The sequence below is a fragment of the Eptesicus fuscus genome, chromosome 16, assembly GCF_027574615.1.
Source record: "Eptesicus fuscus isolate TK198812 chromosome 16, DD_ASM_mEF_20220401, whole genome shotgun sequence".
Taxonomy (NCBI): Eukaryota; Metazoa; Chordata; class Mammalia; order Chiroptera; family Vespertilionidae; genus Eptesicus; species Eptesicus fuscus.
The window spans coordinates 35,780,103-35,906,707 of record NC_072488.1 but is presented as its reverse complement, the minus strand read 5'-3'; the positions used below and the strand labels follow the sequence as shown (position 1 = coordinate 35,906,707).

Below are 126,605 nucleotides of genomic sequence, written 5' to 3'. Positions count from 1 at the left end.
TTTCAGGCTTTCCTTCCATTTTAACAGCATGCTTGCTACCTTTACTGAAGGAAGTCCGTCTGCACATTTTGAACATTCTGAGTGAGTTGGTAGGAGATGGGGCATCTTTGAGCATTTTGAGCTGCAGGGAAAAGCCCTCAGCTGGGACCACTGGCCTCAATCAGAGTGTTGTAAATGGCTTCAGCTGCAGTCCCTAGAGATCTGGGGAGAAATAAGTGGCAGCCTCCTTCGGGACTAGCCTCTCCGAGTATGGAACTCCCATAATGAGAGCATCATTCTTCAATGCATATAAGCCCTCAGTGGTGTCTTCCTGGCTTTCCTTGGAAACCTTCAGTGTTTTCTCTCATCTCTGCAGCAGCAGCCATCTCTTCATCTTCTGGATCACTTTATTTGTATTTCTCTATGGGACTAAGCTCCTTGAGGGTAAGTACAATGGTTGAGTCATAGACATACACAGCTTCCTAGCATAGCACAGACATACCTTCTTCTTAAGTTTGTTTTATTTTATTATTGATTTTTAGAGAGAGAGAGGGAAGGAGAGAGAGAAACATCTATGCATGCCCCCTATCAGGGGTCCAGCCCACAACCCAGGCATGCGCTGGGGATTGCACTAACAACCTCTTGGTGTACAGACAACATCCAACCAACTGAGCCACACCATCCAGGGCTTAAGTTGTTATTTTAAAATAATTATAGATTCACATAAAGATGCAAAAAATATATAGAGAAGCTATGAATGCTTATACTTTAAAAGAAGAAAAATCTTAAATCAATAACCTAACTTTTTACCTGAAGTAACTAGAAAAAGAAGAGCAAACTAAATCCAAAGCAAGTAGAAGAAAGGAGAGGGGAAAAATTAGAAAGGAAATAAATAAAGTAGACAATAGAAAAAAACAATAGATAAAATTAATAAAACCAAAAGTTGGTTCTTTAAAAAGATCTACAAAATTGACAAGCATTCAGCTACCAGGGGTGGGGAACGGACCTAAGCCGGCAGTCGGACATCCTTAGCACTGCGCGGAGGCGGGAGAGGCTCCCACCACTGCCACTGTGCTCACCAGCTGTGAGCCCAGCTCAAGGCTTCTGGCTGAGCGGAGCTCCCCCTGTGGGAGTGCACTGACCACCAGATGCTCCTGCATTGAGCATCTGCCCCCTGGTGGTCAGTGCATGTCATAGTGACCAGTTGTTCTGGTGTTCAGTCAATTTGCATATTAGCCTTTTATTATACACTAGAGGCCCAGTGCATGATTGAATCATGCACATGTAGGGTCCCCTACACGCTTTCACTTTCGATCACGAGGGAGCTGGGTGCCTGTCCGCTGGTGCACCAGGCCTTTCAGAAGCCTCTGCCCCACCAGAGGCTTCTAAAAGGCCTGGTGCACCAGCGGACAGCCACCCAGCTCCCTTGCTTTTGATGGTCCGCAGTGGGACGTGAGCTCGCTGCCCCAGAGGCCCCTTCTGTGCCACAGCACAGCCATGGCGCAGACGCTGAGCTCGAGCCGCCACTGGCGACGCGAGCTCAGCGTCCCGCCAGCCCAATCAGCCACCCCGGCCACCCCGAGTCCCGCCCCCCCGCGCCTCCTGGCCAATCGTGGGCATAGCGAAGGTATGGTCAATTTGCATATTTGTCCATTATTAAGTAGGACTAGAGTCCCAATGCACAAAATTCATGCAAGGGGCTCAGCCCTCGCAGCCCTGGCTTCATCATTAAGGTCATCTGGATGGTCGTCAGGACTGTCATTCTGCTGTTTAGTCTAATTAGCATATTAGCTCTTTATTATATAGGAGGATAAATTTTTATTTTTAGAACAGCTTGAGATTAACAGAATTACTGTGAAGATAGTACAGAGAGTGCTCATAGCACACCATAACCTGTTTCCGCTGTCATTAGCATTTCACATTAGTATGCTACATTTGACACAATCAACGTACCAATTTTGATACATTTGTATTAATTAAAGTCCATAACTTGAGATTTCCTGTTTTTACTTGCTGTTCCTTTTCTGTATCAGGACTTCATCTAAGATACCCTATTATGTTTATAGTTGTATCTCCTTAGGCTCCTCTTGACTGCAGATGACCCTTGAGAATTTTGAGGAGTCCTGGTCTGATATTTTATAGCAGGTCTTTCAATTGTGATTTCTCTGTGTTTTCCTCATGGTTATACTGGGGTAATGCGTTTTGAGGAGGAAAATCAGAGAGGTGGAGTCCCATCCTCCTCACATCAAAGGAACATACTATCAATATGACATTATTGCTGATGTCACCCTTGATCAGGGTGAAACAGTGTTGTCAGACTTCTCTACTATAAAGTTACTCCTTTTTTATTTTTTGCTCTTTCCATACTGTGCTCATAGCCCACATTTAAGGAGTAGGAATTATGTTTCACCCTCTTAAGAGCAGAATGTCTACATCAATTATTTGCAATTCTTCTGCATGGGAGGTATATCTAAAATCCCCAACTTATTTATTTATTTATTCAATCATTTATTTATATCAGTATAGATTCATGAATATTTATTTTATACTTAGGGTAACAATACAATACTACTTTATTCATTTTATTGCTCAAATTATTCCAGCTTTAGCCATTAGGAGCTCTTCATTTGGCTCTTATATCCCTTTGACATATGACCATCATTGTGGGTGTTTTTGAATTTTTTATTTCTATTTTTGCATTTGTTCACTTACTGTCACTAGAAAATGCTCTAGGCTCAAACTGTATCTTTTCCATTCTATTCCCCGAATCAGCTTTTTCTCCATGAATCCCTGGCTCCTTTTACTGGAGAATGGTATAGAAACCAAGAGCTGGGCTCTAGGTGTGTTTATGGCTACTCGGGTCTCATTTCTTTTAGGCCCTCCCAGTTGACAGAGAAAACAAATATAGGTGTATGTGCTAACCCATACACGTGCGCGCGCGCACACACACACACACACACACACACACATTTCTATCTTGTACCTAAAGTAACCACTTGTACCTATATTAAGGTAAACATAAGTTCATCGTGATATTTCCAACTCTAACCAATTACAACATGGGTAATTCTAGCATCTTCCCTTTGCTTAGCCGTAACTTCCCACTCCAACAACAACCTGGCTCCCATCACCCATAATTCATTTATTTAATTCTTCAATTCTGGTAAAGTACATGTGTAGTGGTTTCAGAATTGCTAACCCATATCCCCATGGGAAATGGTACTTATATACAATTCCATTTAGTGTCACAGACTCCTCTCATTTCCAAAATCACATAGGTCAGTACCTTATTTCTCTACCCCTTTTAGTGAATTTGGGATCCATATATATAAAAGCCTAAGTGACTGTTTGACCGGTAGCTATGATGCACAATGACCACCAGGGGGCAAATGCTCAACAACAGGCATGGAAATATGAAACAGACTGATGAATCTCAGAAGGAAGGGGGTAGGGGGAGGGAGGGAAGAGATTAACTGAAGATCTTATATGCATACTAGAGGCCCAGTGCATGGATTCATGCACTGGTGGGGTTCCTTGGCCTGGCCTGAGGGGATCAGGCCAAAACCCGCAGTCTGATCCCCCAAGGTGCCCCAGATTGCAAGAGGGCACAGGCCAGGCCGAGGGACCCCACCGGTAAATAAATCCGTGCACCGGGCCTCTAGTATATTTATATTTTTTGGTGATGTTCTGTATTCCATCATGGGATCTCTAAATTCCTAAATGATTTTTTAAAATTTGTATACATCAAAGATTTACTCTTTTTGAAGCAAAGCATATCTATGAGTTTTGAAAAAAATACTGTCTTGGATTCACCATTACAGCATCATACAGAATAATTTCACTGCCCTAAAAAAAAACCCATTTCACTTTTTCTTTTTTTTTTTAATATATTTTATTGATTTTTTACAGAGAGGAAGGGAGAGGGAGAGAGGGTTAGAAACACTGATGAGAGAGAAACATCGATCAGCTGCCTCCTGCACACCTCCTACTTGGGGTGTGCCCGCAACCAAGATACATGCCCTTGACCAGAATCGAACCTGGGACCCTTGAGTCCGCAGGCCGATGCTCTATCCACTGAGCCAAACTGGTTAGGGCCCATTTCACTTTTTTCAAGCCTCCCCCACCCTGAACCCCTGGAAACCACTGATCTGTTTACCATCTCTATAATTTTGCCTTATCCTGAATGTCTTAGTAATTGGACTCATACAGCCTGTTGGGATTTTTTTCAGTAGTATGCATTTTAGATTCATCAATGTCTTGAAGAGCTTGTTTCTTTTTTATCGCTGTATAATATCCCACTGTATGGATAATGTATCAATTTTAGTCATTCACCTATTGAAGGACATGTCGATTGCTTCCAGTTTTGGGCAGTTATGAATCAAACTGTTATGAACATTCACATGGAGGTTTTTGTGTGGCCATAGGTTTTAAAGCAGTTGGGACACGAGGTTTTAAATCAGGAGCATGATTGATGCATCATATGGTAAGACTATGTTTAGTTTTGTAACAAACTGCTAAACTGTTTTTCCAAAGTGGTTCTACCACTTTGGATTTCCAACAGCAGTGAAGAAGAGTTCTCGTTGCTCCTCACCATCTCCCGCAGTTGGTATTCAGTTTTAAAGCCCATTCTAATAGGCATGTAGTGGTATCACATTGTTGTTGTAATTTGAAATTTCTTATTGACAAATGGTGTTAAGCATCTTTTCATATACTTATTGACCTTTTGTAGATCTTCTTTGGAGAGGTATCTGTTCAGTTCCTTGTTAATTTTTTAAAATATATTTTTATTGATGTCAGAGAGGAAGGGAGAGATAGAAACATCAACAATGAGAGAGAATCATTGATCGGCTGCCTCCTGCACGTCCCCCACTGGAGATCGAGCCCGCATCCCAGGCATGTGCTCTTGATCAGAACCGAATCTGGGACCCTTCAGTCCACAGGCCTATGCTCTATCCACTGATCCAAACCAGGTATGTGCCTTTGTTAATTTTTTAACTGCAATGTTTTCCCATTGTTGAGTTCTAGAATTTTTTAAATATATTTTATATACGAGTCCTGCATCAGGTATATGTTTTGCAAATATTTTCTCCAAGTCTTTGTCTTGTCTTTTCATTGTTTTAAGTGTCTTTTGCAAAGAAGACATTTTTAATTTTAATAAAGTCAGCCATTACTTTTTCTTTCCTGGATCTACTACTGTTGTTATATTTAAAAATTCATAGCTCGATGCAAAGTTAAACGAATTTTCTCCTGTATCTTATGGTTTTACATTTTATATTTAAGTCTATGATCCATTTTTAGTTACTTTTTATAGAAGGTGTAAGGTCTGTATCTAGGTTCATTTCTTTGTATATGGTTATCCATCACCATTTGTTCAATCACTATTTATTAAAAAGACTTGAGGCCTGGTGCACGAAATTCGTGCACGGGGGAGGGGGGTGTCCCTCAGCCCAGCCTGCACCCTCTCCAATCTGGGACAAGCTGGAGAGGGTGCAGGCTGGGCTGAGGGGCACCCCCCTCCCCATTTGGATCGGGCCTAAACGGGCAGTCAGACATCCCTCTGACAATCCAGGACTGCTGGCTCCCAACTGCTTGCCTGCCTGCCTTCCTGATTGCCCCTAACTGCTTCTGCCTGCCAGCCTGATCACCCCCTAACCACACCCCTGCCAGTCTGATTGAGCCTAACTGCTCCCTTGCCAGCCTGATTGCCCCTAACTGCCCTCCCCTGAAGGCCTGGTCACCCCTAACTGCCCTCCCCTGCAGGACTGGGTCCCCCCGCAACTGCCCTTCCCTTCAGGCCCAATCACCCCCAACTTCCCTCCTCTGCCAGCCTGGTCACCCCTAACTGCCCTCCCCTGTAGGCTTGATCACCCCCAACTGCCTTCCCTTGCAGGCCTGGTCCCTCCCAACTGCCCTCCCCTGCTGGCCATCTTGTGGTGGCCATCTTGTGTCCACATGGGGGCAGCCACCTTTGACCACATGGGGGCAGCCATCTGTGTGTTGGAGTAATGGTCAATTTGCATATTACTATTTTATTAGATAGGAGGAGGATAGAGGCCTGGTGTACAGGTGGGGGTTCCCTTGGGGTGTGGGACAGCCTAGGCGAGGGGCCTGTGGTGGTTTGCAGGCCGGCCACACACCCCGGTGACCCAAGCAGAGGCCCTGGTATCTGGGATTTATTTACCTTCTATAATTGAAACTTTGTAGCCTTGAGCAGAGGCCAGGGCAGGCCAGGACTGTGGGAAGCTTGGCTTCCTCCATCGCCAGGGGCAACTCAAGCCTCCTGCTCTCTCCAGCTCCGTGGCTGCCACCATCTTTTTTGGGATTTATTTATCTTCTTTAATTGAAACTTTGTAGCCTTGAGCGGAGGCCAGGGCCGACCAGAGCGGGTGGGAAGCTTGGCTTCCTCCATTGCCGGGGAAACCCAAGCCTCCTGCTCGCTCCGTGGCCACAGCCATCTTGGTTGGGTTAGTTTGCATACTCACTCCTGATTGGCTGGTGGGTGTGGCTTGTGGGCATAGTGGAGGTATGGTCAATTTGCATGTTTCTCTTTTATTAGTGTAGATAAGACTAACCTTTCTCCATTGAATTACCTTTGCCCTTTGCCAAAGATAAGTTGGTTATATTTGTTTGGGTCTATTTATGGGTTTTGTATTCTATTTCATTGATCTATGTGTCTATTCTTTCACTAATGCCATGTTATCTTGATTATGGAAACCTTATAATACGTCTTGAAATTAGGTAATGTGAATCTTCCAACTTTGTTCTTTTTCTTCAGTATTGTGTTGGCTATTCAAGGTCCTTTGCCTTTACATATACACTTTTTTTTCTAAACTTTAGAATCAGTTTGTTATTTACAAAATAGCTTGCTGATATTTTTATTTTGATTATATTGAATCTATAGGTAAAGTTGGAAAGAACTGACATCTTAACAATATTTAGTCTTCCAATCCATGAACATAGAATATATCTTCACTTATTTAGATCTTGTTTGATTCCTTTTCATCGGTGTTTTTTAATCTTTCCCACATAGATCCTGCACGTATTTTGTTAACCTTATTTATTGGGTGCTATTGTAAATGGAATTGCTTTTTGAAATTTCAAATTCCAATAGTTCATCGCTGGTATATAGGAAAGTAATTGACTTTTACATATTAACTTTGTTATCCTATGACTTTGCTTTCCTTACTAATTAGTTTCAGGAAGGTTTTTTGTTGGTTGTTTGGGATTTTCATGTCATCTGTGAATAAAGTTCTAGTTCTTCCTTTCTAATCTACATGTGTTTTATTTCCTTTTCTTGTCATAATTCACTAGCTAGGAATTTCAGTACAATGTTCAAATAGAAGTAGTGACAGAGACACCCTTGCCTTGTTCTTAATCATAGAGGGAAAGCATTAAGGTTCCCACTATTAAGTATGATGTTAGCTGTAGGTCTTTTGTAGGTGCTCTTTGAGGAACTTCCCCTCTACTCCCAGTCTTCTGAGTTATCATGAATGTCTTTGACATTTTAATTAACTGTAGTGTATATGCAGTTGTGAGAAAGAATACAAAGAGATCCATGTATGGTTTACCCAGTTCCCCCAATGCTAACAGCTTGAAAAACAATATTATAATCAGAATATTGACATTAATACAATCCACCAAATTGATTCAGATTTCTCTAGTTTAATTTACACTTATTTGTATGTGTTTATACAATTTAATCACATGATTAGATATATCCACCACCACAGTCAAAATACAGAACAGCCCTAGCCGGTTTGGCTCAGTGGCTCTCTAGGCCTGTGGACTGAAGGGTCCTGGGTTCAATTCCGGTCAAGGGCACAGGCCTGGGTTGTGGGCTCCATCCCCAGTGTGGGGCGTGCAGAAGGCAGCCAATCAATGATTCTCCCTCATCATTAATGTTTTATCTCTTTCTCCCTCTCCCTTCCTCTCTCAAATCAATAAAAATATGTAAGAAATATATATATATATTTTTAAATACAGAACAGTTATATAAGTAGGAGGATCTCTTTTATGGACTTTTATAACCACATCCATCTCTCTCCTGCCCCTTCTTCCTTCATCCCTAGTCCCTGGTATCCACTAATCTGTTCTCCATTTCTACAATTTTGTTATTTTATGAATATTATATAAATTGAATCATACAGTGTGTATCCTTTGGATGGACTGGAGCTTTTTGGATTCAGATCATTTGAGCTCCATCCAAGCTGTTCTGTGTAACAATAGTTCATTCCTGCCCAGATGGTGTGGCTCAGTGGTTGAGTATCGACCAGCTGGTCATGGTTCGATTCCCCATCAGGATACCTGCCTGGATTGTGGGCTCGATCCCCAGTGGGAGGTGGGGTGCAGGAGGCAGCCAATCAATAATTCTCTCTCATCATTGATGTTTCCATCTCTCTCCCTCTCTCCCTTCCTTTCTGAAAACAATTTTTTAAAAAGTTCATTCCTTTTTATTGTTGCATAATATTCTAGAGTACAGATGTACCAAAGTTTGTTTAACCATTCACCTGTCAAAGGACATCTGGGTTATTTCTGCTTTTTGGCTATTATGAATAAAACTGCTATAAACATTCATGTACAAGTTTTTTTAATATAGGTTTTTATTACTCTATGGTAAATATCCAAGTTGCACAATTGCTGGATCATGTGATAAGTGAGTGTTTAGGTAAGAAACTACCAAACTGTTTTCCAGAGTGGCTATACCAGTTTGCATTCTCACCAGTAATGTAAGAGTGATTCAGTTTCCTGCGTCCTTGTCAGCATTTGGTGTTATCCCTAATTTGGTTTTAGCCAATCTGATAGATGTGTGCATACTTTCTTTTGGAAAGCCATAAATACCTTGTATGCCTGGCTCCAAGTCAGGTGCTTTGAGTGCAGAGGAACCTGGCTCCTGCATGCATGAGACTGAAGAGGCAAGACCAGATCATGAGAGGAAGCCCGTTCCTCCAGAGTCATCATTGTAAACCCTATGGACTGACCAGCAATAACAAGATAAACTCTCAGCCCCTATCAGGAACATGTGTCAGGGAAATCTCTGTGGCACCCAGGGGGTGAAAAACAAAACAAAAACCAACAACTCTGTGGAAGAGATAGGAAGGAAATCATGGTCTGGATCCAGCAGAGGCTCAAAGTCAACTGTTTGAAACTCCAGGTAATAGAAATGGCATTTACTCTCTGGGTCTCCAAAAATGGGTTCAGATTCTGCCTACGTTTTGCAAAGAAATAGGACAAAGCTAACAAAGCCTCCCCGCTCCCCCTTTGGCAAAATGGGATTGATTTTCAACCTGAGAAAGTACCCTACTCTTTTCTAGTTGGTTCTCTTAAAGTAGATTCCTAGATTATTATCCAAGTTTGGTTCTCTCACTTTTCTCAATTTCTGTTGCATCCAGCCCAGGGAATTTTTAAGTCCTATTCACTGACAGTTGTGAATATAGATAAAACCCATTCACTGACAGTTGTGAATATAGATAAAACCATGCTATTATAGAGTTCAATTGGATCTCAGTGATCTAAGGAGGAGGGCCCTTGATGTATTAAAAATATTTGGTTTTAAAAAAAAAATAACTCTTTAGACAAAAGTCAGTTTTGTCTGGAGTGACAGAACATTGTGTTCCGGAACTCACAGAGGCACAATGCTCTCAGGGGACTTTCTGTCCTTCCTGGCTTACCTTCTCCACCCTGTCCTTTCTGACCTTCACCACAGGGGACACCTATTGTCTACATGCAGGTCTCATTTTTCCAAAAACAAAAAACCTATTTATTTTCACCCCACCCTACTCCAAGAAAAAGCTTTGAAGAAATTTAAAAAATAAAATATTTTCCTACATAGAATAGAACAAAAAGGAAAACTAGTTAAAAGGAACTGAAAAATAGATGAACCCAAATTAGCACTTATCATCCACAATAATTATATTTTGCTTTCAAGAATGTTCTTCACTTCTCATACTCAAATGCAACTACTCTTTTAGAAAGCCATCATTTGAATGTCCCATGTGATGACTTCAAAGTTTTATATTCGATTTATACATATACAATTCAATTTTTACATATTTTCTATTTCACTATTTTGTTCAATTACTGAGCTTTTAGAGGTGTATCCACTTAAACAGGCATCTTAAGACAGATTTTCCAATAGTCTAAGCCTCCAGGTGGTGGCTGTTAACCCTTCTAGAAAATCCAACAGTTGGTCCCTCTGGTGCTCCCATGGACAAACATTGATCTTGAAAACTTTCTGATAATGAGCAACGATATGATAAAACCAGTTTCTCAGAGAGAAACATCAAATGGTGATTAAATATATATTAAGGTGTTCCTGTTATATATGAGACCTAAGGTTAAGGACCTTTTCTCTCTTGTCCACTAATATGCCTCATACAGTGCCTGGGATACAATACAGATTCTACTATTTACTGAAATTGCTGAGTGCCCTCTCTAAGCAGGATACTTTCCTCAAACATCCTGGGATTATGCAGAAATAAAAGATTCAGGAGTTCATAATCAGCATCCCACACCCACCAAGACCCATCACGACATATATAACAAATGGTGGGGGAAAGCTTCACCTTCCTATGCAAGGTCTTTCAGAAGCGCCAAGACCTCCGTGGTTCACCCTGCACAGCCCCAGGGTGTGAGATTGGGAAGGGGAGACCCACTGAAAGCCTTGGCTAGTTGGATGCAGAGATATACTTGTGGCCCAACCCTGCTGAGCTAGGGCTCCTGGCAGGATCTTGGACAGACTAAATAGGATGGCTCTAGGACAGGGGCCATTTTCCTCCCACGCCAGACTGGTACAGAGCCCTCCCTTCACACAGCCAAATCTTGATCAATTTGGGCCTGACAAAGTCTTCCAGCCTCACCCTGACGACTCCCTGAGATCCTGCCCCACCACAAAGGTCTGCTGGCACCTGGTGGGTGGCACCTGGCCTTGGTATATACCCTGGGACATTTCCTGAGTTGCCTCAGACCCAGCACTGACATTGAGTTTGAACCTGTATCAAGTGGTGAACACCACTCGCCTCACCTGGTGACTCGCTGAGAACCTACCTCATGCAACTCGAGTCTCACCAGAGGCTCTTTCAGGAACTGAGCCTATCAGGCAGCCAGCAAGCAGTGGCAGGCCAAGGCAGATCTCGGGTTGCCTTAGGACTTTTGCTGACCTGCCCCTGGTACCAGTGTGCAGGTAAAAGCCAGACTTGGTGCACAGTTTGGTCCTTACCACTCACATTCAGAGGCAGCCACAAACTGTGGATGGCTTTGTAGCTCCAAATAGGTTACTCGGGGCCAGTCACAGGCAGCATCTGACATCGGCCTGCATCTGAGTCCCTCCCAAGAAGCTCCAGAACCAACACACCCCGTGGCCAGCTTCAGACAACATCAAAGCAGGATCTAATTAGCTTTACAAGTGGCATATTCAAAGGGAGATCTCGGCAGGCACCAGACCCTGCGGAGGCAAATTCTGCTTTGTGTGGTCAGCACCTGCACAGCAGCTCATAAACGGTGTTTGGGGGTTGATCCTCACAGTCACCCAGCCTGAGAGTTGACCCCACCCACAAATAGGCCAATAGCAAACAAGACTCAATTACAACAGGAGGGTCTACATAATCCACACAGGGACATTCCTGGAGCACCCACTCACGTGACCAAGGGGACTGTACCACTGCGTCCCACAGGACACCTCCTAATAAGGCCGCCCTACCAAGACTGGGAGTCAGCAGTTTTACCTAATTCACAGAAACAAACACAAAGAGACAGCCAAAGAGGGAAGACAAAGAAACATGCCCCAAATGAAAGAGTATGAGAAATCTCCAAAAAAACGAGCTAAATGAAAGAGGCAAGCAATTTACCAGATATAGAGTTAAAAAAATGGTTTTAAGGATGTTCAAGGAACTTAGTGAGAACTTCAACAAACAGATAGCAAGCATTAAAAATGACATGCAAACCATAAAAAAGAACTAGTCAGAAATTAAGAATCCAATATGCACCCTATGTTCATTGCAGTGTCATTTACAATGGCCACGATTTGGTCAGGGTGCATGCAGGACACAACCAATCAATGTGTCTCTCTCTCTCATCAATGTTTCTCTCTGTCTCTCCTTCTCCCTTCCACTCTCTCTAAAAAAAGAATTAATGAAGCCCTAGCTGGTTTGGTTCAGTGGATACAGTGTCGGCCTGCAGACTGAAGAGTCGCAGATTCGATTCCAGTCAAGGGCACATGCCTGGGCTGCGGGCTCGCTCCCCAATAGTGGGTGTGCAGGAGGCAGCCGATCAATGATTCTCTCTCATCATTGATGTTTCTTTTTTTATAATTTTGTTTCTTTTTATATATATATTTTTATTGATTTATTACAGTGAGGAAGAGAGAGGGATAGAGAGCTAGAAACATCGATGAGAGAGAAACATCGACCAGCTGCCTCCTGCACACCCCCCACTGGGGATGTGCCCGCAACCAAGGCACATGCCCCTGACTGGAATCGAACGTGAGACCCTTCAGTCCGCAGGCCTACGCTCTATCCACTCAGCCAAACCGCCTTCGGCTCATCATTGATGTTTCTATCTCCCTCTCCCTTCCTCTCTAAAATCAATAAAAAAATATTTTTAAAAATATCAATGAAAAAGTATCTCGGGTGAGGATTAATCAGAAAAAAAATAGGCCTAATTGTTAGTAATTGGGGAACCTTACAACTTTCTGTGAACTTGATTTGAAATGTTTTCTGAATAAAGATTTAAAAAAATACAAAGGAAGAGATAGCTTGGATTCAAGTTTGACTCTCTTTTTTTAAAGTCTTTATTGAGATATAATTCATATACCAGCTACTTACCCAGATAAAAGGTAAAAGTCAGTGTTCTTTAGTAAATTCACAGGGTTCTGCAACCATCACCAAAAAAAAGAATTAATGAAGCCCTAGCTGGTTTGGTTCAGTGGATAGAGTGTCGGCCTGCAGACTGAAGAGTCATTTCAAGATTATATGAATGAAATAATACAGTATTTAACCTTTTGGGATTGGTTTTCTCCCACTTAGCAAAATTCTCTGTATTCAGCCAGGTTGTTGGCATGATCAATAGTTTGTTTCTTTTTATTCCTGAAGAGTAGCCCATCATATGGATGTACCAGTTTGTTTAAACATTCACCTATTGAAGGACATTTGGGTTGTTTCCAGTTTTGAGCTATTACAAATAAAGCTGCTATAAACATATGTGTTCAGGTTTTGATTTAAACATATGTCTTCATTTCTCTTGGATAAATGCCCAGGATTGCAATTGCTGGATTGTATGGTAGTTGTATGTTTAGGTTTTTAAGAAACTGCCAAACTGATTTCCAAAGTGGCTGTACCGTTTTACATTCACTCCAGCAATGTAGGAGTGGCTCGCTTTCTATGAATGAAGGCTGCGTAGAAGAAGGGAGACCTGGTCCTCCCTGCTACAGAGCTTTGGCAACTGAACACTGGCAGCCTGCCCCTTCTGGGGTTAAGCCCTGATCCCAGATGGGGAGCTCTGGGAAGGAGCCCTATCTTCCAGTGATACAGTAGATTTTCTTGAATGAAGGACATTTGGATTGTTTCCAGTTTGAGTGAATGTTTCTTCATTTGCAGTATGCCCTTAGGACAATTCCCAGAGACCTTTAACCTTTTGCACTCGTATGTCGAGATTAAAATTACTCTTTGAATGTATCAATAATTTGAAATATAAAAAATTCCAAATAAATAGGTTTGTATGAAAAGAAACTCCAGTTTTTTATTCTACTGCCGCGCTTTGTAAAATCTGGGGTATTTAAAAAATTAAATCCCGAATAGAATAAAGGAATCAAGAAAAAAGCAAGCGAGTGCAAACGGTTAAAAAAACAATTTTCACTAAATTGTTTGCTGAGGAAGTCTGTTGAGCTCCTTACACTGCCATTCTGGAAACAAACTGGATTTCATTAAAATTACAAGCTTCTGCTCCTTGAAAAGCACTGTTAAAAAAAATGAAAGACAAGCCACAGACTGCATGAAAATATTTTAAAAATACATCTGATAAAAGACTTATATCCAAAATATTCAAATAACCCACAAAACTCAATAATAAGAAAACAAATAATCTATAAAGATATATACATGGCAAATAAGCATGTGAAAAGATGCTGAACATTAAGTCATTATGGAAATGCAAATTAAAATCACAATGATACACCACTACACATACATCAAAATTACTATAATCAGAAAAACTGATAATATCAAGTGTTGGTGAAAATGTAGAAGACTGTAACTCTCATATATTGCTGATGGGAATGGAAAATAGTACCATTACTTTGGAAAAGTGTCACAGTTTCTTATAGAATTAAATATGCCCTCCTCAATATTTACCCAAGAGAAGTGAAAATTTGTGTTCACACAAAATTCCATATACAAATGTTTAATGTAGTTTTATTCATAATTGCCTAACACTGTAAACAACCCAAATGTCCTTGCACTGATAAATGTGGTACAAATAAAATGTGGTACATCCACACACTTGGATACCATACATCAATAAAAAGGAACAAACTACTGGTAAATGCAAAAACATGAATGATCCCTGGCTGACAATGAAAAGATGCTCAACCTCACTGATGATTGGGAAAATGCCAGGCAAAAGGAGATACCATTTTTGACTAATTACATTAGCAAAAAGGTATACTATCAAGATACTTTCATACACTGTGAAAAGTATAAGTTGGCAGGGCTACCTTAGAGGGCTATTTGCCAATATCTATTTGCATCGTGAATTTAAAGGATTCTGGGCTCTGTGCTGGAGCCAGTTCATATCAGCTTTCAAGAGCCAGTTGTGTGTATTGTTATGCCCAGAGTTCAGGGTCCCCAATAATCAACCACTAGGGAGCCTTTTCTCCGATGCAAAAGCAAAGAGTCTTTATTCAAACCCGGGTTTGGCTCCCAGCCTCCTCCTGACGCAGCAGTGGGGCCAGAGAGCGAACTCCGGGGGAGTGATGAATTATAAAGGGTTGGACATTTGGGTGGGCTTAGGGAAGTGACGTGGGTTACAGAGATTGCCTAATTTGGACTGAATCTACTTCTCTACATTCCTATTGGCAGGTTCATGCAATTGTTACATTCTCGCGGTTTTCTAAGAAAAAGGAGTCTGATACATAGTTACACAGGATGGAGGGTACAGTACATTTTGTGCTGTCCTGCTCTGCCCTTTCATTCCCCCCTTGTCTTGGGACACCCGGCTCAATCATGAGACGGTTTGCATTTCTACTTTGTCTCTTACTTCTGGCCAAGGCCTTTAGTACTACAGTCCCCAACAGTACTGTCCACAGCGAATTCCAGTTCCTCTCCTGCAGGTGTCGAGATTCCTCCTGGCCTGCGTGGAGCCCAGGCTAGGGATCTCACGGGTGAGGCCGCTGGTTGCCAGGATCCAGGCCGTTTCCTGGTGCAGGAGCTGGGAGTGGTGTAGCCAGGTCTGGACGCCATCTACTTCAACAGCCGTGGGCGTGCTCAGGATAACAGTGTAGCATCCCTCCCAGGTTGGGGTGAGTCCTTGGGCAGTGACCTTCTTTACCCAAACCGAGTTCTTGGGCTGGAAGGGATGTACAGGGTCCGCAGTGGGCACTGGCAGAGCATCACGAACAAGCTTATGGGTGGCTCTCTGGGTATACTGCAGAGCCTGTAAGGACTTGAGTAAGGGAATGGTTATGAATTCCAGCTTTCAGTTTCTTCCTGACCCTGGAAAGGAAGCGGCAGGGGGAGGTCTATCATATATGATCTCTAAAAGGGGGAAACCCCTACTGGTAGGGGGTACACCTGGCCCATAAGAGGGTGAAGGGCAGGAGGTTGGTCCAGTTTTCACCGGTTTCTAAGGTAAATTTAGTTAAATTCTTTTTTTGAGTCTCGCGCATGCCTGTCCTAAGGCTTGAGCTATATTTTGAGATATCTTGGCTACAAAGGCGGGGCTGTTATCTGATCCTATGACTACTGGCAGCCCGAATCTAGGTATAATCTAGCAACTATAGAGGTAGTTTCTGTCCTAGTGGGGTATGCTTTAACCCAACCCGAGAAGGTATCTATGAGAGCTAGCAGGTACTTGTACTCTGATGCTGGTGGCTTAATTTCTGTGAAATCTACCTCCTAATGCTCTCCTGGGGAATTTCCCTGGGGCCTGAATTTCTAGGGGGACCTTCTTACCTTGCTTAGTATTTATCTGTGCATAAACTGTACTTCTAGTGACTATGCTTTTAATTATTTTATCTAAGAGTACCTGCCTTGCAGAAGTTCAGAAGTCTTGGTGACGCTAAGTGGGTAGCCTGGTATAACTGGGTAACTAACGTCCAACCTATAGCCTCTGGGACCAACAGTCTGTCATCTGGTAGGGTACACCAACCATCCGGTCCTTTAATGGCTTGCTTCTCTTCTGCCAATTCCTCCTCTTGTTTGGTATAGGAGGAGGTCTGCATAAGTCCAGGTACGGCAGGGTTACTAAAACTTGTAAAGTCCCACTGGTTTTTGGGCGGCTTCCTTGGCAGTTTGGTCTGTGGCTCTATTTCCTCTGGCTTCAATTGTCTTCCCTTTCTGATGTCCTTTGCAGTGCACTATTGCAACTGCCCTTGGGAGCCAGATGACCTTTAATGTGGCTAAAATTTCTTCTTATTTTTAATGTCCTTTTTCACTGCAGTTGGTAACCCTTTTTTCTGGTGGATGGCACTGTGTTCCCATCGGAGGGCCTGGATTAAGGCCAAAAGCTCGACTTTTTGTGCCTTGGTTCCCCTATTCAGGGACTGCGCCCAAATGGTGTGGTCCAGGGTGACTACTGCTGCCCCTGCATATCGGATGCCATCCTGAACATAACTGCTCCCAACTGTGAACAGTACCTTGTCTGGTGATGATAGCGGGGCATCTGTCAGGTCTGGGCGAGCCGTTTGTACTGCGTCTGTTACCTCCGTGCAGTCATGAATGGGTTCCTCTGGGTCATCATCTGGAAGCAGGCTGGCAGGGTTGATGGCCAGTGTCTTATGGAACCAGATGCAGGGCTGGTCCAGGAGAAGAGCTTGGCACTGGGTGATCCTGGTGTTTGACATCCATCTCTCTGGAGCACCTCGAAGGAGGGCCTCCACACCATGGGGTGTTGTCAGGGCTAGTTCCTGGCCCAGAGTCTGCTTATCTGCCTCCTTCACCAGCAATGCTGTGGTGGCCACTGCCCAGAGGCACGCTGGCCACCCTGCTGCCACGGGGTCTAGCCTCTTAGGCAGATAGGCAGCAGGTCTCTTCCAGGGACCTAGAGTCTGAGTGAGAACCCCTTTGGCAATGCCCCTTACCTCACTCACGTAGAGGTGGAAGGGCTTCCTGACGTCTGGTAAGGCTAGGGCAGGTGCTGAGATGAGAGCCTTCTTTAGCTCCTCAAAGGCCCATTGTTCTACTTCGGTCTAGTTCAGTGGCTGCGTTCCCCCAGTACTTGAGTCTAGAGGTTTAGCAATCTCTATGAGCCCCGGTATCCACAGGTTGTAGTATCCAACTGCCCCTAAGAATTCCCGCTCCGTCCCGCTCAAAGGATATGATGGCAGTCCAAATAGTTTCTGTAGGAGGTCACGTTTACACAGGGGGTACAGGCATTCTGGTATGACCAGAAATGAATGAGTTACCGTGTTCTTTCTGAGGTCCATAGTCCTTTTTGATGTCTAAGGAAAACAGGCAATTTGTCCGGTGGCTTCCTGGACTGCTGTCTTCTTAGAGGTTATGAGTCCCACCGGCTCTGTCAAGACTGAATAGGCTGTTCCAGTGTCCACCAGGAAACTAACAGGTTTGCCCCCCCACTTGTAAGGTTACTCTGGAGGCTTAATGGAAAGGAACCCCGGTCCTGTCAGTCCTTTTCCTCTAAGTTAAAGACCCTTGGAGTCTGAGTCTCCCCTTTCTGCTTCTCTAGCTAACCTGCCAGGACATTTTATCTTCCTGTGCCTCTGCTTCTTATAATAGGTATACTAATTCCTTCCTATTTGCTGCTGGCTTTTTCTTCTTTCTAATATTTCTCTGTTCTTTTTTTCTTACTATATATATAAACTTTTATAAATTTTATAATTTTAAATTAGTCTTTAAACTTTCTATGTCTTTCAAAAATGCATAACTATGCCTCAAATCTTTTATTATTTTAAAATATTTAGAAAAGGCAGAGGGAGAAGGGAGCAGGCTCAGCCATTTGAATTTCAAACTGTCATATTTTTTTATAGATAATAATCTCAGATTCTGATAAGCCTGGAAAGGGGAATTTCTAGCTGCCGCCTTTAAGCCCCCTATAGAACACGGTGAAAAGTGTCCAAGGAGTCGCCGAGGGTTCTTGGGTCTTATTGGGGCGGAGGGGGTCACAAGGGAATTTCCCTCCTCGTTGCTGCCTCTAGCCACTTAAAACAACCCCTGGAGGGGATAGACACTGGGTGGGCAGAGGCAGGGAGCGCAGCGCGGGTCCCACCGAGGCGTTTTCATCTGGCAGTCCACTCTCTGTTCTCACTGGGAAAAGCGCTTGCCTCCTACTAACGAAAGTGGCGTGGGGGAACCGGTGACCCCTACACTGTAATCAGACTCCCTGACCTTTCTGAAAAGCTACTCTGCTTGAGTGTGTTTCTATTAAAAATTACTGATTTTAAAATTATAACTTAAGAGTTGCTATACACACACAAGGACCAAGTGGCCTACAAAATATTTTCCTTTTCTTTGAAAGGTTTTACAATGTACATTAATCACATCAAACTTAATGACCAATTGAGACAAACAGTTCTGATACTGTTCCTCCACTACTGATTAAGACTGGGTGGTGGCAGGTGTCAGAAATAAGATTCATTTAGGTTTTGAGCTTGCTGGGCAGACTTGGTGACTTTGCCAGCTCCAGCTTTCTTCTTATAGTTAATTTTAGAATGTGGTCTCTGCTTTAAATCTCTTTGGACTACAATTGTTATAACTTTATATCTTCACATTAATAAATATAGACAGAAATGTTGTTAGGCAGGCCGATTCCCCCTCTGACAGAGAGAAAACACCCCTGGGAAAAAAGAATCCCAGTGGCCACTCGGGGGGGTTGCTACCTGTCAGAGCACTCAGCCTTCAACAAATTAAATGTGTTGTTTTTTTTTCTATATACGAACAAATAATTATAACCAGGCAGACAACAAAATATCAAACAAACATCTGTCCTTATATTATTTCAGTAAATAAGTATTCTTACATTCTTGGGATCTAAGCAGATAACAGAAACACTGCCTCTAAGTCCCCTGATGGGGGCCTCCCTTTCTTATCGTCGCTTTTTCTGGCTTCTGCCATAGGCCAGTGGGCGGGACCAGTGTGTTGAAGGAAAAATCATCCTGCAGTCCGGCTCGGGGAGGGACAGGTTACACATGGAGCGTTGTTTCAGGAGAGGCAAAACCTTGATAAAAGCTCCATAATTCAATCACACAGTCAAAGGTTAAACTGGAAGGGAAGAACCACTCAATGTCCTCTAAGAGGATTTTAACAAACTGATAACAAACTGACAAAACCTTGACAAATCAAAACTCAATAAATAATATATACATATAGGGCCCAATTATGACAGAAAATATAAGACAAAAAGATAAAACAAACAGTCCTGATACCAACATGACAAAACACAAAACAAACACCTGTTGAGAGGGAGAGCCTCCAGCCCCTTCTGGGGGGTCCCTCTCTCCTCTCGCAGGAGAAGATTTCTTGTGAGCTGAAAGCCTGGATGGCCTCCTGAAAGAAAAGATTTTTAATCCAGTTACAGATGCTATTAGAATCAGGATGAGAGAGGAAGGGAAAGTCCAGGTTATGTCCTCTCTGAGGATCCTAATAACTGAAAACAGTAAGTTAAACAAACGGTTAACGGGGTCTATAAAGAGTTAATAGTAACTTCAGCCTTAGTTCCACGTTGGACTATGATGTCACAGGCCGGGGCAGGGCCTGTACATCTCTCCGCCCTGTAAAGCTGTAAGGGGAGTCTCCCAGCACCAAAAGAGATAAGGAAGCTGTAAATAAAAGTTCTTTTGTTCTTTGAAATGTTATAAATGGATACTTTTAAATCAACCTTAGAACTTTAAAATTCAATTTAATACAGTAAATTCACAAATCAGAGCAAACTGAAACCTTCATTTATACAAACAGAGGAATTTTTATCATCTAAGTGGGCTTATTCCCTCTCTGACGGAGAACAAAGGACTCTTAAGAAAAGGTGTCTCAGCAGCTGCTAAAGACCTTTATATTCCGCCATAGCAGGTCCGCCCTATCTTTAAATAAATTAAACAGCAGAAAGAGATAACAAATATTTTCACATTTATATTTATATACCAAACAGTCTGAGTTTTTGACTCCTACTAGATATTTACCAGAGTTTAAACAGTCACCTGATTAATTTGCCTGAGGAAGCTCTATGGCCTTGGGGGGGGGGGGGGAGGAATTAAGCTCCCCTTTCCACTCACTTGGAGTGGACTGAGTCTATCCCATAATGTCCGTCCAGTAAGTCCACAGAAGTCCACAGAAAGACACAAAAACCAAACAGACAAAGACACTGAAAAGCTGGACGATGGCCCTGTGCCAACTAGCGGGAGCGACCCGCTTCGTCCCTGAGTTTTGAGGGGAAGCCACTCCCCTCCAGACGGGGGTTTTTACGCCCCTCCAGACGGAGAATCAGAGCGTCCTCTGACCCTCCAACCCAAGATCCACCTGTGCGTCCACTTAGACCGTTTTTGGGCAATTCAGATTTGGCTTCAGAAGCGAGCTCGCGCAGAACAGACAATACAGACACTTACCGCGGTCAGTCAGCAGTCAGACTCTTCGGATCGGGTCCCTCGTGGGTATTGGGGAGCCCCGGGCGAGCCCCCAAATGTTATGCCCAGAGTTCAGGGTCCCCAATAATCAACCACTAGGGAGCCTTTTCTCCGATGCAAAAGCAAAGAGTCTTTATTCAAACCCGGGTTTGGCTCCCAGCCTCCTCCTGACGCAGCAGTGGGGCCAGAGAGCGAACTCCGGGGGAGTGATGAATTATAAAGGGTTGGACATTTGGGTGGGCTTAGGGAAGTGACGTGGGTTACAGAGATTGCCTAATTTGGACTGAATCTACTTCTCTACATTCCTATTGGCAGGTTCATGCAATTGTTACATTCTCGCGGTTTTCTAAGAAAAAGGAGTCTGATACATAGTTACACAGGATGGAGGGTACAGTACATTTTGTGCTGTCCTGCTCTGCCCTTTCAGTATCTTTTTTCAACTCCAAGTTTATTTTAGTAAGGTCACATTAGTAGTTTGAAATCAACTATGGTGAGGCTGATTTCACAATAGAAATGGACAAATGCCACAAATCAGACCCTAACCCCTTTATTTGAAGACTGGTTATTAAACATTTATCACACCCTATAGTGTATTTGTCAGAGTCTAGAACCTAAAAAAGTACATAACTCAAGATAGAGCAATTCCTGTTTCCTAAGATATATTTGCACATGTATACAGGGAGGTGTGTGCAAGGATGTTCATTGCAGCATTGTTTGCAATGAGGAAAAATTGGGAACAATTTGAAAAAATTGGAAAAAATCCACTGATAGGGAATTAAAAAACAAACAAACACCTAAATTATGTGCCTGGAATACTATGCAACAGTTGAAAGAAATGGAAAAAAAATTATACACACACACTGATGGAAGGAAAAATTTCTTTACCTACTTAGGTGTGACTGTGAAAATAACTGACAATAGACAGATTAACAGGAAAAAAAATATTGCCCATGCAGGACCAACCTATAATAAAGTGGTGGGGAAAGGGAGGGAGATTGGGAAATCATAGGATAGAAGGTTCTGGTGATTCCTGCTTCCTCAGTTTTTGTGGAATGTCCCAGTGCTTCAGGTCCGTGTTCCCTGACTGAGACATGAGGGGTGAGGGGAGAGAGTGCTAGCCACCAACTAGAAAAGTTCTGTTCTTATCAGATGAGGGACATTCAGATGATATTTCTTTTAGTATCTTCTATAGCTCAGATATTTTCACTCTAAAGTATTCTTTATACCAGTTTGGTGGGCTGTTGGTCTCTGCAGTACTAATTTGGAAAAATCTCAAGACATGTTAAGGGGAAAAGCAATTTGCAGAACAACACAACAGGATTGTACATATGTTACAGGAGTACCTAAAACAATACAATAAATATGGGCATACAGTTGGTCCTTGGGTTACGTCGGAGATCCATTCCTACAGCGTGATGTAACGTGATTTTTGCCATAAATAGGAACCCACCTACATAAGCACCAACATCATTCACATGGAGCACATACACAGCAGTAATGAAGTGAAACAGTAAAAAAAAATTTAAAAGAAAGATAACAATTCCTGACCTTTACTTATGGTAAATAAATAATAAAAAACATAAAGCACATAGTATGTACATACGTCAAAATGACGGAACTTTTTTTTTAATAAATAAATGGGAGATGGCGACATAACCACAAAACAACGAATGTCAAGTCCAATGTAACTCGAGGACTGTCTGTATATGCAAGTTGGTAAAAATAATTTAAAAATCTGGAAAGAGATACACTCAAAGTAATCACAGAGGTTACTGCTGGGGAAGAAGAGGCAGAAACCAGGATGAACAGTATCCTATAAAATAAAAGCTTAATATGCTAAGTGTCCGGTCGGTTCAACCAATCGAAGCATAATATGCTAAGATCGCTCAACTGCTAGCTATGATATGCACTGGCCACCAGGGGGTAGATGCTCCAACCAGTAGTTTAGCTTGCTGCTGGGATCTGTCTGATCGGGACTGAGTGAGACAGGCCCGACATGCCGTGGAGCCCTCCAACGGTCCCTCCTGGGCTGGCCAACCTCCCGCATCCCTCCCCACCCCAAATCGAGCATTGGTGGGGTCCCACAGCCTAGCCTGCGCCCTCTCACAATCTGGGACCCCTCAGGGGATATGAGTCAGTTTCGGCCCAATCCCACAGGCCAGGCCAAGGGATCCCATTAGGGCACGAATTTGTGCACCGGGCCTCTAATTAGTGATATGGGACTTTAGCCTTAATTTTAAGGTTTAAATGCTTCTCAAGGACAATGTATCCATGTATTATTTGTGTCAAGTTAAAACAAATTCTTGAAGACAGAAATGTCCATAAGCTTCCACCCAAAATGCTCCCGGAATGGTAGGCACCCTCTTACTCTGGGCCTCAGGGCAGCCCTGGGCCTCCGGGGCAGACCAACACTTCTCTCTCAGGACACTCTGAAACCTTTGTGGGATATCAGGCCTGATTAAAACCCTTAATGGCCCCAGAAAAGCACTGAAAGATAAAGATTCTCCTTCTTTATCTGCATTTAAATAAATAAAAAATACTATGAAAGTAAAAAAAAAATCCTACAAAGTTCTGATTTTTTCCTATGACTGTGGTGATATTTTTTATATTTGAACATTTTTAAATCTCTCAAAAATGCTGGCTTAGCTAAAAGCATATGCTTAAGTTTAATTAACTGGGTATTTTAGCACCTGGCAATACAAGAATGAAAAATGGAACAAGTCATCAGCAATCTTCACAGTCCTTCTCCAAAACAAGGATAAGATAAAAGAAGGAAAGGCAAGGACAAGAATTTAATCACTACTTGTCTCATCAAACCAACTCTTTAACAAGCCATGCACTCAGTTAATTGGCTAAACATCCAGGTGCAAAACTAGGTGTGGCCTTTGATCTACAAAGAATGGCTCCATGGTTACTCAGCAACCACCTCTCTCCCAGAGCTCATGCAAGACAACAGGGACTTGCTGGGTCTCGCCCCTCTGGCAATGATTTGAGGGCTGCTTGCCCATGGGGACTGCAAGTTGATTCTTCCAGGGTCAGGTCTCCAGTGAGGAGATTTCTCCAGCTCTTTAGGGCACCTTCAGAATCAAATTCCCTTAGCTTTTTAATAACTGCTCCCTATGTGAAAGAGGAGAGGGGAAGGAACTGTTTGTTAAATTATTGCATATTCTTGCCCATTTATTAAAATTACAAGCATAAGCTTTGATGAAGAGAAGGATCAGCTTTGAAGTGGGTGGGTCTGTTAAATCTCCCACTAGATGCTCCTGGACCCAGATTATCTGGTTATTTACTATTTACTTGGTTTTTTACTTTACTTCTTCCTGATAGTGAGGAAAAATATTTGTCTAAATTCCCTATGTGCCATATTGAAGTAGGGCTACACTATCCATCAAATGACTACATCTATGGTTTAATGGATCATACAGTAACTTCTGAAGTGATTTCCTTTCTTCAAGCTCAGAAGGGATCTGGGAAAAGGCATCTCCTTAGTCTATGAGGTCCGAAGTCAGGTGGTCCCTCTGTGCCCAAAGGATTTGGCACCTTACTTCTAGCCCCGACCCTGGCCAGCCAATCCAGGTCAGACTGGGACCCCAGAGAAGACTGAGCATTACATGGCCCACCTGCTTTCCTGTGCCATTCTTTGGCTGATATGATACTGGTTGCTAGCTAATACTATAAACCCTTTAGGCAAAGTTTAGTTGTGTGTAGAGTAATAACCCTTTAAGGCTTCTACACTGAACTCTGTTTTGAGGAAAAGTAGGAGGGAATATTTTTTAAGAGTTCTTATTCCTTTCTGCAAACTGCTTGGAGCATGTGAACATGAATTTCATGGGCTAACAAGACAAAGTATGCTCACTCTCCCTTCCCTTTCCAGACTGTAGCCCCTGGGGATTCTCTTCAGGAGGCAGGTAAGCAACTCTAGAAAGAACAGCAAACCTCACCTTTCTTCCCAATCAAGCCAGAACGGCCCCCAGCTCTGCCAGGGGAGCTACAGACACTTTCTGGCCTCAACTCCCCAGGGAAGGAGGGAGCACTGGGGTTTGTCCAGTTGCACAGCTTCACGTCCGTTAGCACTCATAGGTTCTCTTACTTCAGCTGTTTATCTTTGTTTGATTGTCCTCCATGGGAACACGACTTTTCCCAGCTCTCCGTTCCTAACAATTCATCACCAAGGACTTGAGCCCCAGATGATGAGCCAGATGTCATCTGGGTTTGTAAACATCCACCAAGAGAAAAGAGAGGCCCCTTCCATGAAGAAGGGTGACCCCACTCATTTCTGGAAATGTGTTCCTTTTCTACCTCCAGATCCAAAGACATACCCTCAATCCTTCACAAGCTAATCTGATTTTAAAAGCTTTGGCTTAAAATACTGTAAAAATGATGTATGGTGTCAGATGGATACTAGAATTTTTTGGGGGTGGGGTCACTTTGTAAGATATATAAATGTCTAGTCATTATTGAAACTAGTATAATATTTTATGTCAATTGTAATTGGAAAATAAATTCTTTGTAAAAGCTGGAGGGGGGAAGAAGAAAGAAGCTTTGGCTTAAAACCTTTTCTGATGACCCCTGTCCCTCTGACCTTTGTCTTTGCTGAAACTCTCTCAGCAATTGTGGCTTACACCATTCCGTTTAGCAATCTATTTGGCTAGTGACTTGTATTGCTCGTAAACTGCATCATGGTTACTGGTTTCAGTTTCCTAAGGAGACAGTTCCTAACAGCAGTAATGATGATAATAACAGCAGGAGCAGCAAACATTTATAAATGGCTAACTCGGTGCAGATATTATTTTCCACATGTTAACTCATTTTATTTCCCCAGTATCCTACTGTGGAATGCACTACTGCATTATCACTTTTTTTTTTTTTTTTTTTTTTTTTACAACTGAAGAAGCTAAGGCACAAAGATGTTAAATAAGTTGCCCAAGGTTGCAAACTAGTAAATAAAGGAGCTAGGACTTAACCCAAGTTGAAGAGCCCTTGGGTCTTTAAAAGATGTCTTTTAGATTATCTCCTAAATCCTATTTATTCCGTCTGTAGTACCTACCCTGTGAATTAGATTTATCATCCCTATTTTCAGATGAGAAAACTAAAATGAGGTCACACAGCCAGGGCCCTGTGGAGAAGCTGTGAGACAAATCTAGATCTGATGCTTCCTTTATCCCCCACTTACATGGAAACCATGATGTGATTAATACCCAAATCAATCATCATCTCTCTCTGATGCTCATCTCATGCACAGTGATAGAGACATTTGCAATCAGGGGGAGGAGAAAGGATAAAGATGTGTGAGCCAAGCTCCCTACCTTCAAGGAGTCCACAGTCCTGGAGAAAACAGATGGCAGAGAGGAGGTACTTAGACTAACATGTTGTACCTGCTGTGATGGCAGTTGTGAAAGTTCAGCAGGTACAAAGGGATGAGGCCGGAGAATCCCTGGATTGTCACGTAGGAAGTAAACTTAAGACTTTTTGTCAAGTTTTTAACTCAAGGTTTTGTGATAGACTCTGTTGACCAGAAAATTCAACTAAGAGCACCCTAAGTATGTGGGTTCATTAGGTTTCTGCTATGAATAATAACATCCTCCAAATCCATTATAAAGTGTTGCTATTTCCTAGGCTGCCCCTGGTTCCATAAGGAGCAGGAAGAGGTGGTCACAGAATGCTGTCTGGGAATTCTAGAAACTCCTGACACAGTGAAAAATTCAGTGAGTATGTGCATGTTTGTGTGTGTGTGTTTTGGGGGGAAACAGAATTCTAGCTTTTTATTGGATTCTTTAATACATAAAGTGTCATACAAAAGTTAAGAACCACTAAAAATGATACTTTGAAGGTATACCTGAACATATAACTATATAACTACATAAATATACATACACATACATACACATATTTAAATACACACACTTATTTTGGTGTGCATAGAAAGTGGAAGGAAACATACCAAACTATTAACAGCAACCGTTTATTGTTTCTTAAGCAGAAGATAAGGGAGACTCATTTTTGCTCCATACTGTTCCATACTGATTTAACAATTAAATAATTATTAATAATTTTAATGAGTATGTATCACCTTTATAATTAAAATGTAAAAAAAAAAAAATCTTATCAAGAAACCAAGATGGCAGCATAGGTAAACACCTATACTGCTGCCTCACACAACAATTTCAAAACTGCAACTGGAAGACAGAGCAGACATCGTCCAGAAACACCAGAAAGCTGGCTGAGTGGAAATTCTACAACTAGAAGGAAAGATAAAAGGACACTGAGACCCAGAGGAGCTGTGGAGAACAGAGGTGCGGAGACCCGCGCGCACGGAAAGGGCGGGCAGCTGAATATGCAGCTGGCTTACTCGCAGCGCGCAGAGAGGGTGGGCAGCAAGCACGCGGCTAGCTTTCTCGTTTGAGAGGAAAACAAAACCTCCCAGCTGCACTGAAATCCAGTTTCAGGTGAGACTTTGGGTACCGAGACTCATTCGGGGAGAAATTGGACTGTTTGGCAGCAGGCGAAACTCGAGGGCAGCCTTCTCTCAGAGGTGCATGCAGCCATTGACACGGGACACTGAGACACAGGGGCCTCACGGGCAGGGCTGACAGGAAACCAAGGCTATCTGCTCAGCCCTGAGACTCCGCCCCATCCAAGCTGAGCACAGAAGCTCTCCCAGCGGAGACACAGCTGATCCTCACAGCCAATTGGCCTGGAAATCAACTCCCCCCAGTGATACTAACAACAATCTAGGCTTAACTACAACAAGACTGCACACACAGTCCACAAAGGGGTGCACCAAGAGTGTCCACCTCAGGTAACTGGGGAGGCTGAGCCACTGGGCCCTGCTAGGACACCTAGCAAACAAAGCTACCCTACCAACTCAGGGAAGCAGCCAAAATGCGGAAACAAAGAGGCAGGTCACAAATGAAGGAAATGGAGGAAAGTAAACGACTGGATATAGAGTTCAAAACCACGGTTATAAGGTTTTTCAATAATTTCCTAGAAAAGGCCAATAAATTTAACGAGACCTCGAGGATATGGAAAAGGATCAACTAGAAATTAAGCATACACTGACTGAAATAAAAAATATCATACAGAGACCTAAAAGCAGACTAGAGGATTGCAAGAACCAAGTCAAAGAATTGGAATACAAAGAAGCAAAAAACACTCAACTGGAAAAGCAAAAAGAAAAAAGAATCCAAAAAGTTGAAGATAGTGTAAGAAGCCTCTGGGACAACTTCAAGCGTACCAACATCAGAATTATGGGGGTCCCAGAAGAAGAGAGAGAGCAAGATAATGAAAACCTATTTGAAGAAATAATGACCAAAAACTTCCCCCACCTGGTGAAAGAAATAGACTTACAAGTCCAGGAAGCGCACAGAACCCCAAACAAAAGGAATCCAAAGAGGACCACACCAAGACACATCATAATCAAAATGCCAAGAGCAAAATACAAAGAGAGAATATTAAAAGCATCAAGAAAAAAACAGTTAGTTACCTACAAGGGAACACCCATACGATTGTCAGCTGATTTCTCAACAGAAACTATGCAGGCCAGACGGGAGTGGCAAGAAATATTCAAAGTGATGAATAGCAAGAAACTACAACCAAGATTACTCTACCCAGCAAAGTTATCATTTAGAATTGAAGGTCAGATAAAGAGCTTCACAGATGAGAAAAAGCTAAAGGAGTTCATCACCACCAAGCCAGAATTATATGAAATGCTGAAAGGTATTCTTTAAGAAGAGGAAGAAGAAAAAGGTAAAGATAAAAATTATGAACAACAAATACGTATCTATCCACAAGTGAATCTAAAAACCAAGGGAATAAAAAATCTGATGAACAGTATTAACTGGTGAATATAATAGAATCAGGGGCATAGAAAGGGAGTGGACTGACGATTCTTGGGGGAAAAGGGGTGTGGGGGGTGCAGGAAGAGACTGGACAAAAATCGTACACCTATGGATGAGGACAGTGGGGGGAGGTAAGGGCAGAGGGTGGGGCAGGAACATGGTGGAGGGAAGCTATGGGGGGAGGAAAAGAGGAACAATTGTAATAATCTGAACAATAAAGATTTATTAAATTTAAAAAAATCTTATCTCTGTATTATAGCATTGTGGGTAGACCATGTTGAGAAAACTGTAATAGTGAGGAAGTAGCTATTACAGACTTTACTAGAAACATTGTTACAATGAATTAATTGGTAAGAGTGATGCTACATTAAGCAAGCTTGGGTCATGGTTGTCCAGGTAGGATAATGATAAACTGCTGCCTACTTGGGTACTGTGGATGGCCAGGAAGCCCTGTATGACAGCAGATTTGTCTTGCACATGGCACCCAGAGATGGACAGTGAGGCCAAGGCCATCGGAAACAGCAGCAGGCTTCACTAAAAGCATCAGCAACCTCTGCACTGAGACAGGTTTACATGAATGCAGGTTGCAAGTAAAAATGGGCCTTCCTGCCCCCAAGGTCACATATGAACACAAAATCATCACTGTAGGAACTGTCATCATCCAAACATAATAGGACATAGATATTTTTTACAAGTACACATAGCAAGGACATAGATATTTTTTACAAGTACACATTATTCTTTTGGGGGATCTGGCAGGTAGAATATGGAGCTGGAAGACAGTACCCTGACATCTCTTTCTGACCATGGCCTTGTGCAAGTCCTCTGCCCTGTCTGTCCAGATGTTTCTCCATTTTCACAAGACAATAAAATAGCTTCTACCAAAAGCCTGAAAATCAGTCATTTTGAGATCAGTGCCAAATCTTTATCATGGTTCTAAAAATATCCAGAATATGAATCATATGAAGTCCCCAAATTTATTATTTTTAATATAAAGAGTATAATAACAGCATTAAAGATTTTAACTACTTTCACCTTTCAGTCTGAATTTCTTTTAAACTAACAGTTTAATCTCTTATTCTACTTACACTATCAAATACTTATTATCCCCCTTTTCATTTCTCCCAGCCTGCATCCTGTGAATCAACAAAACTTGAAACCCAACACCAGCAGCAAACATAAAACTAGCTGAGAACAGGAAGACAGGAAGAAAGAAAGAAAGAAAGAAAGAAAGAAAGAAAGAAAGAAAGAAAGAGAGGAAGAGAGAGAGAAGAGAGAGAGAGAGAGAGAGAGAGAGAGAGAGAAAGAAAGAGGAAGAGAAGGAAAGGAAGGAAGGAAGGAAGGAAGGAAGGAAGGAAGGAAGGAAGGAAGGAAAAGGAAGGAAGGAAAAAGCCTAATTATAGTCCTTGGTGAGTAAATGATATAAATACCCATATTTTGCTACCTGCTCATAGGTTTAGTGTTTTATTCTGATAGGATATATAGTGAGCTTGTAACTTATGTCACTTAGTACCATTATCTGACAAGAAGCAGGCACAGGCAGGTTCCTTTGTGACAAAGGCTGCTAGCTCTGTCCAGCATACAGTTGTGATGCTATAAGAGACAATTATGGCCAATCCCCAACGAGGGAGAATTCACTGCACTTAGATAAAAATTGCTATTTCTCAAATTTTGAGGTAAAAACTATATACTTTGCAACTCGAATTAAGCTAATTATGTTCTATTTGGGTTTTCTCTTCTGCTGAATAATTCACCATCTAAAATATTTAAAAACCTTGATTAGAAAGTTGGTCAGCTAAGAATCATTAAGGTGGCAATTGTCTCACAAGGGCCATCCCTTCTAACATCCTGTTCATTTCTGAGCTGATTCTAGAAGGCTTCCTTCTATATCCTTGTCCCTTTACTGGTCTAGGCATTTATTGTGCACTTCCAAAAAAAATACTTTCTAACATTCTGTTTAACATTTATTTTCATTTAATTTCTATTTATATTCTGTATTCCAACGTTTCACTCAGGTCTAAAAAAAGAACTTCAGTAACTAATAGCTAGTGACAGGTATTTAAGATTCCAGGTACTCAACGTCATCCTTGGCTTTTCACTGCCTTCTTGCATTTAGGGGAGAATAACTTAAACTAAATTTCAAAATGCTGTCATTCTTTTTTTTAAATATATTTTATTGATTTTTTACAGAGGAAGGGAGAGGGGTAGAAAGTTAGAAACATCGATCAGCTGCCTCCTGCACACCTCCTACTGGGGATGTGCCCGCAACCAAGGTACATGCCCTTGACCGGAATCGAAGCTGGGACCCTTCAGTCCGCAGGCTGATGCTCTATCCACTGTGCCAAACCGGTTAGGGCGCTGTCATTCTTTTTGAATCATCATTGAAATAAGACTGGGGGAAGAGAGAGTTATATAAAGGAAAGGGGAGGCTAAAATGGTGGAATTTAAGCCTTCACTGATGAGTTGATTAGAATCAGAGCTCCCAAGAAAAGCCAGCACTGAGGATCAGGCCAATCCTTTGTTTCTTATCAACGTGAAACTACTGAAGTCTGGAGTTTCTGTCTGACTTTATTCTGAGAGCAACTTTTGGCTTTTGCCTAGACTTCTTCTGAACAGGCAAGTTAGAGTGCTTATTGCTCAAGCAAGGACAATTTCTACAAGGCCTAATTCAGGCTGAGGATTATTTTTACTTTGCCCCATATTTCCTGAACTTAAAATAAAGTGGTTTTAACATAGGATTACAGAGGTAGGAAACCTGGTGGGATCTGCTGGGACCCTTATGCCAGTTTTCTCCCTCCTTGGTCCTTTCCCCAGAGAGATGTCCTGGTTTAAGTATGTGTCCCTTGCAAAAATTTATAAAACTAGTCCCAGAAAATACAAAAACAGATAATACCCAATTAGGCAAGAAGAGGAGTGTTTTATTCTCATACTTTCTTAGAGGGAATATAAACTGATATAACCTTTCTGCAAAGAATCTGCCAGCGTTTATTAAAGTCTTAAAAACAGTCTGCTCCACTTCCAGGAATTCATTCAGGGAATGTCAACTCTTCTTCCAGTTCTAGCTTTCTTTCTATTATCTCTCTAGATTAGGATGATGAGTCATTTAACTGTTCTTAGAATGTTCTATATTTTCACAATCTATAATGATAAAAGGGTAATATGCTAATTAGACCGGACGTCCTTCCGGAAGCCCTTCCAGACGAAGCCGGACGAAGCTGGGGCTGTGAGGGTCGAGCCCCTTACATGAATTTTGTGCATCAGGCCTCTAGTAGACTAATAAACATATACTCCTTCAGTAATCAGAACTAAAACAATCACTGGTAAATATAAAACACAGGCAAACACACCCTGTCCAAAGCCACTTGCATTAAAAAATGCTTAGTGTTAGCCCTAGCCCATTTGGCTCAGTGGATCGAGCATCGGCCTGTAGACTGAAAGATCCCGGGTTCAATTATGGTCAAGGGCACATGCCCAGGTTTCGGCCTCAATTCCCAGTGGGGGGCGTGCAGGAGGCAGCCGATCAATAATTCTCTCATCATTGATGTTTCTATCTCTTTCTCCCTCTCCCTTCCTCTCTAATTAAAAATATAATTTAAAAAACAACGTTTAGTGTTAACCTTCAACACCAGTTTCTTTTATGATAAGGATGATGAAAAACTCAGTGTATGTGAACAGTTTTCCCAACGACCTCGTTGGGGGACATAATAAAAAAGCCTATGCCCATCACTGTGGCTACTGCTTTGGTAGGATGACCTACACCGAGCTTTCCCTGTGGGCCCTTGGACTGGTCCTTTAGGCTTCCACAAACTTTCATTGGAATGTAAGTTAATACTAATGTGGTAGCTACAGTTCTTCCTCCCAAAGACTTCTGGAATCTCATTATCTAATGAAATATTGTTGACCTCCATTTTATAGCAGGAGACATTATCTAATTCTTCTGGATCACATGACGGTAGCCCTGGGAACAGAGAGCAAGTTTTAATAGTTCGTTGGCCAAACCACATTACCCAACTATTTCAAGATGTTTTCTGAAGGGTCCACAGGGGCTACATTTAAAACCTTCTGGTTATTGTTTGCTAACTGCTGGCATGGTTTTAATCAGGGAGGAAGCCAGTATTTTCAGCTTGGGGGTTGGGAAGAACTCCTAAAAAAGTCTCCAAATTGATTTAGGAGAACATGCTTGACAGAAGAGGACTTATTCCTGCCCTGGAATAAACTCATTAGAACTGATATATGATGTAACCACAGACCAAGAGAACTACATTTCTTTTTTAACACATTATATCCAAAAGGCAACTGAGGTTTCTAAAGTTTATCAATATCAGGTTACAAAACCTGTTCAACAGGGACCATCGCTTTCATATACTGGTTGACAGCTTCCTCCTCTTAGAATAACCTTGGTGTTTCGTACAATTTCTCTACTAGGATCTAGTTTTTACACTAGATTTTTTTTGAAGACATTTTATTTCTTTTTTCAAAATATATTTTTATTGATTTTAGAGAGAGAAGGGAGAGGGAAAGAGAGAAGCATCATCACTGAGAGAGGAACATTGATTGGCTGCCTCCTGCACGCCTCCTACTGGGCAATGAGCCAGGCATGTGTCCTGACTGGGAATCAAACCAGTGACCTCTTGGTACATGGGCCGATGCTCAACCACTGAGTCACATCGGCTGGGTTGAAGATATTTTCTTGACAAGGTTTTATTTGATGACTCAAGTAAAATTTTCTGAGGTAAAGAACCTCACATCACCTCCAGTGACATTTTTCTCTTCCCACAGTCCTGACTTGAGGTCAGGGAGTCCCTTTGTGATGAGATCAGTTTATTTCTAGGTTCTAAAAAAGCCCATGTTTCTCAGTAGCTCAGATCAAACCAGATCCCCCAGATTTGGGCAGAATTAATTCAAATACCTGAATCAGTTCCAGAAGCATCTCTGGTTTTACTGTCAAGGGTCAGCAAATCTCTAGGCCTTGGCTCAAAATACACAGTATTTGGGCAGCCTTGTATTTCTTTGTATAAAATGTTTTCTAATTCTTGTATAATTTATCATGTATATATTCCTAAAATCCTACTCAGGAACAAACCACCATAATATGGGTTTCTAAAGTTGACCCCAGACAATCTGAATCCAAGTCTCTGGGGATAGGGTTCTGGACACCTCCTTTAAAAAAAAAAAATTTAAAAAAATGCTGTTACAAGTGCCTCTACATGCTGAAGTATAAGAGCCTTTGCAGTAGAACAACTATAAGAGTAAATGGAAAAAATAAGTTCCAGCAAGCAGAGGCAGGCAAATTTGATTTTGAGGATTTCGTATTAATGGGTGAATAATATTAAAAAAACAACAAAAACGAACAGATCATGAACACCTTTGCTTCAACAAGTCCATTTTCAGCTAGGCTGGCTGCATCAGTGTGCCGATACTTTCTTCTACCTCTGAGAGCTTCTTCAGAACTTGGTTGACCTTGGCCTCATCAAATTCCAAACACAGAAATTCAGATTCCTGGAAAACATAAAAGGGTGTTTTAGCTACAAGAGACTCTCAAGATAGCAAAGGCTCTGGATCTGGTGTGACCCAATTCCAAAGGCCTGGGGCCCTTACCCAGCAAGTCTGGCTCAAGTCTCTATATCCCTAAATGATATTTTACCCAGCACAGCAAATCCAGCACAATGCCCTAAATCAAACTACTTTTCTGCGGTGTTTCATAAGTGGTAAAGAGGTATTCAAATGTCAGGTGTTCTCATTATGAGGCATGTGAGAAGCTCTTATCATCTATCATCATACTTGATCCCTTAATAATTTTTAAGGTAAGTACTAAATATTGCTGTTTTATAGATGACCCTGGGGCACAGAGAGGTTAACCTGCATCACAAAACCAGAAAAAGGCAGAATCAAATTGTGAACTCCGAAGTCCATGCTGTCTCCACAGCGCCTGTAGTATAAAATGAAAGGAGGATTTGGATTGGCTCTGTGTTACCCTGGGAATAGGGCTAATTTGGATCTAGTGGTTGTACTAGAAATTGTGACAGGTGGTGAAAAACTCAGTGTATGTGAACACTTTTCCCAACAACCTAGGTAAACTTGATTAGAAAGTTGGACAGCTAAGAATCATTACTAGACCAAGTTGGGAAACATCAATCAGATCATTGAAAGATAACCAGATCTTGAAACAGCTATAAATATTTCTAGGACTTTTCTACTTGCTGCAAGCTGGCTCTCCCCAGATTTCCCTCAAAAACATTTCCTTTAATCACTGGTAGGATCAGTCAATCAACCCTAGATTAGGTAGACATCAAAGACAAAAGCCTCTGAAGTATGGTGACAGAAATTTCATGAGCACTAAACAAATCCTAGGTTCGCACTGTCTTGAGAGACAAGGGCAAATTATATATCCAAGAGTAACTATGTTCAAGGCTCTTAGGAACAATAGTCATGTAATTTTAAAGCTGTGTGAATTATTAGAAATCATATAATCCAACTGTCTTGTTTTTTAGATAATGAAATCGGGGCCCCAGGCATGTTAAATGACATGCCTATTGTCTATCTCTTGGTTAATGGCAGAACCACAGATCAGTGATCTTCTCTACATTTTCCTCTGTAAATACCATGGCCTTTCCCAAAGTGGCAGGTAAAAGAAGACCACAGCCTCTTCAGAGGGAGGGAGTCATTCTGTCATCAGCTAGAAGAATCTTCAGCAATTGATTTTGAAAAAGTACCTTTGCTGCTGCTAAGCTGCTGTGCTGAATCTAAACTGATGGCACTGAACATCCCCCAGGAAAAATGAGTGCAGAAGAAAATAAGAGGCCTCTCAGATGAAAGTCTCCCAAAGGAAGGGAAGGTAGCTTTCCCTGACAACAGGAAACTTTCTCCTCAAACATGTATTTGAATAGGAGAGGGGTATAGTCTCATATGTGAATTTAGAAACTACCAGGTTTTCATTTAGTTTAAAGCAAAAACCAATTTTTTTAAAAAAAGGAAGCCAGCTATGTTTGAGCTTCAGGAGGATTAAATTTATAGCCAATCAGGCAGTTCAGCTGGCTACATTAAGAACAGGCCTCAGATTTGAAAACCTCTTATTCTTCATTCAGTTTTACTGAGATCTTTAGCTTGACTTTAAAATATTTTTTAACATCTGGCTTTTGAACCAATGGTCTAGAAACTAATAACTAGTAGAGTCTAACATACATATTTAGGAAACTGGCAGAAAAGATGATGTTTCACCTTGGAGAAAGTTTGTTACAATGATAAATCACCTGGTTTTCCATTTATGTGGGAAGAGATTATCAAGGACACTGATCAGTAATATGTAAGCAAAGTTTATTAACAGCCAGGATCTTTTCTGATCAGGGTCATTAATTTGTTGTAGGTTTTAGTATTCACATTATTTTTTATTAACCCTCTTAAGTATTACTGAAACTCAGTTTATTTTATTTATTTTAACATATTTTTATTGATTTCAGAGAGGAAGGGAGAGGGAGAGAGAGATAGAAACATCAGTGGTGAGATAGAAACAATGATCAACTGCCTCCTGCACACCCCACACTGGGAATCGAATCTGCAACCAGGGCATGTGCCCTGACGGGAAATCGAACTGTGACCTCCTGGTTCATAGGTTGACGCTCAACCAATGAGCCACGCTCAGTTTATTTTTAAATGAAATCAAATACTGAAGAGAAATAGCAGGCTAGATAAAGAAAAGTCCACAGTCAGCATGGCTCGGTGGTTGAGTGTCAACCTATGAACCAAAAGGTCACAGTCTGCTTTCCCGTCAGGGCACATGCCTGGGTTGTGGGCTCGATCCCCAGTGTGGGGTGTGCAGGAGGCAGCCAATCAATGACTCCCTCTCATCCCTGTTTCTATCTCTCTCTCCCTCTCCATTCCTCTCTGAAATCAATAAAAATATTTTTTAAATAGTAAAACAAATATTTTCTATCCTCTTCCAATCTCACCTCTCACCCTTTGAAACAATGAACACTAAAGTCTTAGAAAGACATATAACCATACATGACTCAAAGAAACAGCTAACCTGAAATTGTATTATCAATGCCTACCTTCATCAAGTTATGCTATCAATATCTTATCAGGAATTCAAGAGCCTTTAAACTGGGGCTTAACACATGGGTCTTTTTTCAAATTTCACATTTGACTGAAGTACCCTACCAAAAGTACATCAAATGCACTTGAAAAGTATCTTTACAAATGCAGGCAGTGTTTACTAAGCCAGAGGCAGAAAGCACAAAGCAATATGAAACACCCCCCTTTCTTTTTCAAAGTCCTCCACTCTGATCTGGACCTAACTGATCATAATAATGAGAGATAACAAAACTAAATTCTGGTATTTGAATATCTGATTCAAGAGTTAGAATCGTTTCTTTTCAGTAGAGTTTAGATACAGCATAGGGTAAAGTCAGAAAGTGGTTAGCAGATGAGTAAGCAAGCACATCATTACTAAGACTATGTATTTTGTGATCATGGGGGATATGGCATTGTATTAAACACAAGGTTTTAAATAATTATTTTAAATTAGAAAAGAAAGCAAAGGCAAAATATTCAAATAGTCTCTCCAAGTGCAAAAACTATAAAATTCTAAGAGGAGATCCTTGAGAGGCCAACCTACCCAAACCAACAACAACACAACAACAACAAAAATCAAGCTAGCTTTAATGACTTCCAGTCAAGAACATTTCACAGGTTCCTAAGGAACTCCTTTCCCAGGTAACCACTTTAACATTCTAACAAGGAAACTCTTACTTGTCAAGCCTACGTCTTTAATGTTTTAGCTGAAACTCATCTCCTATCAGGGTCAAAGAATATATTTATCTATACTAATAAAAGGCCTGTGGCCGTGACACTGTACCGCGGAATGACCAAAGACTGGTCACCAGGAGGCTGCATGCGCAGCGAGGTGCTCGCAGGTGGGTGGGGACTTGACTCTGGGTCCCTCCTTTCCCCCCCACCCCCACCCCCACCCCGCAAGCCCCACCACCTCCACCCCTGTGCCGTGGGAGTCAGTCTGGGTCCCGCTGCTGGCACAGCGGGTCTGGGTCTCGCTTAGCCTCTAGTATAAAAATAATTAAGCAAGTGTTTGGTTTTCCCCATATACAGACTAAGTAACCTCTTTGTGTAGGATGTCCATTTAGATGACTTCCTTATCTGGGCCCATAGCATTCTTTGGTAAAACAATACTACAGTGATAAAATGCTAAAAAATAGAAAATAAAAAAGAACTATAACTTATTGAATAGAATTACTGAGTAGAATTATTCAGAATAAATTCAACATAAAACAAACTAGAAATCCTATAACCTATGCTCTATATTCTTATTATTTTCCATGCAAATTTTCACAAAGTTTTATTCCCAGTTTATTGGCCATATTTAGCATTATAATACAACTTTGGCAATTTCTAACATGCTGTGGTTTCCTTAAAATTCTAAAGCTGGGGGATGGAGAGCGAGAGTGGCAAAGGGTGCCTCAGGATCCTGCTAAACTGACACTGACTCAAGTAGACCAGATTTCATAAGGCTTAGTCCTAGTTTTTCTTTTGCTTTTGTTACTGGGAATGTGGCTCTTGCTTCTTGGGTTCAACAAAGAAAGAATTCAGAGCCAAGAACTCTAGTGTATGAGTTTATTTAGCAAGCAAAGCAAAAGCATACTTGAAGAGAAGAAAAGAGTGGGCTGCTCAGAGCTGCCTTGGCCTTTTAGAAATAAAGTCACAGAGGCAGAAAAAGTGATCCAGATGGTCCATGTGACTCAGGGAACAAATTACAGTGGCAAAAGAAGGGCCCTTGGAGCTTAGGAGAAAGAAAGCAAAGACACACACCTGAAAGAAGGGGCAGGAGGGGGGTTGAGGGAGGTTTAGGCACAGGTGTTCAAGAGAGTGGGGGGGAAGGCAGGAATTTTAGAAAGATCTCAGGGGAGGATCTCAATAGAATATTCATCAGCTTATCAGGTATGTTTTTTAATATGCTGATACATCAAAATGAACATATAGGATCAGGGGTAGGGGTCATTAGTCATTGCATCCAATCCTGATGTCAGCCATAGGCATCACTTCATCTGGTTTTGCTTCTTTTCTGGGCCTGAAGCTGAGACACAACCGAGGACTAGATGTTATCTTTAGTTTGACCAAAACTCTGTTTCTGTGGTTACAGACCCAAAGCTTTGTTCCTAAGATTATCTGATGCTGATCAGAACCTCATGGTCCTGAGGGCTTACTGCTTAAGGGAGTGGTTGTGCAAGGGAGAAGGAGGCAAGTGAGTCAGGGTGTCAGGATGGGGCCAGTCTGAATCAGCTATCTGTCTCAGTTTCCCCATTCCACTTCCCAAGGAATTTTCCTAGCTTCTTACTATCCTGCCTGTTTTATTTATTGATGCAAAGAGACCCTTGGCTGAGAAAAACTTTGGCCATAATGCCTATACCCCTGTTTGGGCTATCACTTCATAAACCTAAATTAACCCTCTGCCACTGCAGCTCTGGCACTCTGTCTTCTATGTTTAACAACTGGAGAGAGAACAAGAACATGCAGCAAAAGTCAAACAAAACTGGCAATGGCTTCTCAAACATCAATTATATAACAAGTAAGCTGCCCAATAGCTTTGAACATTGCCCACCAGAGAAGTTCCAAACATCTTCATAAGTAGACCTGTGTATACCACTCATACCACTCCTGTGGCTTTCTCAGAATTATCATTAATACTGTTTCCTGAATCCTTCAGGCAACCTCAAAACAGCTTCTCCATGGCAGAGGATCTTCCAAGTTCCTTCCTAAGGAATGATTTGCCCAAAATTAAAATTTTATAGTTCCCCGAAAACTGTGCTGATAACTCTCCACTTGTCCTTTCATATCTATTCTCCACCCTTCTCTGCTTTGTTCTAGTCCCTGTGAAGCTGTTCTCTAAGATTGTGTCACCCCCTTGTTTTCTGGCTTATAGTTGGGTTCAGGCAAGAAGAGAGAGAGGTCAGGATATTTATTCCCCAACCCCCAACTCCTTCTCTTCTACCATTTCCAATATTTGCTATATGGGGGCAGTGTTTCTTCATTTCTCACTTTACTTTCTGGCAATAATCACTACTTCAGTATAAATATAAAGATGAGTTTCTTTACACTACCAAAGTATATTTTCACCCAATATAAACTCCAAAGATGAGCAAAGCAAGACTTTTCATCATGCCTAAGTTGGTAGAAAGGCTGCCTTCCAAGTGTAAACAATAGGATAAACCAGAAACAATATTTTTTTCTTATCATTTGAAATCAAAATCTTGTATAGTCACACTTTGATTAATTAAAGAACAACAACAATTGCAATAATAACTGTGGAAGATGAGATTTCATTGAAACATTTGCATCAAAGATCTTAATACCAAAAACATGGTCTCATATCTATCAATAACCTGTTCTTATATCCTATATCTAGAACAATGGATAGCTTAGCTGTAGTTTAAAACAATACTTTGCCTGGCTGGTGTGACTCAGTGGTTGAGCATCAACTTATGAATCAGAAGGTCACAGTTCGATTCCAGTCAGGGCTTGATCCCCAGTGTGGGACATGCAGAAGGCAGCCGATCAATTATTCCTATCATTGATGTTTCTATCTCTATCTCCCTCCTTCTTCCTCTCTGAAATCAATAAAAAGATTTTTTTTTAATTTAAAACAATACTTCAAGAAAGAAAACTTGTGATTTATAATCTTTTTGTAAACCTTTCAACAAAAAAGTTTAACAATACATATTACAACCAATGGTCCTTACTCAGGCCATTTTTATCCTAAGGAAATCCTCATTTCAAATATAGTAGCTGACAAATCATACATCTACTGTGTAAAGAGTAGGGTAATCCAATATTTTAACAGGGGAAAAAGGGTACTATAAGTCACAAAGCAAATCATCCCACTGATGACTGAGCAAGTAAATTAAAATGACTCACCCCAAAACTCAGTAGGTGTCCATATATTCTAAGAACAATTGGGACTAAGAGAATTCACTCTAATAAATGAAAAAGCAATGCCCAGGCATTGCTCAGTGGTTAGAGTGCCATCACTCAGACCAAAGGGTCTTGGATTTGATTCCCAGTCAAGAGCACATATCTCAGTTGCAGGCTTGATCCCCAGTCCTGGTGGGGGGTGTGCAGGAGGCAGCCAATAGATATGTCTCTCTCACATCAATGTCTCTGTCTCTGTCTCTCTGTCTCTCTCTCTCTCTCTCTCTCTCTCTCTCTCTCTCTCTCTCTCTCTCCTCTTCTCTTCTCTTCTCTTCTCTTCCCCCCCTCCTCCCTCCCTTCCACTCTCTCTAAACATCAAAGGAAAAATATCTTCAGGTGAGGATTAAAAAAAAAAAAAAAAAGGACTTCTTATTCCAAATAGTTCTTTTCCTTTAGTAACAAGGACTACTGTTCTCAATCTAGATGTCTTTAAAACATAAATACTCTCAGAAGAAGTATTATAAAAAGTTATTAACACCTTTCTATTACTTAAATCAGGAGGCTTATTTTCTTCCAGGAAGAATGAACCCAAGTAACCTGCCTTAAAATACATGGTACCTACCATTAAGAGGTATAAGTAGGGCACAAAATATAAAAGAACTAGGAAAGTACCAAAGGCAAATACTTCCCCTTACCCCATAACCCATATCAGATGCACAGATCCATAGGTGAAGGATATTAAGTAACTCAGATTCCTGATCCATACTCTCCATGCCTTTCAAATCACCTGATCACAGAAGTTGCCGGGCACCAAGAAAACCTAGGGAATCTTATAAAGGGAGCATTAGCAAGATAATTTCAATGAAAACCAAAGGCTGAACTTACACACACACAAACATATTCTTCTGCTGCTGTGCTTTCATTTTCATCTGCAGACTCAGAGCCTGTGAGCCAACAAGGCAATAACACTGAAGAACACGGTCCACTCAAAGTTGTTTGAATTTCTAAGACAGAAAGTGGGAGTATGCCAAGAACAGGACCCTGAGATTCTTTTGGTTTAGGTTTCTTAGCTGGAAAAAAAGCTAGAGCCATGACTTAGAAGAAAACTATACATGCCTGTACTGCCAATGTGTGGTTAAAAGGAATATGAATTTTGGCCCAAGCAACCCTGACTTGTTTCTGAAAGGGAGAAAATAGTTTTGATTTTGCAAGAATGAGTGGTTCTTTTGTGGGCTGAATGATGTGCTGCTAAACCAAGACCATGACTATTCGCCCCCGCCTCACGCCCCCGCCCCAAGATTTCAAAACAACCTGCTATATACTCTAATCCCCATTACAGGCCAGTGGATAGTGAAAGGTAGAGGACCATCAATCTTCATTTTAACACTAGAAAAGAAAAAAAAGAGAGAGACCCACAGATTAATCCCAATTATGCGAAGACCAGAATTCCCAGCTCTTTGATTTAACCTACCGCCTGCTAATTATTCACATCTGCCTCTGAATTTGGACAGTTTCAAACATGATTAGTGTAGTACATGTAACAGAGTAGAATGGCAAATAATTAAAAATGCCTGATTTTATGCTGATTTACATAAACACCAGGACTTAAGCATTTACAAAGGTATTTAGAAACACCCAACGAAAGCAAAGAAAGTGGAGCCAAGTTATATAAACACAAAAAGCTCAACAATTAGATCATTGGCTGTTTCCTATGTTTTTCAAAACATTGTGCTCCAATCCGTTTTCCAACTTTTTCGATTTTCAGCAGGATTTAATGTTTAGCTATGAAGATCTCTGTATTTTGAAAAACTTTGGCTAAAAAAAATATTTGGGTAGAAAACTATTTTAGGTGCTCTGGTTGGGATCCGCAGGAAATCATACTACGCTTTTGGCTGAGTAGATCTAGTTTCCATGTGAAAATGGACAAAGAACCAGAGGAACAACTGCTAAACGGCTGAAAAGACAAATCGCACTGAAGACGGGATAAATTTCACTTAAATCTTAGAGAAACCAAATAACAAAACTCTAGCACTTTAAAAAAAAAGTGTGTTGCTAATTTTCAAACTGGGGCCCCTCCTCATTCCTGATGAGGTATATTCCAGAGCAAACTCATTTGCAAACAACTTTGACAAACAAACTAAAATATATTTGCATGACAGAAATAGAGAAAATGAAAAACAAAGCAAAACTCATCCAGAGTTCCTTGTTTAGGCAATACCATTGGTCAGGCAGGAACAAAGTATACAATGGCACCTCCTTTCTAAGGGGTTCTTGATAATCTATAGATTACGAGGGAGGAAACATCTTAGCATATCCAATAAAAAGACAGGAGTGCAGCAATGAATGGTAAACTCCTTGGCAGAGGAGGAAGACAGAAGCGGTACTAATGAAACCAATTCTGGGATTGCAGATTTTCTCCAACAAGAGATCACCAACTTGCTCTGCCAACAGCACCATCTCTCAATTCTCGGCTTTCTCGATGTGGTTTCTTTCAAGTCAATAATGACAGCATAATTAAGCAGAAACAGGCGTAGTGAGAAAGCAGCATTTCCCTTGGCCCTTCTCTGGAGGAAACAAATAGGTAAATAGGGCAATGATGGAAAGACCAAGGGTAGGACTTTCAAATTCAAAAAAAAACTAATTGGGGGGAGGGTGATTTTTAATAATTTTTTTTTCTGCGGTTATGGGGAAAGTGGACTAATTTTGTTGTGTTTCCAACAAATTTCAAATATAAGTTACATTCTGAGGTAATACTAGGGGTTGGGACTTTAATATATGAATTTGCAAAGGACACAATTCAGTCCATACAATCCCCAATGCTTAGAGGATAGTCTGTCAAGCATTTGGTAAGTATTTGCAGATGATGATGACGATCTCACACATGATCCTAGGCTTGCTGTTCATATCATACAGAAAAGAATTTCTAATAGTCCAAAAACAAGAAAACGGATATATACAAAAATTATCTGAGGATTGCTCAGGTATGCCAGTCCAATTTGGCAGAAGATATATCACTGAACTTGATTTTGAAATGTCGTTTAATCTATGGGGGCTACCAAAATAAAAGCTGCCAAGAAAAGGACTAGAAAGTGGTTTAAAAAGAAATCTCTCATAACCCTCACTCAGAGCCTCTTATGCACCTTGCTGCCAACGTCCAGCCCTGAAGACTGACTCAGGGTCTGGCACACCATTTTGTGATAGAATATGGGAATGAGGGAAGGAGAAAGGATTTGTAGTCATTGCATGAAGTTAGTCACTAGCCTCTCTAGCTCAAATAACTTATAATAAACTTCTGGAGGAGGCAGAAGAGAGTAGATTGCATCTTTATTATATAGGGTTGAATTCTAATATCACTTAAGTTGCTGAGCCTTTGTTCACATGCAATAATCATCCCTCAAATTAACCCCATGCTTCATAGTTTTAAAGCACTCACATGCATGACCTCGCTTGATCCTTAGAACAGCCCTGTGAACTAGAAAGAATCCAAGTCAGGGATAAGTTCCTTTAAACAACTATAGAAATGACAGACCTTTTCAATTTAACCCAAAGCAGATCTTTTTAGCTGTATTCGGCAAGAAGACTTGGTCAGATAATGCAATGGATTTTTATATACTTCTGATCCAATTTATATAGGAAAAGAGCCCACAAATCTAGAAACTAGAGATTAAAGGTTCAGTCATTTGCAAAAGACAGAGCAGGTAGTCAGGTCCTAACTGAAGAAAAAATAGACTTTCTTATTTGGCCACCATTTATTCAATAGAGTTTTGAAGTACTAGAGGGAATAGAAAAGTTTGAAGGGGATGCAAGTATTATCTCTAGACCCTGGGGAAAATGACATGCCACAGTTTTTAAAAAGTCAGTTTGGAAGACAGGAGTAGGAGAGATTGTGGGGAAAGTGTGACAAATCTGAAGGCATAAGCAAATTCAGAGGGATACAGAAATTACAATAATGGTAATATTAGTAGCAATGATAACTAACAATGACTAGGGTTTACTGAACACATTAAAAATGCCAAGCATTACTCTAAGTACTTTACATGCATCACTTCATGTTGGTGAGGACAATTTATCCCACTTTACAGATAACGGAAGTGAAGAAGGATGATCAACTTGTGTAAGGCCACACAGGTGGTAAGTGGCAGAGCCAGTTTTAAACCCAGGCTTGTCTCACTCGAGTTTGGGCCCTTAACCATTTCACGATCCTGATTCACATTCATATATAACATAAACATCATCACAGTCACTGAGTACCCACATGTGAAAGTTATTCTAGGATTCAGTTAACTTTAACAAAGACTCAAAGAAAGCTGAGTGCTGATAGTTTGATTACCCCAAGTCAACCTAAAGTATCCTACATAAACATTTGGATAGGCGATAATTATACCCTGGTTGCATAGAAAGATTTTCAGCTTTAAGTATAATGAGATGACAGCACAACTAAGTTAATGTGTACATGTGATCCAGGCAGAGAAGCATATCATAAAGAGACTAAGCTCTTATTCTGAGGCGAGATAGACCCTTTATTCCTTCTCTCTTTCTGTGTGTTGGGAGTGGGGGGGAGAGAGAGAGTGAGAATTCAGTTACATATATAGCTCATTTCTCCATCACCAGGAGAGGTGGAGGCGAAGTTTACCTCTGTAGTTCTACAGACTAATGTGTGGAGCTCCTTGAACGAGACTCTTCTCCCATTAACCCAAATCATAGTCAGCAGAACCAAAATACTTTGCTTAAACTGGGGATTCTTTCCATTAATAATCAGAAGGAATTCCTAATTCTACCTTGTTATCTAACCCAAGAGCACCAAATTATTCAACTTGAAAAAAATCCCATCAGCATTTATAAGAACTTTTGGGATACAAAAAAAATAAATACATTCAATTGTGAGTTTAAATCTTTAATATCCTTCATATTTAGCCCACATCTATTCTCTGGCCAAGCCAAGTGCAAACAGGAATAGGTGGAGTGAAGGGAAAGAAAGCTCTTGATAATGCCCAAAATAGCATAGTTCAGTCGTACATAAGTGCTTGACTAAAAACATAAAGACAGTGCAGGAAGCATGTACACTGTTATAAGCAAACAAATAATTAGTAAAAATAAATAATGCTAACTCTACTTTGTAGTCCATCCTTTTGTGAAAAAGAACACATTTATCACTCTGTCCAGGATTATGTCAATAAACAAGAAATAGGAACTATCTAAGAGGCATCAAAATAAATGAGACAAAAACAGTAAAAACAACTATTTTGAAGAAAAGCGATGTATGTCCCCTAATGGGAGTATATGAAAAACATCAAAACACTATGACATATATTTCCTCTATGAAACTGCAGTCTGTGTTTATCTCCTCAACATGGTTTGATAAATTCTTTGCCAAAGGAGGAAGCATGAGCGTAGTCCTTAACTCCTGGCTGAGTTGGGTTTTAACCATGTCTCAGTGGGTTTTGCTGGTTCCTGAATAATTTTAAATTAATGTGTAAAATGTAAGGCACTTAAAATTTTTTTTTCATCATTTCAAGTATACAAAAAAAATATGACTCTCCCATACCCTTTCTCCAGATTCACCATTTGTTTAATTGTTCAAATTTTGCCACATTTGCTTTGTCATTCTCTTTCTCTATTGCACAGCCACTTTAGGATAAGTATGGGGATGTCATGACCTTTTATCCCTAAAAACTTTAGTGTACACTTCCTAAAGACAAGGATATTCTCTTATATAGTCATGTCATCTAATCCAGTCTCTAATTCTACCAAATACCCCAGTAATGTCCTTTATAAAGTTTTTTACTGCTCCCAAATCAAATCCGTAATCACACATTGATTACATTTAGATGTGCCTGTAGTCTCCTTTAATCTGGAAAAGTTTCTCAGTTGGCCTTTCTTGTGTTCTTTGATATTGAAATTTTTTAACAATACAAGCTAGTTACTTTATAGAATGCCAATTTGGGTTTGTCTGATGTTTCCTCATGATTAGATTCTATGTGTGTGCACATGCTTAATCTATTTACTAGTTCCTGTCCTGTGATTAGTGAACATGGGCTTTGAAATCATACAAACTTAAATTCAAATCTAAATAAAAACTCTACCACTTTTGAGCTGTGAGACTATCTAGGTTTTAGTTTCCTAATTTGTGAAATAGGGATTTAACAGATTTAACTGGTAAGGTTGCTGAGAAGATTTAATGAATGAGATAATGTATCTAAAGCAACTTAACACAGTTTTTTGGGAGTGGGTAAAAATGTATTTTACACCTTCCTGGTTTAACCACAGTATCTCACACCCAGCAACATTAAAATAATATTAGTTGGTTAAGCAGCACCTCTATTTACTTTCTCAAAGGGAAAAATAAATATTTCATTCTGCCTATAGCAATCCAATCTGGCCAAAGTCCTTCATTGCCAGTCAGAAACTGCCTCCAGATATCCTGCAGCTGCATGGACTAGCCCAAGAAGAACAGCCACTGGCTCGTGAAAGAATACCAGAGGTGCTACAGTGAGCATGTTCCTTCCTGCAGAGTTCTCACATAGACACTGGCCAGTGCAGTGGGGTGGAAGAGTATGACAAAGGTACCAAACACAAAGAAGACTCCAGGCTACAGCCACCAAGAATGTGAACGTGCCCAGGCAGCATGGCTCAGTGGTTGAGCACTGACCTATGAACCAGAAGGTCATGGTTCAATTCCCGGTCTGGGTACATGCCCAGGTTGCGGGCTTGATTCCCAGTGTGGGGCCTGCAGGAGGCAGCTGATGGATGGTTGTTCTCTCTCATCACTGATGTTTCTCTCTCTCTCTCCCTCTCCCTTCCTCTCTGGAATCAATTTTTTTTTTTTTTTTTTAAGAATGTGAATGTGTTTCAGGGACTGGTGATGAGTACTCTGACTAAAAGCAGGGGAAGAGTCTCAAGTGTAAACTGTCCTTCCTGTTAGGCCATCACTGTCAATCCTAAAAAAGAAGCATTTCCAATCTATTGTTTCAATATGATAATATCCTCCTGTTGAACTAAAAAAACATAGGCCCAAAATCGTGTCACTCCTGTAAATGTCTATGACTTAACACCTGTTTATTTGCAGCTTCAACCTCTCCCAGAAATATAATCTTAATCAACCAGTATAGAATTTTTGGATCAAAAACCAGTAAAGTTCTATATTCCATAAAAATAAGAGGCAATCTGCATAATAAAAGCCCTCAGAAATCTCTATCCCCAAACAAAAGATGTCTGCCAGAAAATAATCCTTTCTTTTCTTTTGTCAATAGCTCCCTACCCACATCCTTCTTTCCATAAAAATCTTCTATTTTGTACAACCCTCAGAGAGCCCTTCTAGTTGCCTGATGGGATAATGCAGGATTCATGAATCACCTAATTAAAGTCAGTTAACTCTTCAACTTTACTCCGCTGAATTTCATTTTTAAACATTCTTTTAGAATACATCAATAAAATTATTCTATTTATGTTAAACCAATCCTCTATGTCAGAGATTAAAACAAAACCAAAAAAATAAAAAGCCCTGGCCAGTTTGGCTCAGTGGATAGAGCGTCAGCCTGTGAATGGAAGGATCCCAGGTTCGATTCAGGTCAGGGGCATGTACCTTGGTTGCAGGCTCCTCAGGCCCTGGCCCTGGTCGGAGGCAACCAATTGATGTGTTTCTCTCACATTGATGTTTCTCTCTGTCTTTCCCTCTCTCTTCTACTCTCCCTAAAAATCAATGGAAAAATATCCTCTGGATGGGGAGGAACCAAGATGGCGGCATAGTTAAGCAGCTAATCTGCTGCCTCACACAACAATTTCGAGGGTACAACTAAGGGACAGAGCGTCTACCACCCAGAACCACGGGAAAGCTGGCTGAGTGGAAGATTTACAACTAGGAAGAGAAAGGAGCACAAACGCTGGGGAGCTGAGGTACAGAGGCGCGCGAATCGGGCTGGCAGCGGGCGACTGGGTGCGCGGTTTTTCTTCAACCCGCAGGGAGACAAGCTCCCGATCACTGTGAAATCCAGTTTCTGGGGACACTCAGGGGACCCAGACACCTACGGGGAGAGGCTGGACTCTCGGCCATCGGGTCGGAAAGTGAGAGTGACTTTTTTGCAGAGGTGCGCCCAGCAATCATTGTTTACTGCGCTGGAGCGCGGGGCGCAGGGACTTGGAAACGGGAAAGGCAGAGACGGCTGACGCCAGCCATCGCCGTTGGCCATGCCCCAGCCTAGTGACGCCCTGAGACCCCGCCCCGCCCTGAGACCCCACCCCGCACATTCTACAAACCCGCCCAGGCTCCACACAGCGGCTTTTGCATATAAATGGCCTGTTCTGTGGAAGCTCAACCAAATTAACTGCAGCTCCAGTCAGACTGCTCCAAAACCGCCCAAGCAAAGGAGGAGAAAACTAGTTCTTGCTGTAGCTCCTGCTGGGGGACACACAGTACACAAGGGTACACCAAGAGTGTCCACCTCAGGTAACTGGGAGGCTGACCCGTTGAACCAATAGGACACCTAGTACACAAAGCTACCCTACCAACTCAGGGAAGCAGAGAATATGAGAAGGCAAGGAAACAGATCACAAACCAAAGAAATGGAGGAGAACAAGCGACTGGACATAGAGTTCAAAACCACAGTTATAAGGTTTTTCAAGAATTTCATGGAAAAGGCCGAAAAATTCAATGAGACCCTCGAGGATATGAAAAAGGACCAACTAGAAATTAAACATACACTGACTGAGATAGAAAATATTATACAGAGACCCAAAAGCAGACTAGAGGATTGCAAGAATCAACTCAAAGATTTGGAATACAAAGAGGCCAAGGACACTCTTCCAGAGAAGCATGAAGAGAAGAGAATTCAGAAAGTTGAAGATAGTGTAAGAAGCCTCTGGGACAACTTCAAGCGAACCAACATCAGAATTATGGGGGTACCAGAAGAAGAGAGAGAGCAAGATGCTGAAAACCTATTTGAAGAAATAATGAACGAAAACTTCCCCCACCTGATGAAAGAAATAGACTTACAAGTCCAGGAAGCACACAGAACCCCAAACAAAAGGAATCCAAAGAGGACCACACCAAGACACATCATAATTAAAATGCCAAGGGCAAAAGACAAAGAGAGAATCTTACAAGCAGCAAGAGAAAAACAGTTCGTTACCTACAAGGGAGCTCCCATACGATTATCAGCTAATTTCTCAACAGAAACCATGCAGGCCAGACGGGAGTGGCAAGAAATATTCAAAGTGATGAATAGCAGGAACCTACAACCAAGACTACTCTACCCAGCAAAGTTATCATTCAGAATTGAAGGGCAGATAAAGAGCTTCACAGATAAGAAAAAGCTAAAGGAGTTCATCACCACCAAACCAGTATTATATGAAATGCTGAAAGGTATTCTTTAAAAAGAGGAAAAAGAAGAAGAAAGATAAAAATTATGAACAACAAATACATATCTATCAACAAGTGAATCTAAAAGTCAAGTGAATTAAAAATCTGAGGAACAGAATAAACTGGTGAACTTAATAGAATCAGAGGCATAGAATGGGAATGGATTGATAATTCTCAGGGGTAAAGGGGTGTCTGTGTGGAGAGTATGGGAAGAGACTGGACAAAAATCATACACCTATGGATAAGGACAGCGGGGGGGAGGTAGGGGCAGAGGGGGGTGGGAACTGGGTGGTGGGGAGATATGTGGGGAAAAAGGAGAAACAATTGTAATCTGAACAATAAAGATTCATAAAAAAATAAAAAAATAAAAATATATCCTCTGGTGAGGATTAACAAAACAAACAAATAATTTTTTAAAAGGATGATATTAGCTGTACCAATTTTTCTAAATACCGAAGTACAAACCCACTTTTGAGATTTTGAGTCTAATTTCATCTGGGTTTTTCTATGTTATTATTTCAAATATTCTATCACTTTTTCTGTTTTCCCCCTCTATCAATTAGAACTTCAAATGAAAGTTAAATGATCCCTTGGGGGTAATTAATTAATTAGTTAATTAATTTAATTAAACAGAAAATTCCTGTGTCCCAAATTTCAAACTGTGAGGAGGGGTCTCTAGCAAAGCAAATGGAAAATTATCTATATATATAAAAGCCTAAGCGACAGAACAGTCAAACAACCGGTCACTATGACATGCACTCACCACCAGGGGGCAGGCACTAAACACAGGAGCTGCCCCCTGGTGGTCAGTGTGCTCCCACAGTGGGAGCGCTGCTCAGCTAACCAACCTGTCCGGTGGCCCACCTGCCCGGTGGCAGCCATTCACTCCTTCAGTAGTCCTGCAGGTCCAACCTCTATAGAGAACAGGCCAGGCACTGACAGACCGGTGCTGCGGTGCTGCCGGCACAATCCCAACAGTGCTGCCAGCCTCCTGGGAGTCGGCCTCAGGCACTGCAGTCACTTCCTCTCCCTAGACGCTCCACAAGGAAGATATGATATAAAAGTGGCTACCAGGTGGCTCCTGACAACCAGTGCAAACATCAGCTGGAGGGATCCGGATTCCTGGGCCAGCAAGGGAGTCCCACCACCCACCTGGAGGGCAGATCGAGTCCTGCCCTCCCCCAACCATCACCCTCTGGAATGGCACCAGATGCAGGGCTCACAGCTGGCCAGTGCAGCTACAGTGATGCGAGCCTCTCCTGATCAGGACTGGGCACAAGCCTGCGGCAGGCACAGCGGGCCGGGATGAGTGGGAGCAGCAGGCAGGAGTGGCAGGCGGCGATGGACTGCTGGTTCCAGCCCAATCCCTGCAGGCCACGCGGAGGCCACCCATGCACGAATTTGTGCACTGGGCCTCTAGTGTTCTCATAACTGTGCTGCAATTAAGGTTTACATCTGTAGTTTGAAAAGAGAAAAGAAAATTCTAATGCATAGTCTTTGTTACTGTCTTAACTAGCTAGCTAATATTAATAATAAGAAAGGAGCAAAGGAGAGCCCAGATGTTGTAAGCATGGTCATCTAGGCAACTTCACTAGGAAGCTGCAATTTCGCACTCCCTAGGGAACCATCGGTCCAATCCCTGCAGATCACTGGGGGTAGGGGTCCAATTAAGGGGAAAATGGACACATGCACAGTGAAGCCAGGATGACATAGGGAAGATGCTTGCCTGTCAGTCTAATCTGGGGAAAAGATAATTGGCTAGAGGGGGTGGAGCCACTGCAAGCACATGAAATCCTGAAAAATTCACTGGATAAGTTCCTAGTTAAAAATCCCCAGAGACAACGAATTCCTTCTCTCTCTCTCTCTCTCTCTCTCTCTCTCTCTCTCTCTCTCTCTCCCCCCTCCCCTCTCTCTCTCTCCTGTTTCTCACTTGCTCTGTGACCCACACTTCCTGTGCACCTCCATAGTCTTATGGCCTTAGAAACCAAATGCAATGGGCTGCAGCTATCCAGCCCGATGATGGACTGGACTGGACCTTAATATGGAGCAGAAACTCTGGGCAGTGGCTTTAATCTTAGCTCTGCTGAAGACAAAATGGGACCTTTTCTATGATGGGACAGAGGGAGATGGGATCTTGGAAGGGAAATTCCTTAATGTCACCTCATCAATAAAGTTTTCCACAATACCTCATTCTCCCATGGGGGCCTCAGGAAATTTTTATTTCTGGGGCATCCCAAGAAGCCCACTTCCACCAGTTAACAGGTGGGGATGCAGAGGACACCCCACTGGTAACATTTATTTCATCTTCCTCAATGAAGAGTAAAAAATACTATAATGTGCACATTAAGACTGAACATCCATTAATTCTGTCATTTATAGGGTAGAGGCCCTAAGTCGTGAATCTTCCTCCAAGAAATACATAGGTTGAAATGAACTCTTTTAGAAATGGGACTTAACAAGTGGAGGTTAAATCTAAATTGGTGAAAATGAAAATGTAGTATCCTGAACATCACTATTACCCTCTGTTCCTTAGGACATAATAGCTCTATTGGAAATTTCCAGAAAGTCATACAGTAATCCTTCTTATCCCTGGGAGATACATTCAAGAACGCCCCCAGGGAATGCCAGAAACCACAGATAGTACCAAACCTATATATGTTTTTTTATACATATAAACCTATGATAAAGTTTAATTTATAAATTAGTCACAGCTAAGAGATTAACAACAATACCTAATAATAAAATGGAACAATTATACAATATACTGTTGTAGGAAGAAGAAACTTTTCTCTACCCTCCTAGGTTTTTCAACTACTCTCATAATTAAATCTACATGAGACAGATTAGATTTACAAGAGAGAATAACCAAATTTAATTACATAGGTAAATATGGAAATCCCATACATAAGAGTTAAAGACGCCACATACAGGATAGATTCAGAGACACAAAGAGAAAATGAGGTATGTATGGCATTCTGAGCTGAGGATGAGGTAAGGCACCTGAGGGCTTCACAGGATAGGAAGGTCATTCAGAGAATGATCTGAAGATCAGATGTTCAGTAATTAGAAGTTTGCCCTGCCCAACTGGTGTGGCTCAGTGGTTGAGCATCGACCCATGAACCAAGAGGATCCTGACTCAATTCTTCATCAGGGCACATACTCAGGCTGTGGGCTTGATCCTCAGTATGGGGTGTGCAGGAGGCAGCCAATCAATGTTTCTCTCTCATCGATGTTTCTGTATTTCCATCCCTCTCCCTTCCTCTTTCTCTAAAATCAATAAAAGCATAGTATTTTTTAAAAAGTTATTTCTGGTAATAACTCTTATTATGGGCAAGGCTCCCAATTTAAATATTTTACAGAGAGGTAAAAGTTTCTTTTGGGCCTGCAAAGCCTCCACTGCCTTCAGCTCAAAATGATCCACAGGCCAAAGTAGCACATCTTGGGGAGGTCTGTTCTGAACCCCTTTATTGTAATGCAAGTTATATGAATGTGGTCTCTATCTCGTTCAAAATATCTTACTATACTGTACCCACCCTTATTGTTCCTTTGATGATATGAGATAATAAAATACCTATGTGATGAGATGAAATGAGGTGAATGACATAGGCATTGTGACCTAGCGTTAGGCTACTACTGACTTTCTGGTGATATGTCATGATGTTGTCAGTGGGTGAATATCAGAAGCAGAAGATGTGGATGGTTGGGGAAATTTAATATTTTAAGACTGAAGTTGACCTCAAGTAACTGAAATTACAGAAAGCAACACTGAGGATAAGAGAGGACTATTACATATACTTTTGTAAACATCTTTAATTTGGAAAGAAAAACACTTCTCTGCTCACTACACTACAACACTCACAAAATCTCAGTATTATGTTTCAAAGTTCAATATACTTAAAACATTTTGAAAGTTAGGGTTAGAAAAGAGTATGTAAATTCTGCCATTTTATACTCAGTTTCTCCCTTTATAGGAAGATCAGAAAGTGAGCCAAATCCGTTATTACCCATGGAACCCAAAGCAGTATTATTAGAGTAAAAATGCATTGGTTTCAGAGTTAGACAATTTGGATATAAATCTGGCTCTATTATTATTAGCTGTGTGACCTTTGGAAAGTTGTTTAATAAGTCTTGGTTTCCAAATCTAGAAAATAGGAAAATAATACCTATCTAATAGGACTGATATGAAGACTAAATAAGACAGCACATGTGGCAAGCCCCTAGAATCATGTCTAGTGTGAAATAGACTCAATAAATGTTAGCCTCTCTTTCTACTACTACACATAGCCTATCCCCTGACACTTCATGAGTTTTACTAAACACTTAACTACCAGTTCCGTTTTCTTCAAAACAGGCACTTCGCTCTTAAAAGTGACAAATAGTCATGTAGAAGACTCCTGGGGCCTGACATTGTCCATGAGAAACAACAAAGTTCTCATATTGGGGATTATCGCCAACTGCTTCAAGCTATGACAAGCCCCAAACAGTAAATCAATTCCTGAATGTTTTTATAGTATTACATCTTGAGAGCTTCGTGCTTTTTCAATAGCCTTTTTCTCCTTGCAAGGATCAGGCATGCTATTTGCCCTCTTTCCCCTTCTTAATAGAAATTTTTATACAACAAGATGGATTCAAATATTAGGAATCAGAAAAGGCCAGGTTCAACCATGAAGAAACTGGCAGTCTCAGGACTAGGCAATAAGCCTTTATTAACCTTTTAGCATCTAAATTTTTGTGCTTTCTGTTCTTGGAAATAGATTTGCTGATGCACTGGTTCAAACATGTCTATGTAATTCCCTCACCTACCATTATCATGAAACTCTTAGCATACAGTAGAGTTCTCACTGAAGTCCAGAATCTCAAGACTCTAACTAGAATCTCATAGAGCAATGCTTCACGACCTTACCCACTTCATGGTACAGACAGACCTTGAAACGTGGCACTTCTGAACTAAAGGCACTTGAAAGTATTATTGATTTTTGAGAGAGAGAAAAACATTGATTTATTGTTCCACTTATTTATACATTCATTGATTAATTCTTGTATGTGCCCTGACCCAGGATCGAATCTAAAATCTTGGCATGTCAGGATGACGCTTTAACTGAGCTACCCAACCAGGGCCTGGGACTTGAAAGTATTGATGGCTACAAAGGATTACAGTATAAGAAGCATTGAAGATCAACCAAAGGACTTGTGTGCTTGCATATGAGCCTAACCAATGATCACGGACAACAGGGGGAGGGGGGCTTGTGTGTGGGGGGGATTGGGAAGGGAACGGGGGGAGGGGGTTGAGGACAAATATGTGATACCTTAATCAATAAAGTAATTAAAAAAAAAAAGAAGCATTGAGAGGTAAGGTATACAGAGATAAACTTATTTGACACCTGTCTTAGATTTTTATCACACAAACATAATTGTCTCCACTCTAAGAAGCTCTGGGTCAATGTCTACACACTCCTTTACAGGACTGACCATCCCTGTCAGATCTAAAAGAGAAAGTGGATATTAGAAAAGCAATCAACATTTGATTTGTGGCAGCATGTTCTCAAAGTGAGGATCATAAAACACTAAGTCAGTGAATTAGGCACCAAATACTTATTGAATGTCTTATACTTGACAGTATAGTTCTAGATACTGAGGATTAAGCTATAAACAAGATAGAGTATCTGCCCTTGAGGAGCTCACATTCTAATGGGGGGTGGAGGGGAGAGACAATAAATTAAAACACTTTAATTTAGGCAATTTCAGTAGATCAATATTTTTTACCTATGTAGACATGTAGACCAAAACTTTTGACATAATGAGAAAACTACTACCACCTCCCAGGTAGTTTACTCAAGGAGGTAAAGAAGACTGAATAAATTATAGATAGAGGCTGACCCAGTTCCAAAATTCAATTCTCACATTGTTGTCTCTTTGATATGGACTTAGCATCAATGCTTCTGTCCTTTGGTAACACATACAAAAGCAAGATGAGATCATTCATAGGAAGGTGATGAAGACGTAAACAGTATAAAGTTACAGAGCCCAGACTAGAAATCTGAATACCTAGGTCACAGTGGTTCTCAACCTTTCTAATGTCGTGACCCTTTAATACAGTTCCTTATGTGGTGACCCCCAACCATAAAATTATTTTCATTGCTACTTCATAACTGTAATTTTGCTACTGTTATGAATCGTAATGTAAATATCTGTGTTTTCTGATGGTCTTAGGCGACCCTGCTTGCGGTTCTCAACTTGTGGGGCCCACAGGTTAAGAACCGCTGCTGTAGAGCCTAAGACCATCGGAAAACACAGATATTTACATTACGATTCATTAACAGTAGCAAAATTACAGTTATGAAGTAGCAACGAAAATAATTTTATGAGGAACTGTATTAAAGGGTCACGGGATTAGAAAGGTTGAGAACCACTGACCTAGGAGGATCTACTCCCAATTCTTTCATTTAATATTCACGTGAACTTGGGTAATTCACTTATACTCCTAGAGCCGGTCTTTCTTTTTTCTTTTCTTTTTCTTAATATGCACTTATTGATTTTTAGAGAGAGAGAAAGGGAAAGGAATAGTGGGATAGCAACACTGATGACAAACATCAATCAGCTACCTCCTGCACACTCTCTGCTGGGGATCGAGCCTGCAACCCAGGCATGTGCCCTGACCGGGAACTGAACCAGTGCAGTGACCTGTTGGTTTATGGTCAAAACAACCACTGAGCTACACCAGCCAGGTGAGCCTGACTTTCTTCATTTGTTCTATCCCACTTTGTAGGGTTTTTTAGGAAAACCTGAAATGAGGCAATAAGACAACTTGAAAAAATTAAAACATTGGAAAAAGACCAACCATATTGCCTAATCAAAATGTAGGAAGATAGAGAAATAACTGTATTTAAGATCCAAATGAATTCCTTCTCTTGTATATTAGCTGTTTTGAAGCCTTTGTTTCCATTCTGTTGTCCAAATGGCCCAACCTTTAGAGAAAATGGATCCTAAAAAGTGATGTAAGGAATCACATAGACCTTCTTAGTGATTACTCCCTACTGAGCCAAGATCAGAAATTACTTTCTGAAAGGTATTACATTTCTTGGTATCCTACCCCATGATTAAATGTCCTTATGAGTTATTCTTGATGATTACTATCAATTAGGAGGTAGGAAATAAATATTAAGTTCCTTCTCTTAAATGTTAAGAGACAGATTATCAAGGACCACGATGTAATAATCTCTTTTCTCCTTCAAAGACTATCCTTTCATTTTCCTTTGGTATCTCTGTAGCCATCACCCTAAATTCAATTGCCCATGGAGGAGGGGGCCAACTAGAGAGCCAAAGCAGTCTGGGGCATATAGTAAGAGAGTGAGGAGTGGTGAGTGTAAAAATCATCCAAAGGAATCATCACTCCTCAGCTCTAACCTATTATTTACAGAAAAGTGGGCTCTGTGTTGATAGATCTTTGCTATTTCAGGAACCACATATTTCTATGATACTTCTGAAGTTTTATTTTATTTACAAAATGCCCATAGTCACCCAGGACAATTATAAATTCATAGTGCAGATTTCTTCTGTCAGTGAAAAGGTGAGTCATTTATTTTAAAAGTATTTATTGATGCTGATATATAATTTATCATTATTCTGATTTGAGGAAGTAAATATTAAGAGGGGCCTTGCAAGCCAGACATAGGAGAGAGGACATTTCAGGTTAGGCATACATGTGCAAAGACATTGAGGTAGAAGAGAAAAGAATGACTAGATCAGTTTGGCTAAAAAAAAAGAATTTAGAGAAGGAATGGGACACAGATGAGGGAAAAGTGTGAAAAACACTGAATTCTAGAGTAAATAGTTAATGTTTTCATAATAACCTTTAAAAGATAGTCTACAGATCATGGAGAGCCATTATGAATAGGAAGATCATTATATTTCATATTCTGCTAAAAGTTATATGTTGCTGTTCTTCCCTTCCGCGCACACCCCCCCCCCACCCCCCCAAAAAAAATAGAGGATAAGGCTGAATGTGGACTCATGAAACTTGAAGTTCTAAAAAATTCCCAAATGAATGCCAGTTTAACCAACCACACTGTAAGTCAACTTTGTTGGCGCTGATGGTCAAGGCTTTCAAAGCAAAAATTAAATGATCTCCAAAGGGCTATTTCTTTCTGATCAATAAAGACATCTAGAATTTTAAACCCAGAAAAGGTTACTGGACAGTTTGGCACATTGTCAGGTTCATCATCAGACAGAGCTCTCATCCAACTGCCTGTCAGCTAGCAAGAAGCAGGATGGTGGAAGGCTGGCCTCATAAAAGTCTTCCATCAAGGGCACAAGCCCCAGAATACACCACTATCCACATTCACCAGGTAGAGACAAGCCACAGAACCATTTCTGTTTTATTCTTCAACAAATGATTCCAGTCCAGTTGATATTCTCAGGAAAAGTCCTGGAAACAGATAGCCAAGGGAATAGAGCTTGTGACTTTCCTCATAACCTGTGATATTAAAATACCAAATTAGATGGACTTTGTCCTTTTAGAGAAAATACCCGGAAGCAGTGTTGGGAAAAGCCAAGCACACAGTTCTAAGGGACTTAGACTTTATTATGGAGGCAATGAGGGAATCATTAAAGATTTTTGGCTAGATAACTGACATGATCAGAGCCTATTTTTATAAACACTAACTTGGTGGTAGTATTCAGAATGGTTTGAAGAGGGGAGAAAGATTAAAAGTAGGGAGACCAATTTAAGCAAATGCACGGAGTTGAAATGAGCATGGTAAGTCTGCACTTGTGGACCTCTCAGGGCCTAGGAAACGGTCAGGAACTGTGTTACTCTTTCAGGCATGTATCTTTCTCTTACATATGCACCAACTATCTCATGCATGTTTACATCCCATACATGGTGCCTCTACTTCTACTTACTGGTTCTATTCTCTTCTTTCCAGAAAACTTCTGCACTAAACAGATAGCCAATAATTATTTGCCTACCACAAGTTCCATGTAACCTCTCAGCTACAGTGCTCATCATCATTTGGCAGCTTCCCTACATTAAAAAGTTGAAAGTCCTAAGAAGAGTCTCTTACCCCAAAATTATTATCTCTGTCTTAGCTAAGACTGTCACACCAAACCATATTACAAATATCTGTTTAGCCTATTGATGGGATATCCTTGTTGAGGATTCCCTCTGATCTAATTAGCTGGGACCAGCAGGGAAAATAGCTTCTCTTAGATCGATTGGCAGGACAGGGCAGACAATGACAGACTTTTGAAACATTTTATTTTTCATTTACAGTTGACATACAATATTATATTAGTTTCAGGTGTACAACATAGTGACTAGATATTCATGTACCTTATGAAGTGATCACTCGGATAAGTCTAGTACCCATCTGAAAGCACACATAGTTATTACAATACTAGAGGCCCATTGCACAAAGTGATTTGTGCAATAGGCCTTCCTTCCCTTGGCTTCCAGCACCGGTCTTCCTCCGGCAACCAGGACCCAGGCCTTCGCCCCGGCCAGAGTCTGCCTTCTTTGTCTTTGCTGCAGTCTTTGCTGTAGACTCCGGCCGGAATCTGTCATCTTCGTCTTCGCTGCAGACTCCAGAGTCTGCAGTCTTCGTCTTCGCTGTGGCCAGAGTGCCACTCCTGTAGATCCCTTTGCCCCCGCCCTCCCATTCCACGCCTAGAGCAGTGGGGGACCGCCATATTTGTCCTTCTAATTTTCATATTCCCTCCTGACTGGCTGGTGGGTGTAGCAGAGTGATGGTTAATTTGCATGCTTCTCTTTTATTAGTGTAGATTATTAACTATATTCTCTATGCTGTAGTACTTTACATCCTTGTGACTATTTTTATAATTGGCAATTCATACTTCTCCCCACAACCTCCCCTTCTATCTGGCAACTATCAATTTGTTTTCTGTATCTATGAATTTGTTTCTGTTTTGTTTGTTCATTTGTTTTTTTTAATATATTTTGATTTTTTTACAGAGAGGAAGGGAGAGAGATACAGAGCCAGAAACATCGATGAGAGAGAAACATCGATCAGCTGCTTCCTGCACACCTCCTACCGGGGATGTGCCCGCAACCAAGGTACATGCCCTTGACCGGAATCAAACCCGGGACCCTTGAGTCCGCAGGCCGATGCTCTATCCACTGAGCCAAACCAGTTTCGGCTGTTCATTTGTTTTTTAGATTCCACATATAAAAGAAATCATATGGTATCTGTCTTTCTCTGTCTGACTTATTTCATTTAGCATAATGCCCTTCTATAGTATCCATGCTGTTGCAAATGATAAGATTTATTTTTTTAATGGCTGAGTAATATTCCATTGTGTGTGTGTGTGTGTGTCTTCTTTATCCATTCATATCTTCTTTATCCATTCATTTATTGATGGATATTTAAGTTGCTTCCATATCTTGGCTATTGTACATAATGCTGCAAATGAATATAGGGGTGCATATATCTTTTCAAATTATTGTTTTTGGATTTTTGCAGATAAATACCCAGAAGTGGAATTGCTAGGTCATATGATAGTTCTATTTTTAATTTTTTTAAGGAATCTTCATACTTTTTTCCATAGTGGCCACACTAATTTACAATCCCACCAACAATGCATGAGGGTTCCCTGTTCTCTACATTCTCTCCAACACTTGCTATTTGTTAATTTATTGATGATCGCTATTCTGACAGGTGTAAGTAAGATGATATCTCATTGTGGTTTTAATTTGTATTTCTCTGATAGTGATGTTGAGCATCTTTTCATGTGTCTATAGGCCATCTGTAAGTCAGGAAGAGCAGAAAATAAGCTATCCTAGGTAGAGCACAGATAACTTTTAAAGCCAAGTAGACATGATGGCTATTTAAGATAAGAAAATAGCCCAGCCAGTGTGGCTCAGTGGTTGAGCATCGACCTATGAATTAGGAAGTCAAGGTTCGATTCCTGGTCAAGGCACATGCCTGGGTCGCAGGCTCCATCCCTAGTAGGGGGCATGGAGGAGGCAGCTAATCAATGATTTTTCTCATCATTTATTTTTCTATCTCTCCCTCTCCCTTCCTCTCTTTTTTTAAAAAGATAAGCAAATACGTAAGATTAATTGGTACCCAACAGAAACAAATTGTTCATTCGACTAAAAATGGTGTATATGTGCACATGAGCACACCTTAATTCAAGCAAACCACCATATACAAAGACTTAGTTTCACACAATTGTGTTCATTTTCTAAAGTCTTTCATTCTTTTAAATATAATCCCCTAATGCTGAAAATGTATTAAAATTTAAAGTATTTGATGCTCATATGATTTTTCTAAGAACTTATATATTATTTAGCATGAATAACACATTTACTCCAAAAAACTGTATTTAAGTTTAATAAATGCTATTTAGGTTTAATATTTATAAATCACTGTGTAATTTAAAACCCAAAATACAAACCCCTAAACCAAATTACCATAGGCAAGGAAGATGACAGACAAAAATTTAAATAGAAATTTAAACTCAAAGCAAGTAATTTAGCCCAGATTCTAACAATCATATAGAAAGATTTTTTTTGTGTTTTCTTCGCATTTTATACAACTCTCATTCTACTACTATATTGTATATATTTGCCTTCTTTATATGACTGTTTCCTGAACCTAGAAGATAGACTATGTTTGTTTATAGTTGTATCTCTAGCACCTAAAATTGTACCTGGAACATAGCAGGTACTTCTAAATGATGAATGAACGGCTGGTAGGAAGGACGTAGAATGGAACAAACTAAGGGATATTTTGAATCCTGTAAGCCTGTATTAATGTCCCACAATAACTTCATTAAAAAAGAATACAGGTAGAATATATACAACTTTAAGATTTGTATTACTTAAGAATGGTTTATTGTGGACAATAAATATTCCATTTCTATCTACATTGTTGATCTCAGAAAACATAAGCATAGCAACTTTTTCCTGAGCTGTTACCATCTATGAAACAAAATTATTCTTTCTAGTCATTATTTAGGGGTAGTATGAAGATGAATCAATTCTTAAAATTGCTCAATTGATCTGCTCAATGAATTATAGAATTCAAGTAAAAGTTGAAAGCAAAGTTAATGCAAAGTTATTAAGATATGACTGTGCTCTATATACAGTCTCAACCCACAACAAGCTCATGGTAGTACAGAACAGATATATATACACAATAAACCACAATTCAAAAGAAAATGTCAAAGAAGAATTGAAATAGTTTAATTCTGGTATTGTGAATGTATATACAAGGGAGATATTAAGTCTGATGGGAAGAATTAAAGAGATTCATGAAGAAAATTTATCTGTTCAAAAATTTTTACAGGAAGCAATAGAGGAAGGGCTATTTCTGAGTAGAGAGAACAGCAAAAGTACAAAAGCAGTACAGAGACTGTATAAAGTTTAAAAGTCTAGTCTAATGGAAGGAGAGTTAGGATGAAATACAGTCAAGGTGTTATTTTATAAGAAGGCATTAGGACTTTAGGTAATGGAAGTCATTTGAGAGGAGATCAATGGTCAAGTGTGTACTTCACGAAGCAGTATGAAAAACTAGAAAGGCAAAGTTTAGAGCCCAGGAGAAGAGGACCTGATTTAGGGCAATGGCCATGGAAATGAATGAATGAATGGGCACATAAAATACTGTAGACATACAGGCGTAGGCAACCAAATGGATTAGAGGAAAGGGAGAGAAAAGTAATGACGATCACTGATATTTCCAGCCTGGGTTAACTGAAACAGGAAATGAGAGGAAGAAATATGTCTGAAGTAAGAAAAGCACACATTCATGTATAGTTATGTCTCTATTCAAAAGTTAACAAAATTAATAATCTGAAGCTAAATTATCTTTGAATGCTAGATATACTGTGTTGTCCTGGTGAACCCTTTTTTTTTTTTTTTTGGTTAATCATCATCTGAGGATATTTTTCCATTGATTTTTAGAGAGAGTGGTAGGGAGCGAAAGAGAGAGAGAGAGAGAGAGAGAGAGAGAGAGAGAGAGAGAGAGAGACATTGATTGTTTGCCTTCCACATTCCCTGATCAGGACCAGGGATCAACGGTCGTGCCCTTGACCAGAATGGAACCCAGGACCCTTCAGAAGCGGGCCAACGCTCTATCCACTGAGCCAAACCAGCTAGGGCCTGGTGAACCTTTAATAACAAAATGTGTTATTCACACGAAGGACATTGAGGTGATAAATAATAAAAATAGTGTACACTGTTCTCTGTAAACTCGTAAATATTTTTTATAAGAGGGACCATTATCATTAATTATTAAGCACCCATCAGAAATTTTTAGTTCAGCATAAAATGCAATAATCAGAACAGACTGAAATTACCATTTCAGGTTTTTATCTTTGAACTAGAAAAAATTTCAAACTACATTATAATAATCCTTATAGTTCTAAAAAGAGCAATTATGGACTTACAGTGATCTAGAAAGATTAAAAACCAGTTTTTAAAATTCATCTCTACTTTTGCTTTTAATTTATGTGAAGCAGCTCTCTAACCTTTTAAAGACCACAAACTACATTTATAAATTAGGATAATCGTACTTGCCTGCTCACTTCAGAGTAATTTGAGAATTATGAGATAATGTTCTTGTAGCTCTCTGAACCATACAGACAAAAGCCCTTAATTATCAATGATAAATGGAATTATTCTGATGTAATTTTTCCTACCTCAGGTTTACCTAAAATTTGTGCGTGGAAGAAACTACAAAATCCTATATAATAAAAGCCCAATATGCTAAGTATCCGGTTGACCAGTCGGCTGTTCAACCAATCAAAGCATAATATGCTAATGATATGCTAAGACCACTCAACTGCTTGCTATGATGTGCACTGACCACCAGGGGGAAGTCAACCAGTTGCTATGACATGCACTGACCACCAGGGGAAAGATGCTCTGACGGGTAGGTTAGCTTGTGCTGGGGTCCGCTGATCAGAACTGAGCAAGATGGGCCAGACACACCCTGGAGCCCTCCCGTGGTCCCTCCCTGGCTGGGCAACCTCCTGTGTCTCTTCCCGGCCCCGATAGTGCCCTGGTGAGATCTCTTGGCCTGGCCTGCACCCTCTCAGAATCTGGGACCCCTCGGGGGATGTCAGAGAGCTGGTTTTGGCCCAATCCCACAGGCCAGGCCGAGGGGCCCCACTGGTGCACGAATTCGTGCACCGGGCCTCTAGTTTAAAATAAAATACTTTAGATATAAATCTTGGCTTGTCTAATCTAGATGTAGGCCAGTTACAACTGAAGAGCCTATATAGACTATTTAAAAGAATACAAATAAGATAAAATGTGTATGAAAATAGTGGTTACCACCTAAAGAATAGAAAACCATTTAGAAAACAACTAATGGTGGTATATGTCCACCTAACTACAAAAAAGATCAAATAAGCCTTTTTGAGATGTCATAAAACTGAATATTTAAAAAAAAATTTTAACAGAGCAGGTATTTAATTAGGTTCTTTGTAAGAAATTTAGAACACCAGTTTATAAATCCCATTTGTAAGAGCAACACAGAACAGAGGTAACCCTGGAACTGAGGAACAGCTTTGATTTTTGGCAGAATGTTCAAGTCCGCAGCTTTCTGATCAACCTTGTACTGCACTGTAATACTGTATTTTACTTTCTGTGTTGGACATCTCACCCTCATGGTGTCTGGGCTTGTACATGCACAGCTTCTTCTTTTTAATTTTTTATTTATTGACTTTAGAAAGAGAGAGGAAGGGAAGAGAGTGAAACATCGATTTGTTTTTCCAATTATTAATGCATTTGTTGGTCAGTTCTTTTTTTAAAATATTTTTTATTTGTTCCTATAGGCCCAATGCATAAAATTCATGCACTGGGGGAGGGCAGAGATGGTGTCCCTCAGCCTGGCCTGCCCCCTCTCACAGTGTGGCCTCCCTCTGTGGGAGGCAACCGGGAGGATCAGGGGAAAGCACAGCCGACGTCGCCTTGCCATACTAGCAGTTAGCAGCTGTGCATCACTGCAGGTTGCCCAGGACCAAACCAGAGAGTGTCGGACCTGCATTACCACCATTTGTCCACCATCCAGAACTGAAATGTCATTGCTGACATGTACACATAAGGAACTGTTTGACATTGAAATTGGGTCTCAAAAGAACTGTTGACCCAGAAAGAAACTCACTACAGACTGATTCATTTGCCTGTCAGCATAACCATTATTGCTTTTCTCATTTTCGGTTCTTATAAGTGTATTTCTAATAGCACATGATCTCACTCATCTAGGGGAAATAATGAACAACATAGACTGATGAACAAGAACAGACCCAAAAACAAAAGGAGGCATGGATCAGACTGTCGGGCCTCAGAGGGAGGGTAGGAGAGGGTGGGGGTAAAGGAGATAGATCAACCAAAGGACTTGTGTGCATGCATATGAGCCTAACCAGTGGTTAAGGACAACAGTGGGGTGGGGGCATGCGTGAGGAGGGTGTGGTATGGGAATGGGGGATGAGGACAAATATGTGATACCGTAATCAATAAAGAAATTTTAAAAAAAATGAGTAACCTATCTGCCACGATCCCCCAATGCAAGCCCATGGCACGAAAACTGGACACTTAGTTTTAAAGATGACTATTCAACACCTGAAATCTTTAAAAAGTATGACAAATTCTTATGCAGGAGATATTTATTGACCTTCATTTATTCAGGATAATGAGCTCAGACACTTAATCCTTAAGAGTGCAAAAGGCTTTCTATTGGTGGCTGAATGTGAAATAGGAAAAATTCTCTTCATTTCTAAGTCAGTCTCCAAAATAATTATGATCAAGTATCCAAAACAGGATATTTTCCTCACTATATTTAGTTTTAGGGGGTTTTTTTTTGTTTGTTTGTTTTTTATTGCCTGCAGAGAGAAAGGGAGAGGGAGAGGGAGAGATAGAAACATCAATGATGAGAATCATTGATCACTGGCTGCCTCCTGCACACTCCACTCTAGGAGCCCACAACCGGGGCATGTGCCCTGACTGGGAATCAAACCAGCAACCTTTTGGTGTATGGAACCATGCCCAACCAACTGGCTAGAGCTAAGTTTAGTTTTTTAAAACATATTTCAGGTCCGAGCAGCTTGGGCGGCGGGAGACGCGGCAGCGGCCAGGCAGCCCAGGTTCGCCAAGCCACTAGGCGCGCCGCGGCCCTCAAGCACCCAGCACGCGCTAGGCCCGCAGCCACGATGCCCAAGAGGAAGGTCAGCTCTGCGGAGGGGGCGGCCAAGGAGGAGCCGAAGAGGAGGTCGGCCAGGGTGTCAGCCAAACCTGCTCCTGCAAAAGTGGAAGCGAAGCCCAAAAAGGCGGCGGGAAAGGATAAGTCTGCGGACAAAAAAGTGCAAACGAAAGGGAAAAGGGGAGCAAAGGGAAAGCAGGCCGAAGTAGCTGACCAGGAACCTAAAGAAGATCTACCTGCGGAAAACGGAGAAACTAAAAACGAGGGGAGTCCAACCTCAGATGAAGCAGGAGAAAAAGAAGCCAAGTCTGATTAATGTCATATACCATGTCTTATCAGTGGTCCCTGTCTCCCTTCTTGTACAATCCAGAGGAATATTTTTATCAACTATTTTGTAAATGCAAGTTTTTTAGTAGCTCTAGAAACATTTTTAAGAAGGAGGGAATTCCACCTCATCCCATTTTTTTAAGTGTAAATGCTTTTTTTTAAGAGGTGAAATCATTTGCTGGTTGTTTATTTTTTGGTACAACCAGAAAATAGTGGGATATTGAATATGGGAGACTTTGATTGCCTTGGGTGTCGGCTTAACATTCCATAGATGGGGGTAGTTTTTATATCCTATAATACAAAGCATACTAAATGGCATTTGGAGTCAGTCGTGCGTTTGCTATGTCTTGAACATTTTAAATTACTTCTATTCACATGTATTTGGTAGAATTATTTCCTAAAGAAAACCACTCCTTGATCCTGGCTCTCGCTGTCAGAATTTTGTGCATCTGTAACATCTTTGGTGTGGTAGTCCAGTTTTCCTAGTAACTTTGTCAATGTGCTGTGAAAGATTGAAAATTTGATTATGTAGTATATATGATATTAAATTGTGAATTAGTGGGACTTTGATGTAACAGCGTATCAACATTTGAAGATATTGGTACTTGATACTCTATTAAGGAAAGTTAGCCTCTAAATTTTAAGCTGGAAAGTCACTGGAATAACTGTTTAGAAAAGAATCACAATTAAATGACTTTACATTTTTGGTACGTATGTTAAGAATTGTGTACAAATTGAAATGTCTGTGTACTGATCCTCAAAACAATAAAATCTCAATTATGAAAGAATTATTTGAGGAACATGGAAAAATAAATAAATAAATAAATAAATAAATAAAACATATTTCAAAGACCTCTTTCTGAACCCTTTTCTTCCATTGGGATGTGGGATTAGTTTCTGCTAAATTAGAACTCCAAGAGATATGGAACGAATATATGGAAAGAGTATGGATTTTTATTACTGACAAGAGTGTTCACTTCTTGACCTTTAGTAGCTTATTTTATTTTCCTGAATCTCAGCTTCATCCTATGTAAAAAGTGGAAATAATTATATCTGTCTTTCAGGATGTAAAGACTAAATAAACTCATATTTGAGAGTGTCTTAAAAATAAAATATCTGCCCTAGCTGGTTTGGCTCAGTGGACAGAGCGTCAGCCTGCAGACTGAAGGGTCCTGGGATTGATTCCAGTCAAGGGTAAGGGTACATGCCCGGGATGCAGGTTTGACTCCCAGTAGGAGACATGTAGGAGGCAGCCAATCAATGATTCTCTCTCATCATTGATGTTTCTATCTCTCTCTCTCTCTCCCTCTCCCTTCCTCTCTGAAATCAATAAAAAAAATTTTTTTAAGAACTATAGCTGCCCTTTGCTATATAAAGCCATATTTACCTACATCCCAAATATTACAGCTCTCGACAAAAACTATTTAATAAGGTTGGTCTGACTGGTTTTGAGTGGTACTCCTATTTTTCTAAATGTCTTTAGTATCTTTTCCAAGTTAATTTTTATTTGTCTTTTTTAATGAATTTAGTCTTATATTTAACAATATATGCAACATACAGTCGGGCTTAAAAAATAATAAAAATAGCCCAGTTAGCATGGTTCAGTGGTTGAGCGTCGACCTATGAACCAGGAGCTCACAGTTCAATTCCCAGTCAGGGCACATGCCCGAATTGTGAGCTCGAGCCCCAGTGGGGGACGTGCAGAAGGCAGCTGATCAATGATCCCTTCTCATCATTGATGTTTCTATTCTCTCCCTCCCTCTCTGAAATTAATAAAAATATATTTTTTTAAAATAAAAATATTCAGTGCCCAATCACCCAGCTGAAGAATTAAACACTATATTTGAAGCCTCTGCATCCCCCTTTCCAACTGCATTCTCTAATCTTCCTCCTTAGAGGTAACTGTTATCTTTGCAATAACTTCTAGGAGTCACTTTTAATTACAAATGTTTCTTTGCTCCCATTTCTTGAAAAGACTACCCTTCCTCCATTGAATCACCTTTGCATCTTTGTTGAAATCAACTGACCATGTATATGTGACTCTATTTCTGGACTCTGTATTCTATTGCATTGACCTATGTGTTTATCCTTTCTCATTTAATTGGGACCATAAATCAAATTACTTTGATTTGGTGGCTACATTGTGATTAGTATATTACTTTATTAATTGGGAACTGAGACAGTAATCAGCATCCTATATAGAAAATGGGATAAGAATCAATGGAAATTAATTCTAATACAAGTATTATCATCAATGCACTGAAGTTATATACCCCCATGGGTCTTGGGGATAAAAGATACCTACCACATGGGAGTATTGAAGGTCAAGTGAGAAAACATGTAAAACCGCCTGGACTGAGTTACACAAATAATGTATTTTTTTCTAATTTTTCATTTAGGAGTCTAATTTTAATTACTCATGAACACCAGTTTCCATCCTTTTCTCCACATCTGAGTATTAAAACTTGAACCTAGGACTTTAGCAATAACAAACAGCCCATCAAATTTGTATAAATTTGGTCGTGATTTGCATCCCTGATCAGCCATTACACGAATGAAGCAGCTGTAGTAAAAACTTCCCCTCAGTGTCCCCTGGGATTTTAGGCATTTTAATAATCACTTTCATGCACATGTTTTGCTCTCTTCTCCTCCCTTAATCTATAGTAATCTTATAGTATAAGTACTGAAATGCTAAACAAATATTGTAAGAGTTAAGGCACACTAGTAAAGAAAAGAAAAGAAAAAAAGAGGTGAGGAGTTTCTTTTCTGTTGGTCATTTCAGGAAATAATCGTGAAATTAATTCTAGTTCTCCCCTCTCCAACTTTATCTTAAAAAAAAAAAAAAATGGGGACAAGAATCCTTAACCAATTCTAATTAAGTCCAAGTAATGTCAATTTTACTGCCTATAACCAGCCAAACTGACAGGGAAACAGCACTTGAAATGAAATTCAGATGCACTTCTAGAGTGGTAAATGGAAATACACAACCACTGCACCAACCCAATGGGTTTGTCACATTCTCCTTCTTGGTGACTACTTCCCATTCTTATTTCTCTCTTTTAGTCTCATTTTCTTTCACAGCTTTCCTTATTCTAATTTAATAATCAAATTGCATAACAGAATTCAAATAATCACAGAGTTTTCCAGTTAAATGGTTCCTCCTCTTCTGAATTATACAGAAACATCTAGGTCAGTGATGGGCAACCTTTTGAGCTTGGTGTGTCAAACTTCGCCAAAAAACTGAGCATAACTCGGGTAGTGTATCACTTTGAGGAAAAAACTAACTCCAAGACTCTAGTCTCAAATGTTTCATCCTCAGGAGCAGCAAATGTTTCATCCTCGGCATGCGGCCGCATGTCATCAGAAATGGCTACGCATGTCAGTGCTGACACGCGTGTCATAGGTTCGCCATCACTGATCTAGGTTAATTTTTGCCTTGAGCTATAATCTATCAAAAGTTTTACTCAAAGGACTTTTATTAAACACAAATTAACAAGTATAATAAGCATCATGTCATATCATCTAAAATGATATAATTCTTGAAAGAGCATATGAAATGAAAACAACAATTAAATTCTAGGTTCCCTTTAAAGTTAGTGCATACAAAATATCACTATTGTAATTTCTGTTTCATGGTGGTCTGTAGTTGTAATTAGTTTGATTCATATATTTTGAATCTCTGTATCCTACTGATAGTATTTCAAGCGTCATCACCCATTTACCATATAAAAATAGCACATATTTTTACAATGAAAAATATTGATACAAGACTGATTGTTTTCCTTTTGAATTATATATTTATATCCATCCAGTACAGAATAACTTTAATAATACTGTATGAGTTAAAGTAACTGGAAACTTGAGTTTCTGAGAAAATAGTGGCCTTAAGAGACATAAAAATCTCCCTTAAAAGATATTTAGAAATGTTGGATAAATATAAAACATAACCTTCTAAATAAATAGCTAAGTTCACACAAAAAACAAGGGGGTTAATATCAAAGGGAGCTGAAAATCAGTGGGTTTTAATTGTTGGGGAACATACGAGACTTTGTTGGAAAGTTTGTAAGGAGAGCATTCCGAAAAAAGGGAAGTGTGTGGAAGACCGCCCACCCGCTTATCAGAATTCCGACTTAGGGGAGTGTCGAAGATGGCACCCCTAATTATTCCTTGACCTTTCCAAACAAGTCTGTGCATGTGCAGACCCCCGGGTGTTTACTGGAATCCTTATGCTTAATCTTTGAGTGTCCTTACTTAAAGGACACTACAAACACGTGTCCTCCCAATATTACTTACCCTACTGATTGTATCTAAAAGATAAATTTTATCTCAAACTGCTACTACAATAAAAGCCTAACAAGACAGGCAATCGAGGTTGTCTGGTTCCTTTAGCCAGGCAGTCCCTTGGCCCTCACTTTCACAGCAAACACTGTGTCGGAGTAATACATTCATCTGTCACTCAGGGTCTGCTGGTCAACCGCGGCAAGGTGGTGCCCCATGTGAGGACCAAGGAACACACAAGACGCAGCGGAAACCTCAAAAACGAAGAGGAAGAAAACGAAGAGTAACTGTGCACTAAGTCATTGGAGCTCCCTTGGGATTTCCAAATTCAAGGGTATGTTTTTCAGCTAAGGTTTCACAATAGGACAGCAGCTGTCCAACAAGTAACAGATTTCTTTGCCACTTAAAAAGTTATTAAAAGCAAATGGTGCCTCAGTTATAGAAAAATAATTAAAGAGCCTGTTGCACTGTTATAATTTATAATCCTTGGTTCCCTTGGGATTTCCAAGTTCGAGGGAATTGTTTTTCAGCTAAGGTTTCATAATGGGACAGAAGTTGTCCATAAAACAACAACAATATATAACAGTGCTTAAACAATTGTTAAAAGCGAATGGTGCCTCGGTTATAAAGAAACAATTAAAGGGCCTTTTGCAGACCATTATAACTTGTAACCCTTGGTTCCCTGTGCTGGAACATTAGGCCTTGATCTCTGGGAACAAGTAGGTAGAAATTTACCTTTTTTTTATTTTTTTTATTATTTTATTTTATTTTATTTTATTTTATTTTATTGACTTTTTACAGAAAGGAAGAGAGAGGGATAGACAGCTAGAAACATCGATGAGAGAGAATCATCGACCAGCTGCCTCCTGCACACCCCCTACCAGGGATGTGCCCGCAGCCAATGTACATGCCCTTGACCGGAATCGAACCTGGGACCTTTCAGTCTGCAGACCGACGCTCTATCCATTGAGCCAAACCGGTTTTGGCAAGTAGGTAGAAATTTAAAGAGAAATCAGGATTTGTCATCTTTAACTATGAGGGCTTTTGTTCGAGCTACACTATGCCCACTACATATTGAGGATCAAAAGCCTACAGAACGCCAGGAGGATTTATCACCACCCCCTCCTCCTGAAGTAGAGCCTGTAAAGCCTGTAATACCTAAGGCCCCCAATCCTCTGCCTCCAGTGTGGGAAGGCTCATCAACTAGATCCTCAGTTATGGGATCATGTGTCAGGCAAGCTATGGAAGGAGAGCTTTTGGCTTGCCCAGGTTTGCAAGATCAGCAAGGTAAACAGATATATGAACCGCTTTCCTTTAATACCTTTAAAGAAACAGGAAAAAGTATTAAGAGAAAATGGGGCTAACAGTCCATTTACAAAAGGACTCCTTAATGCTTTGTCTGAAAATTACCATATGACGTCTTGGGACTGGCAGATTTTAGCTAAAACGACTTTAGACGCCAGTCAATATTTATTATGGAGAGCAGAATATGATGAGATCTGTGAACAACAGGCTAATCAAAACAATCTAGCGGGTGCTGGTCACATTACAGGACCCAATGCTGCAGGGCGGGGACCATATGTTAATGTACAACAGCAACTGAATCTGCACCCACAAGTATTTACTCAAGACTCTCTTTGTGCACAATAGGCCTGGGAGCGTATTCAGGAAGGCGGAATTCAGCAAGGCTCGTTTGTTAATGTACACCAGGGACCCCAGAAATCTTACGTTGACTTTGTAAATTGCCTTACCCAATCCATTCGCTGGCAGATCAGTCATAGTCAGGCTGCAGATATTCTCTTGTTGCAACTGGCATATGACAACGCCAATGTTGATTGTCAAAAGGCTATGCAGACCATCGGGGGAAAGGCCACCACGGTGGGGGAATTTACCAGGGCTTGTCAGCTAGTAGGAATGGAAACCCACTGGAATCAAATGTTGGCCATGGCTCTCCAGGCAGGGAATAAGGGCAAAACAGATTCCAAATGCTATCAATGGGGGGAAATGGGACATTTTAAAAAGGAATGCAAGGCTAAAATAGCAACCTCCCATTCTGAGAATTCTCAGCCCCTATCTACTTGTCCCTGTTGCCATAAGGGGTGTCATTGGGTCAACCAATGTAAATCAAAACTTGACAAACATGGCAATTCTTTACCAACACTGCAGGGAAACACCCAGTGGGGCCAGTCCCAGGCCCCACAACAAACCGGGATACGGATCACCTTCCTAGGGCAGATGGGAAATCTACTGTCTACTCTCCCTCCGAGCAGCTACCGCTGGGAACACAGGATTGGGCTTACTCCAACAGAACTGATTCTAAAAGAAGGGGACGACCCTAAAAGGGTCCCTACGGAGACTTAGGGACCACTGCTACCGGGCATGGTAGGCATTATTTTGGGGCGCTCCAGCCTTAACTCAAAAGGAGTCACTGTAATACCATGAGTCTTTGATAGTGATTACCAGGGAGAAATCCAGGTGCTCATGACATGCAAGGGCTGCATATTTTCCTCGTGCAAACTAAGATCGTGCAACTGTTGTTACTACTATATTGGGTCCCAAACGCTCAGGAGAGAAATCTGGCAGTACTGGAGAGCGAGGAGTTTATTGGAGTCAGTCAGTTACCAGGGAACGGCCCTTCCTCACTATAGAAATCCAAGGGGAAAGATTCACAGGATTAATAGATACTGAGGACTATTGCACTATCCTTAGTCATCTTGATTGGCCCTCATCATGGCCCACGGTGAAGCAAGATCAGAGGACAGCGGGAATAGACGTTTCCCAGACATTACAAAGTTCTCGGCACGTACACTGTAAAGGCACAGATGGGCAAATTGGCTACATACAGCCCCTAATCTTACAGATTCTATCAATTTATGGGGACATGATCTCCTTTCGCAGTGGGGGTTAATGTTACAGACACCTTTTTAGGAGTGGCCACTGCTGTTATACCTCCCCTACCCTTGACTTAGTTAAGCCAAACCCCTATTTGGATAGAACAGTGGCCCCTAAAGGGAGAAAAATTACAACCAGCCCATCTATTAGTAAAAGAACAATTGGATTTAGGACACACAGAACCTTTCAATAGCCCCTAAAATTCTCTATCTTCATAATCCCCCAAAAATCTAACAAATGGCGGCTCTTACACGATTTAAGGGTCATTAATGCTAATATTCAACCCATGGGTACTCTCCAACCTGGACTTCCATCCCCGGCCATGATCCCACAAGACTGTCCCATTAGTACCACAGAGTTAAAGGATTGCTTTTATACCATTCCTTCAGCTACCCAAGGTCGGTAGAAATTTGCATTTACTCTCCCTTTGATGAACAATGAAGAGCCCTCCCAGAGATATCACTGGAAAGTCCTCCCACAGGGAATGCTGAACAGCCCAACTATGTGCTGGTATCATGTACATCAGGCACTCATGCCAACCAGGCAACAGTTTCCTACTGAAAAATTATTCATTACATGGAAAAATTATTCCTTACAGCCCCTGATAAGGACCTGTTATATCATATGTACTCTTCAGTGAAAAAGGAAACTGGCCTGGAGAGGCCTTTTAATAGCCCCTGAGAAGGTACAGATGACAAAACCATGGAAATATCTAGGATATATCTTAACTGAAAGAACCATCAGACCCCAAAAGGTTACCTTTGACAACAGGGAACTAAAAACACTAAATGACTTTCAAAAATTACTGAGATATAAATTGGATATGACCAGCGCTAGGTATTCCCACAGTGAACTTACAAAAACTGTTTAACATCTTAAAAGGGGATCCAGCCTTAAATTCCCCAAGACAGCTGTCTGCAGAAGGGATAAAAGAACTCCTCTTGGTTGAGGATGCACTCAGTACTCGATATTTGAACAGAATCTCCCCCAGCATTCTCTTCAACTAATTTTATTTCCCACCAGGCACTCACCTATGGGACTTATAGGACACCTGGTACCTGAATTGAGGTTTATTAAATGGTTGTTTTGCTCTCATACTCCCTTCAAAACCATATCACCTTATTTAGCATTGATTTGCTCTTTGATTCTCAATGGGAGGCAGCGCTGTAGAAAACTCACAGGACATGATCCGGATATCATTCCCCTTCCATTAACTAAAACTCAATTTGAGAACATTATCGACCTCCATTGATTTGCAAATTGCTCTAGCTGATTTCCGTAGGAAAGGTAGAGCATTCTCTCCCTGCAGATAAGACATTACATTTTTTTGTCCCACACTAAGTTAATATACCCCTCTAAGATTGTACATATCCCTATCTCAGGAATACTTACTGTGTTCACAGATGGCTCAGGAAAAACCAGTAAAACAGCCATCCATTGGCCACTTAATGGTGCCATTCAACAAGGGGGTTTTATCTCAACTCAGCTAGCGGAAATTGGAGCGTTTATCTAGTTTCTAGCACTAGAAACATTTCCCTCACAACCCCTGTTAGTGACTCTGCTTATTCTGTTTATATCTTATAAAACCTAGAAACTTCACTCATCAAGCCTACTTAGATCCATCCCTCCTAGCACAGTTCCTTGCCTCCAGGCCCTATGAGATGGTCGGTTACATCCTCTCTTTATATCTCCTATCAGGTCCCACAGTTCCCTTCCTGGACCACTGGTACAAGCCAATGATCAAGTAGACCGCTTAGTCATGACTGCTGCTTTATTAGAAGCCCATCAATCTCATGAACTATCCCACCAAAATTGGAGCCAACCACATAAAGAATTTCAACTGACCCAGAGAGTAGCTAAACAAGTTATTTTACAAAGTCCTGACTGTCAAATGGCAGGTACCTCACCACCCTCCATGGGAGTTAATCCCAGAAGGCTGCAGGTCACATTGCCTCTTTTAGGAAACTCCAGTATGTACCAGGTGTACCGGTTAATAATGTGAATTTTTTAATCAAAGAAAACACAATAATTTCAAGAGAAACATCAAAAGTGCTTTATTCAAAGTAATGTCCATCGCTAGCTACACATTTCCCCCATCTTTTAGGTAATTTGTGGATACCGTCCCAATAGAACTTGTCTTGTTTTGAGGCAAACCATTCAGAGACCCAATTTTCCACTTCTTCATACATTTTGAAGTGCTGCTCAGCAAGTGCGTGTGCCATCGATTGGAACAAGTGGTAATCTGAAGGAGCAAGGTCTGGTGAATACGGTGGGTGAGTTAATACTTCCCAGGCAAGATATTTTAACATGTTTTTAACTGGTTCTGAAGTGTGTGATGGTGCATTATCATGAAGCAAAATTACTTTGCTGTGTCTTCTGGCACATTCTGGTCTTTTTACGATCAAAGCGTGGTTCAAGTTGATTATTTGTTGTCAGAAGCAATCAGTATTAACGGTTTCACCTGGTTTTAGAAGCTCATAATACACCATACCTTCCTGATCCCACCAAACGCAGAGCATTGTCTTCTTTCCAAAGCGATTTGGCCCTGCAGTCAATGTTGGTGGTTGACCTGGATCAACCCATGATTTTGTGCATTTGGGATTCTCAAAATAAATCCACTTTTCATCGCCAGTCACAATTCGATGCAAAAAAGACTCTTTCGTGCCATTGAAGCAACCTTTTACTAATGACTTTTCGGTTTTCCATTTGTTTTTCATTCAGTTGATGTGGCACCCATTTTCTTTCCTTTAAAATCTTTCCCATTGCTTGTAAATGATCGGAAATTGTTTGCAGAGAAACGTTTAATCTTTCTGCAAGTTGTTTTTGAGTTTGACACGCATCTTCATCCAATAATGCTTGTAATTGTTGGTCTTCAAACTTTTTCAGTTGACCTGGACCTTCTTTGTCTTTCACATCGAAATCATCACTTTTAAAGCATTTAAACCAGCGTTCACAAGTATCTTGAGATGGAGCATGTTCACCATAAGCTTCCCGAAGTATACGATAACTTTCAGCAGCACTTATCTTCAAAATAAAGTAATGAATTAAAACTTCCCGCAAATGCCTTTTTTTGGCACGAAATTCAACATTTTTAAGCGTAAAAATATCTATGATGTTAACACCTTTAGAAAATTTGACATATGAAGTTTTGAAGCTTGCTGTCAATACAACAAAATAGCATACATATCAAATCACATATGTGTAACTCCATCTATTGAAAAAAATCTGCATTATTAACTGGTACACCTGGTACATGTAACTACAGACACTTTTTCTGGTATGATCAGTGCCCATGCTCTTCCTGGCAAATCCACGCATTATGTGATTAAACATCTACTACTTACATTTGCCTTTTTAGGAATTCCAACCAAGACAAAAACTGATAATGGGCCTGCTTATAGCAGCCATGGCTTTGCCACATTTTGCAGAACTTGGTCCATCCAGCATTCTATGGGAATCCCTTACAATCACAAGGGCAGGCCATCATTGAACATGCCCATGCTACCCTGAAGGGTATGCTAGTTAAACAAAAAAGGGGGAATGTGGAACTCAAGGACCCTGCTACAATACTATCTAAAGCACTCTTTACATTTAATTTTTGAATCTGAATGATCGTTTACAATCCTCTGTAGAACGGCATTTCACCTCAATAACCCCATCTCAGAAACCACAAGTCTTGTGGTGAGATGTGGACACTAATAACTAGATGGGACCCAATTAATTATTAACATGGGGGAGAGGATATGCATGTGTTTCTACCCCCATAGGGCCGCTGTGGATTCTAGCTTGCCAGATTAAATCCTATCATGGAATGGCACAGGATCAATCCTCTTCCAGAAATGAAGAATCTGAACCTGGGGACTCCGCAGCACAGAACATTGCGCCTTCCCCAGATGCAGACAGCCCCCAGAATAACCTGGGGAATGATGATGAAGCTGATGGCAGAGGCTGAGCAATTATTGGAGCGTATTCACACTCCACGCACTCTAGATAACTAACCATTGCTTTTTTTGTTTTTCTTATAGTCTGTAAAATCGGAACTGGAGCAGTAAACATGCTTCGCAGACCCTGACATTCCAAAGCAGAAAGTTCACCACCGCCCTCTGTCTTCTACATTAAGCAAAACAAAAAAGAGGGAGATATTGGGGAGCACACGAGACTTGGTTGGAAAGTTTCCAAGAAAAGGGAAGTGTGTGGAAGGTTGCCCACCATGTTTATCAGAATTCCAACTCAGGGGAGTGTCAAAGATGGTGCCCCTAATTATTCCTTGACCTTTCCAAACAAGTCTGTGCATGTGCAGACCCCCGGGTGTTTACTGGAATCCTTATGCTTAATCTTTGAGTGTCCTTACTTAAAGGACACTACAAACACATGTGTCCTCCCAATATTACTTACCCTACTGATTGTATCTAAAAGATAAACTTTATCTCAAACTGTTCCTACAATAAAAGCCTAATGAGGCAGGCAATTGAGGCTGTCTGGTTCCTTTAGCCAGGCACTCCCTTAGCCCTCTCTTTCACAGCAAACGTGTCAGAGTAATCCATTCATCTGTCACTCAGGGTCTGCTGATCAGCCTGGGCATTTAACGATCACACAATACAGAAGAAAAGCCTTAGCTCCATACAAGGCAGGGAGGGAACTGAGATTCCTGGATAAAGCTGCAAACTTCAGAGCTCTTTCTCCTCAGCAAAAGGGTGAACAGCCAAAAATCTACTTTCCATGAGAGAAGATAACAAAGATCATGTGAAATCTCAATTAAAATTTATAAAGCACAGGAAGAAAAGAGCCACTGCAATGATTAATTTTGTGTGTCAACTTGACTGGGCTAAGGAATGCCCAGACAGATGGTAAAATATTATTTTGGGGTGTGTCTGCGAGGGTGTTTTTAGAAAGATTAGCATTTGAATTAGCTAAGTAAAGAAGATGTGCTTTCAACAATGTGGGCCGGCATCATCACCAAAACCAGTCTGGCTCAGTGGATAGAGTGTTGGCCTGCGGACTGAAGGGTCCCAGGTTCGATTCCGGTCAAGGGCATGTACCTTGGTTGCAGGTACATCCCCAGTAGGGGGTGTGCAGGAGGTGGCTGATCGATGTTTCTCACTCATCGATGTTTCTAGCTCTCTATCCCTCTCTCTTCCTCTCTGTAAAAAATCAATAAAATATTTTAAAAAACAAACAAAAAACAATGTGGGCAGGCATCATCAAATCCATTGAGGGCCCAAATAGCACAAAAAAGAGGAGGAAAAGTGAATTTTCTCTCTCTCTCTCTCTCTCTCTCTCTCTCTCTCTCTCTCTCTCTCTCTCTTTCTCTCTCCTTGAGCTGGGTGGGACATCCATCTTGAATGCTCAGACATGGGAGCACTTGGTTCTCAAGTCTTTGGCCTCAGATTGAGAGTTATACAATTGGCTCCCCTGGTTCTCAGGTCTTCTAACTAGCACTGAATTCTTACACTAGCTTTCCTTGTTCTCCAGCTTATATAGCAGAAAATGGGATTTCTAGGCCTCCATAACTATATGAACCAATTCCTACAATAATTCTCATCTTGTTTCCCCTAATCTTAGTCTACTCTCATCAAAGTTCTTATCAATAATATCCCAAAGACATAATGTTATCCTATCGGTTCTGTTTCTCTGGAGAACCCTGACTAAACCCTGGGTGACATATAAATGACTATATATATATATATATATGTGTGTGTGTGTGTGTGTGTGTCATACATGTATATATACACATACATACACACACTCTCTATGTACATAAAAAATACGTCAACCGTGATACCTCATTCACAAAAAGCTTTCTCTGGGGTAAAAGGCATGACATCAATGTGATATCCATGGACATGCCCATTGTTTCTTGGAATTGGGTCAAATGTTTCCAGATGTCCTGTTGGACTGCATTATGGTCAAGCCAACCAGTTCAGTCATCCCTGAAATTCAAGTGCTGAAGTCAGTCAATCCCACAGGAACTCACTGAGCTCAGACAACTGAAAAGAAGGAACTGGTCCTCTCTATTCTTTTTCTTCCTTCCTTTCTTCCTTCCTTCCTTCCTTCCTTCCTTTCTTCCTTTCTTTCTTTCTTTCTTTCTTTCTTTCTTTTCTTTTTTTTTCTTTTCAAAATTCCAACCTTAGATTCAATTCATTAGCCTAAAAACACAGTTGGATCATAAAGAGTTGAGAATATTATTTCTCCATCCCCTGGAAAAGCAAGGTGGAAGTATCACTCCATTTTTTTTTCATTATACAAAACCCTATTAATCCCACAGCCAGTCTTAGTGTTCATTTCTTTTCCTGGGATCCCAACTTCTCATGGTTTCATGTTCTGTTTCTATGGGTAGTATCCTGTTCTAAATGCCCTACATTACTAGGAAAACTTTTCTATTTAACAAAGTTTGCATCGCTTTTTTCCTGTAACTGCTCCCATACTCATCTTCCTCTCATTATTTTGTGACTCATATTTCAATACTCTGATGCATTAAGGAGCACACGCCTTTCTAAAGTGGTGAGTTAGGCATCAGACTTATAAAAGGTAATAAAAATTACACTTTTGCATCAGTCTAGGTTTCTGATGCCCAGGACTTTTTTTGAAGCCTGGAAGGATCTTCCATAAACATGACCGCCAGTCATCTGTTCCTTTGACCCAAATGATAAAAGAAACTAGAGTAACTAGTGAGAGAATAAACTCCGAAATGATACATGGAAATTCAAAAAAGAGAAGAGCTATGTGAATATGCTGACACACAGATCATGTCAGTTCTCTTTGTTTCCCCTAATCTTAGTCTACTCTCATCTAAGTTCTTATCAATAATATCCCAAAGACACAATGCTAAAATTGGAATAAAACTGTTGAAATGTATTCCACTCAATAACTGTAAGAAACAGAAATAATGGTGTGACAGATTCCCATCTGTTCCTCTTATACATTGTTCCTTCTTCCATAGTAGATTATAGCTACCCAGAATAAAAACATGTTCCTCCCTCCCTTAGTAGCTAAGTATGGCCATGTGTCTAAGTTCTAATCAGTGGAGAATAAGTGGGAAAATTGTTGTGGCAGCTTCAAAGAATCTTCCGTAAAGGACAAGAGATATGTATCTTTTGCCCCCTTTCTTTTTTGACCCTTTCCTGCATCCTGTTGCCTGACATATAGATATAATGGCCTCTTGGGCCATGAGGACAAGGATCACATCCAAGGGACAATGGGATGGTCTGATTGAAAAGTCTGGGATTCTGACAGCTGTGTGGAACAGAGCTATCTCTCAAGTTTCACATAAAAGAGAAATAAACTTCTATCTTTATAAAGCTTGGCAGCTGAACTTAATCCAAACTAATAAAATAAGTAAATAAAAATAGGATGGTAAAAAGATTCCTTCTGAATGAGCTGCAGTCATCCCAATAAAGCAGACTGAGAGAGGATGATACATCCTCTGAAAAAGGAAATATAATGAGGTCTAAGAGTTGTTTCTATAGCATAGTAAGAGTCTTTTAAAAAGTAAACTCAGCCCAGCTGGTGTTGCTCAGTGGTTGAGCATCGACCCAGCAGATCACTGGTTCAATTACTGGCCAGAGAACATGGCCCGATTGTGGGCACGATCCCCAGTGGTTGTGTGCAGGAGGCAGCCAATCAATGTTTCTCTCTCATCAATGTTTCTATCTCTCTCTCCCCCTTCCCTTCCTCTCTCTCTAAAATCAATAAAAACATATTTTAAAAAATAAAGAGTGAACTCAGCTGAGTGAATGAACTAAGTATTAGTCATATTCACAGAATGCTGATTGATAGCTGCTATGAAGCCTAATCACATTGATGACTTGACAAAGTACAAGAGCTTACTAACCATTAATATGCTTTACTGAACATGTGGCTTTAAAAACCTTTGGACTGAGGGAGGAACCAAGATGGCGGCATAGTTAAACAACTAATCTGCTGCCTCACACAACAATTTCAAAAATACAACTAAAAGACAAAAACGTCTACCACCCAGAACCACGGGAAAGCTGGCTGAGTGGAAGATTTACAACTAAGAAGAGAAAGAAGCACAAACGCTGAAAAGCTGAGGTACGGAGGCACGCGAATCGGCCGGCGGCGGGCGGCTGGGTGCGCGGCTTTTCTTCAACCCGCAGGGAGACAAGCTCCCGATCACTCTGAAATCCAGTTTCTGGGGACACTCGGGAGACCCAGGCACCTACGGGGAGAAGCTGGACTCTCGGCCATCGGGTCGGAAAGTGAGAGTGACTTTTTTGCAGAGGTGCGCCCAGCAATCATTGTTTACTGCGCTGGAGCGCGGGGCGCAGGGACTTGGAAAAGTGGAAAGGCAGAGACGGCTGACGGCAGCCATCGCCGTTGGCCACGCCCCAGCCTAGTGACGCCCTGAGACCCCGCCCTGCCCTGAGGCCCCGCCCCGCACATTCTACAAACCCGCCCAGGCTCCACACAGCGGCTTTTGCATATAAATGGCCTGTTTTGTGCCAGCTTAACCAAAATAACTGCAGCTCCAGTCAGACTGCTCCAAAACCGCCCAAGCAAAGGAGGAGAAAACTAGCCCTTGCTGTAGCTCCTGCTGGGGGACACACAGTACACAAGGGTACACCAAGAGTGTCCACCTCAAGTAACTGGGAGGCTGACCCGTTGAACCAATAGGACACCTAGTACACAAAACTACCCTACCAACTTAGGGAAGCAGAGAATATGAGAAGGCAAGGAAACAGATAACAAACCAAAGAAATGGAGGAGAACAAGCGACTGGACATAGAGTTCAAAACCATGGTTATAAGGTTTTTCAAGAATTTCATGGAAAAGGCCGATAAATTCAATGAGGGCCAACTAGAAATTAAACATACACTGGCTGAGATAAAAAATATTATACAGAGACCCAAAAGCAGACTAGAGGATTGCAAGAATCAACTCAAAGATTTGGAATACAAAGAGGCCAAGGACACTCTTCCAGAGAAGCATGAAGAGAAGAGAATTCAGAAAGTTGAAGATAGTGTAAGAAGCCTCTGGGACAACTTCAAGCGAACCAACATCAGAATTATGGGGGTACCAGAAGAAGAGAGAGAGCAAGATGCTGAAAACCTATTTGAAGAAATAATGAACGAAAACTTCCCCCACCTGATGAAAGAAATAGACTTACAAGTCCAGGAAGCACACAGAACCCCAAACAAAAGGAATCCAAAGAGGACCACACCAAGACACATCATAATTAAAATGCCAAGGGCAAAAGACAAAGAGAGAATCTTACAAGCAGCAAGAGAAAAACAGTTCGTTACCTACAAGGGAGCTCCCATACGATTATCAGCTAATTTCTCAACAGAAACCATGCAGGCCAGACGGGAGTGGCAAGAAATATTCAAAGTGATGAATAGCAGGAACCTACAACCAAGACTACTCTACCCAGCAAAGTTATCATTCAGAATTGAAGGGCAGATAAAGAGCTTCACAGATAAGAAAAAGCTAAAGGAGTTCATCACCACCAAACCAGCATTATATGAAATGCTGAAAGGTATTCTTTAAAAAGAGGAAAAAGAAGAAGAAAGATAAAAATTATGAACAACAAATACATATCTATCAACAAGTGAATCTAAAAGTCAAGTGAATTAAAAATCTGAGGAACAGAATAAACTGGTGAACTTAATAGAATCAGGCATAGAATGGGAGTGGATTGATAATTCTCAGGGGGAAAGGGGTGTCTATGTGGGGAGTATGGGAAGAGACTGGACAAAAATCATACACCTATGGATAAGGACTGTGGGGGGGGAGGTAAGGGAAGGGGGGGGTAGGAACTGGGTGGTGGGGAGATATGTGGGGAAAAAGGAGAAACAATTGTAATCTGAACAATAAAGATTCATTAAAAAAAATTAAAAAAAAAAACCTTTGGACTATCCAGCCAGTGTGGCTCAGTGGTTGAGAATCAACCTTTGAACCAGGAGATCACAGTTCGATTCCCGGTCAGGGCACATGCCTGGGTTGCAGGCTTGATCCCTAGTCGGGGGCGTGCGGGAGGCAGCCAATCAATGATTCTCTCTCATCTTGATGTTTCTATCTCTCTCTCCCTCTCCCTTCCTCTCTGAAAACAATAAACACACACACACACACACACACACACACACACACACACACAAAGAAACCTTTGGACTTTTTGCAGTGTGGCTCTCAATCAATTCCAATTCTGATAAACCATAGGAAAAAAAAATCTATTTCTTAAACAATCACACCTAAGAAAATCTGCAAAACAATCACTCAGAACAGCATAACAAGACTAAATAACCAATGGGATACATTGTATCACTCTCAGAAATTTGTTAATTTAAAGAAAATATCAAGAGGCTTGAATGATATCAATGTTATAGAAGACAAAGACCAAAGATGAGAAGAAAGTTTGTTATAAATCACTGACTAAGACTGTCAATTAAGGAGACACAATATGAGGGGGGATAAGCAGGGGAGAGAGGAAATGGAAAATATCTGTAATACTATCAACAATAAAAATATATATATTTAAAAAATAAAAAATAGACATAATATGAAATGTTACACTTTTCAGCACATCAATAAAATTTCTTAAAACTCTATAAAATGACTCAACCATTAAAAAAATTTGATGCTTCCTACACACTATTAGTTAAGATTAAATAAGTATATATGATTCACTGAAACTTCAGAGACCTCTGGAGGTTTAAGTTAAATGGACTTTTGAAATAATCAAAAACTCCAGAGTATAAACTAATTGCTTGTTGATCTAAAAGCATATTAGGAAATATACTTAGCCTATCTAAAGTGAGTAGGTAATAAAATAAATAAGCTGCATCAAAAGCATAGAGCAAAGGGTAATTTTTTCTAACAACCTGTAAATTTCTTTACAATCTCATTAGAGGGCATTTCTGAACCAATAACATAAGCAAATGGAAAATGAGTCACTGTCACAAAGATTCAACTCACCCACAAATTTTCAGTAATTGAATAATCAAGGTGTATTTGTACTTTAATCCCACATTTAATCCCACTTTAATTCCATATTTTCTTAAGAAAAATGAAAGTTCAATTTCAAATAGCAATGAAATTCCTTGATGAGGTCAAGTTCCAGAATATCCGTTACACATCTCCAAGGAAAAAGAAAATCTAATTTGATTTTTCTCAGCTTCATTTTTCTCAATTATGAGAAATATATTTTTAACTGCCACATGACAATAAGTCAGCTTACAAAATTAAGTCTCTACAACAAAGCACGTGATCCTTTATCCCTCTCAGCAAGACTCTTCCTAAGTGATACATTCTTCCCCAAAACTGAACTATTCAAAGCTGAACAACAAAATGCAGTAGAGAGGAGAATAAAAGTGAGAGAGAAAATAAAGGGATATGTTGTATTCCTATTTTTCAACAAAAGCAGATACAAAATTGTATAATGCATACATTGTGTTTAAGGATTTATTTTTAAAGGCCCATAGATAACTGAAAGGAAATATACCAAGTATTGGCAACTTCACTGGGGTGGTAGAGATTAGTTACTAGAGAGTTCCCTTTTTTCTGCTTTTCAAATTTTCTCCAACATTAGTTTTATCACTTTTATATCTGAAAAGTGAAATTAAAAAAGTAAAAATCAGGAAAGCCTTTTTAAAATTAACCTCCTCTTTGGTGAGAGAATTAATAGTCTCTCATAACAGCTGACCATTCATTTGCTCATTAATGTAATAAGTTTATATTTGGCATCACTATACCTGATACTATCATAAGGACCTGTGATTCTACAATGAGTAAGAATAGCATAATTCCTAGTTTTGTGACCCTTAAAGTCTGGTGAAACAGACCGTAGACAATAGACAAGCAACGACAAATAGGGTGGCTTTATAAAAAGGGAAAGGGAGAAGCATATATGGAAGGTAGTATAAGAGGGGAAGTATAAAAGGGAAGTCAAGGGGAAAATCTCCATAATTAAGGGACATTTGAGACAAAGGATGAAAAGAAATCATTAGGTTAAGTTTCCCAGGGTAAGTACTTAAGTTTCTTCCTTGCTATTCATATGAAGAATCACATAGTACTCCACCTTCTCTCTTACACCAGTTTGCCATCTTTATTTCAGGTTCCTTGTATTTCAGACCGTAGGATAATCTGAATAACTTGTATATAAACAGGGCAGAGAACACTACAGAAAAGTCTATTCTACCAGTATTTCCAATCATGTGGTAGGTAGACTTAGTAGGACCTAACTTCAAGAAGTAAAATTCAAGTTAACTCAAATTTAGAGGTCAGGAACAAACAGGGACATACTATCTACATATTGGATACTACTAAACAACAACAAAAATCTAAAAAACCTTTCCTTCTGAGATTAAAAAATTATTCCAAAGAGATTTGGTTTAAAAATAAATAAATAAAGAGAGAGCAGCTAAGAAAGAAATATGAAATAAGGCAGTTAACTCAAGACTGAGCATTTAAATAGAACACCAGCCACTGTCCCTTCTTCCATAGTAAATTGTAGCTACCCAGAATAAAAACATGTTCCTCCCTCCCTATTAAGCAGAGGCATCTTTAGTGAACAGAAACTGCTACTCTTTTTTAATCTCCAACTGGCCAAGATACAAGCTATTCCCTTTGCTTAAAACTATACCCAGTATCACCGGCTTAGCTGGTATTTCCAAAGGCAGATCTTAAGATGATGATAGGGCTTAGATTCTTTGAATAAAACAGTATGTGTTTAGTGGGTGAAAGACTGTACACTCAGTGTTCCTTAATCCAAAGTTCCTTAGAGGATAGTTAAACAATCTCCTCAAGTGTCTAAATACTCACAGAAAAAAATATGTTTGGAGCATTGTTTGGCCTTAATAATAAAACGAGGTATTTCAATTTCTCATAAATAACCTGAGAGGTAAAAATATTAACTGGTTTGATATGTCATTCATTTTAAAGGGTTGTTTTTACCCAGTGGCACCATTAACTCAGCACCAGCATATAAAATACATAAAAACAGTTTAGTTATTATTCAACTTCTTTTATTAATAAAACAGGCAGAAGAAAACACAAACCAACTTTACAAATGTAATTTATCAAAGAAAACTAGAATTATTTTTAATTAAAAAACATCAGGGATCCAAAATTTTTTATCTAGAAAGTAAAAATTAATTCATTTAAAATAAACAAAAGCCATGAATAAAAAAAGTTTCAGGCTGAAGCACATCATATGTTAGATGATGGCACCTACTAACTAAATGTAATATTGCCTCCTAATATTTGTCATGGATATCTGGAGAAAGAACAATGTTTCTGGTGGTGTGGACCAAAAAGATCCTCATAATCTCTTAGGTTTATGTACAGCAGTGTGAAGAGGAAAATGGTGATCAATGGTCAAGGAAAAAATCCTGTACTAAAGAATATGACACAAATAAAAAGCAAGTTGACAAGGGTATACGAAAACCCTCAGCAAAAAAAATCAATGCTGGTGATATATAATTCCAAAGATTCCAACCTTAACTTTCTTCCTGAAATATCCTAACTTAGTCTTTTGAATTTTAATTTTTAGGTATATTATGTCTAATTTCACCACAAAAAATAAAAGCAAAGTAGGATCCACTTGACATAACTGTAAAAGGAAACTATTCTGAAAAGTAAAAGATATGTTTCATTCATGAATTTTGACTGAGAGCAATGGTTAGGAAAAAGAAAATGAGTTTTACAACCAGGGAGAATTGTGCTCGACTCTCTAACCCTCCATACTTGAGTTGTGTGACCTTGAGTTCATTGTTTAACATCTCTGAACCTTTCTCCTCATTTATGTACCTTACAACATTTAAGAACTGACACATAAGAGGTACTCAATAAATAGCTATTGTTATACCTATTATGGAGTTCTTTTTTAAATATATTTTTATTGATTTTAGGGAGGTAGGGAGAGGGAGAGAGATAAACATCAATGATGAGAGAGAATCATTGATTGGCTGCCTCCTGCACGCCCCCTAGTGGGGAACGAGCCTGCAACCCGGTCATGTGCCCTTGACCAGAATTGAACCAGTCCACAGGCTGACGCTCTATCCACTGAGCCAAACCAGCTAGTGCTTATTATGGAATTTGAAATTTTTTCCCAAGAGGACTATTTGGTCAATAAAATATATTACTGTGCTATAAAATACCTAAACAGTTAAGTTCCTAATTCCTATGGAATTCTTAGTTCTTAGAATTTTTGTTCAGTAGAAAGAGTCTTAACAAAGGAAAAAAGAACATTTCTTTACAGGTATTTAATTTTGTTAACTTCCAGAAGATAGGAAATACTACCCTTCTGGAGTATCTTACATTTAATACTTCATAGGCAGGTATATTATTTGTCAGAGGCCCAGTGCACGAAATTCGTGCACATGTAGGGTCCCTAGGTCTGGCCAGCAATCAGGACCGATCAGGTTCCCTGCCTCTCCACCCTCCCTGCCCATGCACCATCACCACACGGTTCCCCACCCCCTCCCCACCTCCTCCTTCCCTCGCTCCCTCAGCGCCCGCTGCTGCCACTGGTCACCCACCATGTTCCACGCCACCCCCTGGTGGTCAGCACACGTCATAGCGAGCAATCAAAGTCCCGGTCTCATGGTTGAACTCCTGAGGGGACAATTTCCATATTAGCCTTTTATATATATATAAATAGGACTGTGCTTTCCTATATGTCCATAACTACCTACCAGAAACTGGCCAGCTATTCTCAAAACTATAACTTGGGCTGTCCAACTCTGGTGGTGTGATGCAAGGAGTACCTTAATTCTTCTAATATTTAAAATGCATATGCAGTGCAAGAAGTGGATAATTAGCAAGCACCACCTACCCCTATAATGCTATTCTCACTTCCTCTCTTTGCATCAAATTTGCTAATCAACTTCTTAAAGAGAAGCCATTCTAATACTCCATCAAGTAAAAGAGAAAAGCTCAGGCAATCTATTGTTTATGTTTGTTCCTGTGATTTCACAGGCTATGAAATTTAAATAAATACATAGGATAGGGATGGTTTCCTAAAGAAAACATGGAGCTTGTATTCCCTGCTTGAAGGAAAGAAGAAAGAAATGGCATCAACACAACTAAGCAGAGTAACTTAACATCAGATTCAGAAATGTGCTAACACAAATTTCAGGTACAACTTTTTGGCCCTTCAAAGACTAAAAATAAATTCAAGTATTATGGACTTTTCCTCTTGGGAATGCAGGGATAGTTAAAAGTTTTTCTAAGCTAAGCTTCATTTATCTACTTATATTCTTAGAAACTGTGAAAAAAATCAATATACATTTTTTAAGATATATATACATACATTTGTTTATATATGTATGTATGTATATGTTTATAAAGTCATTGTTTCCCACTAGAAATCAATTTTAAGGAAGTTTGCCAACAAAACTTTTTTTTTAAAAGAAGAGATAAAAATACCCTAGATGACAGAAAATTGGAAAAGGAAAGTCTGCAGTTTTTTGGTTTTTTACAGATTTTATTGATTTTTTACAGAGAGGAAGGGAGAGGGAGAGTTAAAAACATCGATGAGAGAGAAACATCAATCAGCTGCCTCTTGCACACCCCCTACTGGGGATGTGCCCACAACCAAGGTACATGCCCTTGACCAGAATCGAACCTGGGACCTTTCAGTCCACAGGCCGACGCTCTATCCACTGAGCCAAACCGGTTTCGGCTTTTTTTTTTTTTTTTTTTTTTTTTAATACCAGCACAAATTTTCCAGGGTTTGAGCAGTAATTAACCAGCAGGTCAAGTTTATTATTCCCAAGTGCCAAATAGAAAGCAAACTTCAAACTTAATTTACCTTTGAAAATAAACTTTAAATTTGGAGGAGAACCAGGGTGGAGATGATTAAGAGTATAAAGAGAAAACTACCAAACAATGAGAGACTGCATCTATAAAAAGCATCAGGCCCTGGCAGGGTAGCTCAGTTGATTATAGAGAGTCCTTCTGATACGCCAAGGTTGATGGTTCTTTCTCCTGTCAGGGTATATACAAAAAGCAGCTAATGAAAGCAAAAATAAGTGGAACAACAAATCAGTGTTCCTCTTTCTCTCTCTTTCTCTCACTCTCTCTCTCTAAAATCAATAAATAAAAAAAATTTTAAAGAGTGTATAGGTTTCAAGTGTACAATTCTATGATACATTATCTGTATATTGCACTGTGTGCCCACCACCCAGTCAAATCTTCCATCACCACATATTTGACACCCTTTACCCTTTAATAAGCCCCTCTCCAACAACCACTTTTTTGTGAAGTATGCATAACTTGAAGCATAGAGCGTTCTTTTCTGCACTTAACACTATGGCCATAGAGGGCAAACTATATAGATATTAGATATATCCTTCAACTTTGCTTCTATGGTGATGTTTTTCATCCCTCACCTTAATCAAAGGCTAATGTGATAAACTTTATGATGTAAAAGGTATTAATGTGCTGGACTCAAAGAGTTTATAACGAAGAGGAAACTGAAAAACTTTCCACCACAACCAGTATGTAAAGTAAGTGAGGCAGTGCCACTGTCAATTCTTCTCTGTTCCTGTACTCTTCATTTCTCTAATCTACTGCTGACCCCCTCCAACCTTGCCTCCCTCACAGAGTTTTTATTCACTTGCCCATTAAAGGCCCACATTTCTCAAAGTTCCATTCTCAGCCTTCCTTCTGCTCCTCAATATCTTAAATCAATGACCACTAAACAAATGCTCACGACTCTTTTACCTCTCTTTTTGCCAAGTCTATACCACTGAAATCCAGACCCAAATTTCCAAATACCTAATAAACATCTCAATAACAATTCATTAAAAACGAGCCAGAGTATTTGATTTTGAAAGAGTCTCTGTTTCTACAGATGCAAACAATATTAAAGCAAGAAATGAATTCTAAGGAAAGGTCAAAACCTTAGAATTTTCCAAGGCATTAGCCTTGGAAATGAGGTCTAAAAGATGAGGTTGAGAGCATAGCTATAAAATTTTCTGTTAGAACCTCAGAAAGCTGATGCACAAAATAAACTGATGAATAAAATAGAAGGTGGAAACATGGACCAGACTAATGAATCTCAGAGGAAGGGAAGGAAGGAGGAGGGTAGGGAAGAGATTAACCAAAGATCTTATATGCATACTAGAGGCCTGGTCAGCCCGACCCGATGGGGACCCATCAGGCGGGGCCAGTGGGGGGGAGGGGCCACAGGTAGTTGGCCGGCAGGCCCCGCCCCTGATCAGGGTGTTGGGGGCTGATCAGGGGCCGGGCTGGCCGGGGGTGGGGAGCATTTGGGGCCCAGATCAGACTGTTTGGCTGTCGCAGTGCGCATCATAGCCACCAGTCATTCTGGTTGTTCCACCGTTCTGGTCGCTGGGCTTTTATATATATAGATATGCATTACCTATGGCAGCGATGGCGAACCTATGACACGCGTGTCAGCACTGACACGCGTAGCCATTTCTGATGACACGCGGCCGCATGCCGAGGATGAAACATTTGCTGCTCCTGAGGATGAAACATTTGCGACTAGAGTCTTGGAGTTAGTTTTTTCCTCAAAGTGACACACTACCCGAGTTATGCTCAGTTTTTTGGCGAAGTGTGACACACCAAGCTCAAAAGGTTGCCCATCACTGACCTATGGACACAGACAATGGTGAAGGCCTGGGGTGGGGCAGGAACCAGGTGGAGGGGGATAAAGGGGGGCATCTGTAATACTCTCAACAATAAAGATATTTAAAAAATAAAAATAAAAAATGTTAAAGGCCAATAAACACATGAAAAGATGCTCAACATCACTAATCATAAGGGAATGTAACTCAAAACCACAATGAGATATCACTTCACACCCATTAGGAATGCAATTTATAAACACAGAGAGAGAAAATAACAAATGTTGATGAAATGTACAATAATTAGAACCCTCGTGCATTGTCAGAAACAATGTAAAAGGGCAAAGTCACTGTGGAAAATAGTTTGGCAGTTTTTCAAAAAATTAAATATAGAATTACCATATGATCCAACAATTCCACTCCTAGGTATACACGCAAAAGAATGAAAAGCATATACTCAAACAGATATGTGTACATTCGTGTGGATAGTAACATTATTCACAATTGTCAAAAGGTGAAAACAACTCAAATGCCCATCAACATATTAATGGATAAATAAGATGTGACATATATATATATATATATATATGTAAATATATATTCCTATATAATAAAGAGCTAATATGCTAATTAGATCGGACGGTCCAACGACCATTCGGACGACCTTCCAGATGACCTTCTGGATGAAACCAGGGCTGTAAGGGCTGAGACAGCCAGGGCTGCAAGGGCCGAGCCCCTTGCACAAATTATGTGTATCGGGGATCTAGTATAAATATAACAGAATGTGATTCAGCCTTTCAAAGGAATGAAATTCTGACACATGCTACAACATGGATAAATTTTAAGACATTATGCTATGCAAAATAAGCCAGACACAATCGAGCAAATATTGTATGATTCCATTTACATGAGGTACCTATATTAGGCAAATTCACAGACACACAAAATAGACAGAAGTTACCAGAGGCCAGAAAAAGGTGGGGATGGGGAGTTACTGGTTAATGGGTAGAGTTCCTGTTTGGGATGATTAAAAAGTTCTGGAAATTGAGAGCAATGATGTTTACACAACACTGTGAATGTACTTAATTCAACTGTACACTTAAAATGATTAAATGGTAAATTTTATGTTATATATATTTTATACACAATAAAGAACAAATGCTAAAAAATAGGCTCAAGGCAGAGGCCTTCTACGTGCACCTTGGTAGTAGAGCAGTGGCATGGAATGCAGCCCACAGCCAACCAACTAGTACACAAATACTAGACAAACACAAGCAGTTTCAACATTGCTGAGCAAGATACACTTGTCACCCTGAGTTTAGCAAAAAGCACTGACATCCAAAAATCGTTTCCAAATTCTCTAAAGGCTTGGTTTCCTGGCTTCCTCTCAATCACCCCCATCTGTCCACAAGAATAGTACCAGAGAGCCGGAACAGCAAAAATCTGAAAGAAGTCCAAAACCAGGGGCTGCCTGTTGGCAGGTTACTAGTCAGAAGCTAATAAGGATTTCAGCAGTGCCAAAGCCCTCTTCTAAGAGTCAACAAGTTTGCAAAGACACATATCTTTCTCTCCCTCTTTAAATCTTTTTATTGAAATACTAGAGGCCCGGTGCACGAAGTTGTGCACGGGTGGGGTCCCTCGGCCTGGCCAGTGATCGGGATCAATCATGGATACCTCCCGCCCCGATTGGGGCCTGGGGCCAACTGGGGCAGGCTGGCCAGGGAGAGGGACTGTGGAAGGTTGGCCGGCTGACCCGCCCCAACTAGCCCCGATCGGGGTGGCCAGCCGGGACAAGCGGCTGCCCCATCAGGGCCGATTGGGTTGGGCAGGCCCAGGGAAGGGGCCATGGGAGGTTGGCCAGCCAGCCCACTCGTCAGGGCCGATGGGGGCAGGCCTGGGGGGGAGGGGCCGCGCTAGGTTGGTGGGTCGGCCAGGGGGAGGGGCCGCAGGCTAGCCAGCGGGAGGGGCTGCAGGAGGTTGGCCAGCCACAGGAGGTTGGCTGTGGGAGTGCACTGACCACCAGGGGGTAGTTCCTGCATTGAGCGTCTGCCCCCTGGTGGTCAGTGCATGTCATAGCTACTGGCCAGTCATCTGGTCATAACAGTCACTTAGGCTTTTATATATATAGATGATGTAGAACAATGTCCACAGCCCTTGACATCCAAAGAGTCCCAATCACAGATGCAAAACCCAGGGATATGGAAGGCTGACTGTAAATTTACTGGGGGGAAAAAAAAATCCATGTGTAAGTGGACCCCCGCAGTTCAAATCTGCTGTTCAAGGGCCAACTATATATAGCAAGCTAGGTAGTAATAAGTGACATACAGAAAAAATAAAGCAGAAAAAAATGAATCTATGATAACAAAAGGTAGATTAGTGGTTGCAAAGGAATTGGAGTGAAGAGAGGACATAAGGAAACTTTCAGGGGGTGACAGACACTGTCTCTTGACTGTCGCGGTGATTTCACATTGGACAATTCAAAGGGATACAGTTTACTGTATGAAAAGTATAGCTCAATAACGTGTTTTTTTAAATAAAGCAGTAAGTGGAGAACTAAACCTTTAGAGAGGTGGTCAGTGAAAACCTTATTGATGTGAAATATTTTTTTAAAAAACAATCTCAGGAAAGTGGAAAATCTATGCCGATATCTGGGGGAAGACCAATTAGGAGAAAGGAATAGCAAATGGACAGATCCTAAAGAGGAAGCATGCCTGGCATGTTCCAAGAATAAGCAAGGAGAATATGTGCCTAGCTAAAGTAGACTGAGTAAGGAAGAGCACTGTTAACCTGATTGAGACAGAAAGCCACTAGAGTGAGATGAGAACCATGAATACATTTTCTGATTTATACTTTAACAGAATTATTCTACTCATACACTTGTATGTGTTGAGAGTAAGCTAAAAAGCGATACAGAGCGATCAGTTAGAAGGATGTTATTATAATTTAGAAGTGATAGTGATCTAAACATAATGAGCGGTGGTAAGAGGTAGTCAAATTTTAGATATATTTTAAAATTAAACCCAGCAATATTTAATGATGAATTGGATGTGGATGTGATAAAAAGAGAGGCTATAAACTGGAAGAATGGAGGTGCCACTAACTGAGATGAGAAAAAACGCAGGACGAATAGGTTTGAAAGGCATATGAGGAACTTAGTTTGAAGCATATTCCATTTTTTTATTCCTTTTCACACTTAAGTAGTTTTCCAGATATATATTTATGTCATAAATATATAAATGAAATTTAGAAGAGAAATCCAGTTTGGAAATATAAATTTGTTAGGAGCTAGCCAACACATCATTTGTAGTGGTTTAGATGTACTAATTTGATGAAAATCATTCTGATGAAAAAGAAACGTTTTGCCACTTTGGCTAACAAGGTCAAAGAAAGACCATAGAGATTTAAAATTAGATTTAAAAATCTCTGTGACAGTATACCCAACATTCAGATGGTGTGTAAATTACTTAACTCAAAAGGCACATATTATTTATAAACCCCAGTTCAAGAAATATTAGGAATTACTCTAAAAGCTTTCTAGAAAGGTCTTAGATATGTATATTTTCATAATCCTATCCAAATGATAAATACTTAAGACAAAATAAAATAATCACTACTGCTATAATAAAAAATGAATAGTCTGGCCCTGGCTGGTGTGACTCAGTTGATTGGGCATCATCCTGTGAACCAAAACTTCACCAGTTCAATTCCCAGTCAGGGCACATACCCAAGTTGTTGTGGGTTCGATCCCCAGTTGGGGTGCAGACAGAAGGTGACCAATCGTTTTTCTCTCACATTGATGTTGCTCTCTCTCCCTGTCCCTTCCTCTCTCTCTAAAATCAATAAAAACATATTTTTTAAATGAATAGCCTGTACAAATTACTGGTGAAATATCTAAGTGTATTTATCATACCTTGCTAATCTATCAGATTTTTGATCTAGGAACAAAAGGAGGAAGCCCATATAACACAATGGTTAAGAGAATGGACTTTAAGGTCAGACACACCAAAATCAACAAAGGCAATCGCATTATTTTATAATAACTGAATAAAAGATCCCCCAAATATATGTATTTTGAAGAAGAATCACACTTTTTAAAAGGAATTATATTTTAAATTAAAAACAAAGTCATATGGAACTACAGACAATGAAAAATCCTAAGAAATTCAAGAAGGGAATATAAGAGGAAACCTGACAGCTAAAAAATATTCTCATTATTAGAAGAAAATAATACATTTCTATTATAGAATGTAGCAGAACACATATTTCATTATTTATCTGAAAAAAAATCTGGTTAGCTAATTCAGGGATCTGGTTTTTCTCTTCCTAATTAAAAGTTGCTGCTTTTTTTTCCCCCAAAAGATATATACACCAAGTTATTAAAAGTCTGATCTGGCAGTTAAATGGAGCACAAACCAAATAAGTTCAAGGAAAACCATGTAGATGCTAAAATTATCTGCTATAGTGGCTGTAGAAAAAAGCAGCAGTGTTTTGTAAATGATCAAGATCAAATAAAAAATTACTGGTGGGCTCAATGACAGTGATAGCATATTAGGATCTTTAGGAATAATAAATTCATTACAGTACTTAAGATACATTGTCTTCTATACCTGACTGCCTATAAAGACAACTAGGTGAGATAGTTTTGTTCTTTGTTGCTTAATCTCAATTCCTGGTCTTTTTTAACATCTCTATCATCGCCTTGTAGATTCTGACCAAATGCCAAGAATTCTGAGAGCTAACTAAAATGGAGTAGTGGGCAACTTTGGTACAATCAACTTATTGTCCCATTTCAAAAAAATTTTTTTGGTTAATACTCACTGGAGGATATTTTTTCCTTTGATTTTAGAGAGAGTTGGAAGGGAGGAGGAGGGGGAAAGACGGGAGAGAGAGAGAGAGAGAGAGAGAGAGAGAGAGAGAGAGAGAGAGAGAGAGAAAGAGAAACATGGATGTGAAAGAGCCACATCAATTGGTTGTCTCCTGCATACGCCCCAATCGGGGCAGGGAACCTACAACCCAGTAACATACCCTTGACCAGAAACAAACGCAAGACCCTCTGGTTCACAGCCGACAGGGCCAACACACCAACCACTGAGCTACGCCGACCAGGGCTTATTGCCCCATTTTGTTCTTCTGCCATAGCTGCCAGAAGGCTGAGGCTGGTTTCCAGACTCTATACACAATTGGAAGTATCCAAATTTTTAGATGATTCCCTCTGAAGTGGGATTCTATGAAACAGGTTCTTTTACTATTTTCTCACTATTTCTGCAAACAAAACTATTATATAAAATAAATTTGAATGTATTACTAATATGTAAGAGAAAACATAGTTTAAAATGGGAAATTAATTGAAGTTGAACTCACCTGTCCACTTTTCCCTATTTCCAGCTCCATTATAGCAACAGGGGTGTGTATCTGAGCTGAGTGCCTCGATTGTGATTTGCCATCAACTCTCCAGCTTAGGCCCCGAAGCCCACTGTCCCAGCGGCTCTGGTTCATCAGGCTTTCTCGGATCTTTGTCTTATGACTCTTCCAGAATTTTGAAATGACAGCAGCTTGATCAGATGTGATCCCTCCTTGCTTTTTGGTTTGAGCAGTCAAGAATGCTTCCAGCTGATTGAAATCCATGTCTGCAGATGCAACAGACTATAATGACAGAAAAAGTAATAATTTTGAATTTGGTAGATAACTAGAAAATGGTAGCTTCTGAACTACAGATCATATTTTGAGTGATTCATAATCAATGAATAAGATTCACAAAAGGGTCATCAAGTGACAGTAATGAGAATAAACTCTTCAGAAGTAAAAAAATATTCCCTTTGCAAATATCAAATATCAGAAAAGCTACTGTTAAAAATTTCATGCCATTCAAATCCTAGGTCAATAACTATAACCTAATTTTAAAAATCCAGTATTATAATGGTGAAATAATAAAATAAAAATCCTATATAATAAAAGCCTAATATGCTAAGTGTCTGACGGTTCGTTTGACTGTTCGACCAGTCACTATGACGCACACTGACCACCAGGGGGCAGATGCTCCGACTGATAGGTTAGCTTGCTGCTGGGGGACTGGGCGAGATGGGCCAGACACACCCTGGAGCCCTCCCATGTCCTTCCCTGGCACCGATCGTGCACCGGTGGGTTCCCTTGGCCTGGCCTGTGGCGATCGGGCCAAAACCAGCTCTCTGACATTCCCCAAGGAGTCCTGGGTTGCGAGAGGACGCAGGCAGGCCGAGGGACCCCCACCAGTGCATGAACCCATGCACCGGGCCTCTAGTTTTAAAATAAGAGAATAAAATTAATTAGTTCTCTGATGAAATATGACATAATTTCAGTACCTAGATAACCAGGCTTGGTTTAACATATTAAAACTGTACAATGAGTTGTCCATAATAAGCACTAAGTAAATTTCATTAAATGAATCATTATTTTAGCTTTGTAGTCTATCTTCAGCCAAATAGCTCATTCATAATAACATTACTCTGAAACTGTATACTACTTTATGCTTTTCCATAAATTTCAAAACTTAATGCCATTGCTGTTCTGAGAGCAGTAAGCAGCTAAACTGCAATGGAAAGTCATTAGAGGGCTGGGACAATAAAGCTTTGAAGAGGACAGTGATAATTAATGATTTGGTCTCAGGACAAGCTCTCCCCTGCATCTTCTTGGGTATGTCCTTATCCTCTGCTGGCCATTGGGGTAGGCGTGAGTTCCAAACCAGACAAATCATAGTACCCTTCTTTCTTTGGGAATAATGATTGATTCAAATAAATCTCCCAATTTAGAGCAGAAAGAGAAATGGTCTTGCCTCTAGGTGTCATTGTACCAGAAGGATATAAGATTAGGTTACGGACAGCCATCATTGATCTTTTGGCAAAGGTCTGATTGCAAAATATAAAGAATGAAGACGAGCAGAGATGAAAGTAGGTTCCAATGGAGTGATATCCCTGTTCTATAATCCCCTGGGTTCCTGCAGACTTCCTTCAATTCTATGTGTTATTTCAGCATCCTTACTATAGCACCAAAAATCTCTTTTTACTGTTCAGGATAATTTAAACTGTACTCCTATTATTTGGAACCAAAAGTATTGACTAAACTTGAGCAGTAGCAGTAAGAACAGAGGAATTGTAAAAGCAGACAGTGTACAGGAAGACTTATAGGTATAGGAAGTGGGACTGTGGCTGAAAAACAAACATGATGCCTTTTATTCATTAATATAGAGAAATTTTATAATCAATATCTTTCTGATTAAAGATATTTCATATTCATCATCCAGAACTGAAAAGTCAGTGCTGACATGTACACATAAGGAACTGGTGGACATTGAAATTGCGTCTCAAAAGATCTGTTGGTCCAGAAAGAAATTCACTACAGACTGATTCAATTGCCTGTCAACAGAACTATTATTGCTCGTCTCACATTCGGTTCTTATAAGTATATTTCTAGTAACACATGATCTCACTCATCTAGGGGAAATAATGAACAACATAGTCTGATGAACAGGAACAGACCCAGAAACAAGGAGGCATCGATCGGACTGTCGGGCCTCAGAGGGAGGGGAGGGGAGGGAGGGGGGGAGGGGAGAGAGATCAACCAAAGGACTTGTGTGCATGCATACGAGCCTAACCAATGGTTAAGGACAACAGGGGGGTGGGGGCATCCGTGGGGAGGGGTGTGGGATGGGAATGGGGGGATGAGGACAAATATGTGACATCTTAATCAATAAAGAAATAAAAAAAAAAAGGTATTTCATATTGAAATTCAATAAACATTTATTGGATATCTGCCTATATAGCAGGTATGAGGACCCAAAATCTCTAGCTATGCTATTCAACAGAAATATTAATTTATATAATATACAATAAATTAAGTCAAATTATTTCCTCTGGCACTTTGCTTCACCATATTACAATTCAGGTGATTTGTATCATTCTTTTCCTCAAATCGTATCAAAATATCCATTCTGATATAACTTCACTTGTGGCAGATGTTATTTGGTTGGGTTCCAGTCAATAATATCTTGAACTGGGGTCAATTCATCCAAATTTTTTTAAAAATCAAAAATTAAATGAGGAACTGATTTTGGTTTGAGTTCAAAGTCATCAATTTTCATCTAATTCAAGAAATGCTTGAATAGCCCTAACCTGTTTGGCTCAGTTGATAGAGCGTCGGCCTGCGGACTGAAAGGTCCCAGGTTCGATTCCGGTCAAGGGCATATGCCTGGGTTGCGGGCACATCCCCAGTAGGAGGTATGCAGGAGGCAGCTGATCAATGTTTCTCTCTCATCGATGTTTCTAACTCTCTATCTCTCTCCCTTCCTCTTTGTAAAAAATCAATAAAATATATTTTTTTAAAAAAAGAAAGAAATGAATAGCTACCATGGAACAGAAACTGTTCAAGGCATCCACCTCCATATACTGGTAGCCAAAGCTTGCAACCTGATGCTTACTTATCCTTGATTCTTCCCTCTCCTCCAAACTTGAATTAGTGGTTCTCAATACTGGCTGCACATTAGAAGCATTAAGTACATTTAAAAATATATTAATGCCCAGACTCCATTTCAGAAATTCTAAAGTGAGGCCCAGATATTGGTATTGTTTAAAAGCTTTCCAAATGATTGTAATGGGCAACAAAGGTCAGGAATTGATGTCTATAACCTTTCAATCACCAAGTTCTGTTATTTATATCTGAAATAATTATCTAATAATATGTCCCCTCTGCTCTGTCCCTACTACCTAATAGAGGCCCTCAGTAACATGAACCTGAACCAGGCTTGTAGCTCCTCAAGTCTATCTTCTATACCCCATCAGTGATCTATCTAAAATAATAATAGGATCCTGTCACTTCTTGATTTAAAGCTTTCTAACAGCTGGCTATTACCTGTTGCAGTGATTTATCAGTTAGCATGTTATGAAACATTCTATGAGGTATAAATTGTAAGTAATGTTATTTGTAATAGCAAAAGTATTGGAGTTTGTAAAGATTTATTTTTATAAGCATAAATTGAAGGTTTTTCAAGGTTATCCTTATATTAACAACTTCCTCCCTTGTTTTAATTCTGTTCCCTCGAATGGGAGGGGGGAAAATACAAACACAAGATCATGCATGTCTCTGTTAAGTGTGTCAGAGAGGAATAAAATATTGAAAACTGATCATCTAGGCTTTGAGTTCTCAACAAGGTAGCAACCCCCCCCCCATCCTCCACCCACCCTCCCTATCAAGGTACTTGAGAAATGTTTGAGAGCTATGTTTGGTTTCATAGTGATTAGAGTGCTTCTGGCGTCTAGTAAGCAGGAACTAGGGATGCTAGACATCATCCTACAATGCTCAAGAAAACAGAGGCTGGCAAATTTTCTGTAAAGGTACTACAATTGCTGTTACATATTTAAAAGTGTAAAAACTGCCCTGGCTGGTTTTGCTCAGTGGATAGAGCATCGGCCTGCGAACTGAAAGGTCCCAGATTCGATTCCGGTCAAGGGCACATGCCCAGGTTGTGGGCTCGATCCCCAGTGAGGGACTTGCAGGAGGCAGCCGATCCATGATTCTCTCTCATCATGGATGTTTCTATCTCTCTCTCCCTCTTCCTTCCTCTTTGAAATCAATAAAAATATATTTTTTAAAATAAATAAATAATTTTAAAACTAGTCTTAGCTCATGGATTATACAAAAATAGGCAATGTGGCCTGCTAGACGTAGTTTGCCAACCCCTGCTCAAGAACAACCTGAATTATGACAGTTCAGCATGGCTCAGTGGTTGAGCGTTGACCAATGAACCAGGAGGTCACGGTTCAATTCTCGGTCAGGGCACATGCCCAGGTTGCAAGCTCAATCCCCAGTGTGGGGTATGCAGGAGGCAGCCCATCAATGATTCTCATCATTGATGCTTCTATCTCTCTCCCTTCCTCTCTGAAATCAATAAATACATATACATATATATATATATATGTGTATATATATATATGTATGTGTGTGTGTGTGTGTACACTTTTTTTATTTTTCTTTTAAAAACCTGAATTATAGACCAATGGGTATAGAAATTTAGGCATCATTAATGTCTTAAAAATTCAAAGTCATTAAAATCCATGGTAAGCTACATTCCATTTCTTCTCAAATTGAAATATTTCTGGAATATAATCAAACACAGAGTAAAAAAATGACTAAGTTTAAGAAAAGATTTTATAAATGTGTATCTAACAAAAACAAATGTCACAAAGACTTCACAAATGGTCTGGATTATAACTAAAATCAACTCAAATATTAAATATTTAAAACACATCCTGGCAGACCAAGCTGGTTGCAGCTACCACTGCCGCCATTGTGCCAGGCCTCTGGTCTCAACAAGGCCTGGTGACGCTCTGCAGGAAGCTAATTCCAGCATGTCATAAATGCAAGAAGTTTCAGAGAAACCAAGATGGCGGCATAGGTAAACACCTGAACTGCCATGCACAATTTCAAAACTGCAACTAAAAGACAAAACGGACATCATCCAGAACCACAGGAAGGCTGGCTGAGTGGAAAGTCTACAACTAGAAGGAAAGAGAAAAGCACACTGAGACTCACAGGAGCTGCAGAAGGGCAGAGGTACGGAGGCGCACGCACTCGGAGAGGGCTGGCAACTGAGTACGCGGCTGGCTTTCTCAATTGGGAGGGAGACAAAAGCTCCCGACTGCTCTGAACTCCAGTTCCAAGCAAGACTCTGGGGACCCAGACTCATACGGGGTGAAACTGGACTGTCTGGCAGCGAGCGAAACTAGAGGGCGGCTTTCTCTCAGAGGTGCTTGCAGTGATTACCGCAGGACACTGAGACCCAGGGGCCTCTTAGGGCAGGGCTGACGGGAAGCCATTGCTGTTTGCTCCACCCTGAGACCCCGCCCCATGAAGCCATTGCTGTTTGTTCCGCCCTGAGACTCTGCCCCATCCAAGCTGAGTGCAGAGGCTTTTGCATGTGAATGGCCTTGTCCTTTGAATTCTAAACTTACCTAACAAATTGCAGCTGAGTCAGTGAAACCCAGAACATCCAAAAGAAGGCCCAAGGCCCCACAGCAGCTTGCATTGCTTCACAGCTGGGCCTCATCTGGGCACCTCCAAAACCCAAACAAAGAAGAGAAATCTGCAGATCTCTCCATAGCTCCTGCTGGGTGGCCTCAGGCAGAGGCTAAATTAGCACCTCCTTGGAGATCCAAGAGCCAGTGTACCCAGGGGTCAGAGTAGGACCATCCAGATTACAACTCCTCAGATCCATAAGGGACACACTCAGGGGCAGACTCAGTGAGCACCAAAGCCCCACTGAAGCAAGTCTTGTGTCATAAGGGTGTCTCCAGCACAGAAGTTCTCCAATCATATACACAGCTGATCCTCACAGCCAATTGGCCTGGAGGTCAATTCCTCCCAGTGATACCAACAACAATCAAGGCTTAACTACAACAAGACTGTGCACACAGCCCACAAAGGGGTGCACCAAGAGTGTCCACCTCAGGTAACTGGGGAGGCTGAGCCACTGGGCCCTAAAGGACACCTAGCACACAAAGCCACTCTATCAACTCAGGGAAGCAGCCAAAATGTGGAAACAAAGAAACAGGTCACAAATGAAAGAAATGGAGAAAAGCAAATGACTGGATATAGAGTTCAAAACCATGGTTATAAGGTTTTTCAAGAATTTTCTAGAAAAGGCTGATAAATTTAGTGAGACCCTCGAGGATATGAAAAAGGACCAACTAGAAATTAAGCATACATTGATTGAAATAAAAAATAATATACAGAAATCCAACAGCAGACTAGAGGATCGCAAGAATCAAGTCAAAGATTTGAAATACAAAGAAGTAAAAAACACCCAACCGGAAAAGAAAAAAGAATCCAAAAAGTTGAAGATAGTGTAAGGAGCCTTTGGGACAACTTCAAGTGTACCAACATCCGAATTATGGGGGTGCCAGAAGAAGAGAGAGAGAGCAAGATACTGAAAACCTATTTGAAGAAATAATGACAGAAAACTTCCCCTACCTGGTGAAAGAAGTAGACTTACAAGTCCAGGAAGCGCACAGAACCCCAAACTAAAGGAATCCAAAGAGGACCACACCAAGACACATCATAATTAAAATGCCAAGAGCAAAAGACAAAGAGAGAATATTAAAAGCAGCAAAAGAAAAACAGTTACCTACAAGGGAGTACCTATACAATTGTCAGCTGATTTCTCAACAGAAACTATGCAGGCCAGATGGGAGTGGCAAGAAATATTCAGAGTGATGAATAGCAAGAACCTATAACCAAGATTACCCAGCAAAATTATCATTCAGAATTGGAGATCAGATAAAGAGCTTCACAGATAAGAAAAAGCTAAAGGAGTTAATCACCACCAAACCAGTATTATATGAAATGCTGAAAGGTATTCTTTAAGAAGAGGAAGAAGAAAAAGAGGTAAAGATAAAAATTATGAACAACAAATACATATCTATCAATCAACAAGTGAATCTAAAAATCAAGTGAATAAAAAATCTGATGAACAGAATAAACTGGTGAATATAAAGGGAGTGGACTGACAATTCTTGGGGGGAAAGGGGTGTAGGGGTGCGGGAAGAGACTGGACAAAAATCGTATACCTATGGATGAGGACAGTGGGGGAGGGGGTAAGGGCAGAGGGTGGGGTGGGAACTGGGTGGAGGGGAGCTATGGGGGGGAAAAAGAGGAACAATTGTAATAATCTGAACAATAAAGATTTTTTTTTTTTAATGCAAGAAGTTTCATCAAAAGGTTGATGGAACCTTGAGGACTGCCTGCTGGAAATGGCTAAGGGCATTTCCCCACACCTAAAGATTTGCATAGATGATCGCTTGCTGCCAGACAGCTGAGGGCATTTCAATCTGCATGTTATTGCCTCCTACTGGCCAAACACCTGAACAGCCATAGGCAGTTCCCCCAATCTGACAATGGATTCTGTAAACTAAACATTGACTTTGATGTATATCTATTTTGCCTTAGGAGAATTTGTGTTAATAAAAAGCAAGGGGCCCAGAAAGACAGAAGAACTTGGTTCCTTTAGCTAAGTCTCCTCTGGCCCCCCCCAAAATGCCTTCCAAAATTATGTTTCGTCTCTAGACTCTTTAAGAATTTACAGCAGCCCCTTCTCCAGATTCCTGAACCCTTCTAGATGCTGGAACATGACTCCTGGCAACGCTCCAGAATAGGAGGCAAGCCAATATGGGAGCAGACTGGATCCAGCTTCATTCAACATGACTACCAGTTATTTGATAGTGAAAAGAACCCAACTAGGCACAATTTACATTGATGTGTCATGCCTTACATGAGAAGGACAGCAACTCCAGGGTAAAGCTGCCTTGCAGAGAAATTGTCTAGCCATCCATTCCAGAAAATCCAGCACAGCATCACAGTGCAGGACCATCAGCCCATGCCAGATAGCTGCATCATCAGCATGGTTGTGGGCCAACTTAAGGCCAAAGAAGACCATCATGGGGTCCCAACAGATGTTTCTAAAAGAACACCAAGGATGCTTGGGTTTGCATCAATGACTTGTTTCAGGCTTGCACAACTTCAGCTGACCTCCTCCCAGTCAGGCACTCATGCTGTTTCCTCCTCCCTTCTTTTCTGGGTACTATTCACGCTCCTCCAGACACTCCAAATATCATACACAACAGAGCAGGGTCATGGTAGGAATGGGTGCAGTGTACAGTGTGCATGATGCTTGGATGCTAGACTAGTTACATTTGACAGAAGTTTGTATTGTACCAGTGCATGCCTTGGAAAGATTTAAGTAATGCAAAAAGTTGTTTGGTTTTTTTAACCTACTGACAAGTGCTCTAATAACCCAACAAAGTGAAGGAGAAAGCAGCTGCCTCTCAGCCCAGATATTAATTTATTCAGGTGTTTCAATGCCTCATCTATAATAATAAAAGCATAATATGCTAATTAGACTGGACATCCTTCTGGGCGAAGCTGGGGCTACAGCTGCAGGATCAAGGAAGCCGCCACTGCTGCGAGGGAGGAATCCAAGCAGCCGCTGCGGCTGCGAAGGCCTACCCTTGCATGAATTTCAGTGATACAATAAAACCACAAAAATTTTAACAATTTAAATAAATAAATAATAAAACACATCCTAAAAAGTAAACTATTCAAACTTAACACAAACATTGTAACTCTATTAAAAAAAAAAAAAAGGTAGGTCAACATGTCGCTTTTTAAAATTTCCTTCTAGCTCTTGTATATATGCATATGTGATTTGTGATCATGGTTTTAATATTCATATAGGTATATTTTAAAGAAATATAAACTTTTGCCCAGCCAGTGTGGTTCAGTGGTTGAGTGTCATCCCATGAACCAAGAGGTCACCAGTTCAATTCCTGGTCAGGACACATGCCCAGGTTTCAGGCTCAATCCCCAGTAGGGGATGTGCAGGAGGCAGCCCATCAATGTTTCTCTCTCATCGATGTTTCTATCCCTCTCCCTTTCTTTCTCTCTAAAATCAATAAGAACAGCCCTAACTGGTTTTGCATTGGCCCTCAGACTGAAAGGTTTCAGGTTTGATTCTGGTCAAGGGCATGTACCTTTGTTGCAGGCTCGATCCCCAATAGGGATTGTGCAGGAGGCAGCTGATTGATGTTCCTCTCTTATCAATGTTTCTAACTCTCTATCCTTCTCCCTTCCTCTCCATAAAAATCAATAAAATATATTTTAAAAAATAAAATCAATAAGAACATATTTTTAATAAAAAGAAATATAAAAATTTAGACACAACTCAAGACTGGCAATTGCAATTAGATTCTATCCTGGGTAAATATAGTGTCTATGTCCTGAAAGGTAGTAACACTTTTATACAACCAAGCAGTCCCTAAGACTTTCAGAAATAAATAATCAAATCAAAAAATAACAGCAATGCATCTACCTATTAAAATGGACAAAACTCAGAACACCAACACATCAAATGCTGGCAAGAATGTGGAGCAACAAGAGCTCCCATTCACTGCTGGTGAAAATGCAAAATACCACCACTTTGGAAGAGAGTTTAATAGTTTCTCACAACTAAACATGCTCTTACCATACAATCCAGCAACTGCATTCCTTGATATTTATCCAAATGAGATGAAACTTATGTCCACACAAAAACCTGCACATGGATGTTTTATAGTAGTTTCATTCATACCAAAACTTGGAATCAAACAAGAAGTCCGTCAGTTGGTGAATGGATAAATGAACTGTGGTAGAGCCATACAATATTATTCAGTACTAAAAAGAAATAAGCTATCAAACCATGAAAAGACATGGAGGAATCTTAAAGTATATTACTAAGTGAAAGAAGCTCATCTGAAAAGGCTACATACTCTATGATTCCAATTATATAACATTTTGGAAAAGGCAAACCATAAAGACAATAAAAAGATCAGTGATTGCCAAGGGAGAAGAGGGATGGAAAGATGAGTCGATGAAACACAGTATTTTTAAGACAGAGAAATCAATCTGTATTATACTACAACTAGAGGCCCATTGCACGATATTCGTGCAAGAATAGGCCCCTGGCTTCACTCCCAGCTGGCAAGTTCCCGTTCCCACGGGGAGCTGGCACGTCCCTGCCCCCCGGCCGCCTGGGGCCTGGAAGCCGGCACATCCTCGCTTCTGTCTGGAGCACCACTCCAATAGCTCCCTCCGCCGTCCCCCTTCCCCTCATAGCAGGCTTCACACCGCTCTGCACCTGCATATGCAAATTAACCTCCATCTTTGTTGGGTTAATTTTCATGCTCACTCTGATTGGCTGTGGGCGTAGCGGAGTGATGGCTAATTTTCATGTTTCTCTTTTATTAGGTAAGATGTTAGAAACATGTCATTGCACATTTTTCAAAACCCACAGTATGTACAACACAGAGTGAGCCCTAATGCAAACTAAGGTCTCTGGGTGAAAATGATGTGTCAATATAGGTTCACCTATTATAATAAACTAGAGGCCCAGTGCACAAAATTTGTGCACTCAGGGGTGGGGGGATGACATCTCTCAGCCCAGCCTGTGCCCTCTCACAGTCGGACATCCTTAGCGCTGCCGCAGAGGCAGGAGAGGCTCCCGCCACCACCACTGCGCTCCCCAGCTGTGAACCCAACTTCTGGCTGAGTGTTGCTCCCTCTGTGGGAGCACACTGACCACCAGGGAGCAGCTCCTGCATTGAGCATCTGCTCCCTGGTGGTCAGTGCACATCATACCAACCGGTCATTCCTGGTTGTTCCACCATTAGGGTCAATTTGAATATTACCCTTTTATTATATAGGATTATTATATAGGATATATAGATAGAAGCTTAGTTATGTAGATATACATACAGGGGGCCTAGAAGGACATGTCAAATTGTAAACTGCTTGTGATTATAGATGACTTTTGTGATTATAAATGATGTTTTTTGCTTCTTATGTGTTTCAGTTTCCTATTATATGCACATGTTAACTTTTTAAAAATGTTAAATGTTATTTTTAAAACCTAAAAAAAAAAAAAAGGAAAGTGTTCTTTCTATAGAACTAGTTGAGATGCCAGAAAGGATATATAGACTTACTGATATTATGGACAGATAATCTACATAGCCTCCTATCTAATAAAAGAGAAACATGCAAATTGACTGTACCTCCACTACACCCACAAGCCACGCCCACCAGCCAATCAGGAGCGAGTATGCAAATTAACCCAACCAAGATGACGGCAGCCACAGAGCTGGAGCAAGCAGGAGGCTTGGGTTGCCCCCAGAGATGGAGGAAGCCAAGCTTTCTGCACCCTGGCCTCCGCTCAAGGCTACAAAGTTTCAATTATAGAAGATAAATAAATCCCAGATACCTGCTTCCAGCCTATGCTTGGGTCACCGGGGGACATGGCCGGCCTGCAAACCACCACAGGCCCCTCACTGAAGCCGCCCCACACCCCAAGGGAATCCACACCCTGATCCGGGACACCCTTCAGGGCAAACCATCCAGCCCCCAACCATACACCAGACCTCTATCCTATCTAATAAAAGAGTAATATGAAATTGACCATCACTCCAACACACAAGATGGCTGCCCCCATGTGGTCAAAGAAGGCTGCCCCCATGTGGACACAAGATGGCCACCACAAGATGGCCAGCAGGGGAGGGCAGTTGTGGGTGATCAGGCTAGCGGGGGAGGGCCGTTGGGAGGAACCAAGCCTGCAAGGAAGGGCAGTTGGGGGCGATCAAGCCTGCAGGGGAGGGCAGTTGGGGGGGACCCAGGCCTACAGGGGAGAGCAGTTGGGAGGGACCAGGCCTGCAGGGGAGGGCAGTTGGGGGGGACCAGGCCTGCAGGACAGGGCAGTTAGGGGTGACCAAGCCTGCAGGGGAGGGCAATTAGGGGGGACCAGGCCTGCAGGGGAGGGCAATTGTAGGGGGGCGCGGACCAGACCAGCAGGGGAAAGCAGTTAGGGGCAATGAGGCTGGCAGGGGAGGGCAGTTAGGGGTGACCAGGCTGGCAGGCAGAAGCGGTTAGGGGCAATCAGGAAGGCAGCCAGATGAGCAGTTGGGAGCCAGCAGTCCTGGATTGTCAGAGGGATGTCCAACTGCCCATTTAGACCCTCGAGGGGTCCCAGATTGGAGAGGGTGCAGGCTGGGCTGAGGGACACACACGAATTTCGTGCACTGAGCCTCTAGTACTGTATAAAAAGCCAGTGACTGGAACACCGGAACGACCAGAACAACTGGTCACTATGATGCCCACTGCAGCCAGCGAACTGGCCCAATTGGGGGGTGTGGCTGGCCGGCCAACCTCCCACAGCCCCTCCCCCCAGCCAGCCCTGCCCCTGATCGCCCCCCTACCCCAATAGAAGGCGGGGCTGGCAGCCAACGTCTTGCAGCCCCTCCCCCAGCCAGCCCCATTCCCAATGGGCCCCCACCACCCCAATCAGCCCACAGCCCCACCCCCTAGCCGGCGCCACCCCTGATCACCCCCCCAGTGCATGGGCCAAGGCAGTAGTTACAGCCTTGGCCCATGCACTGAAGGGTCACAGGTTCAATTCCTAGGGGGCATGTGTGGAAGACAGCCAATCGATGTGTTTCTCTCACATTGATACCTCTCTCTCTCTCTCTCTCTCTCTCTCTCTCTCTCTCTCTCTCTCTTTCTCTCTCCCCTCCCCCCCACTCCCTCCCTTCTTTCCACTCTATCTACAAAAAGGCAATGGAAAAATGTCCTTGGATGAGGATTAACAAAAAAGAAAAAAAATGTGGACTAGAGTTGTACCACGATCAGATGTCATGACAGAGAATAATCCCATACTGGTACAAAAAGACATTAAAAGTTAATCATATATTAAGCAGACATAACACAACCCATTCCAAAATTTTTACAATTTAGCATAATATGGCTTTTTTTAAAAAGGAATTCATTAAAATAAAACTTTATTAAAGATAAACCATAATAGTCAAAATTTATAAAAACTATAATCTAAGTTAAAACAAATCCAAAAAATGTGGGTGTTTTATTTTTTAGGTATTAAAACTTTATTAATTTTTTAAAGGGAAGTAAAAAACATAAATTTGATATTTAGCTTTAAATGAATATTGTACTATTATTAAAATAGACTATTTACCACTGAGACACATATTAATAAAAGTAATACTATCCAATATATAGCTTCCCATAAATTAAGACCTGTAACATTTTTATCATACTTTAATATAACATTATACTACTGATACTCTGATAGTGGGGAGTGGGTGTTTTATTAGGAAAAACAACAACTTGATTTTTCATATGTCTGTACTTTAAAATAAGGATCCATTCAGAACACATCATTTATACTTTTCTTATAGTATTTACCATATGATATAGGACTCTTTAAGACGGGGACTGTGACATTCACCTTTGTGTACAAAGCAGATACAGCACATTACAGGCTCAGAAATATTTGATGGCTAAATCAAAGAAGAAATTTTCTTTAAAATCTCCCTACTCAGGAACTCCTTCAACCCAAGTCAAGTTTCTAGACCCAGAATAGTTGCTTTGAGAAAAGAAGAACCAAAAATAAATTTTCAATTAATAGGGGTTCTGCCCTAAACTAAGAGAAAAAGAAAAAAACTTAAAGAATACCTCATTACAGGCCATTTGACCTTATTAAAATACTTTGCAAACTCCAGCTGGTAATCTGTAATTGCTGCTTTATCATGTGATGTCCAGTGACATTAAAAAGTAACATCATCCAGCCATAGCTGGTTTGGCTCAGTGGATAGAGCGTCAGCCTGCTGATTGAAGAGTCCCGGGTTCAATTCCAGTCAAGGGCACATGCCCAGGTTGCAGGGCTTGATCCCCAGTAGGGGGTGTGCAGGAGGCAATCGATCAATGATTCTCTCTCATCATTGATGTTTCTAGCTCTCTCTCCCTCTCCCTTCCTATCTGAAATCAATAAAAATATTTTTTAAAGTAACATCATTCTTCAGAGAATGATGAGTTATCATCATTCTCATGAGTTATCATCTAAATTCTCAAAAATGCTCAATGAAATTAGGAAAATTTAGTTACACAAAAACTAGAGAACTATAGGAAAGGAAACTGTTTTACAGAGCCAGAAATGGCATTTCTAAATTCAAATTAACAAACCAAATATTTAGACTTCTTTTGGGTAAGAAATTCTTATTGTTGAATAGCCAACTTTGTTTTCTGAACTAGAACATTAAACAGAAATAACATTTTTAACATTATGTTGCTTCTAGCATATTTTATCAGTGTATTGCAAGACAATATTCTACTGCCACCTAAAGTAGAAAAAAAGAATTACTGCTTATAGTTAAGATTACGCTAGACAGAAGACAAATGACAGAATAAGCCAAATGTTTTCAATATCTTCTATTCATGTCTCCTAAACATTTTAAGACCAGATATTTTGCACCCATTTTTTATAATCAAGTTAATTTTTTATTACTTAAGATTTGCTGTCCAAAATGTATAAGGGTGAAATTCATTCTTAAATTAACTCAAATATCAAAAAGAATCTGAACAGATCATTCTTCATTTGTAAAGAGAGACCAATAAAAGATTTAGAAGTATCTTACATAATAAAATCTTTCTACATTATATAATAAATACAAAAACGCTACTACGAAGACAAGAAAGTTCAACATTAAAAAGCATTCTGGCCCTAGCTGGTTTGGCTCTGTGGACAGAGTGTTGGCCTGGGGAATGAAGGGCCCTGGGTTTGATTCCAGTCCAGGGCACATGCCAGGTTTGCAGGCTCCATTCCCAGTAGGGGGCACGCAGGGGGCAGCCGATCAATGATTCTCATCATTGATGTTTCTGTCTCTCCCTCTCCTTTCCTCTCTGAAATCAATGAATATATATATGTTTTTTAAATCTGGCTTTTTCACAACTGGCCTTTTCATAAGAATAAGATACTGGATACATTCCATAAGACAAATCCCAAAACACAAGCTGAAAATACCATTCTTTGATGATACCATTCATTAACAATTTTTTAAAAGTCATCACTAATGGACAGTCAATGCAAGTCATTTTTTAAATGATACAAAATGCACTTTTAAGCCTCTATTTTTACTGTAAATACTTTCCACAAAATTGTCCAGGTTATTTGGAAACTAGGATTAAATTCTGCTTTTAAGTAATAAATACATATAGATAATAAAATATACACCGAAGTATGCAAAACATTAAACTATTGGAATATTAAAAAGATTAAGTGGGGTATCCCTCAATAGAATCTAACCTGTTTCATATTTACATCATACCCAAAAGCACCTTAGCAATATGTTCATCAAAAGCCTCTTAAGGGGGTGGGGGGACTGGAGGAGGTCAATGGGAGAAAAACAGGAACATATGTAATACTTTCAATAATAAAGAATTATTTAAAATAAATAATAAATAATAAATAAATAAATAAATAGCCTCTTAAAAAAGGTTTCACCAATGCTCAGTACAAATGTACTAAATTCCTAATACTGAAGAATAGCATAAAAAATCAGGGTCAAGGTGCAGAATATTGTATATTCTATGTTCCCCATTGTGTTTTACAAAAGAGAGGAAAGATTGTTGGTGATGGGGTTCAGGACATGCCACCCCAAAATACAGCACTTTGGCTTATTGATCACTTTAAGCTAAAGGAGTTTTAAAAAGTCAGAGTAGGAAGGTCACTCTACCCTCTCCCACAACCCTTTTTTCCTGAAACAGGTCATAAAACCATCATGAGATGTGCCCTCCCTAAACCCAGAAGAAAGGAGCATCCTTATGGACAAAGAGTCACCAAGAAGCCCACAAACAGGCAGGCCTTGCTAAGTTTCCCTTAGTTTACTACAATTACTTCATACTCTTTAACCTATCCTATTCCTCGTTAACTGTCCACTCTTCATCAAACAGTATAAAATACTCAGGTCTTCATTTTCTTAAGAAGGATCCTTATCACATTAAACTTAAATAATAAATTTGTATGTTTTCTCCTGTTAATCTTTGTCAGTTTAATTTTCAGACCTGGCCAAAGACCCTAAAAGTGTCAAGAAAACACCTTTTCTTCCCCTACATTGGCTAAAATAAACATAGTATATAGTCTGTGTCAAAAGAAAACTCTTGGAAAATTTCAATTAAAAGGCTAGAAGAGAATGTTGAGGAAATCTATCAAAAAGTAAAAGAAAAAACAGACATAAAAAATAGAAAAAATAAAATTTGAGGATACAGTCTAGAAAGTTTAACATTTGAAAACTCAGAGTGGTAGAAACAGAATAGAGGAAAAAGGAGATAAGAAAATAATCTAAGTAGTAATAAATTTCCCAGAACTGAAAGTCATGTGTCTGCAGATTGAAGAAAGGCCCACAGTGACCTGAAGTGAAACAAAAGAAAACCACACATCAAGAATATTCAAGAAAATAAAGGATAAAGAGAAAATCCTATAAGCTTCCAAAGAGAGAAAAAGATCACATTAAATGAAACAATGTCTTTAAAATTGTGAGTCAATTATTTTACAATCTAGAAATATATTTTCAGCCAAATTAGCAATTAAATGTGAGACTCAAAGACACTAAGACTTAAAAAGAAAGAAAAAAATACCTTTTTTACAGAGCTACATGAGAACATGCTTTCAAGATCTGACAAGAGACAAAATAAGCTGAGTCTCAATGAGATAATGGAGCTACTACAATGCACATCTGGGCCTGTTCAGGTGATACTTTAATAGCTGATTTGGCCGCAAAGATCAAGAAACTTGCCCTAGCCGGTTTGGCCCAGTGGATCCTACGGACTGAAGGGTCTTGGGTTTGATTCTGATCAAGGACATGTACCTTGGCTGTAGGCTCGACCCCAGCCCTGGTCAGGTGCATGCAGAAGGCAATCAATCGATGTGTCTCTCTCACATTGATGTTTCTAACTGTGTGTCTCTCCCTCTCACTTCCCCTCTCTCTAAAAATCAATGGAAAAATTACCTTGGGTGAGGCTTAACAACAACAACAAAACTTATATGAGGTCCCAGTGCAGCCAAATCCTCATCCAAGAAAGACATTATCATGACTTTAGTCAACCATAGTGATAAAAGCCCCTACCTTGGATTAGGGGTATACAACTAGGAAAAGAAAAATTAGCTCTACACTATTTGTTTTCCTTTTAGTGCCTTATACCCAACTAGAGGTCCAGTGCACGAAATTCGTGCACGGAGGGGGGTGTCCCTCAGCCCAACCTGCACCCTCTCCAATCTGGGACCCCTCGAGGGATGTCCGACTGCCCGATTAGGCCCAATCCCAGCAGGATCGGGCCTAAACTGGCAGTCGGACATCCCTCTCACAATCCAGGACTGCTGGCTCCCGACTGCTCGCCTGCCTGCCTTCCTGATTGCCCCTAACCGCTTCTGCCTGCCAGCCTGATCACCCCCTAACCACTCCCCTGCCAGCCTGATTGATGCCTAACTGCTCCCCTGCCACCTGTTTGCCCCTAACTGCCCTCCCCTGCAGGCCTGGTCACCCCTAACTGCCCTCCCCTGCAGGCCTGGGCCCCCCCCCAACTACTCTCCCCTGCAGGCCTGGGTCCCCCCTCAACTGCCCTTCCCTGAAGGTCTGGTCGCCCCCAACTTCCCTTCTCTGCCGACCTGGTCACCCCTAACTGCTCTCCCCTGCAGGCTTGATCGCCCCCAACTGCCCTCCCTTGCAGGCCTGGTCCCTCCCAACTGCCCTCCCCTGCTGTCCATCTTGTGGTGGCCATCATGAGGGCAGCCATCTTGTGTGTTGGAGTAATGGTCAATTTGCATATTACTCTTTTATTAGATAGGATAAGCAGGGTTTCCTCCCCCTTTTTACTTTCTTTATTCATGTTGTAGAGTGGGAACTACTCTAAACTGCCTGTAATTTACTTAAGTAGGCACAAAGCACTCTTACCTTTTCAAAATACCTGTTACTACTGGCTTAATATCTATATTCCCTAGTAACTGTATGATCCACAAGGGTAGGGAATCTAGTTGTGATGGTATTTATCAAGAAAATTTGTAGGAGCCCTAGCCGGTTTGGCTCAGTGGATAGAGCGTCAGCCTGTGGACTAAAGGGTCCCAGGTTCAGTTCCGGTCAAGGGTATGTACCTTGGTTGTGGGCACATACCGAGTAGGGAGCGTGCAGGAGGCAGCTGATCAATGTTTCTCTCTCATCAATGTTTCTAGCTCTCAATCCCTCTCCCTTCCTCTCTGTAAAAAAAATCAATAAAATATATTTTAAAAAAAGAAAATTTGTAGGATATGTAAATACACAAAAATATTAATAATGGTTATGTTACCTGATGGTGTTATGTACGTTTTACCATGTCTCAAATTTTCATACTTTTTTTAAGGAAGTTAAATAATGTTTATAATAAAAATTAATAAAGGAAAGTATACAGGTAGTTGAATGCCAAAAAAAAATTAAATCCAGCATTCTTCGAGTGGCATACCCCAATTACAAGATATACAAAAACTGTATTACCACAGGTCTTGCCTTTCTAATCAATCTAATTCTCAAAAAAAATTTACAAAATTGTATGGCTTCAAGAGGAGAGACAGAACCAGGTGTTTAAAATACAAATATTTTGCCCTAGCCGGTTTGGCTCAGAGCTGTGGTCAGCAAACTGCAGCTCGCGAGCCACATGCGGCTCTTTGGCCCCATGAGTGTGGCTCTTCCACAAAATACCACAGCCTGGGCGAGTCTATTTTGAAGAAGTGGCGTTAGAAGAAGTGTAAGTTTAAAAAATTTGGCTCTCAAAAGAAATTTCAATTGTTGTACTGTTAATATTTGGCTCTGTTGACTAATGAGTTTGCCGACCACTGACTCAGAGGCTAGAGTGTCAGCCCGAGGACTAAAGGGTCCTGGGTTTGATTCTGGTCAAGGACACATACCTCAATTACAAGATGGATCCTGGCCCTGGTCAGGGCACATGTGGGAGGCAATCAATCGACGTTTCTCTCTCACATTGATGTTTCTCTCTCTCTGTCTCTCCCTCTCCCTCCCACTCTCTCTAAAAATATTCTCAGGTAAGGATTAACAACAACAAAAAAGTGATAATTACTCAATAAAATTTATTTTTAAAAAATAATATAAAATGCAATTATTTTTATGTAGTCTTTTATTATTATAAATCTTAATATTATGTAACTGGTAAGTTATTTTTTATATGAGTTTAAACAGTTTTCATATGTTGATAGTTTTTACTTGATTCTCAAGTTCATAACATTAAATTTTAGATTACTTTATATTACATTAATTAACATATAAATTTTATATCCTCTGAATGTGGAAAAATTCCAAATTCAAATTCTATCAATCTCTTACTAAGAACACACACTTAGTACTATAAGAACATTAAAGCTCATTTTTATTTACTAACGGTCTCATGAGCCTACAGAACAAGTTAATGAAATCCCTCAAGAGGCTGTAATAGCAAATAATCCCCATTTCCACCTTTTAGATTTTTACCAAGTAACCAACTTCTAAACATAATTTATATATTATATTGTTTACAAATATTAAACATCATGAGTTTAAAAACAGATTTTGAGTTTGAGACAGAGGCCAGCAAATATTTTTCTGTAGAGGTTCAGAAAGTAAATATTTTAGGCTTTGAAGGCCACAGGATCTCTGTCACAACCACTCAATTCTGTTATTACAGTGATGGAAGCTGCTATAGATAATATGTAAATGAATAAGTGTAAGGGCATGTTCCAATAAAACTTTATTTATAAAAATGAGCAGTAGGCCCAGCCAGTGTGGTTCAGTGGTTGAGCATCCCACCCATGCACCAAGAGGTCCCAGGTTTGATGCCCAGGTTATGGGTTGCATCCCCAGGAGGGGATGTGTAGTATGTTGCCAACCGATGTTGATACATCAATGTTTCTCTCTCTCTCTCTCCCTAAAATCAATAAAAACAGCCCTAACCGGTTTGGCTCAGTGGATAGAGAGCGTCAGCCTGCGGACTGAAGGGTCCCAGGTTCGATTCCAGTCAAGGGCATGTACCTTGGTTGTGGGCACATCCCCAGTAGAGGGTGTGCAGGAGGCAGCTGATCAATGTTTCTCTCTCATCGATGTTTCTGACTCTCTATCCCTCTCCCTTCCTCTCTGTAAAAAAATCAATAAAATATGTTTTTAAAAATAAAAAAAAATAAAATCAATAAAAACATATTTTTTAAAATGAGCAGCAGGCCAGATTCATTCCATGGGCCCTAGTTTGCTGACCCCTGGTTTAGAGTATTACACCTTCCAGCTCTGCTCATATAAAAGTAGTATAGGTTTTCTCTCTTGCTTATTATTTTAACTAGAGGCCCGGTGCATGAAATTTGTGCCCTGGCAGGGGGTGGGGGTGTCCCTCAGCCCAGCCTGCATCCTCTCCAATCTGGGACCCCTCGGGAGATGTCCAATTGCCCATTTAGGCCCAATCCCTGTCGGACATCCCTCTCACAATCCAGGACTGCTGGCTCCCAACCTGCCTGCCTGCTGGATTTCCCCTAACCGCTTCTGCCTGCCAGCCTGATCGACACCTAACTGCTTCCCTGCCAGCCCAATTGCCCCCAACTGCCCTCCCCTGCGGCCCTGGTCACCCCCAACTGCCCTCCCCTGCCGGCCCGGTGACACCTAAATGCCCTACCCTACCGGCCTGATCTCGCCCCAACTGCCCTCCCCTGCAGGCCTGGTCCCCCCCAATTGCCCTTCCCTGCTAGCCTGGCCGCCCCCAACTGCCCTCCCCTGCAGGCCTGGTCAACCCCAACTGCCCTCCCCTGCCAGCCCAGTCACACCTAACTGCCCTCCCCTGCCAGCCTGGTCCCCCCCAACTGCCCTCCCCTGCAGTCCTGGTCCCCCCGCAACTGCCCTCCCTGCCCTGCAGGCCCAGTTGCCCCCAACTGCCCTCCCCTACCAGCCTGGTCACCCCTAACTGCCCTCCCCTGCTGGCCTTATCACCCACAACTGCCCTCCACTGCTGGCCATCTTGTGACCACATGGGGGGGCCATCTTGTGTGAGGGCGTGATGGTCAATTTGCACATTACCTCTTTTATTATATAGGATGGCAATTTCCACATTTAAGCACTATCCATTCATTCACTTATTCTATACATTTTTACCAAGTTCCCACTACATGCCAGAAGCAGTAATAGGTGTTAGACATAAAGAAAAATAATAAAATAAAATCCCACCCTCTTAATACTTACATTCCAATAGGGAAGTCAATAAATAAACAAGCTAATAAGTACATAATATAATTTCAAGTAGTGCTAAGTATGAAGAAAACTAAAGCAAAGTAAAAAGAATGGGGAAGGAAAGGTGAGACTCTTTGGATAGATCAGGGAGACCTAACAGGAAATCACTTTTAGGTAGAGAATGAATGAAGCAAGTGAACAATGCATATAATATCTGGGGGAAGAGCATTACAGGCATACGGAAGAGCATCTGCAAGGGCCCTAAAGAGATTCAGAAAGCTAAGATGTTTGAATAAAGACAAGATAAACCTGGGGGATAAAAGGATCACTGGTAGCTGTGCTGAGAATAGACTGCAGGGGGCAGAAGTGAAACAGGAAAACCAATCAGTAAGCTGTTGCATGCATTTCTAAACTTCTAAAATGGGATATATATATATATTTTTTTTAAATATGTTTTTAGAGAGGAAGGGAAAGGGGAGGCGGGGGAAGGGAGGCTAGGAGAGAGGGAGCGGGAGAGGGAGAGGGAAACATCCATGAGAAAGAAACATCCATCAGTTGCCTCCCCTACACGCCCCAACAGGGGATGAAACCCCCAACCTAGGTTAGTGTCCTGACCAGGAATCGAACTTGCAACCTTTTGGTGTAGGAAGAACGCTCCAACCAAATGAGCACCCTGCCAGAGCTAAGCAGTTTTGAAACACAACTAACAAATGTAAAAGCATAGCAGATGAAATTTTAACACTGACTTTCATCAAAGTAAGTGTGACTTTAGGCTAACTGCTTAAGACTCCATGAGCCTGTTTCCTAATCTTTAAAATGGATGCCCACCATAAAGGTTTTTGCAAGGAACAAATTAAATAAAATGTAAAACGTCTAGTACAGTTCCTAACACACAGGAGGCCCACAAAAGTCAAAAATCATTTTTACAGTCTTATTTCTACACTAGATTCATTCCTATGACTAGAACTCAGTCTAAACCAGTGTTGTCCAATACCGCGGACCATTACCACATGTGATTACTGAGCACTTGAAGTGTGGCTAGTCCACATTGGCATGTATTTTAAATGTAAAATACAGACAGTGAAAAAATAATATAAAATATCTTATTTTTTAAATATTTTTATTGATTTTTTGAGAGAGAGGAAGGGAGATGAAGAGAGAAACATCAATGATGAGAGAGAATCACTGACCGGGTGCCTCCTGCACGCCCCCTACTGGGGATCGAGCCGGTACCCGGGCATGTGCCCTTGACCAGAATGGAACCCGGGACCCTTCAGTCTGCAGGCCGACGCTCTCTCCACTGAGCCAAACCAGCTAGGGCTAAAATACCTTATTAATATTGTACACTGACTACATGTAAGGAGATAATACTTTGAATATACTGGGTTAAATTTTTTCAATTAACTTCACCTTTTTTTTTTACTTGATTTATGTGGCTACTAGAACATTTTTTAAGTATATACTTAACTCTCATTACATTTCTATCGGACAGGCTACGCTCTCTTAACCATACGGTGGACTACTTGACAGGGGTTCAATCCGGCCAAGGCACCCCTTATCCCGGCTCACTTTAACGCTCCCCACTCCCACGACACGGGGAAGCCTGACAATTGAATCGCTCTTAATTTTTAAGTGTCAGGCCCACAGATCCGCCGAGACAACTCGAAATTGTTACCTACAAAAGAGATGTATCTATAGAGAAAAACCCAGCGTCCACTCCCGTGGGCGCCGGTCAGCACCGCTCGAGGGGCTGGGAGCTTGAGCAGAAAGGGGTCACCCTTAAGAAAGTGAGGAGACGACGGGGCCCGCGCCCCGATTCTGAAGGAGCCGTGTGGCGCCCAAGGAGAAGTCTGAAGAGGAAAGCCTTTTCAGCTTCGGGAGGGAGGGAGGCGGGGAGACGAATCTGAAAGGAGGGAGAGGGGCTGGGCTCTAAGGCGGAGGCTGCAGGGAGGAGCGGTACCTTCAGAATCCCCCTCATCTTCGCCAGAAAAGGCCGGAACTCGTCGGGGGGCACCTCCGGGTAGAGCTGGCTCCGCAGCAGCTCCTCAGTAATGTCCGGGTGCCCGTGAAAATCTTTCTGAGCCAGGCCGCTCAGCAGCCCGCTCAGGGACTTAGAACTCTCCAGCTCGCCCGCCATTGTCATGTAGGCCCCGCCCCCCAACAGCTGAGCGCAGCCCCGCACGGACGGCGGCCTGGACGGGCCAAAATAGCTCCCGCGGAGGCGAAGGCGGAGGTGCAGGTGCAGGCGCAGGCGCGCGGTGGGTGTAGGAGCCAAGTTCCAGTAGGAACCGGTGAGGGCAGCGGCCAGCTCAGCTCCGCAAAACCCATCCCCTTAGAGTTTTGCAATCCATTCAGTTCCATAAGGATCACTTTGTTTCCGCTGATTTCCTTCATCACTCCAGGGCCCACGCAAAGGAAGGAACACTTGGCGATCACTTGAGATAGGGTTGCATCCTATAAAAGTGTCAGTTTAACTTTTGGGTGTCTGCATCTCATTCCAGACCTTAACAGTTTACTAACTGAATAGAATCTATCACTCAGATCTAATCTCTGCCTAATCCTTACCTGTCCAAGAAAATTTAACTATCCCCTGATAACAATGCCTTTGCTTGGGTTGTTACTTGCCTTTTTATGTAATTAATCTTTCCAGCTAGATCAGTGTCTCTGATCCAATGCTCCTTTCCATAACAAATATTTTGTCAACATCTTTACTGTCCTGAAATGACATACATGATAATATAGTTATCTACCCATATAATTTCAAAAATTCAATATATTATTCACTCATAAAAAGGAATGCGATACTGATAGGTGCGACAACATGGATGCACCTTTAAAACATGCTAAGTAGCCCTAGCCGGTTTGGCTCAGTGGACAGAGCCTCGGCCTGCGGACCAAAGAGTCCCTGTTCGATTGGGGTCAAGGTACTTTGGTTGCAGGCTTCTCCCTACCCTGGCTCTGGTTGGGGCTCCTGCTGGAAGTAACCAATCCATGTGTTTCTCTCACAGCTATGTTTCTCTTTGTCTTTTCCTCTCTCTTCCACTCTCTCTAAAAAAATCAATGGGAAAATATCCTCAGGTTTGGATTAACAAAAATAAATAAATAAAATAAAAATAAAACATGCTAAGTAAAAGAAGATAGGCACAAAATGACAGCAATTATACGATCCCATTATATGAAATGTCCGGAATAGGCAAATCCATACAGAAAGTAGTTCAATGGTTGCCAGAGGCTAGAGAAAGGGGGAATGACATTAATGGGTACTGCATTTCTTTTAGGGAGGTGATGAAAATGTTCTAGATTAGAATTACAGGTAGTGGTTATGATTGTGCAACATTGTGAATATAATAAAATTCACTGAATTGTACACTTTAAGGGATGACTTTCACAGTATGTGAATTATATCTCAATTGAAAAATCAATATAATAACCTAAATGTAATTTTTAAAATAAAAGGAAATTATAATATATGTTTTTCAATGTGTATTTGGGCACAACTACACTGGGTGACTAAGAAACATGAAGTAGCCCGATGCCTGCATCTTTATGTAGAACCACCTGTGACTTCCAAAAATATATATACAGGTCTGTGTTAGGTTGCACGTTCCTCCTTCAGAGATCTAACAGTGTGCTGTGTTGGTGACTACAGAGAGAGAAAGAAAAAGAGAAAGAGAGAGAGAGATGTTGCCAATGTTAACTTTTTCTGAAATGTGAACAATGGTTCATAAAATTCAGAACAAAAAACATTCTTCCCTTACTTTACCTAGTAATTGCAAACCAAGAATGTTCCATGTACTTTGAAGTCATACTAACAATGCACTGAATTTATATTTATGATGGAGTTAGATTTGAGGTTCAGACAATAACAAACAGGTAGATTTTCACCTACATGAATATCCCCTATACAGCCTGAGCCATTCCTCTTCCTCTGTTATTGTGAAAATTTAAATACCCCTGTTGGTGTGGTTGAGCATCGAACTATGAACTAGGAGATTCCTGGTCAGGGGACATGCCCAGGTTGCAGGCTCAACCCCCAGAAGGAGGTGTGCAGGCAGCAGCCAATTGATGTTTCTCTCTCGTAGATGTTTCTATCTCTCACTCCCTCTCCCTTCCTCTCTCTCTAAAAATCCATAAAAACATTATTTTTAAAAGAATCACTACTCTAGCCCGGCTGGTGTGGCTCAGGGGTTGAACATCAACCTTGAACTAGGAGGTCAAGGTTTGATTCCTGGTCTGGGCATATGTCCGGGTTGCAGGCTCAATCCCTAAGTGTGCAGGTGCAGGAGGCAGCTCTCTCTCCCTCTCCCTTCATCTCTGAAATCAGTAATAAAAATGTATTTTTTAAAAAGCATCACTACTCTAGACTGCTGTAATTAATGTTTACCCAGTGTTTGCCTGAAGTCAAGAGGCATTCTTTATAATAGAAAAGATATAAGATATTTCTTTCCCTAAAGCAGGGTGTGGGGCTTCCAGGAGGCAGCTGATCAGTGACACTCTCATCACTGATGTTTCTCTCTTTCTCCCTCTTCATTCCTCTCTGAAATTAATAAAAAGAATACATATATTTTTAAAATGAGCCCTAACCGGTTTGGCTCAGTGGATAGAGTGTCGGCTTGTGAACTCAGTGGATAGAGCGTAGGCTTGTCCCAGGTTCGATTCCGGTCAAGAGCATGTACCTTGGTTGCAGGCACATAACCAGTAGGGGGTGTGCAGGAGGCAGCTGATTAATGTTTCTCTCTCATCGATGTTTCTCTCTATCCCTCTCCCTTCCTCTCTGTAAAAAAAAATATATATATATATAATTTTTTTTTAAATGAGCCAGCTATATTTGGTTAAACATTTTTTTTTTAATATGTTTCTATTGATTTCAGAGAAAGAAGGGCATATTTTCTTCTGTCTGGTTATCTGATTTTTCTAAGCATCTACAGTGTACATGTAATACTATTGTAATAAAAAGTTACATAATGAGCCCAGCCTTTGTCACTCAGTAGTTAAGCATTAGCCCATGAACCAGGAGGTCACGGTTCAATTCCTGGTCAGGGCACATGTCCAGGTTGCAGGTTCCATCCCCAGTAGGGGGTGTGCAGGAGGCAGCTGATCGGTGACTTTTCTCTCATCAATGTTTTTATCTGTCTACCACTCTCCCATCCTCTCTCTATAAAATTAATAAATATATATATATTTTTAAAATTTAAGTTATGTAATAAAACATAAAATAGTTATCTTAAAATTAAACTTCTTTTAATGAAAAGCTTTAAAAGAACGCGTTCTACGTGACTGAGAAAAGCTATGCACTTTACATAGTGTTTCTTAAATGTTTTGATAATATTAGATGCTTTCAGAATCTGATAGAAGCCTAAGATACTTTCCTCTCAAAATGCAAATCTACACCAAATGTAGCTTACAACATCTAGAGGTTAATTTAACCCTCTGAAGTAGTTTATAGACCTCCTGGTTTTACACTTGCCCTAAGGACTCCCTCTCAGTACTCCCAGTTCTAATTAAGCCTCATAGGAAATAGATTACTCTTTTACAAGCAGTGGGGGGAGGCAATCCTGTATGTCACTATCATCGTTTAGCTACTATTCTAATGTATGTAATACATGAACATATCACTGCCTGCCTGAGCCTACAGCAAGTTCCAAAATACCAGTGATCACTAAGATAAAATCATCTTGCCGAAACCGGTTTGGCTCAGTGGATAGAGCGTCAGTCTGCGGACTGAAAGGTCCCAGGTTCGAATCCGGTCAAGGGCATGTACATTGGTTGCGGGCACATCCCCGGTGGTGGGTGTGCAGAAGGCAGCTGGTCGATGTTTCTCTCTCATCGATGTTTCTAGCTCTCTATCCCTCTCCCTTCCTCTCTGTGGAAAATCAATAAAATATATTTTAAAAAAATAATAAGCCGAAACCAGTTTGGCTCAGTGGATAGAGCGTCAGCCTGCGGACTGAAGGGTCCCGGGTTCGATTCCGGTCAAGGGCATGTACCTTGGTTGCGGGCACATCCCCAGTAGGGGGTGTGCAGGAGGCAGCTGATCGATGTTTCTCTCTCATCGATGTTTCTAGCTCTCTATCTCTCTCCCTTCCTCTCTGTAAAAAATCAATAAAATATATTTTTTAAAAAAATAAAAAATAAATAAAAAATAAAATAAAATCATCCTGCGCCACCAGGGGCTGCTATTGCCAATGTAACTGGTCGAGGTTGGTCACAGCCACATTTTTAGAATGCATTTATAACAAGAGGATCAGAGCACAAAGTTTTATTAAATCTCAAAACCTGTTTCACAGACAACAAACCTGGGCACAGGCCTATTGAAAGGATTGTTTACAGTGAGGCAACGGCAAAGAAAAAAACCTGAAGCCTTGGGGCAAAGAGAAACCATGAGCACCTAATAGCTGCTCACCTGGTAAACAGGTTTCCCTTTCATTGTTGCCAAATAGGTTTCCATTTAACGTTCCATTAAACAACTGGTAGCTTCTCCTATTCAGTTACCTTTTCATGGTTCACAGGCTGTTTGGTCCCAGGCCAGAAATGCGTGTTTTGTTTTGTGTTTTAAATATATCTTTTTATAGATTTCAAGAGGAAGGGAGAGGGAGAGAGAGATAGAAACATCAATGATGAGAACCTCCTGCAACCCCCCCCCCTCAAGCACTGGGGACTGAGCCCACAACCTGGGCATGTGCCCTTGACCAGAGTTGAACCCGGGACCCTTCAGTCCTCAGGCCAACCCGCTATCCACTGAGCCAAACCGGCCAGGGCAGAAATACGTGTTTTTTTAATAAGGTTTTCCATATCTGAAAACATTAAAATTTAAAATGTGGACCAAAATAATGTGCAAACACAGGGCCTCCAAAGTTTTGCAATAAACTCTCCCTGTTCCCTGTCTCAACTCCTCCTTTTCCATTTCTTTTTTAATTACCATTCACTCCACTCAACCAGCTACTCAACAGATATTAGTTGAGAGCTTTGGGCCAATCATTCTGTTAGGTTTCAGAGACAGTCTGCCCTAAAATCTTATATTCTGGTAAGGAAAAATAATAAGTAAATAAAGGTTAGCAGAATATGCCACCCTAAGATGCCACTCTGATATAGGATTATTTTTTAGCTGAAGGCAACTGAGAAGAAGCAGATACAAGAAAAGCTCTATGCCCTCCTATTTGCCTAAAAGCAGGACATAATTTTTTTTTCTTTCTTTTTTTTTTATTGATTAAGCTATTACATATGTGTTCTTACCCCCCCACCACCACCACCCCCAATCTCCCCTCCCCCTGCCAGGACATAAATTTTCAAAGGTGTCCCACCTGCTCTGCCTACCAAGAACAAAAGTCAATCCCAGGAGACAACTTTAAACCCTTATCAAAAGAAAAGGCATTGCCGAAACCGGTTTGGCTCAGTGGATAGAGCATCGGCCTGCGGACTGAAAGGTCCTGGGTTCGATTCTGGTCAAGGGCATATACCTTGGTTGCGGGCACATCCCCAGTAGGGGGTGTGCAGGAGGCAGCTGATTGATGTTTCTCTCTCATCGATGTTTCTAACTCTCTATCCCTCTCTCTTCTTCTCTGTAAAAAGTCAATAAAATATATTTTTTAAAAAAGAAAGAAAGAAAAGGCATTTGCTTGGCCCCGGAGGATGGCTGGTTAGCCAGAGACGGGTAAGATTCCTCAAGGAAGGAACAACCTAAGACAGGCACAGTCGCAGAGGGGCCAACAGGAGAGAATTTGGGGATCAACAGAGGTGGGGCACAGACCCTCACCCCCCCAACATTGCAGGGGCCTGAATCCTAGCCCCTTCTGAGGGAGGTCTCCTGCCCCCATGGCTGCTTCGTGCTTCCCATGCCCAGCTCACATCAGGACCCAGGTGACCGACAGAGACTTGGCCGACAGCAGCTGCCCTCTCACTCCAACAAGAATTGTTTGAGTTGTCTTGTACCCATGTTGTGGGGAAGTGGGTTTATGATATCTAAATCCAGCCTACCGCCAGGAATGCTCAGGACCTACTCAAGAAGGCAAATAATCCCTTCCACCAATATTTACAGGGTAAAACAAGATTATTGTTAGAGTAATAAATTTGACAGTAAAATAGTAGTCAAGTTTTCAGGCAAATTTAAATTGGCCAGTTGAAACAAGTGAATATTCTAGAAAAAATAATTGTACTGGACAAAAAGGTGTTCCTAAAGTGTCAACTAAAATTTTTATTGGTACTTCATCTCACGATAAAATTGTGCACCATGTAATGAACCTAAAACAGTAATATTATAGTACAAAAAATTAAAATTTAAAAGCCATCAAGACTACATTATAAAATTTTCAAAAGCCTCCTAACATTTAAATCAAAAAAGGAGGGGATAGTAGAGGAATATCATGTAAGGAAAAATATCCTGTAAGTAAATTACATCTAGAAAATTAATACTTTAGAAAATTAATTGTAAGGCTAAAAGCAAGACACCCATGAAAAACACACAAGGTGATAAAACAAGCCAGAGGAAAATCATTTGGGCAAAAATTGAAAAAGGATCCCCAGTCAAATTTATAGAAAATATTCCTTTATTAACTTTTGGTCGAGAATATGTTTGTATATTTTCAGAAAACAACTCCGAGACCATGTGGATTCTAGCAAGAGAAGAATCGACAGGACTACTCCAGCCATGAAGACAGAAGAGAAGCAGTCCAGAGACAGAAGACGCTGATGTGGCCTTCCCATACTAGCAGTTAGCAGCTGTGCATCACTGCAGATTGCCCAGGACCAAACCAGACAGAGTCGGACCTGCATTACCACCAGTTGTCCACCATCCAGAACTGAAATGTCAGTGCTGACATGTACACATAAGGAACTGTTGGACATTGAAATTGGGTCTCAAAAGAACTGTTGGCCCAGAAAGAAACTCACTACAGACTGATTCATTTGCCTGTCA

General features: G+C 40.7%; 2 protein-coding genes across 4 annotated transcripts; one reads left to right on the top strand and one right to left on the bottom strand.

Moving 5' to 3' along the window:
- Positions 1 to 30,492: 30,492 nt before the first annotated feature.
- Positions 30,493 to 119,857, bottom strand: COMMD1 (copper metabolism domain containing 1). Of its 3 annotated transcripts, XM_054728475.1 has the most exons (4): positions 119,655 to 119,857; positions 96,441 to 96,722; positions 33,962 to 34,095; positions 30,493 to 31,734 (listed from the first exon to the last, which is right to left on the bottom strand). In XM_054728475.1, the coding sequence occupies exons 1-3, from the start codon at positions 119,835 to 119,837 to the stop codon at positions 33,988 to 33,990; spliced, it is 573 nt and encodes a 190-aa protein (XP_054584450.1). In that variant the 5' UTR covers positions 119,838 to 119,857; the 3' UTR covers positions 30,493 to 31,734; positions 33,962 to 33,987. The 3 variants fall into 3 exon arrangements, with proteins under 3 accessions (XP_054584450.1, XP_008160315.3, XP_054584449.1); XM_008162093.3 differs by lacking the exon at positions 30,493 to 31,734 and having other exon boundaries at positions 33,952 to 34,095; XM_054728474.1 differs by lacking the exons at positions 30,493 to 31,734; positions 33,962 to 34,095 and adding an exon at positions 75,563 to 76,551.
- On the top strand, positions 65,930 to 67,027 carry LOC103305370 (non-histone chromosomal protein HMG-14-like). Its single transcript, XM_028139845.2, has one exon. The coding sequence runs from the start codon at positions 66,041 to 66,043 to the stop codon at positions 66,344 to 66,346; it is 306 nt and encodes a 101-aa protein (XP_027995646.2). The 5' UTR covers positions 65,930 to 66,040; the 3' UTR covers positions 66,347 to 67,027.
- Positions 119,858 to 126,605: the final 6,748 nt, after the last annotated feature.

Bases quoted from the DNA above. Each gene is read 5' to 3' on its own strand.
- COMMD1 (XM_054728474.1), bottom strand. From the start codon at position 119,837: ATGACAATGGCGGGCGAGCTGGAGAGTTCTAAGTCCCTGAGCGGGCTG. The intron at 96,723-119,654 runs GTACCGCTCCTC...CTGTCATTATAG, and splicing joins AGATGAGGGGGATTCTGAAG to TCTGTTGCATCTGCAGACAT. The intron at 76,552-96,440 runs GTGAGTTCAACT...TTTATTTTGAAG, and splicing joins AAATAGGGAAAAGTGGACAG to ATAAGTGCTGCTGAAAGTTA.
- LOC103305370 (XM_028139845.2), top strand. From the start codon at position 66,041: ATGCCCAAGAGGAAGGTCAGCTCTGCGGAGGGGGCGGCCAAGGAGGAG.